The 144,179-nt window shown below is 33.3% G+C and overlaps 1 protein-coding gene across 3 annotated transcripts; it reads left to right on the forward strand.

Moving 5' to 3' along the window:
• The first annotated feature begins 4,106 nt into the window (after positions 1-4,106).
• Positions 4,107-84,403, forward strand: LOC110997726 (GATA-binding factor C). 3 transcript variants are annotated; one of them, XM_022266025.2, is made up of 8 exons: positions 4,107-4,360; positions 13,521-13,822; positions 33,623-34,144; positions 43,682-43,833; positions 67,838-67,972; positions 82,481-82,691; positions 82,985-83,124; positions 83,431-84,403. In XM_022266025.2, exons 2-8 carry the CDS (start codon positions 13,594-13,596, stop codon positions 83,455-83,457), a joined length of 1,416 nt encoding a protein of 471 aa, XP_022121717.2. In that variant the 5' UTR covers positions 4,107-4,360; positions 13,521-13,593; the 3' UTR covers positions 83,458-84,403. The 3 variants fall into 3 exon arrangements, with proteins under 3 accessions (XP_022121717.2, XP_022121709.2, XP_022121744.2); XM_022266017.2 differs by lacking the exon at positions 4,107-4,360 and adding an exon at positions 10,150-10,236; XM_022266052.2 differs by lacking the exon at positions 4,107-4,360 and adding an exon at positions 10,150-10,236 and having other exon boundaries at positions 43,682-43,827; positions 83,431-84,402.
• The last annotated feature ends 59,776 nt before the right edge of the window (positions 84,404-144,179 follow it).

Raw genomic sequence — 144,179 nt, forward strand, 5'->3', positions numbered from 1 at the left:
TTGTTCGTTATGTAGTGGAGTGGTTCAAATGTATGTACTTATTAATGTGTATATGGCAGAATAAATCATTACATGAGTAGGTACACATTAACTACACATACATTTAAACCACTCCACTAAAGTTGAAATAGTTATTTTGTACTAATTTTATTTATACAGAACTAATCAGACGTTTGCCCACAATCCACCTGATGTTATGTGGCTATTGGGGGACATGCCTGTCAAGGAGATGAAGTCAAATCAAGTCATGTCAAGTCAAATTTTGACTATAAAAAGGAACTTTAATAATAGCCCAACTAACAAGTTTAAATATTTAAAAAAAATGACTCTTGTTGCCTCAAAAGGTAGAATCATGTACAGAAGAATGGCTTAGAAACTCCATACTCTTTTTAAATAGTTTTTACAATATTTTCTGTACATTGATTTGATAATTATATGTAAACTAAAATAAAGCGACTACTATACCAAAATAAAATAGACGCATGGTGTAATAAAAATCAATACAAGCAGAAAACTTTATTATTGTGTAGATACCTAAATGGTGCAGACATATTCACAAATACGGCAACTATAGTTTTATATTATCTCTATATATATAAAATTCTCGTGTCACAATGTTCGTTCCCCTACTCCTCCGAAACCACTGGACCACTGTTAACTTTTATTTTTATTTTTCAGAGTTTTTATTTGTAACGTAAAAAAGATTTACAATTCTAATTTTCATTCGGAAAACCGTGTTAGTATGTACTAAAAAGGTAGGGATTAGGGAGGAATGAAGTTCGCGCAGCGGCAGCTAGTTCTGTATAAAACATGAATTAATATAGTCTATTATATTGTATAATATGAGCAACTTAGGTAGACTAAGAAAAAAACATTATTGAATAAATAAAAGCTATTGCATATAACTAGAAATAATATTTATTAATATTTAAACAGCTAATATATCGAAAGAAAATAATACTATATTATACGCTATTTAAAAGTGCACTAGCCACCATTATAGCATATATTTATTTCTTAATCCTACATTAAAATTAAATGTATAAAAACAAACAATTGCACTAAAAAAATCCAACGATGAAATACATAATATTTACAAAAAGGTTCAAACATAAACAAAAGGGAATCGATAGAAAATATTCAATATATAACTAAGTACGTTGTAGTTTACCTAAGTTGGCTGTTTTGTGTGATTGTGTAAACATGAATATGTACGTGAAGGCGTGTATGTTGGGTATGCTCATGAAGCAGGTCATTCTCTGTGTCATGAGTCTCTTTCAAAAAGCCTGCGAAGTGCCAAGGAGATTTCTGGAAGAAGCTAGGCTAAGTTAGCGAAAACTTTACGCACCTAAAGAAAGTCTGTGTTCGGAAACTGAGTCAACCAATCTTTAACTATAGTTGACTAACTGTTTAAGTTCTGTTTCATTTTACAATTTTGTAGTCCTGTATGATAAATAAATAAATAACGCCATTAAAGTGCGCAGCTGCCTAAGTAAAGCCTTATTCCAAAACGCTGTGCTTCCACAAAAAAACATCACATTCATATCAATCGGATTGTCTTACTTATCAGTGAATCAGTGTTTACATTATTACAACGGCGTGAGCACCGTCAAAATAATGTCCCTATTAGACCACAGAACGTTTTCAAAGGAACCACAACAAAAAATGACAATATCTACGGATTACTTGAGCAAGGCCATCTGTGGATATTGAGACCATCTCACACGATAACTTATCAGGCGATCTCTACTCAGATTTTGTGAAGAAAGAGCAAAAGAAAAGGCTCCCATTTATAGCCATAGAGTACGCCACAATCGCATTAGCTTGCTGTCGAATGATGATTTGAATTTCTATTGTTTATAGTGGCAGACATGTGTCAAAGTTCGATTGGAATTTAAATTCGGCTCCTTTGTTGTCTATTTTTTAGTTGTAAACACGGTGATGTTCCAATTTAGTTACAAACCTATGACTCTTGTGTGACGGATTATATTTGACGTCGGTATTTCGGAATAAGAGTAGAGCGGAATGAGGTTCGATCCCCGGCTGTGCACCAATGGACTTTCTTACTTGCTAACTGGTTTGCCTTAGATAATTAGACTTTAGCCAAAAAGTTGGCATGTGTCAGGCACAGGAGGCTGATACTTGCCTGTAAAATTCAGTAATTATCATGAAACAGTTAACAGAAATTTGAGAAATAAAAAGTTTGTAGCGGCACTGATTTATTTTATTTATTGTGGAATAACGCATCATCATAGCCTCTAGCTTACGTTTTTGAAGCTTCTAATTCCAGTTAGAACCCAAATTTCCCGCAGTCGGAACATTCAAAGAGTGAATTACCGAACTTGAGGGCACGACACAAAGCGGCGACCATTTTATTCCGACACTTTTCAAAATTGGAACGTGACGGTTGCGAGCCAGAGACAATGATATGAAAAAGAAAAATGTAAACGACTCTATTTTAAGCACAGACTATAGGCCTTTTCATACGCAGGCAATTATGACGTGTTTTGATTTTATTGTTATGCACCGGAGGGTCGAGAGTGGCGTGTAGATGAAGTCTGTTTTGCTGTTTTGGTATTCAAACCGTTAATTTAAAAGTGCGTTCTTGAACCCTTTCAGAGGCATTGTATCATTGTGTGCTTTGTACAGAGATTGTTTATCTGCCTCGTGGGGTACATAAGTACTGTTTTTTCATTCAGTAATGCTTTTACATTTGAAAGGGGTTAACATATTCAGACTACGCTTAGAAAACTTGTGGGTGTTTGGGGGATTTGAACAGCCTATTTATTTTGTTTTGATGACAAGTAGATGTATTGGCGCGAAGATAAATGCGAATTACATTAGGTACGCATATATGTTATATTTAATGTATTAACGAATAATTTTATAATAGCTATTTTAAAATATTAACGAACATTTTTATATTCACATTTTTTATCTCTCTTATTTATATGATAATATTTATTTATTAATTTGACGGAAAACAAAGAAGCGGCCCTCAACGCAAAAGATGGGAGAACGTTATCAAATCATTGTCCAATCATGTAAAAGCAGGCTACATCTGGAGTAGAGTTGCAAAGGACAGAGAAAGGAGGAAAGTAATAGAAAGGAGGCCTTTGTCAAGAGGCCTACCTAGCTTCGAGAATTATTATAGGTACCTATAGTAGAGTTTCGGAATATGAAGGCTATATTATTATTACAGAAATTACCCATAAAATTTTACTGTACATATATTGAATTCAAAAATATAACGAAAATTATTAAAAGTTTGGTACAGAGGCCTTAAAAAAATAATATAAAATTGACTCGACTTCATTAAATAATAATTGTTGACATATTATATTTTATTATTATTGTTTTTAATTAACAAGTGCAAGATTTAACAAATGAGTATCGTAATTTATCCTCACCACATATCAAGTTTGTTTTTAAAAACAAATGTTTCAAACGCCGGTCTTTCTTTGGCAATAAATAAGTTCAACCATTGTTTTATATGTATTTATAGATAAAACAAATGTGAATACTTAATATAACTGAGGTAAGTTATAACTTACCGAAACTTATCTAAAATCATCAATTTATATAGTTCATTACTAATGCGCTAGGTATGTAAACAACGCTTTCACGAAGAACGGCGTATTCTGTCTTATATATTTTAAACAAGAGTTCTGCATTATAGGTAATTCTAAAATATAATGGAGCGCCATTAGAAAATCTTTAATTAAACAAATCATAATTGATAAAGGTATCCAAACGTATCGCCAATCTACTAATATGTATTTTTTTATTTCATTCACGCAAAATACTCAAATACCATTTTTAAATGAAATAATTGATCAATGGTATGGGCGAAATTGCTAAATACATTTCAATCTCCCACCATCCATCAACCTACGCCGCGCGAGCGCGACTGACGCTCTGACTTCCCGCCCAAAAAGAGAAAAAGAAAATTTAAAAGTCCCTCCCATTGGCCCGCCTCTGTTTGCCGCCTGTGAATCGAATCGGCCAATCACAGACCGAGAAATTGGAAGCGTCGGCCGCGGTTTCCGAACCTCACCGAACGAACCCGACTGGCACGCTCACAACAAAAAATCATGCGACTGGTTTAGTGTCGGGTTGCGTCCCATCGACGCCGCTTCGCGTATCGTGCTTAAGTTAAACCGCGCCTGCGCAAATGAACTAAAAACCATTTCAAAACATCGCTCTCATCTCATTTACACTATAATAATTATACATTGAGTGTTCTGTGATTAAAATGAGCCTGCGGACGGAATGGAGCAGATTTCAGTGTTTATCAGGCCATTTTTAGTGATTAGTGATAGTGATCGAATTAAGTGATACCAGACAGATAACATTAAAGGTACTTATAATGATTTATATTATAATTAATTCTAGATATGGCATTAAATGCATTACTTTTATTTTAATGTATGACTAGGAGTTTACTTAATGAAACTGCAATAAAAATAAACAAATGTGTAATTTGTATTTACCAATATTATGAATGATAGATGGGTGAATAGGAAAAATAAATTTTTAGCCAAAAATTAAAAATAACATTATGAAAGAAACATTTTATTAGTAAGCAATATTTATAAATATTAATCATAATATAATTGATATATTAATTATTAATTCTAATAAGAATCTTTATTTTGTTTTTTCCATTAATTTAACAGATTCTACAATTTAATAATGTATAGATAGTAGAAAAAACAAAACAATGCCACAAAATATAATTTCAATTGTTCCGTCGGCTAAATTCATGTGCGCGGCAAAAATAGTGTTGGTGCGTTCTGTGATATGAAAAAGATTAAATTTTGTTTAGATTTATCTATGAAAGATATATTTGTAATTATTATATCTTCGTCATCATTGTGAATATAATTAAATTATTTGTTCTAAATGCGTCTTTAGCGGTTTGGCTTTGTGTGTATACTCAGCAAAAGGAAAGTCAATTTAAGTATTTTTTTATAGTTGGTTGATAATTACTTTTAAGATTTAAAATTCGCAACAGAGTATTTTTTGTGTATAAATTAAAACACTAAAAACTTTCAAAAACGAATATTCACTAACTTTGAAAGCCGTATTTTCCCAAAACAACCTCCTTTATATAGGTATATACCTACGGCATACGAAACTATTTATCTTGATTTAATACTTCACCAGACCACAGAATATGGTTGTAACATTGTTTATTTTTTTGTGGTAATGAAGACAGTCTGTAGCCAACTCTTCTTTAACTGTAGATTTTTCCGCCAAACAAATTTTAATATACGCAATATTTTTGTAAGAGGTATATAATATAAAAATTAGATGACTTTTGCTTTACGACCTTTGTCAAAATGTATATAAACTTATATTTACTGCCAGTTTTCAAATGGCGTACAACGAACGACAAGAACTGGCAACTATTCTATACTCTTTTAAATTGCCAAGTATTTAGTTTTAACCGACACTTGAAATAAAACCATATATGTATATAATATTGAATATATTTAATGATTTAGTAGCAACTGTAATTTTTATTAAAATATTTTAATTGTCCGCCTAATAAGTTTTATTTATTTTGCTTAAAACCATTTTTTACACATAAAAAAATATTTTTCTTTTCCAATTTCCATATAAATACTTTTTGATTTTCGCGCCACCTGTGGCTAGAACATAAAATATATTATGCTAACTGCAGCCTAAAGTGTGAAAAAAATTGTTCATCTGATATTAAAATAATTTAAAAAACCCGCTAAATATCTAATTTATTATGCAACGACATTTACATAGCGTATTACCAAATCGTTGACGGTTAGCAATATTTATTATTATTAATTGGTAATTTATTATCATGTCTATTAGTAAACATGTATATTAATATACATATAATAAATACCGTGCGTGCTAAATAAATTTATCAAAAATGTTGTCGGTGACTAGATTTTTTTTTGTTGGCTTGAATTTTTATACACTTTGTAGTATAGCCAAATACTTCAAGCAGAGTAGTCACTGATCAGCAATAAGTTTTTTTTAAATAAAAACACAAAAGGAGGCTTGGGAGTATAGTGGTAGGTACCGCCCTGGACACTGTGAATGTCACTGGTGGAGTACATTCTCGGCCTTTTAAGAATTGATATTGTACGTATCGATTCTATTGATATCCCTTATTTTTCGCACTGTTAAAAGCAACATATGTACAGTGTTAGCCTAGTCGCTTGAGCTCTCTCCCTGAGGTCGTAGATTCCATCCCCAGCTGTGCAACAATGGACTTTCTATGTGCACATTTAATATTGGCTCGAACGGTGAAAGGAAACATCTTTTGTCGTGTACCTCAGGAGGCTGATCTCTTTCTTGCCTATTAAACACATGATCTTAAAACATGATACAGAAACAAAAGTAACTACTGATTTTTTATTATTATTTTTTATTAATATAAGATAAATAAACAATTGATTCACAATTCCGCCATTTAATCCTTTACGGACTGGTTTAACTTACGTATTCCAACAAGTAATACGAATAAATACGAGGCACAAATCAATGTCAATGTCAGATCACTGTTTTCGTATCGGAGCCCTACGTTTTCGGACGTTACGATTGGTTGGACAGTTCGCGTTCGAAATTTGAATGCGGCCGATGCGCAAACGCTGATTAGCCTTCGATAAGGCTGTGTTTCCGTTGGAGTTATGTGTGGATATCCTGTTTTGAAATAGAGACGGTAAGGTTAATAGCTTTTCTATGAAAAATAGGTATGTGTGACAACTATATGTTATATTTATGGTCTAGTGAAGTCCCAAAAATATACTTCATCTCTTGCGTATAAATCAACGAGGAACTTATATGACTTTTACGTAACGGGTATAATAATAATAATAATGGCCATTATTTCAATAACTTAATTATGAGCATTGAGGTTTCATTGATATTTTTTATTAGAAAAAAGGGCGTGCGTACAATGTACACATATCAGAAGTAAAACTTTTTGTAAATTAATTATTACTAATTAAATTAGTAAAAGCCCTAGTAGATGATCATGTACACTCTATGTATTTGTATATCTATACTCACACTGTATACGTCCTAATAATAGTATAAATAAATAAAAAATCTTCGTTAACACAAGACGTTATACGACAAAATTTCCATGTGAAGTTGTAATATGTAACTACTGAACGAATACATGAACCAAAAGCGTGTATTTTTTTATCGATCTCCCTTTCTTATTCTCTCTCAATGGATGTCAATCGCGCTCTCCCTTTTCTTCGGAAAAAAACGCTGCACATATTCGTGACGTCAAAAAATATGTTTTAACCTTACTTAAAATACACCTTAACATTACCATCGTATGCTTATCAGGTTTTGGTTTGTCTGCCGTTGGACATAGGCCTCTCCATATAATTCCACTCGTGTCGTATATTAAAATTACATATAACTACACTTTGCAGTGTATCTTAAAATACACAAGTTATTTTAAGTATGTTAATTGTTTTAAGACTCTTAAATCAGAACATTTTTGGTTAAGATCCTAATGAAGAAAAGATAATTTTTTAGGTAGGTAGGTAATACTAGTGGAGACTGGTCGTACCTACTTGAATTAGTATATGCGGTGATGTTAGTTATTTCGACTTTGTATTTGCGTGTTGTTCCCACGAGAATCTAAGTGCATGAACCTATTTCACCATGCTGATAGAGGAAAAATCTTTGTATTTTATTTGTTCCTCTCGTCCTTCCTACGTCCTTGATTTGAGAACTGGTAGTAAATGTACTATTAGGATTATTTAATCTGTGTACCTTTATTGACGTTCATAAATGTACATTGTGATACCTAAATGCTAGAATATTAAAATACAGAATTTGAATTTAATGTCTTGTAGATCAGTTAAGAATTTAAAACCGTGTCTAACTTCGAGCTCCATCATTAGAGTAGTCATCAGGTTCAAACGTTAGATAAAACTATTCAAAGAGAAGAGCTGGTTGCCGTCCGCTACCACTATGTGGAACCAGCTACCCACTAAAGTTTTTCCATTTTGACTTAGGGTCCTTTAACAGGGACTACCAATAAATAGGGCAATACTCACAGTGTTAACAGATGGGTCTCCTCCACGATTGCCCAATACATAAAAAAAGAGTTCGATATTATATAAACGCTCCATTATCATATATACGGCCCCAAATGAAGTCATTCAGTAACCCACTTAGACATTATCCATGTATTTGAGATAACCTTATCTTTGATTATTGTGTTGGACAAAATATTTGAATCTCTGGGACCACTGAAGTTTAATTAATTGGATCCTCGTTAAATCTCAATATTGAAATGTCATATGTAAAGAACTACTATTAGTAGTGGAGTTATATTATCTGAGGTTTCTGAAGAGATGCAATTTTAATTTTGTTTATACATAGCTAGAGAAATATACAAATATTCTTAACTTAAATAATACCAATATATGTATAAATAGAAAATTGAAACAAATTTAAAAGTTTGCTCCCTGTGGCATTGTATCTGCTGGCAGCATTTCCCACTGTATTGTGATACTTATTCTTTGAGCGAGGAATGCACCAGCTTTGGTTTCACTGACGGCATAAATTAAAAAACAAAAATCATTTATTCACGTAGGCATCATAATGTACACTTATGAACGTCAAAAAAAGAAATATACATTAAATTCTTCTAATTTTACATTTACTGCCAGTTCTCAAATCAAGGGCGTAGAATGGAAAAGAAGAATTGACAATAAACCCCACTCTTTTGATCGCCAAGTTTTTTCTTTTACACCACGTTTGTAAGGAGCTGCAACCATTACACCATGTTCCATACCTAGACAAGAATCAGAGGGAAGACTTATATTTGAGGTTTTTATTATTTTCTGTCTATGCGACCTTTTGTGCTTGTCCGAGGGAGATGAGACGGGCTTAATATTAATAATTATTGTTGGTTAAAATATATTTACCTACTACAGTATGATTTAGATTTTGTTTTATTATGACGTTTAGTAACATTTTTATTCACTCAAATTAAACGTCGATAAAGTATTTATTAATGGGAGTAACAGTAATTTTTGGCCTCGGTAAAGATAAGATAGTTACAAGTAGTTCTATTTATTTTAAAAATAAAGATATCGTGATACGGGTTATCGGCAATATCGACTTGCCGTGATTTATATGGCTATGTATGAACGGAATCAAAGTCCATTACATATGACTTGCATTCAAACCCTGGGTCCTTTTTTACTATAGTCCCAAAAAGAGATAAAAACTACTTCAAAACGTGTTTTCACTTAAAAGAATATTTTAATGCAAATATAAATTTTTATATAATACATTTTACATCTTTGCTACTGATGCGGTTTCATTCTATGCCAATTAAGTTATAAATTAGACTAATTTTATCATAGATTAATATCTTATAATTTCATTAAATAGATGATATTGAAAGATAATTTTGATCTATTTGTTATCTCAGCTCCTGGTTCAAATATGTTTTTTATAAAATGCATATTTGCGTCATATGAATATTTATTAATTTTTATTCCCACATATTATTAACAAACTATTTAATTATGCACTTCACTTGTTTTATAAGTTGTTTTATGTGAATTTGACATTTTGCTTATGTTTTTATCAATATATGCATCTGTAAATATCTAAAGATTAAATCTCCTTTAAAATTATTATTAACCGTGATTTATGTGTGTTTAAATGTGAATATGTTTTGTAACTATTGTTAATTATTTGAATATTAAAAATATATTAATATATTATCGTGATTATAGCGTAAATAAAAAAAACTTATTACAATACTCAAACCTATATTACAGCACAGATTTATCATAGAGACTAATAACTACTTAGTGTGATATATTTGATTGTATTTTTTAATTCTACTCCTGTATGTCAAAGACATACCTACTTATAGGATTTGACAAACCGGAGTCATGCTTTAACCATTCAAGTATTCTCACAGATCAGTTGCCGAATTATCTACCTATCTATCTATCATATATATTAATTATACAGGCATTTTATTTAAATTTTAAAATATCTTTCAAATAAATTTTTCTTCACCACATTATTGATAAGTAATCATGACATTGCAAGGAAATCGTTTAAAATCGACGCAATTTACGATAAATATGTGATTTCTTTTATTTTATCTTTAAATCCAATTTCAGTCGATGGTCAGATAGCGGCTTAAGTAGTTGTGATAGTAACTAACTGTGGTGTATCTTGCGCATCTTATCGGTAAGGAATAAGGATTAAGTTTTAAGAAATCTTATTGATCTATACACGTTAAGCCCGTGTGTCGTTTAGCATGTGATTCGCGATCTTTTCATCAAAAATCGTTACTTATAATTTACAATCAAACAAAATGACACACATAGCGGTGCACCTTCTTAAATTATCATGTTGTTTTCACACATGTATATCTTTATAATATTTTCATAAGTATCTTATTGTCCTTGTAAAATATTTGACGTTTGAGATTAAAAGCAAAAATAAAACCTTCAGAAAACATTATATAATGACGCGGCTGATATATATATATAAAGACTTTGAGGATTGGTTTTGCTAATAAGCACACTACTTTAGGGTTTATGATTATCAAAGATACGTCAACTTTATCCGCTGGCGCGCCCTTGTCTCTGGAGCAAGAGCACGCCATCTTTAACAACGCGCCGCAACGCTTCATTATGGAGTTCATACTTTTTCCTATAGGTAAACGGTACCAAATATTACAGGAACGGATTAGGTACCAGATACAAGTTAGGTTTAGAGGCAAGCGTAAAGCATGGGTTTACCCCATATTATATTATTTTATTATATTTTTAGAGTGTCCTTAAAAAGAAGCTGTTCTAAATTTTCAAACGCCATTAACCAATTATCATAAATCAAAAATGATAACAAAATCAATATAATTTTTCTTTGTCATATCCGACGATTGTCGAGGAGACTGATTTTTACGATAAACATTTAATCTATATATACATCTGTTTGTAATTTCTGATTCGGCAAGGGAATGTTCAAATAAAATAACGATATCTTATGAACGCAAGCAAACCGCTGTCAATAGCTAACCGCTAAGCTAAATAACAAACAAAAATTGTTGAAAATAATTTTTCATATTGTCTTAACCTTATTTAAACATTTGTCTCTTTCAAACTTACTGTGCTTACGCTGTGAAAAAGAAACAGAGCTATTTTTAGTATCATAGTAGTATTACTATTGATTGATTTCTTATTAAAAAAAAATATTTTTGTGGAGGGCGACTAAAACCAGTTTTCAGCACTAATTGTACAAAGCCAAAGCAGGGTCTAGTTGTATATAATCTTTAATATCAATAATAATTTAGACGATGAAATCTTATCAATCTTATCTTGAGAACTGACATAATCTAATCATAATTAATTATTAATAACGTAACTGCTAATACTGTATGATTCCTCATAAATTATAATTCAAAATAAAAGGCGTTATAACATAGGTTATATGTATATGTTTCTAATCATAATATGGCCGTGATTTTTACTTTGTGTTTGTAATACAGAAGAACTTAAAGGTACATAAAAATACTTCCATAAAATAAGTATATTGTAGAAAATAATATAAGGCTATTAAAATTTGAACGCGTTTTTGAAAACTTGTAGTAGGTACTTGCATATAAAATATATTTTTGATTATGACCTAATATCAAATTTAATCCATATCTATGAACTTAAATCGTTATGAGGGAATTTAGGAAATGCATGTCAAACTTCCTAAAGGCGTAATCGCAAACCGGCAGAGTAACCATTGATATACCGTTTAACATCAGATATAAGATATACGTAATTATTTCACGATTTTTGATGCCAAAGCAAGCCAGATTCTGAAGCTTGCTATAGATCCAGTAAATGTACAGTCCGGTTTATTAGACAGATGAAGATTACATAAAAGGAAAATAGAAGTACTTCATAATAATTCATCAAATACAGCAAATTCTTGTACCATGTAAGTCCGAAATTCTTGTACCATGTAAGTCCAACATGTATAAATACATAATTTATTCCAGAGGCGTCTAAGTGGACACTACTACATCTTATTTTACAAGAAAATGCCATTTTCTTTGACAAAAAATAACATCGTATTTATGTACCTATAAGTATTTGACAAACCGAATTTTACAATTATAAATATTTTTATTAGTATTATAAGTAATGGAACAAAGTGTCAATAAATAAAAAAGTCAAAGGCACTAGCTTTAGGTCTGGGATCTCTGAATCTGTTTTATGATCATATGTCTAACAGGCAAGTAGGTGATCAGCCCCCCGTGCCTGACACACGCCGTCGACTGTTTGGGTCTAAGACAAGCCGGTTTTCTCACGATGTTTTCCATCGCCGTTCAAACGAATCTTAAATACGCACATAGAAAACTCCATTGGTGCACCGTTCTTCAGAGGTGTGAGTCGTACACTAAAGCAACTAGGCAGACACTGCTCTTGCTACAAGTTTACCAGTTAATAGTATGTAATTACTCATCGGTATATTTATGTATTCTATAAAAATAAATCAATTTTAAGATTTCGTTCCATTTACGTGCTAATTAAATCCCGGGGGCTATCTTGCAGTAATTGTTTTAAGAATATCTGTTAGTCCAGCGACCACACAGAACGTTAGTATTATTGTTAGTTAAACGTCGTATAATAACGTTAGAAATAATAAATTGCCGAGTTGTTATGTCGTTTAGTTCATTTGGAAGCTTAATATTATCGCGTTGATAACACAGGACCACATTGTTTTGTCATTAGGTAAATATTTTTATATTTTAATTACATATATGATAACGCTTAGTAATAATAATGATTTAGATACATATCACTTAAACGCAATATTTCTCATATCATTGTTTGCTAACTCTTTGATTTGGTCTATCCGCCTTTTAAGGTGTCTCCCTCTTTTTCGTTTTCTGTACGTTGAGCATCAGTTTAGTGCTTTCTTTTCCACTCTGTCCTTCTTTTCATGTGCCCTCCCATTAACAATTACGTTTTTTTTATTTTTATTGTGTTATTTATAATAGCGCGTATTACAATGAAAATTGTTCTCAAATTTAAAATAGTTAATTGATTTGCAAATATTCTCACACTCAATCTTCTGGCTTGGCTTCGGAAACTGGATTTTCTACTTCTCCTTATGTACTATTATTATATTCCCATGATATAGCGGCAAAGATTCCCGGCGATATTTCTTGGTTGCTTTTTTTAAACTTAAACACGGTTTTTTTATTAAATTAATTTATTCTTATGAATAAACATGTATGTATAAAATACAAGAAAAATACTAAATCATAAATTTTATACATATACACATCAAATATTAGAACATAAGCAAGCTGGTTAAGGAGTAATTAAATAAGCACCACAAAAAAGTATATTTTGAATGCCTATAATAGAGTGAATAAATTTATATCTTAGTTAAGGCATTATGTAATTATTAACATGTAGTATATATTATCCTTTAATTGTTTAGTTATTTTTTGTTTCTTTTTCCAGATAGGCGCGTCATGAAGCGGTAACTGACTGAAATGCGGATAGTGACTTACAGTGCGTGTTAAAAAAGCGATGCATGGTTTGTGAGATCGGATCAGTCATGGACATGAGCGGTGAGGGGGGCGCGGGGGCACTTCAGCAGCGGTGGTACGACAGCCGGGTTAACGGCAGCCCGGCCGCTGCAGAAGTCTCGGAGACCAATGGAGACTTCTTCCACTCGCCGTTAGAGGGCGGGCATCACAGCCGCGCTCGGTACTACCATCAACAGATGCACGGGCCGTACTCCTCAGCTGTTGGATCTCATGGTGAGTTACACTTCTATAGATTTAGTTTACAATTTAAGGTAGGGTTTTATTTATACCAATCGTATTTGCGTTTTGTCCCACGAGACTGTAAGTGCGTATTCCTATTTCACTATGCCTCCTGCTGATGGAGAACAAATCTTTATTTTATTATTATTAATTACTTAAGATGTCATGTAGAACATAGTGTAATGGTTGCACCTTAACAAACGTTGTGTAAAACAAAAACTTGACGATTAAAAAAAGTTACAGAGAGTTTATTGGCAGTTCTACTCTTCCGTTCTACGCCCTTGATTTGAGAACTGGCAGTAAATGTAAAATTAGTGTAAAAGCATTTCATATATACTTCTGTTTTTGACGTTCATCATTGTACATTGTGTTCCCTAGACGAAAGACATTTGAACATTTTCCTTCTGAACCTGAATAAGGAATTAAAAACAGGACAATTTTAATAATAATTAAGTTTTAAAGCTATTTTACGCTGTAGCTATGCAGGACATGACGTAATCCGGAAGTCAAAATTATTAGATAAAATTTCGATATAACCGTAAATAGCAGCAATTTAAATGAGAGACAGAAAGTTTAACTGGACTTGTAATAAGCAATTCCGCCACAGTATTTAAAACATCTTATCGCACATCAGAATATCTCAAAAGTCCACAATTTATTTACCCGAGCCGACAAGTCAAAATCGCCATTCTTTTAGGTGACAGCTTAGGTAAACACCGTCTAAAATTCCCCACGGACCGTAAAAGAAAAAAAAAATCCCATACTTTTTTGTTTTAACGTTTCGAGGTTTATTTTATGACGCTATAAAGATTTTCGTGGGGACAGGTGGCTCTTTTATACTTCAAGTACACGCCCGAACGTACACAAACTCATATCGAACCCGGTTCCTAAAGGTTAGATTGGCGTGAGGTGGTCGCTATTTAATTTATTAAACGGTCCGTCGGTAGTGGTGTGACATTTAAGAAACTGTGTCATTTCTTGGAATCGGAACTGAGAATCGAATTCGTCGGGTTCACAGCAGTTATTAACAGTACTTTATGTGTGTCTGTCTCTATACGATTTTTGGCCTGTATGTTAACTCACTCTCTTATCGTGTCGTCCTCACTCACGAAGCGGCTTCTTGTTGCTTTGATTATATCTAAATCTGTTTAATTCATTTGTCGACAAAACGGCAGCGGACGATTCGATTATACTATAAAATTACGTAAAACATTGATTGTCACTTGTTTTTATTAATACCATATTATTGTAAACGATGTTTCGGTTTTTATATTTTGTATGACCTGTTATGGCGTTTTATGTATTGGTGAAAACACATTAAAAAATAAACTTTCAATTACTACTAGATCTCGAATCTAAACAATTACTACTTATAAAATATATTGAAGAGGTAAAAGGAGCTTGCTAAGCTTTCATTGAGCTTTTGACGAGTCGTTTCACAGTCCACAATCCACATATGCTTGCATTACACATACGAAACGGGTTAAACAATGTTATGATATACTTTTAGGGTGTAATAAAACACTTGTTAAATTCCAACTGTTGTATTCGTTTTTCAAATGTGGGTACTTAGTGGGTACGCGTAACGTGATACGAGACGATCCGACGCGCATTCTATAATTTATTCGACGCTGACACGATTGATGATATGGATGATATTATTTATTTTATAACGCCTTTCATAGCATTAAAACCTTCAAATATGTATAAAGTACTTTGTTGCTAAGATGAAGGGTATGTTTACATCGTATTAAAGCTGTAGTCTGTGTACAATCTCTTTACCCCTGGCAACAGTGTGAAGTAGAGAAACAATTAAAATTTCCCGCCTTCTTACGAGTGGATATATATTTTTTGAACATTTATGGCATACACATACAGTAAATGCCTAAATAATGTGCTAGGTGTATCGCTGGCTCCCTTTGGGTAATTAAAAAAAATCTTACTGAGGTTTAGAATCTATATCTCTTATTCTTGCAATAAAAATAGCCTATTAATCAGTAATAAACTAGCATTCAAATGGTAAAAAGAAATGGGCCTATCTAAAAATTCTTACAAAATACAAATCATTCCTCTATATATATTAGTATAGTTAAATAAAGCTATAAATAAAATTGGTTCTACAATCGTTTTAGTCCTGGGCCTCAGATTTCTGCACCTGTTTCTCTAAGAGGCCTAATCAGCCTTCTGTGCTTGGCCGTCGACTTTTTGGGTTTGCCTACGATGTTTTACTTCACTGTTCAAGCGAATGTTAAATGCGCACATAGAAAGTCCATTGGTGCACAGCTGGGAATGGAATGTACTCTCAACAACTCTAAAACCACTTGACAACATTAAACTCGCAATTATTTTTGCGTTAGGTTTTTGGATCATGGTTTTACAACCGAATTAACGGGAGTTGGAGGGGGGTGGACGAACCCGCGGCATAGTATATCATTTAACGTATCACTCAATGTGTATCTTGCGTTCAAAGGTCGGCTTTTGACATCAGAGATGTAACGATACCTTTGTTGCTTCCAAGAATGATTTTCAATACACTTATTGAAAAGTTAGAGATTTAGCGATTCTAAAATGGGATATATTGTCATGCCGTCGCGTGTGAGATGTTATGGGCGCTTTTTCGTTAAGGTTCGATCAGTTCATTTTTGATTTATTATATATTTTTATAATAATACCAACACTTAAAAGCACCAAGTCTTAAAAGGCCGATAGCGCGCTTGCGAGCAATGTCACTCACATTGCGTGAGCGGTTTCGCTTAACATCATCCTGCCCGTTTGCTTTAAAAAAAAATAATTTGCCAGCTTGGAAGCGATGCAGGCATATACTTAAAACTAATCTACCAACTACCTTATTAAATAATAAAAAGAAGGCCTACATATAATTATATATAATTTAATACATAATTATTTAAAATATGGCCGAATTTACTTATTTTAATTGAAATCCTGACATCACGATATCACCTTACCTCTGTGGTTTAGGATCTGTGTTGTTATATCAGTCCGATAGATATGAAACCTACTTTACCTACAGCGTTCTAAAATTATATTGAATTGTTACGTTAATATCAATACAGTATGTTTGTATAGATTAATTCTAGGATTTCTATCGACAATGTTCGAAATTACTTCCACCTCAATCAAATTTTCAATTATTCCCTCGTCCAGTTGAAAGTAGACGTCAACGTTTTGCTGTAGTTTACTAATTCATTTCCCTCCTGTCGTTTGATACTTCCATACTTCTTTTTTCGTCTCGTGGAGATGACTATTGAGTCTAAGAGTCTTTTCAAACACATAATAACAATGTTTGTATTAAAACATACTTATTAATAGTAATAATTGTTTTTGTTTATTGTGTAAAAAATATACAGTTTACCTAAATCCAATTACTATTTAAATAAAAATAATTTTCGAACGAAAAAAATTTGAGCTGTCACGGGACGCCTGGCAGATGTGAAACATTATTTTGTAAAAGTAATATGCAGAAAAGAACAGATTGTGATAGGAACTAAATATGTCATAATGATAAAATAAAATATTACGATTTTTTTCCAGATAACGATGACTATTTGTGGAATAAACATTATTTTCATTAAAATATTTTAAATGTGAAATTTACTACTGCATTTAGACTGTATATCATATAGCGTGGCGACGTGTCGCCAAGGCATGCGTCGCCACGCCAGAAATCGGTTTTACGTGCGGCTATAGATGTTTCACATCAAAATATGAATTGAAGGAGTGAGAAATGAACGATATAGTACAAAAGTAATGTTAAACAAAAAGATCATTCTTTGGCCACTCTTGTCTCAATTTTTTTATATAATTAGCAATAACATTGTCTAACAAAACGAGTGCGTACGCACGCACGTTTATAAAAAAACGGTCCGCACAGATTGGCGCAATTAGTAGAGCGGGGCGTGGCCTGCGCAGACGCAGTCGCCTCCCCGCACGCACACAGCGACAAGGACATGAAACTTTAATTATTTCACCTGAACATTTTCTTTAAGCGTTTATTTGAATAACACAATCCTTATCTACAAATAATGTTAGTTAAATCTCTGTTAACTTAATCGGAAGCTCTTAAGATAAACTTTGGATTAATTTGTCGGTTGTTTTGAGTTTTGATAGAATTAATTGTACGCAAATATGCAACAGATTTTTTTTGTATATAAACTATAGTAAATCTATGAATAAACTTAGCTCTTAAATTGTTACATGTAACATAAGTTGCGCAAGATTATTTTTAGACAGATTTTTAGTAGAAAAAACGTTTTTTTATCAAATGCTTTCTAATTACATAATATGTTATATTGTGTTTACTTTATTATTAATAACTATATTCATTATTAGGTATGTAAAATAAATTATAGTAGATATTTGACTTTATAAAGATACTATCTTCATTTAAATTCCTACACTTATGATGAAAGCTCCAAATGTTAGCATATTTATAAATGTTTCGTAAACTCAAACATAGATGGTGCTGTTCGCCCCGGGCCGGGCCGTAAGGGACGCAGCGATTTGGAAACCAAATATTGAACTAAACTTTCCAGACAGAATTCGCAGTTATGTTTGCTTCAATGTGTGGGAAATTATGAAATGAGTTTCAATATTTTAATACTTTTAATGAGATTCTTATGTATTGTTAATTTTGAGAATATTGGTTTTAAATAAGTTCTTTACTAAATATATTGCTACATATATGTATACAAATTAACGTAAGGTACTAGATTTTATTTAAATTACATAACAACATTAAATTGTAATTATATAAACTAAACGGTGCATTAATACCCGTTAGAAACTCTATGTATGTATCAGGTATGTTTAACTTTTTCAAAACTTTATTAAATTTATTTATATATAGGGCCACGGTTCTGACATACCTCTCTCACTGTATCCACTTCCATAACATTCACCATGCATGCTTATAAGAACTTCATAAATGACTGATTGATTTAGGTATCGTATCATCGATGAATGATAGTAATTGCATTTGAAAAAGCTTAAAGCTTTGTGCTTAATATAAACACGAACAAAAACTCCAACCACCAAAGTGGAGTTGATTAAATTCTAACACTATGGAATGTTATCCGCATAATGTTGAATGATATAACTTTTTCTCCATCCGAGATTCGCGGGATTTGGAATCGGTAAAAAAAACCTTCACGATTAATTAAGTCAGTCCGTTATTCATTAGAGCGGGCGTTTATTGGCCGTCACAATACATTTACCACACGTTCGGTTGCTGTCTTGGATGACGCAACGGCATACTTGTTCTTCTGGTAGGCGATTGTCATTTTTTGACTCAAGACAATTTCACCCATATGCGGGTTGTTGTACAATCACAAAACAAGCCTGAAGATTTTTACATGGAGCTATATGAAATATATCAAAATCCTCAACGTGCTATAAATATTAAATAAATTTAAAAAAACGTGTGTGTATATTACTATATACACGCGTTAGAAGTAATACTTCTTTGGCATAAAATGAAAATCTTTTCGATGTTTTTATCTTTCGCCTTATTCTGCGTTAGTAGAAAAAAACGATACTAACAATAGAAAAAAAATATTTTCATAATTTTTGCCTTTCGGCAAACGAACATTAAAAAAACTAAAATGTTGATATAGCTAACTTCAGGGTGTCGGGTTTTGTGACAGTGTGCGTGCGTATCGTAAAAATTTACTCACTCATTTTTCCCTAACGCGCAAATAGAAGTACCTACCTATATTATTATTACACACGATTTTTTTGACCTCCGACGGAGTGAAGGCCTTCTCCAAATTCTCATTTTCGCCATGTTCCAATTCCCTGCTATCTCTTCTATTCTATACTCTTATCTCCTGTATGTAGCGTGTTTCGATAACCTGTATGTAACAGAAAACACCTAATCCTTCAACGATTAAGACACCAAGTAACAAAAAGCTTTCGCTTACAAAGCTCTAACGATAGGCAACATAATTGCATCAGTTATTGCAGAATACGCCCTATACCACGGTAGCCCTCGGCAATTCACAAACTTTACGTTGACCTGTATTGAGTTATTAAGATCGTACCATGATATTATAAACCCTAATTTGAAAATTCTTGGTACAGCTTAGATATGTTTTGGTTCAGTGGATATTCTTCTTAAAAGCCACTTAATACACTTTAGTTTGGCTTTCTGTCTGCTTGTGCAATGTTGGCCTAGTGACTTCAGCGTGCGTTTCTTGTTCGTAGGCGTAGGTTCAATCCCCGGCTGTGCACAAATGGATTTTTTCTTTGTCCGCATTTAACATTCGCTTACGGTACCTATACGAAAACGCCGCGAGGAAACCGGCTAACCTTAGACCCGAAAAGGCGACAGCGTGTGTCAGGCATTAGCATAACACCTACTGGTCTATTAGACTAATAATCATGAAACAGCTACAGAAATCTGAGGCCAAGACCTAAAAAGATTGTGGTGCCATTAATTTATTTGACTAAAGTGTAATAAGCTTAGTGCAAATACGCAAAAGAGAAGGTATAAAAAGTATTGTATATATTTGTTTATATATACACTATAAGTGCTTTCCTTTGACATGGACACACATGACAACTACCAACAAAACTGGTATAGGATACGTTATAGTAAAAAACGTTTAAGACTAGACATTCAAGTCCTCTTGCAACTTTTAAAATTTTTAAATTGAGGATATATTTTTGATTCAAAAATATATCCTCAAATCAGACATATAATATAAATAAAGATTTAACAAATGCTATCAACCATCTCACACCCCTCACTCCCGTATCTGTTTAGTCGGTAAATTTTAAAAATTATTTAGGCTGTAAGATTTTTCTATATTGAACTGTAATTATAAACTCGCTAAGCAAACAATGCAATACGTAAAAGAGTTATAAAAATCGATATACGAATAGAAAATAGTGTTACGTTTAATTGGCTCGTTTGTTGGATGCCGATCGATACTGCTTCTAAGCACGAAGTTCACTGTTAACCTGAATAACACTATTGTAAAGGGAAAAATGCGATTCAGGTTAATTAGAAGCACGCTTTTTAATTGGTTTTTAGAACTTTCAATTTTAGGTTACAGTTTCAAATACGTGGATATGCTTTCAATTAATAATATAATTTAAACAGACAAGTCTATATTTAATATGTTCAATCATAAAATTATAAAATTGCTCACCCACACAAATCATCCAACTCCAAGTAAAACATAATATGTATTGCTATGCGCTTTAATCAGTAAATTATGAATAAAAATATTTTTTACTGTTCCTTTACTGAAATTAAACAACAAAATATGAAACGTTAATAATATTAACAATAATTTAATTGAGTAATGTGTGTAATCAGAGCTTTTACGAGCTTTTTAACCATGTTATTTCTATTATATATCGCTTTACTTCACAATTGTACAATTAAAATTAGTCTTAACGATTAGACTATTAATAGCATTGGAACACCGACCGACAGATACACAAAACTTACATATAAGCTACCCATGAAACGTTATGTAATATCTTGTGAAACGAAAAATTTGTTAAATTATGAAATGTTTCGTATTGTAGAAAATATTATGTCCACTACCCTTAATACGTCAAATGGAAGAGACTACCGCCTCTGGGAAATGGGAATCCTAATTTTGGGGCTAGTGCACTTTTAACAAAACATCCTTATCATTATCTATAGAAAAGTTTTTTCTATATTTCTTTATATCATCATTTATTCCCTAACTAGCTTATAGACCGTATAAGAATCGATTGTTGTAAAAACGTTAATCAATATTAGCCTTCCGACCCCTCTTATTAAAAGCTAATTATCAAAGTTGCTTACGTCACTACAATATACTTAATACCACGAACAAAGCTTCCCAGTAACTTTTTCTAATCGGTCATTATTGTTAGTGAAAAAACTTACCCATATTTGGTTCGATGCACAAACGCCGGTCACTCTGTACTTAATGTATTCATTTTACTTTTATATCTTTCGCGTGATTAACTCTGATTGATTGCTTCCAAATATTGATGTTAATATTCAAATGTCTCTATGACAGAGATAGAAATTTACTATCGCGTCGAGTGGGAAAAGGACAGATAAATCCCATTTTATCTTGCAAAAACGACACGAGTCGGAAGCGAAATAGTTGATGTAATCGTCTTTATAGAACACGAATGAAAAAATATACCACGTTTATTATGCCAATACGATCCGGTTCGATGAGTAATACATAGCTTTTGTGTTTATGGCCATAAGTTTCGTCGCGACAACACTTCAAATCATCAATTTTGGGAATTTAAAATTTAATTAATAACAAAAGAATGATGTTTTTTTAACAAGATTGATAGCTGTGTTTACATTGTTATTTATGAAGTCCCTTCCAATTTGGAGGCTGTTGCGGGTCTCCGTTTGTTTCCGGTCGATTGCCACGGTGAAGGTGATTCGCCGAGAGCTTGATGGATGAAGGTAGAGAAGCGGTCGACCCGAGTGAATTCGTGTATCCAATCCCAACATACGTTTTGCCGGCTGGAACGATCAAATAGCGCAAAGTGCTCGGTATTAAAGGTCAATATCGAATGGCAGTTATATATCAGGGATAACGTTAGTTTGTTAATAACGTTTTGTGGATGAGTCGGTGGTTATGTCACGATTTGTCATTGCCGTGCGGTTTAAGACAACCTAAGCAGAAGCTATGATAAAAATGCGACGATGAACTTGGCTATCCGGTCGACTTTTAATTATAAAAGATAAATGACATTACAATTTGAATTTATAGAGAACGCTTAAGCACTATTAAAATAATGTATAAATTGTGTTGCAATGCGCGGAATTCTTAAGCGGGCGTACTGTCCTCACACCTTGCAGAAATCGCTCAGCCAAGAAATAAGATTAATGCTTTCATTACGCTATAATTCCTAGTTTAAAACATTTAGGGTAGAGGGTGTTAGCGTCGCGAGTCCGTTCCGCTGGAAGGCTATTTTCGCAGCACATTACTGAGGATGAATGATTTCCTGCTGCGCCATGATTTATACTTCGTTGTTACGTCGCTACCAGCTTGAGTTTACGTAAACTCATTACCAGCCCCTTGTAAAGAATGGAAGTGTCCATTCGTAGCTTTGTATAGAAACTATCGCATTTGTCTTTCTTTGTTGAGTTTGCCACGCGATCGCTCTTACACCGCGTATCGATTTACGTTGCTGTGGGAGTTTAAACATTCCTGTTAATATTTAATTAATTTGTTATCTATTGTCAATTTTACCATTTATATCTATTTATAAATTTACCAACACACTCAAGCTTTGTCTACTTATTACGAGTTTTATATATAAATATTTGGAACATATACTATAAACATGAATCCAGTTTTATGGCATTATAGTGAATTGTTAATGCAGACCTAGAATCAGTACAGTGCTGTTTGTAGTGATAATCATTGGTTCGAGTCTCATGCGCTCTCAATTGCCATGATTAGTCTTGGCGCACTTGTTCAGAAATAACAAGTAGTCCTTTGAGATTACAGTCAAAGATTTTTTTATTTAGTTGAATAGAGATTTTTAGTCATACTTTGAGAGTATATAGATCAGGTTCTCCACTTCCTTTTGATTTATAAAGCATATGTAAAAAACAGTTAGGAATAAATTAAACAGCGGCTCCCAGATGTCTGTATCCGTTTCATTTCTATATTTAATAGGCAAGTAGAAGACACGCCGTCGACTTTTTAGGTCTAAGGCAAGCCGCATTCACAATCTGGTATCGAATCTACCACCTCAGGGATGAGAATCACACGCTGACGCCACAAGGCCAAGACTGCTCAATATTATTTCAATTTAGTATTGTCTTTTATTAACATAACTTTTACACTATTAACACTTTTTTACATAACTTTAATCCGTAAAAAAGTGTTTTTCTTTAAATTATTTCAATTTAAACAAGGCATTAATAGTAAAGAATCGATAGACCACTGGAGGGTATTTAAGATTGATACATGATTTTCTAACATAACCTTGACATGATAACAATATCTTACATATTAGGTACTGCATGAGTCGTCACAATTTCCATAATTAATAACTGCGGTTCGATCACGATTTCTATCATTAAACGTGATCTTGGCTCTTCAACAAGGCAAGTAATTGTTTTACAAGCGATTTATAGGGTTATAGCGAAATTACGTATCTAGCCGGTTAACGTTCGCGGGTCTTTCTGACCCCACAATCTTGACAATGGCTGGTACGTATAATGCCTATAATGACGGCGCTGGTCAGCAGCGGATTATATAAGCGATCGTGACTTTCGTATTACGGTATCGGTAAAAATACGAATGACAATATGTAGTTTCATACTGGTTTCAAATAAACGGAGTTTTTCATATTTTAGCCTTGTTTATTACGTAGTAATTTACTCAAATAAGCTTCATTAATAGAATTTGATATTAAAATTTGTTAATTTTTATTTATTCTTATTGTTGTTACTGTGTAGTTTAATAATATTATAGCTAATTACAATGTAAAATTTAATTTGTTTTTCTTGACGTTCATAAGTGTACACATTTACCTATATGAATAAAGATATTTTGATTTGATTGATTGATTTGAAAAGATTATTTATTTCACCTTTACGAGTATTTTTACCTTTTTTCTTATTCGTTTAAATGCAGGAATAAATAGCGTTGTTTTAACTTTCTTTCTTTCTTTTCAAGATAGTAAAGACAATGTGACAGAAAGAGACGAATCTTGTAATAATAGTGCAATCGGATAATGATTTATAAAACATATTAAAAAATTATATAACTGTTGAAATTGAGTGAATTTGTCATTGTTATTAATTACATTCAAAAGTGCTTGTGGCGTAACAATGCACTTTGATTAACGCAATCGGAATCGATAAATCGAGTTACAATTTACGTTATAACCTCGATTTATAGCTCCTTTATAATGAAAATGTTTAAGGTATAGCCAGACTTGCACATTTGATTTTAAATGTATAATAAAGGTGGTACTATTTTTTTGCGGTTCAGAATTGGGCTTCAGCATGCGGCTGTGAGGTCGTATGTTTGATCCCTGGCTGTGCAACAGTGTACTTTGTCTTTGTGCATATGTGCACGGTTGTACGGCCGAAGAACACCTACTTGGCTATTAGATTGCAAAATTATTATAAAACATAATCGTAACGATACATAAACGTGAGGTAAAGACTTAAGAAGGTTTTTTTTTATAGAACAGGGGTTAAACGCGCAGGAGGCTCACCTGATGTTAAGTGACGCCACTATTAAATCTTCCAGTCCAACTAAATTTGAAACGCACTTAATCTTGCATTGGTTCTGGAATTTGTTAAATACCTACCGAACAGTTGTTTATAATGAATATTACATAACGATCGGAATGTAGATACGTTGTATTACGAGTTATCAAATCTGTCTGATGAATCATTTGCAAACAAGCAAATCAAATAAATTCTTAAATAGAATTAGATGGATTATAAAGAAAAATAATTATTGGTTATATAAATCGAGTTCAAATAGGTTAAGGTAGCATCTGACTGTCACAGCAAGTGTAGTGGAAATTTTCTAGAGGCTGCGCATACGCCGCCGGCATAGCAAGGAGCGGCGTGTTTGATGTGAATCACAAGTGTACCGTGACATATCCGAGTGCTCGATAGATTTTTACGGATCTATAAACTCGGCCGAACGTTTTAATTGTAACCTTAGCTTTCGTGGTTAAACTTTTGAAAGCTAATTCGAATTCTGTCGAGCTTTTTCATTGCGGTTACATTCAAGTTTTTAACTATTGAGGTATTCAATGATGTTAAAAATTAAGTCCCGTAATACCAATTGCACAAGAAGTGCTTAATTGTTTTTATAAAAAGTGATTGCCAATTAGAGACTAATTAGTAATCGGAGATCGAATACTGAATTGTTCAACACGTTCCAGGTGGTTCTGGAACCTGGAAATTGTTATTTCCAGATTAATACTGTTGTATATCACAAGATCACATCATCAAATGACAGCATAAGATTAAAAAAGTTGAAATTGTATATTAAATATTTGGATTTGAACGGATTTAACTACAAAATTCGACCTGAATTATTCAACCTCAAATGACCACTTCCTTCCTTACTCAGAAAGGAAAGGTATCGACGGGCCGTCAGACAATGAAATTTTTATTAAAATGCAATAACAATAAAAATCGTGTCCGGACATTAGTGATGTTAAAATATTCTCCAAACGCCACTTAATGAGAAGTGATGGGTTCGTAAGAAAATAAAAATACAATGTCCCACCCCTGGTTCTGGCATTTCGTATGCAGTGCGCAGACGCTGGGATTACATGTCTTGTATGCAAAGGATTGTTCGTTGCCCGTTGCACCCGAATATATTGTCAAATTATCTAGGTGCGTGCTCAGTTTTTTTCATCTTGTAACAAGCTTTTTCACTAACTAAGCGATATTCGGTCGAACGTCTAGCGAAAACATCGTAAGGAAACTGACTTGCCTTGGTCCTCTTGCCCAAAGTCGACGTCATATGTCAGGCAAAGGAAGTTGATCATCTACTTGCCTATTAGATTGACAAGTGATCAACATACAGAAATATGAGGACCAGTTAAAATGGACCACTGATTTTTTTTTATTTAAACGACAATTAATTATAAGAAATCTTTAGTATACTTTCTTTAGTAGGTATACCCATTTGATTCCAATTATATATTTGTGACCTATAAATATTTTGTCTTCGTTAAATGTTACTACAAATAAATAAATGAGACAATTCTTCTTAAACAAATTCAAAATAAACAAAACCCTTTAATTAAATCAAGGTATCGTTAAACACTTCATTTTATATAGATCAAAAGCTATTTAGGAGTATTAAACAGTAATACGTTCTGTATTCTAAATATCTTGTAAAGGTAAAACACTGGTAATAAGGCGATAGTCAAACGACATCGGAACCTATCGAAACCTGTTTCTTGCCAATACAAAACAATCGCCGCGGGAACCTTCACAATTCATATTCTTAGGCACTGGTTATAGTTTTTATGAGAAGTTTATAAACGCTTGATAGAGGCTATAAATCTTTTTGAGACACCCACGTAGACGATCCAATAATTGACAGTAAATCTAATCAAAGTTTTGGTAGCGAATTTGTGGGATTAGCGAAAGTAAATCAATAATATAAAAAATTGGCTGCCTATCTATACTAACGATATAAAGCTAAATAGGTTTCTTTGAGACTTAAAAACTGCTGGTATTGATAATAGTCTATGACAAGAGCAAGGTTTAAAATACCAGAATGCTCCTTCATATATAGGTACCGCGTTTCTGGTGGTGAAATAAAATTAGCTTTAATAATTCCTCTTTATTTTATTAAATAAATAAAACAAATGAATCTTATCATTATTAATCTTACAACAGCAACAATGAAATAAACAAAAATATTAACACACTATAAAGTTATAGTATACAGGTACCTAGTGGCTTAAAATATGCTCCTATTAATTACATACAACACTTACTTAGTCCGCTGGCTCTGAGACCCAAAAAGTGAATTATATTGACGCCCAAAAAGGCAGTCATCGCAGCCCATAGTGGGTGCGTTGCCGGTCTTTAAGGGAGGACTACGCTCGAATTTTAAATTGTTGGAGGTCGTATCTCTCAGGGAAGACCCCCACCGGTAGTCGATTCCACAGTTCGCCCGTTCGCAATAGAAAATGCCATGTGAAACAGACTGTGGAAGATTTCCAGCCATCAAGGTGATGTTGGTGCAAATTTAGTATTTTAGAATCGTTCCAGCAAAACGCAACTATTGGCTTAGTATCTCAATAAATTCGTATCCCAAAATATACAAGATTTTTTATATTTAACCTAATTCTAAGTTTAATTACGCTTGTGTTCGCGATTTTGTTGGTGTCTCAGTACACCAACAAAATCGCGAACCAGCTACATACATCACAGCATTCAAATGTAATCTATAACCAACTCGATTAATCCCTCCATAATCCGTCCAGCTAATTATTATTCAAGTCTCACAATGCAGTAGTCCTATAATAAGAAATGTAATATAAAAGTATTATAATCCAATAACAGAACATGATACTGCCCGCCCGCGTTCACAATTAACCATTCGTAACGCAGCTAGTTGATCGTAAAACATATTTTGGTCACTTATAGGAATTAGAAGGACGTCGCATTGGATCGAATAATGATTAGGTAATATAGACATCATGTGTGGCATGACGATGTCTTGTTAATTCATTGTGCAATAGGTCTAAGTGGATTGCTATGAATGTATTTGATGTCTTTAATTTCTTTTAAAACGCGCAGTGGTTGCCTAGTGGTTTGATCATGTTCAGGCACAGGAGGCTTATATTGCTATTAGATTGACAAATAAGCAGAAAACAGATTTAGAAATCTGAGGCCCAGACGTAAATTGGCAATTGGCTTAATTGAAGCACAACCTGATTTATTTTATTTATAATTTGTTAAATTGTAAATTTTTGTAAAATCCCGTATGCGACAAGATATTTTCAATTTTCCGACCAACTCGTCAAATTTTTGTTTTCTTTTTATATAGGTATATATGTAGCTGTAAGATGACGTATAATTAAACCAAGTTCATTATAATAATCAGAGAGACAATGTTTAGAGTAGTGTTGGTCTAGTGGCGTGAGGTTCTATAAGGCATACAGTTCAAAACCTTATTGAAAACACGATCTTAAACAAGAGGGATGTCTTGTGTTAAAACCAATAAATCGTTCACGTGACACCGAACTATAAAAAGAGAAATTTGAATAAAATTAGAACTTTTCGATGGCTGCAAAGTATTCCCACGTTATTAATTAATATTAATTATGCATATTGATTCGGAAATGGTTTTATACATTTTTGTACCGTTGCTAAATATGGACGGACGGTTTGTTTGCATGCAAAACTTCTTGCAACTCGTACGGCATAATAAATACGGTTATATAATCAATACAAAATAGTATTCGTTGATTAATTACAGCTAGATTCATCAATAAGCTTTGATTTGTAGAAATAATATCATTTATTTGAAAAAATGTTGGTGTCAAAACATTCAATATGAACCGGGAGGCTAAAAATTCAAGAATCAGTTTTTAGTTTAAATGGATTGAACATCCAGATTAAGCATTCAAACAAGCTAGTTATGCATATCCGTAGTTGCTTCTCGTATATTTTGATATCGATTTTCCTTTAGTATTTTATTATGTATGATGTATCAGTGTGCCGAGCGTTGGAAATCCTTTATAAATAAATGCTATTTAATGAACTAGGTCTTGTAAGATTTTCCTTTATTTAGTAAATAGTTGTGGTTCAGTACAATCAGTATTATACTAATAATAATAAATAGAAAATTAAAAAAAAAATTAAAAAGTTTGTTCCTTATGACAGTGTTCCTTTAACGCTAGCATCATTTTCTCGTTGTATTGCGATACTTATTCGTTGAGCGAGGAATACACCTTACAGCTTTGGGGTCACCGGTACTATATACCTGGCGCCAATTTGTTTCTTAATCCAAAGGGAGCGAAATCGAAGTTGGAGTAAAGACTCTAGAATCTTCCTTAGTTGAGAATACGAAATGTAAGGAGAATCTTCACTGATAACAATGTGTTCTTATACCGTCGATATGGGATCCTTTGTTGATACTTTGATACTACCTTAAACAACGAGCGATCAATAAATTAAAATTAATTCGGCGTGCGAACGGCGAGATCCGATAAACGATATGGACGCCTACATTTATCATTCGTTAACACGTCGGATATTTCACGCTGAAATAATGTCTAAAACATAGGACATAAGGGTCAATGATGAGCACGTATTATAACATAGGATAATACACTTAAATACAATATGTCCAAGGAATAATATAGCATGAAGAGTTATTTGTACGATATACGAATTTGAATGCTTGGAGGTTGTGTTTTGCAAATGCACTTTGACGCCTTTTTTGTTTACATATTTTTAATTACCATATGGATTATGCTACGTAATATATTAACACTGTATTTATGAGCCCCTAAAACATTATATTAAAAAGGCCTCAGAAAAATGGAAGTACAACGCTCAAAGTACTTTTTTATTTTCCAGAATAATATCTATAATAAAATCACGTTACATTAGATAATCACTGCGAACCAAACCAAACCAGCCAAAGAAACAACTCCTTCATACAAACCATTGGAACCTTCAAGAGAACACAGTAGATGTATTTATTAAGAGAATAACTAGACTACGTCTATTTAATTAATATATATTATAAACTATTAATTCATAAACCTATGGCAAAAATGAAATATAAATATAGAACATATAAAATTATTATTTTTTAATAATTTAAGTTTTAAATTAGCGAGCGTGTTAAGGTTTTTAGGGGCTGTAAAACCGTTACATTTATGCAGCACTTGCAATAGCCAGCGGCGTTTCCTGATAACATCTCTGGTTGCATCTGCCGGAGCGGACATATGCAGGGGTTGGGGTTCGATTCCGGTGCTTTGTCTGCTCTGAGAACCCGCTTTGATTGGTTTATGATTTAATTTTGTTTATTTATATACAGAATTGTTTATTTAATCACATGATGGCCGTTATCATTGGTTGTCGAAAAGTAAATTACTTTTCACATCAGTATAATAATAGTTTCTTAGTTACTTCGTGTCAGGTTCATGCAGGAGTCTATTATAAAATTTTCTGCTTTTTTCAAAATTAAAGCACTATACTTCGTAATTATGTCATCATGTTTGCCAATACAATGTAATATTGTAAGTACATTGATTATATGAAATACCCAGTCATTTCATAGAACGTAAGTATTCTATGTAATTATAGGTATATGTATATGTTTTAATCGAAGGTTGTCCTGTACCTAATAAGAATGGATTTATAATTCAATACAATCAATATTCTATCTAACACAATGGCCTAAACTTGTGCGCTAATGAATAAAAAGCTCACTCCGTACCACGATATCTTATAATATGAAGTAAGCGATACGAATATTTTTATATATTATTGTCGCAGCGACTCTATCGAGCGAAACAAGAGAACGCTTCCATCGTACAGTCCTGTGCTTGGAATATTACTATTAAATATCAATTATTTAGTTAAGGAACTAATTGAGACATTAAATCTCTGTATGTGCATTATTACTATAGGTTAGTGTAATGTATATGTTAATAGTAATGTATTTTATGAGAAAATTCACGCTGTTTTAAAATGTATTATTAGTGTCGCGTTATTTGACGTCGCAGCGATCATGGTAGGGGGCAGGTAGGCCATGTGGCTAGATGGCGCGATAAGGAGAATTATTCATACGCTATCGTACCATCAGTAGTGGTATTGTGAACGAAGGGCGGCTGCCGGTCGTCGTTGTCAAAACGTTGTGCGGCCTATGTCTGCAATTATTGTTTTCGTGTCAGCAGATTTAAGAGTTTGAGTCCCTGGGGAATTAGATTGGATTTTGAAGTGATCTTTTAATACGTATGATAAAGATTTTAATGTGATTAATTTAGAACGCCTTAGGTACCAAAATGTAGTAATGTATTATACATATTAGAATATTTAATTATGTATCGATGTATGTCAAAATCGTAACTTAGGCTGAGATTTAAGCTATACATCCTGTACTTTTTCTTTAATTGAAATTTAAGAACCTAATCTAAAATGTATAATTAGGAAAATATGTTAAGATAGAGACTAAGCTCTAAGTGACACTTCCATATATTAAAATTAAGTAAGGCTGAGCTTTAAGCTCAATCTCATTAAGTATTGTAAACACATTCACTAATGAATTTTGAGCCCAGTTACCATACCGGGTGCACTGATAAATATCACTTATCTCCCGGTCAGATCAACACCTGGGTAGGATCGATGCGGGCAAGGGTTAAAAAACTACTGTGTTTGGTTATTTTTGTATGCTTTTATTATTATAACAGATCTATTGTAGATTTTTATGACAAATTTTTTTTTATGATTACAAAAAAAATTAAGTCTATATTTGCAGCGAATGTGGTATATTTATTATTATTAAATACAACAGATATTTAACAGATAATTAAATTATCTTATATTTTTAGTTTTAGACATTATATTTTTAGTAAGGTTTTTGTTTTTATAAAATATATACTGAGTATGCCTCACATTTTAATCTGCAATTCGTTTCAAGCCAAAAATCAGACTAGAACTTGAGTGATTCCTTAAACTAAACAAACTCTGCTTTAAATACAGATTACCAATAAACCACAATTCACTTATATACCAGTTTTCTTTATTGAATTTTACCCACAATTACAAATACTACTAGCAACCCGTAGTGCAAGGGACGTACCCTTCGTAAAGCTAACCAATCGTCACACAGCACATATGTTTGTGTTTTAAATAATAATTGTGAATTGAAAGGGGAGTGAATACATATGCTAGCTGTCGGTCAAATTATTTGCTGAATCATATTTGCTGTGGGACGATTTAAGTAAAAATTATTGATGTTCTACAATATTTTAATTACGTTGTTATTTAAAGAAACTGGCCATTCTTATCTATGTTTTTTTCAGTTAAACTTGAAATATTAACTTTCAAATGTGTCTTTTAAATAGGTCTAATTGAAATAACAGATTTGACTTTGACTTTCCCGGCGAAACAACAATTTGGGATGAAGGGTATATTATAATGTAGTGAAAAATAAATAAAAATAAATAAATAATATGACCGATATATATATGGTTTCATTACGTTGAAATTATTCAATAAAATCTTTATCTGTCTACTAAACTTGTTTTACTGGAATCGTATGCGAGACCTCCAGGTTAATACAACTAAGCCACACGTGAAAAACAGTCAAATAAAATTGTTCTTAGCATTCAAGTGTTTCGCTCTAGTATAACATTAATATGGAAATCTATTATTATTATCATTAATATTTTATGTAGCTGTAAAACGTAAACAAATCACTCATGTATATAATTAAACTGACAGAATAGTTATTAAATTAACGAAACTTCCGTCTTAATTGCCCTTTGTTGCCGCATTTGAGAAAACAGAGGCTTTGTTAATGCCGCGGTATGACTTGACATTTCTTTCACAGTTTTATCTAATACCCATTACAATTTATTAAAATATAATTTCGAAAATCTTCATTATCTCTTGAGAATTGTTGGAGACAATACTATCCTATTTTCTATCTCTCTAATTAGAACTCATTAGCCCTTGTTAAGATAAACTTTCAAAAACCCTGTTAACCAGTGTCAACTAGTTCAACAATTTAATGTCTTAAAATAAAGAAACCTCTAAGATACTGACGAGTTTGAAAAGACAACGAAGCAAAGGTCTAAAATGTCATCTTACTTACTGTCCTTACAACAAGTAGTAGATTAAGGGTTTGTTTCACAATGTCCGGATAAGTTCCAAATAAGCTATTTATTACTTATTGGTAGGATAAAGAGTATTTTTGCGTTTCACGACTGTCAGATAGCGCTATTCGTCATGAAAGGCGAAGTATTTTATTCGGAACTTTTATCTTTTGAATAATTTATGTGTTGCATATATGTTTGGTACTTTATCCATACATTGTGAAACAGACCCTTAATATTTTAAATAGACATTATAGTTGTATTTCTAAGAATAGTAATTTAAACCACGAAATCTTTGATTAGTTAATGAGTGATTCAAGCACGAGACTAGATCGGGCTAGTTGAAGTTTCTTCAATCTTTAATTAATTTCTTTAATAACTGTTATCTTCAAATAACTCTACAACTCATAGAGCAATAAAGAATGTTTTGACTAATTAAATTATCTTTTCTAGGTCGGTCATTAGGTAGTGGTAGTGGTCAAGTGTGCAGGCCGCACTTCCACACGCCACTGCATCCATGGCTGGACTCCAAGGCACTCGGAAGCGGCGCGTGGGGCAGCGGCTTCCAGCAGGATGGCGCCGCAGAGAAACCCCTCTCCCCCGCACAACATCCACACCCTCACCCCCTCTTTTCATTCCCTCCCACCCCTCCTAAAGACTCAACGCCGGACTCCGTAGCGGCTGCGGCGCTCGGCCAGCAGGATTACCAGGCGGCCGTCGCCCACGCTACAGCCATGAGCGTCGCGTTCATGCAACAGCAGCAAGAGCTTCCTCTGTGCGGCGACGTCAAGCCCATGATGGGCGCACCGTCGAAGCAACGCGAAGGTGCGCAGCCAGACACCTGTCCTCAGGAGAGTCAGCCCTCTGGGGAGTACAACGCGCAATACAACGCAGACTACTACAACTACCAGGGGAAGGGTTATAATGGGCAGCAGCAAAACAAACCGCGGCCGAACAAGACGCGTACGAGCGCCGGTGAGTTCGCGCGAAAGCTCACAATGCACTCGCTCGCTGGCACTTACTAGACGATTATCCGATACATCAGAACTATTCAATTCAAAAGTTCTTCGAGAACATTCAAATTCCTAATCAATTGTGGTGAAACTCAAGTTGCGTTCAATGATAATAATGTTAAAGATGATTGGATAATCGTATGTTGCACCGGGATAATTTCACGTGTTCACTAACTGTCACTGGTGTTCTGGTGCTAAATAACGCTTTTTACTAAACATATATGCGGTAAAGTTACCATAGCAACGCTGCAATCTGATTGGATTTGGAAACAATGCGTTGCTATGACAACCAATTGATATCGTAATACGATTTCAGGGCTAGCGGTTGAGGGTAATTTTAAAAGGTGTTGGGTAATAATAATTGAATCACTATTCTTAGGTAAATAATTAATTAAATAATTGGCAAAGTAATTCACAATAAAATCTTATTTCTGAATTAAGATACCATTATAAATATGGTTAAAGAGTCGATATCTAGTACATGTGTGCATATGTAACATAAGCAGTCTTGTTGACGCGAGAAATTCAGATAAAAATAGTTTTCCAAAATTATTTTTATATTGTACGTTAGGCTACCTAATAACAGACCATTTATTAGCCGCGGAAGCAATTACCTCAACGTTCTCTTGCCATATTACTAAGCCTCGTCTCTCAATCTCGTTTGGTACTTTTGACTTATACCAGCAAAAACAACTTCACACAAAATTACCATTGGATGGAGAACATATTAGATTTATTTCTGTGGGAATACCATAACGATTGAAATGGCCTTCGCGCATTTAAATAGTTACTCTTACAACAAATAAAGCGATTACTTAATAATAATGTAACATAGTAATAAAGATAAAAAAGTTACATAAAATTTAGGCAATTACTTTAGTTAATTCGGTATTTTTCGTATTTATGCACGGGCGCATTGTTTGAGTGTGACATGTGAACTTCTGAAGTTTAGTTTCTCATTACTTAATTGTTGATTCTATTGTTGGTTTCTAGCTTAATTTTTCAGACTATATTTCGAGATCGTGATGAAATTTACGTTAATTTATTCACTTAAGTAAATAAGATCGTTATATTGACTTATGAAATAATAATTAAGTGCTTTAAAATTAAAATGACTAAATGTCACTTTCATTATTTAAACAAGATACATATGTACGATAAAATAATTAAATACAACATGAGCACAGGTATGATTTTATATATTAAAACTAAATCAACTTCAATATTCAAAATTCTTATGAATTTAAATAACCTACTAATGTAACAAAAGTTGGAAATAAAAAAACGACTTCCGCCAACTGGGACCTTTAATATTAATTGAACAAAAAACTTTCCATTCTAGGTAATATAGTACTAAAAACGATTGCCTCTACACACACACATAAAAATACACCTATTTTAACACACATATAGGTCACGTCATCTATTCTACTATAACAATAATAATATACTATTAATAAAGAACTTACCTCTTAAAACGAGTATTTTTCCGCATCTCAAAGCATTATTCAAATAATTCATATAACAATTAAGGTTATACATATCAACGACCTTAAAACATAATGTGTCCATTGTTCATTTGCCGTTTTCGCAATAATGTATAAAGCGAAATATAATACTAATACAATAATTCGAATACTCTAACGTAAATTGTCCTAAATTCTTAATAAAAGGATTCGATGCCGTGGTAGGTACTCACTAGTCAAAATATCGATAACATCGAGAAGCTGGATTTGTTATTTTCTATTGTTAGGAATTGTTCGTTCCTATGTTACTTATGGACCAGTCGTATTTTGTCGTCCAAATCGACTATATATCTCTTCATAGTATTAGTAGCGTGTCCGTCACGTCAAAATATATTTTTTAGTTTGTGTTTTTGCTTCTATTTTAATAAAGTATGGAGTTTCTTGCCCATTCTTCTCCATACGAAATTACCTGATGGAAGGGGCAACTAGAATCATCTTTATTTTTTCTAAATACTATTTTAGGTGGTCTAATTGGAAAAAATGATTTGATTTGCGTTATTAAAGGCTTATTTTCGTGTGTCATTAGGATAAGAGCAAGTAGGTCGCGTTTTCACGAAATACTCTTTTAACAAAGGACGATGCATTTTACATTGTTGCGATTTATATAATGATTTCATAAAAGTTATTACATAAGTATCCCACGAGAGCGGATCTAATAGTCGTAGGAATTTCTCAGAGCGGTAATTGGCGATGTATTGAAAAAGCTGGCTTTAATTGCTGAAAGAAAAACTGAACTATGAGACAGCCTGTCAAAGCTATTGGATGAGGTGTTATAAAAGTTATAGATATATTCGCCTGATAACCAGCGGAAACTCTACTTTTTATATTTGCTCGCTATTCAATTGCAAACTTATTAGTTACTTAATATCTAGTAAATCATATCACTATATTTTATTTATAGCAATTGATTTAGGAAGCGTAATGAACGGTTTTAATTCTTAATTTACCAATATAACCAAACATGAAATAAACATTTGTACACGACCGAAGCTTCAATAACAAAGAAAATTATATAAAGTTAAAAAAAAGCGTTTGAAATGCTAGAGTTTGCACATGATGAATAATTAGGTAATAATTTTCTTAATGCTTAATAACCGACACTTTATAATACAAATGTATTAAATAAATATTAAAATTTATTAAGTAAATAAGGTGCTTTTAAAAGAAAATACTTATTATACATAAATAGTAGCATTTAAGATAGCTTTAGAATTTAATTAATAATCTAGACATTTTCAATTACAATTACATGTGTTGAGCAAAAACATTTCCCCTCGAGGTATAAGCATTTACCAATTTATAAGACGTTTACTTAGTAGAAACACGTTTAGAGAAAAAACTAGTAGACGTTAATTGATAATTGTATATCACGTTATTAATAGTTTCTTAACCGACGTCAGACAAAGAGGGATATTTTTCTATCGCCGATACTAGATACCTTGATAGATTTTGGCATAGGAGCGATTTCACTTTTTGCATTCAAAGTCGTACTGTTGAAGATGGCCTGCAAAAGGTTCTTCTCACTGGTGGTAGATTCAAGATATTTTTTTAAAAGGGAATTGTCTTTTGTATTAATACCATGGTAAGTTTACTTTTACGTTAACTTATCCTAAAAAACCGACGCAGTGTCTTGCCTATTATATCAAAGAAATCTGAGGCCAACGAAAAGGTTGTTGCGCAAATGGTTTAAAGTTTTATATCACTTAATATATGTGATTTACAATGCAGTGTAAATCAGTTAGAGTAATTATAATCATGTACACTTAAATATACTTCGTGACTATCCAATCCTAATTATGAGAAGTGAGTACAAAATTTGACAATAGCATTTCTTCATAAAGACACAGAGATCGTTTACAACAAAATATAAGTAATGCTAATGTATGGCCAATTCTTTTATTAATATTTTCTATTCTGATATGTAAATGAATTGGTTTACTTAGAATTCCGCTAGCGACCTTACCGTCGGTTCAAGGTGACGTTCACCGAAGCTTCGTAAGCTCAGCAGGATATCGCCATACTACTTGTTTTACTTGAGAACAAATATATTTTATTATTATTATTTGCAATAGTTACAACTTTACCGTGAGCTTCTATTGACACATTTCGTATGTTTTAAAGCTTATAACAATCCGAAACAATTGTTGTTCTGACGAGAATCCTATAAATTAACCACTCCGTCAGTAATATTATATTTGTATGACTAAAAACTTCTTGCCAGTTCTTCTTGTCCACTCTTCACCCTTGACTTGAGAACTGGTAGTAAATGTAAAATTAGAATCAAATTCACATCTTTTATGGCGAGTCAACTTATTTTGACTTTAAGTTTGAGTAAGATGTTATTAAGTTTTAAACAGAACAGAAACTACACTACTAAACTACTAGTTTCTTGTTCCCTCCCGGGTAAAGCCTCATTAACAAGGCACACTTCTTCAACTGTAACGGTATCCTTAGAACTAACTAACATATTACCCAATAAATTTAAAACAACGATAGCATCTAAATAAATTACTTAAAAACGTTGCATACAACAAAGGCTTCGTCCGTGACCCGTTACTGAATCAATAGCTAGAGTATAGTGTAGTACAGTTGCAATCGTTTATTAAGGATTTAAAAGCGTTAGTTTCATCTGAATCTGCTTGTTTAGCACATGGTTTCGAGGTCAGTCTCACAATGGAATGGGCCGCATCCGGGCACAGCGCATTAACATAATATTGCTTCCACCAAGGAGTATTTTCACCTATGAATACCTCTTTCGAAGTAAAATATATTTTTTAATTGATCATGCTCATGTTCCAATTTTAAAAATGAAGCTCAGATTCAACTTCTTAATACATTATTTGGCCCTGGTACTTTTGGATTGGATTTTTTATTAAGTCATTTAATTAATTATATTAATAGGGAGATTGAACCTCAAGTTGTTTGCAAATAAATATTACTCGCATACAACCCTATCTAAACTATCATAAACTCAATTCATATAACATTTCAATACCGGACAATACTTCAATAATCGTAAATTTCTAAAGTACAGCAAATTATACCAATGTTGGTACTTTCTAAAACAATGCTTACGTTCACTAAAATGGCATTTAATTTAATCTACAATTCCAATGTTTCGACAGTAATTCAAATGCAATGTATCTCACGGAACTGAATGCACTTTTGAATGTTATAGCTTTAATCTGAGGGCTCATGAGTCATTAGTCTATATCTTTTCGCCAATCATGGCTATTTCTATGCTGAGCAAGATGTTTCTAAGAAAGCGCAAACAATTAGTGTAGCCAAGCGCTATACAAATTTTGTATTTAAAAATTCATACAACAATAACCCTTTTCTTATTGTAATAGATATCAAATTAGTATGCAGATGTTTTAATTTCCTCATGTCCGCTACGGCCTGACGGGCAGCAGGAATGAGTTCTGTTTGTATATTATTTTTTATAGAAAACATTGTTTTATGGTAGTGTTGAGAGCTAGACTATGTTAGAGTAAAAATCGACCATGTTTTATTCATACGGAGAATAATTCATAAGACAGTTTCGTTCCAGTTAATTATGCAAAATTTAATACTGTTTTGACTACGGGTAGTCCCAGACTGTACTAAGAGTTAGTAACGTCATATATAGATAGATTTGGTTATAGAGACTTCAAAAACTGAAAAATACTCATTACGTAGAAGACTAGTACTTACAATTACATCCAATGTTCAGATATTTCATATCAGGTCTGATATGAGTTCTGTATCAGTTTTATGACCATTTGTCAATCTAATAGGCAAGTAGGTGCATGTGCCTGACACACGTCGTCGACTTTTTGAGACTTAGGCAAGTCGGTTTCATCGTGATGTTTTCCTTCACGCACGAGCGACTGCTGAATGCGTAGAAAGTCCATTTACGACCATCGTATTTACGACCTCTGTGATGAGAGTCGCTGAACCCACTATGCCAACACTGATATTACAAAAAAATTAAAAATTACAATTTTAACACGATTTAATAATCGTGCGTGAAATTGTAATTTTGCAGACACATTTTTTGTTTATTATTTGACTTAGACGGAAAATGACACCATTTTGGGTAATTTACATTTCCAAAAGTACAAGCAAGTGCTAATTGCACATGCAATTGGACTCAGGGACGTAACTAGGCCGACATAGCTCATGCGGGACCTTAGAAAATAGGTTTTATTGTAACAGTGGTCACCGGCGTATAAAAAAGTATATTGCATTGTTTTTTACATGATAATGAATATTTTTTCTGGCAGCGATTGTGTAGTGTCACGCTCTGGCGCAGACATTGTGGGATACAATTGCAACATTTGCATACACCGACGGAAATTCATTGAATAGTTTAATTAAAAAAACATTTAAACAAATTAAGTAAATAACTAAGTTTTATTATGCTTCTTTCTGCAGACTCTAAGCTGGGAGACGTTTTGGTGATGATCCATAACTTCAAAGTAACGTTTTACGTTTTCTGATTGATCTATAACCAAGCATATTTAAAATCTACGTAATCAATATTCAAGTGAAATAATGCCATAAAATACAATGTACTCATTAAGTACATGTATCGTGTATAATTACAGTGAGTTCATTGCAACTGTTCGTTGTTTCGCCGTCAAACATAATTATCTGACCGTATGGTAATAACCAATGCAAATATGAATGGATGCCAGCGCAGGCGCCGTGAAAAATGACTTCATTCCTTCACTGCAGTACACACATACATAGAACTGTTGTCGTTCACCCGATATTGTCAAATTAGCGGAAGTCATTGCTGATTGCTTGTAAATTCTCTAGTGTTTAACTATAACTTGTCTTTGTTTTAGAAACAACAAACATGATTTTAATCATATTAGGTCCTTTCCAGTATAGTTCCTTTGCTATACCTTTGACTTGACTAAAAATATCAACAATTGTTTAAAGAGGATACTTCTTAAAGGCCCGCATCGCACTAAAATGGGCGTCCATGGGTTCGGAAGAATGCCCTTTTTGTCCATCTATCTTATAAAAAAAATATATCCTGCATATTGAATAGTGACGATTATATATTCGCCGACATAACTGATGTAGGAAAATGCTTGGTTCCTAAGATTCAGTGTCAAAACTTATCTGGAATTAGATTAAGATGTTATTGGTGACATACATTGTACAATCTAAGCCTAGAACAATTATTTTTATATATTGTGCAAAATCTCTCATTGATTTTATCTTACCCTGAGTGAAAACAGCACTCAAGATTAGCTTCCAGTTTCTATTTGCATACAGGTGTATAATTAAGGCGTAATAACAGCCTCTGTGGCGCAACAAAGAATAAGTTTGAGCAATAATTTAATGGTTTGTATGCAAAATAGCCTTCGTGTTGATGAGCTGACCACGTCACGGTAGATGGGAGAATGGTCCTTTAACAATTCAACTTATTGTTTATGAGAACTCAGCATATTAAAAAGATGATAGTACTATACTGCATATAGTATGTTGTACTACAAATGTTGGTATGACATTTTAGTAGATTGAGGGCCTGTTTCACAATGTATGGATAAAGTGCCAAATAGCTATGCAACACATAAATTATTCGAAAGATAAAAGTTCCAAATAAGATACTTCACATTTCATGACGTATAGCGCTATCTGACAGTCGTGAAACGCAAAAATACTGTTTATCCTACAAATAAGTAACAAATAGCTTATTTGGAACTTATCCGGACATTGTGAAACAGGCCCTGAAAGAATCATGTCAACACGTTCTACACGAGCAAATACTTCTAAAACTTATCAGCGTGCTAATCGTGACAAAGTATTCGACACTTGAGAATGCACCGTCAGTCGAATACGAGAAATGTTGATCTATTTTCCCCACGCACAAGGGGCGTGTGAAAAGTTTTGCGCTCAGGCAGGAGTGTGCTCGAGACTCTCGAAATATAAAAACCGCCCACTCGGCAACGTAAATATGGCAGATGAAAATCTTTTATCGCGGTCACGTAGCCGGCCGCGTCACGACCGCGCGTCACTCCAGGCAATAAAGAGCGAGCCGCATTCTAATTTTGTACAAACACTGGAATTTTTCGTTCAAATCTCACTTGTGCACAGGATTGGATTATCTCTCGCCGGACAGGCACCGTTATGCGCACTTAAATATATCTTTATTTCACGTCAAAATCACGTTCAGAGATTACTCGATAGCTGAAATATGAATTCTTTTGTACGATTGTGACGTATCCTTATAGCAATTAAAAAATCTTATGATACGTATAATTTTGTTTTGTGGTTCCTGGTTGTAAATCATGTACTAACCCGCGGCGGACTTTCACAAACGCTTTCCGATAGAGATGTTATTGTAGAACAAAAGAGTCACTACAAACATCCATACTCCCGGTAATATCCTGTTATTTTTTCCATAATAATCGCTATTGATGTTTATTTATTAGAAACTTCGAGGCAAATTACAGGTTTTATCGGAGTAATATTAAAAAATAAAAGGGTTAACCCAAAAAGTGAGTTGTCGGCTCGATCGCAATAAGTTTTCGATAAAGCTCGGGAGATTTAATTGCTGGTTGTGATCTGGTTTTATGTACAAAAAAAGATGAAAGGCCGATGCCTTAAGCATTGGGAACATTGGTACCCAGCGTTTTTCTATGAGACGACCACTTTCACCTTCTCGTTAAATCCTTGCGCGGCCATCATTATTTATTCAGCGCATCGCGGTGTATATCTGGGAACTTGGATAATCAGATCGAGATATGTGTTATTATGATATAGATATCTACCGATACCAGATCTGTGGGGCAATAAACTCGTATAAGAATTCAGCCTGTTCGCGGCCCAAAAGTTGTCTTTGACACGTAAAATAAAACTCCCTTATAAAATGCGTATGAAAAAATATTGAGCTAATTAAAATCGTCATTCTGTCAAGTAAATTAACGCTAAAATGTTTAAAGTAGCGAATATATATCGAAATTTCTCCCGGCACAAATTAAATTTATCGTTTAACGTTTTTGTGGGAACTTTTAAAGGATGCGAGGGTAACGAGATTAGATTTTATATTCGACCTCGGTAAATCATCAATATTGTAATCGGGTTTAGAGAAATTGTGGGCGGCGCACCGCGTCCCGTGTTTGAGCGAGTGCATCCTTCTTGTAACAACTTTAGTAGCGAGTAATTACTCAGCGCACTGAAAATAAAGCAAAAACCCGCGAATCGATCGTAATTACAATCGACATTAATTGAAATACTCTCCCAGAGGACAACTCATCTTGAGGGTTTCTTGTTCGCATGTATGAAAATTTATTTTAAACAATTTTATAACCGCTTAATGGTTGAGATGTAGAGCTTCGTAGAAATTGTTTAAACTGCGATTATAATACAATTAGATAGCATATTAGCATGTGTATAGTAATTTAAACGCGTTCCGCTCTGATTACATTTATTGCTAACAGTTTTTTGCAACGTTTTTTTAATCTAGAAATATTTGTATGGACATTTATTTAGATGTTGAAATAGAACTAAGTAGTTGAATACGTTATATAAATGGAATTTATTAAACAGTTTGCATGACCACCAATAATATCGTTAACTAAATTTTCCTTGCGTGTAAAAAAAATCTTGATATATTTTGTTTTCACGAGTGAAACCTGTCTTGCTTTCTCCTATTAATTATTTTTTAATAATTAAGCTGGTTGCGGGACATTTTAATGATGTTTGTTGTAGTGTATGTTGCATGCTTTAAGAATTAAAACATTGTGATTGTTTCTGAATGTGATTTTTCTCTCGTCTTTCCCAGCCTGCCAGGAAACAGGTAAACATTACTTCACACTATCAAACACGAAATATCCAAAAATCATAGAGTTTTATATGATCAAATCAATAATTTCATAGATTGACACCTCTGTTTCACTATTACAAAATATTGTAGCTTTCTTTCTTTTTTTCTAAGTATTTATCAAATTCTAATGCATTTTTATCTACAACAGAGGGCCGGGAATGCGTCAACTGTGGAGCGACAAGTACTCCACTATGGAGACGAGACGGTACTGGACATTACCTCTGCAACGCGTGTGGACTCTACTACAAGATGAACGGACAGAATCGACCTCTCATCAAGCCCAAACGAAGATTGGTGAGTGTAAGAATCCGACCAATTTGTTTTTGTCCACCATGAGAGACGAGTGAATGAATTATGAACGAAGTTATAACTTCAACATGTACGTTATATCACCCATTTAGTTGTAATATACCGAACTTACCAACCCAAGCTTTAAATATAAAAATAATAGCTTCTTAAATTAAATTTAAAGTTGACAATAACATTCGTGGTCTAATTTCTTTGTAAGAATTCCAAGAGTTCGCTTCAGAGATGTTATCGCGTCGTCAAATCTCAACGTTTCGGGCACCCTTTAAACAGTCCATAAACCTCATACTTTATTAGACAAAAGAATATATAAGTTTAATATCCAAGACGGTCAGAATGGGTGTTGTTTACAGTTAAGGGGCAGTAATAAAAAGGCGGGGCATGCACGACATGACATTAAGCTGCGCCACAAATTGGCCTCTTAAGAAACCTGAGCGTTTCGACGAAAGCTCGTCCCAAAAACTTGCTCTATGACCGCCATAAATCTCTCTCTCTAATCTAAGCTCGGTACGCATAAAACTGAAACAAAGCGACATCTGACGTCACGTCGGTGGTCGGCATGTTCGCCTAACGACTGGCCCGTGCCAGCAATTGTACAATTTACCATAATACCCCTACCGCGAACATAAAGTAACTCGCATTTCTAGTCTTTTGTTAGCTAAATTACGTAATGTCCAAACATGATATAATCGCAGCGGACGTTAAACGACTTTAGACTCTTTCGTATCAAACGTTGATTTGCATTTTTTGAATGTTTTCGTCTGTCATGGTTTTTAAACTCGGATGCGCTGCTAGTTTTAATAAAACTCACTGTTGTGTGGATACCGTTAATGCAGGAGATTGAATACTCACTTTTATTTTCATTGTGGGAAATTATGAGACAATGCGCATAGCGAGGGAGATGCTTTTATCATTTACAAAGGTGCAGGAAAACAATTTAGTGTAATTAACTCATAGTCTGCAGTTGTGATTGCATTTTTAATCTATACATTTTACAGTTGTCACAGATTATCATTAATTTTTCGAACGACATCTACGTCTTTTATTGTTATTACTTAAAATAGTCTAAAAGCTAATTAATAAAAACTTACACAACATAAAAAACAAAAGTAGAACGGAGTAATTAAGCTAATCCATTAAGTAACGAAGACCTTCTTCAAAGTAAACGAAATAATTGGACAATGAATTTAAAAAACTACAACAATGAATTACGGAATTAACTTCAATTTAAGTGAAATGTTACTCGCACGAACTTGACACGATTTTCAAATATTACAATTGTCAATTTGATTGCCTAAGGTTAGATATATTATAATGGCAATAACAAATTATGTTAGGAAATATATCACATAGCTTTCTAACGATCGTTTGGATCGCTAAAAAGCTATGTTACAGATATTGAAATCTAAAAGCTGAGCTCAAGAAAAATATGGCAATAAATGCGCTATTAACGACTCGTACTTATTACTTTTGGTTTTTCTTACTAACAAGTGTTCGTAAGCAAATCAGTGAAGGTTCATAAAAAATATTTACTCAGTGGCGCTACAACCTATCGCCTCATTCCTCATCATTTGTCTTAGGTGATCTCTCAGACTCCAACTGCATTGGTGCAGCCGGGGGCTGATAGGCGCACGCTGAACGCAGGTTCATAAACAAGCCTTAACGAACAAGTAATGGGGAAAATATTATACAACTATTTCGGGATTAATAACGATAACATAAAATTATAAATTGATCTAGAATTAGTGTACAAGCCAAGGTTTTACATTTTGCCTCACTGGGACTTACTTAGTTTTATACGGCGATTATCTAAATAGTCGGAATTACGCCCCACTCACACACACTCTCTACAACCTTTACATATTTTAGCATATAATTTTGTATACCTTCTATTGTTGTAATAAAATCGTGTAAATTTGAATAATAGGATCAGTTTTAACAGAACCTTTTGAAGTAATTATTGTGCAATACTTCCCGTATAATTTGTAATAAATAAATCCTTGAATGTATTTATGTAAATATAAGTGCAAATTAAATGTTCAAGTAGCAAAAGTATAGTTTTTTGTAGATTTTACGATAAACTTTTAGTGTTCAAGTTAAGATAGGCATCAGTTCATTTTTCACGTTTAATCGTAATTTTAGGTTAATTTGACGACAAAGTGCATATCGCAATAAAATCGTATTATTAAATACTTACGAAATTGGTAAAAATATTTCAATTTGCGATTTTGAAACTTGAAAACGATAGTTTTTTTTTAATGGCTTTAATTTGTGCCAACTGGGCACAAGGTACTTCGCCAGTGTCGTGGAGATAGAGAAGGCACGAAGGAGATTGATCGGTGAATCATTCTGGGATTTAGAACGATAGTTTAACTTACTGATTATATTTATAAACAATCTTAAGATGCCATACTTTCAAACATAATTGACATTTGACTTTGACAGATTGAAGACTTTTGACAGGACCTGTTTAAATAAACAAGCGTTTGTCATTTTCTTACAAAGATTATAATTCGTTTTAGCGGTGAAGACCAACATCGTAGTTCTTACATCCGAAGCAGTAATGCCCAAACTCGACAATACGCGGTACGAAAACTGAATATTCACATTAGGGTTGCTATCGAAATTATGTAGTAACCTTACTCGATTGACCTTCGGCCGATTTTTATTATGAATTTCATATCACGAACGTGACAACATATAAACCTACCTTTTTTGCACAACATGAAATGTAATACGTCCAAGACAAATGCGCTTGAATATATGTATGCACATAAACTTTCAAGTGATTTTTGCCCCCGCGCTGCGCACCTCAGTAAAATAATATACTGTGTTATGGACACAAAAGGTGTAGAGTACATTGTTTTGAGTTAAATGTGCTTTTTAGTGACAACTCGACGCTTTCTTTTTCACTGTAGTAATTAAAAGGTATAACTAAGAAATATTTTTGTGAACGTTTTACGAATTTTTAACATCAACAAGCTTTGTTTTTGGTTCGTTTAAATAAAACTTCTTCTTGGTCATATTTGGGCAATATCTCTCACTACTAGACCGAACAAAAACCCAGATTTGTGTTGGATTCAATTAAATACTACCAAAAAAATACAGTTAATATAAATCTTCTTTGGACCATATCTCTCACGAAAGACACTCCAAATAAGAGCTATGTCATATATTGGACTGTATCAGCCTATTTTAATATTTTCGGCAGGGCCATTCAACGCTCTTCACGCCTAGAATTAACTATGCTTATGAACCTCTCATCTTTGTTCTTCCAACTTTGAGTCTTCCAAGGTTACTTTTACCTTATAACAATATTTTCAATTTTAATGTTCTGCCGCAAGCGCACAATAAAACAGTGCAGACGTGTACCGAAGTGCCATAAACATTACACACGTTACGAGAGTTGCCAGGTTATATATTTAATCTGTTTGCGACTACTGCGCGGCTGCAACGCGTGCTAACCTGTTTTTGTATTGCGGCTTTGTCTACCATATTTTCGATTTCAAAATGGCTAAATATTATATAAATTCCACCCTGATCACCTCAATCACATATAATGAATGTGATGAACCAGGTTTATAAATATCCGAACCAATTTGACTCACTTCTGATAAAGTACCCTATACTTCATTAAAAAAGCTTATTGCTTAAATGGCAGGCAACGAACTTGACAGTAAGTTTTAATTTTGTTAAGTTTGATTAAGTTTACTCTATTCATATGTTTAGTAGTTTTTATATCTTTGTACGGATCAGAATCCTGGTCAATTCGTGCAGCGAACAGTATGTAGATAGTGGCTTTCAAGATGAGGAGAATGTTGTCTGTGGTATGTACTGAGAAAAGAACCAGTTAGTCAATTCTCAACCAACATAAAATCACCACAAAACTGTCAACTATCATTAACAAAAGTGATTAGCTACTTTGTTTACTACCATAGTCCTATGAACCGAATAGTCTCGACAAACTGGGAATGGTGGAGTGATACTCACAGTACTCACCGTCTGTAATTCACTGAGACAAGAAGACTACGAAGACGAAGAAAGGAAGATTTATGTGTTGCATATATATACTACTTACAGTTCCCCTGTGTATTTAATTTATTATTTAAGGTATATTTCATCAGTTATTGCATAATTACATAATTATATAGATAGAAGAAAAGGTTCCTAATGGGGCACTTGTATTTGTTAATGTCTCAATCAATAAACACCTGTTCGCTATTTTATCTACGTCCATTCATATAACATCAGCGCCATCTTTCTGCGATAAATGTCACTATTAGACCATATTAAGTTTTATCACATATTGTGATCGTTGTATGTCGTTTGCATGAGCAAGAAATAGAACTCGGCTATTTGGCATTCAAGTGCCCAACAAGTGCCAAATAAATATTACAATAAGAATTCTTTGGGCTCACGCTTAAATCGGTCCCACACTGTCTGCCTTATATGAGGAGTGACGTCACTCACGGATTTATAGCCCTCCGAACTTTCCCATTGGCTTTGATTGTGTCGTAAGGATTACATATTTACTGTTTTATATGGAATGTTATTTGTATACCTTTGGCTATTAATATAGGTTTTTCTGAACTAAACGTTAAACTCTGAACGAACATTAATTTCTTCTATTCTACTAAAACATATATACATATATATCTAGAGTGGACCTCGGCATTTAGTAATATAATACAAAAAAATCAGTAGCGCTACAACCTTTTAGGTCTGGGCCTCAGATTTCTGTGTCTGTTTTGTCATCATTTGTAAATCTGTCAAGACCTTTGCCTGACACACGCCGTCGAATTTTCGGATTTAAGACAAGCCGGTTCATCACGGTTTTTTTCATTTGAGCGAATGATAAACGCGCACAATGACAAAAAGTCCATTGGTGTACAGCCGGGGATAGAACCTACGACCTCAGGGATGAGAGTCACACGCTGAAACCACTAAGCCAAAACTCATCATACAGTACAGCATTAAGAATATTAGGTCTTATTCAAATGCCAAAGGCCTCCTTCTCCATCCCTTTTATTGAGCGCCCATCGCTCATGTGGTTGTCCTCTATCACGCTACATTACTGGAGCTTTTCTTCTTACCTTATACCATGCCAAGTCCACTTCCATTTCAGCTCCTTACTCTTGTATGGTGTCAAAGGTTCGTGACGTTTCCATACTCCATGCGACGTTACTGATATATTGTGTGCGTGTATTTGGAGTAATATAGTGCTAATTAAAAATAATGTTTGTGTATTTAACATGTCCAGTAGTGACCGGTTACCCACTCAGTTGCCCATCGATCACCTCGCACGTCAAATAAATCCTGACTTTTGCGGTCCAAGTTATAAACGACTTTTGAATTTGACTTGGAATATTTATTTTTTTGTGTTATTAAGATTTGTTGTATACTCCCCTAGACGACTTAACTAGTGGTCCTGTTTCTCATGTTATTTTAGTCATTTGGAAGTGCAAAGGTTTAGGTAACCTCAGGGATACTGTGCATTCTAATAGTGAAGTTTGATTAGCTACAGTACTCTACTCTTGTCATCGTCACCGTTCAGTTGCCTGCCTTTAATGGAACTATACAATATAATTTCGTCCTCTCCTTCCAAATAACACTCATCTAGAAGCACGCCTTACACGCCTTCGTTGGCGAAATGCTCTGCTGCTTGTCTTCATTCCTTATGAAAAAAGCATAGTAGTGGCATGCCCCCTCCACCTAAGCGGCGGTTGAACAGGCATCTCAGTTAACATCATGTAGGTTTGTGGTCAAACATCTGTCCAGTTAAAAAAGTGGTTTTCGAGTTTATTAGTGAGATTCCATACCCTTATCAATATTAGAAGACGTGTATTTATTTAAGGTTAAAACAGCGTTTATGAACACAAATTAATATGCTGAACACGCAAGAAATAGAGGTTTTATAGCCAAAGCTAGTTAAGTTAACTTGCACGAATTAAAGTGACATTTAATGAGTCTTTTCGTCGAGTAATGTGTAGGTCATTCACGTTCTGCTCGAGGAATATACAGTTTAGTTTTATAATAGACTTTGTTTTGTGTAGTATGCTCTTGCATCTGTAATAATAGATTTGGTGCAAGCTATATTACCGATCTTGTTAGGCGTTTAAAATTCTATAAAAATATATTAATAAAAAAAAAACATCAGCTCTGGTATCACCAGTACTACCAAACGCCAACTGAATTCTTTAATTACGCCTGTGCACCTGAACCCCATGGCTCAAGAGTATCTACACCAAAGAGAACAAAATCGAAGTTAGAGGACGTTATTTATATATTATATTTATCTTTCTCTGTACACTTATATGTAGAAATGTATTAAATATATAGAAATTAATTTTTGTATTCGAACAAATACATACTAAATACAATCATATAAAAAAAAAACAAATTATCTATGTATTAACTTATTTGGAAGTGATGTTCAAGATCCTTTGACCCATTTTCCAACAAGATCCAGTCAGTCAACATGCATGCATATTGTTCAAAATAAAAGATTATAATTAAGAGAATCATTACAAATTTACTTTTAAAGTTGACATAAAAACATTTCATGTGGTACAGTGGTTCTAAGAATAATTTTATTACGTTTAACGACGATTTTTAGCGTTTTGGGACAATTTTATAATCTCAGTGAGCTGTAAAATGGAAATTTTAAATGTATTTGATAACGTTATAGGAGTTATACGCAAATCACACAATTAAAGCGATTTACTTTAGAATTTATTAATTTTTTATATCTATTTGTATAATTAACCATTTAAATCAAATTATTATAGGTAATTAATAGAGTCTAAAATAAGTTGCTAATTTTCGTACATTTTAAATACGATACATTTTTAATAAAGATAACATTTTTGGTATATATATACGGGACACCGAAACACTTGGGTTCCCGCTGCACAAAAACAAAATATTTAAATCGGGATCGCAATCGCTGTTGCTATTTCGAGTTATACAGTACCGGCGTTCCCAAGACACAAGATGTATAGTTGTGATGTACAGTGAGTGACACCGGGGTCTGCTCGCACTGCGGGGGGCGTACAATTTTATTATACCTTTTTACCTGTCCATACACCTGTATGGGCTTTATACGTAAAAAATAGGGCAGTAGATAATGCTTTTATCTATGTTTGCTACTAAAGACATTTGACATGAACTAAAAGTTAAAAAACACAGACTATTAATAGTATCCTTCATAAGTTATTTTAATACAGTTCCCTCATATAAGTTAAGCTATAAGCTGGAATCAGCACTGAATTATAATTAAACATGAAGGATGACTAAAGTTATAGGTTTTTCAATTACTACTGTTTCTGTATTAAAATATATCGTTAATATATACAATATATATGCAAACAACGGCGTAAGTGATCAGCTTGTAAAGCAAGCATACCTGTCTCAGCCACTCACCAGCTGCAAATTTCTTCTCCCTCAGGCTTTATCATCGTTTTATAAGGCAGTTTTTTCCACGCACCACTACTATGTGGAACCAGCTGCCCACTGAAGTATAACCGAAGTAATTATTTCCTTCAACTTGCGAGCTTTTGAGCAATGTGAGTGTCCATGGGCGGCGGTATTACCACATCAGGTGAGCCTCCAGCACGTTTGCCTCCTCAAAAAAATAAGCATTACATTTGGCAATAATTATTAAATGCTGGTTTATATATAGTGGAATTTATATTCTCCAAAATAATCCCATCGGGTAAAGTACCTATCAATTTTAAAACAAATAAAAGTTTATTTTATTGCATTTCCATAAACGACCCTTTTTTCATACGATCCCAAATTCCACTTTTGTCAACGCCTTGATTGATATCGTAACCGTTCCTTGTTTTAGCAATATTTTTTTTTTACATTTGACATATAAGAAAGATTGGACTTGGCCGGGTGATATAAATTTTCGACTTTTTCTAACATACTTTTTTATAAGTTAGTTTACCTGCCTAAGGCGCCAGTTGACATTTATTGTCAGGATATTGGAAATGTCATAAATTCGTATGTCAACGATTATTGTTAAAATTGTCTTGACATTTTTGTGTCATAATATAAATTTGTGCTTGACAAATATTATGGTTACATTTTACTGTCTACAAAGAAATATTTTTATACTGCTTAAATATATAACGAATGTAAGTACATAAATACGCAATTTATTGAGAATCCTTCAATAAGATTTAATCGTATTAAATAATCTCACATGCATTATTCTTTCAATCTAATATGTGAAAATAAAAACACTATGAATATTAATTTTTGTACTTACCTAGTGTTTTGTCTCTTTCTACTTTGTCGTATGGGCTATAGATAATACTCAATCAAAGATCCATGGACTATAGCTTGGTCGATTTCACGCGTCGAGCGAGGAAAATCGATTGCTCGCTTCGTGTTCTCAATTGAGGACCGGAATTACTACTACACTGAAACAGTTACTAGTGTCAATATAGGACAACTATGCATTGTACAAAAACCATTTATTTTTCGATTTTTACACTTTGTAAATAAAAATAAATCAGTGATGCTGAAACCTCAGTTCTGGGCCTCAGATTTCTGTATCTGTTTCATGATCTTTTGTCAATCTGCTGTCAACTCTTGGGTCTAAGGCAAGCTTTCCTCGCGATTCTTCACCGTCTGAGTGAATTTTTAATGCGCACAAAGGTAGTAGAGAAAGTCGATTGATGCACAGCAAGGGATCGAACCCAAGCCTTCAGTGACGAGAATCGTACGTTGAAGCCTAGTGTTCTTGTAATCGATTTATAAGTTTCTAATGAAAATCTCTCGAAGGTATACTTACTTGCTTCCAAGACGAAGAAAATTCTCTTCTTTATCTTGATTTTTTATCTAAAATACTCTTATGTCTCAGCGTAAATTTCATGTAACAGAAAGAGTTTACACTTTAATCCAAAGATGGATACGTTTTGATCAAGACTAAGCATTATTTAAAAAACAATCGAATTCCGTTGCAAAGTAGAGTTGTGAAATTTAAAAATGGAACGCAATTAATCTGGACGTAATAACTCAATACAGTACGAGAACTCTGTACCAATGTACCCGTCTACCACTAATCTGTTCGCGCGGCTCGACGCGTTATTTATCGGTAGCAACGGGCGACGTGATTTTGATTTAGAGCCCTAAATTGCACGCCTTGGAATTACGGGAGAAATTCTTGCAAATAAATTGCTGCATTGTTTTTTATAACGGAGCTTGATATTGAACAGTTTTGGTATTATTAAAATTATTATCGATCTAAAATATAGACTTTACGTATATTATTCTTAATAGGCGTGTTTGTATCAGAGTAATGTGGTAGGAAACTCAAAATAAATAAATTAATTAACGTTAATCTCGTGGAAAAAATTACATACGCTTTTTATGCAAATTAATAATATTAATATACATTTCTATCATACAATATACAGTATTGGGGGAGGGGGGGGGTCTGGGGTCACTGGTACTATCTACCGCACTTGAACACGGCACAAGAGGCTTTAGTCCAAAGGGTACAAAACAATTATTTTATTAGATTATTAACATAGGTAGTCTTAAAATATTTATAAAACTAAAATAAATTATACAAACACCTACTCTCATTCACGCACACATTCACATTCACACTCATAAAACATCATACACGTAATATATATTAGAACATAACGGGTTTCAAAACATTTTTATAGTATCTAAAAATGTTTTCGATTATTCATGAAAATTAAATCTTGTAAATGTTTATTAATTAAACGCGTTTTAATCTTTTCGTTCTGATCGATGGTATTCTAAATATTGTTTTCAGTTTATATATTAACTATACACAAACCAAAAACACGTCTTGTATCAGATAAAACCTTTTACGCAATTAAATTTTAAGCAATCATTTGAATGACATCAAACTACCGTATTACGTTATAATCTGGCTTAAGCTGTTTCTCGATTGACAGGCAGTGGGCCAAGTTGACTGACTATCAAACTACCCGTTGTTCTTAAGAAAATAAGATATAATTTGGACGTCAGTTATAGTATTTTTTTTGCAACAGGATACCAAGTAGTACTGCCACCATGAACACTTACAGTGTCAGAAGGCTCGCAAGAGCGCAGGCGCTTTTAAGAATTGGTACCCGATTTTCTTACCTAAGTAGAATTGGGTCGGAAATACTTTAGCGGGCACCTGGTTCCCCATACTGGTGGTGCTATTTAAGTCAGCTAATTAATGTATTAAATATCTCGTGGAGTATATAAGCATTATACATTCAACTACGAATAGAGGAATTTAAAGGCCGACAGAGCCCTTGCAAACCTTGTCATATGATTGTATCGAGCTGTAGGATCACAACATCCCGCCTCTATCTATATGTATATATAAATGAAATTTCCCTTGGTCACAGCATCACGCGTGAACGGCTGGACTGATTTCGCTAATTAAAAAACAAAACAAAAAAATTGTTTTCTTTGTTATTTGTGTATGTCACTGAACTCCTCTTAAAAGACTCGATCGATTTGATTTTTTTTTGTATGCGTTTCGGAGGCGGTTAAGATTCACAAATCAGGCCGGCAGCTGGGACTGCAGTCGGTACTCTCATACTTTGTGCCTATACTAATCGCTTGAAATATCATGCAGAACAACGTCTCCTAAAGTAACGTTTGTGACAAAGTTGGTAAACACAAATTTAACCAACAGCTAAATAAACCCCGGTTAGCGTTAAGCGTTATGAAGCGTAGACGCCATCGTGACGGGCCAAAAGTGGGGCTAGCAAAGTCCATTGACTTCCTCAGCAATTAACATACGGGAAGCGGTGGCTGTCATTACCCCGTCAGCGCCAACTGTTCTCCCAAATGCATTACGAATCACTGTTTACCACTACATAATTATTACCTATAAATGCCTATATGAGTGCGTGTCCGTACAATGATTTCTATTGTCAGAAACCTTTGACCACGTTTTTTCATAACATGAATGACAAGTAAATTCTGTTATCCTATTACAGCCGAGCTGAGATTAGCCGTAGTTATGAAATAAATTTAAAAATGAAATCACTCGGGATTTTAAATTTTTAAAAAGACCGGCAACGCACTAACGACCCCTCTAGCATTGAGTGTCCATGAACCTTTAGTTTTTATTAATTTTAGATAAACTTAACATTTAAATTGGAACTCAGCAAGGACATGCATGCCCTTTTAAGATTTTGGATGTTTAAAAAAGAATTCATATACAAAATCACAAGCACCATACAAGGACAAGGCACATGTACTGGTCAAATTGTCAGGTGTCCCGTTGACTAATGATTCCACAACCGCTGCATACAATATTTAATAAGCTGAATATTTTATACTGACATATGCTGGCTTCTGGATACCTTTAATTTATAATAAATATTAATTCATGTGTTGTAACTTAATATGAAATTATAGGTAAATTTAATAACAAATTGTTGAATATGTTCAGGAATTTGATTTAATATGTTTTGTCCTAACATATATAAATGGAAAGAAAGAAATATATGCCATCTGAAGCAAGAAACTCACCCCATTTAGAAATTCTTTGTTTAGTTATAATTAATATTACGAAAATCCTAAATAATTTAAGAGTTATAAAGATATATCTGTTAAACACGTCACTATCATTGTTTCCATCTATTAACGGTGACTTAAATGTTAACCCTCTAGGTGCCTGTTTGCCGTCCCACGCGCGGTCGTACAAGCCACCGAGCCATTCCCACTTACTTCCTTGTCTCCTGTGGTCAAAACGACCATTATTACAGATATGTTGCATCTGGCTGTCGATTTGTCACTATCTAACGACACCAGTAACTGCTTAGTGAAACAAAGGCTTCATTTCAATATACACAATACCTGTGTTGTGTTTTACAGTAAAAAAATGTTTGTCTATTTTTTTACAATAATCGCTTTATTATATATTAGTGAATTGTCACTGAATAATTTAAAAAATCTCCTTAAAACAATAAAGATTTGTATGACTCAAAACTTGGTGATTAAAAAGAATGGTGGAGAGTTTCTTCGCAGTTATGTTTGCCATTGACTGGCGAACTAGTAGTAAATTTAGAATCAATTTAACATATTTTCTGTTGACGTTCGTAGGTGTACTTGGATACATATATGAATAAAGGAATTTCGAACTTGAGTTATGATATTCTGCCTTACTTAGCAACATTTCCAAACCGTAAAATGTGGTGTTCAAAAGTACACAATTAGCTTTTTTATCTAGAGTTTTATATGGTTATAGAATCTTTATTTCGGCTATTACTTCCTTTTACACAGACTATTATAAAACATACAGATGAAGCTACTGTAAGAAATACAGTGATAAATAAAAGTATTATAATTTAACAAATACGACACAAACATTCACAACTTTGAAACTTGAAACAATATTTAGCAAAAGTTCGATCCGATCAAGAAACTCTGCAATATCCTACAGGATCACTTCATAACACACAAATGCTTAATGAGGCAGACATTTGTGTAATTGCTTTTGTTTTTGTAATCACGCATAACGTTTGATTGATTGCCCTATTAACGAGTCAACTAGAATAATTATTTACAAAAGCTTGACACTTATGAATTATGTTTTTTTAACATTATAATATGTAACAGGTCAATTTGGGCTTTATATATTTAATCGACCAAATATGACAATTACTTGCCTTAATGGTTACGATTAAGATAATACCCTTGCTGTGTGCTTTCCATATCGGTATTTAGTTACACTTATTTTAATGAGGAGGTTTAACTACATCCTAGGCTTAATGATTCTTTATCATCAGCCATTCTTTAACCTCCAAAATTACACTTTTTTACAAATTTGGCTAAATGTCTGATATACTTGCATACTGATAAGTGAACTAAATTGGAAATGCCAGCGCTCTTTTAGCCATCCAATAAACTTAAATGCAATTCAAATTTCTCGTTTGGTTTTATAGAACAGCTTTACATATGTATAGAGTGATCACATTGTTCCAACGTGTTAAAGACCGGTTGGAAGCGGAGTAACGAGCATTTCGTATACAATAGACCTTTTAGTGTCATCTGGACGCACGTCAATCGCAAGTAGACGGACAGTCACTAGTGAGCTCTCGCCTTTATTTTGATATCGCTACCTCAGGCTATATTTAATAGGTGGTAATTATTATAATGCTATCGCATTAGTCGAGAATCCGATATCGGAGTGGCTGCTTATATATAAATATATTTTACTTTCGGTGAACCCAGGGAGTGGTGCTTTCCTCAACGAATAAGTGTAGCAATACAGCGAGAAAATGCTGCAAGCGTTAAAGATTTTTTTTAAATTTGTGTTAATACTCTATTTATTTTTGAAGATTTACGTCTGTTGGCGGGTTAGTGAAAAATTATGAGAGTAAATTGTTACGTTGCGCGTGTACGCCGTCACAAAAAACCGACACTCAGAAGTTAGCTATAGTCAACACTTAAGGTTTTTTAAAGTTATATCTACGTTATGTTTCTTTTGACACGTTAGGGAAGAATGATAAAGTTGAAGTTTTTATATATTTCCGCCAAAGAAGTGTAACTTCTCACGCATGTACATAAGTACACACACGTTTTTTAAAATTATTATTATTACTTTACTCTAAAGATAAGCTCAAAACGTACTTAGTAATATATTTTTCAATATCATATAGTATTGGTATTACCAATAAAATACGAACAAAGTTGAAACTGACAAAGCAGTAAAATACTTATATAACCACACAACAAACGGCTATAAAATTAATCATATACGCGATTTGAACAACTATTATAAAAAGCAGATTCAGTTCGGACGAAATAAAAAAAATCTAGAATGACGTGCGTCCGGCATCACTTAGGTGGAGTGATGTGACGGCTTTGCCGATTCCTTTTTTAAAATTCAAAATAAAAACACTGTTCCATTGTGTTCACGTTTTGGAAAAATTTAAATGACCAAGCGTTGGCCGCTTTTTTGCGGGTCGGAATCTCGAAATCGGCGTTTAAATACATAAAGATTCGCGGTTTAGCGCCATGTTTTTTCCATTTTCTGCGCATTCTTTTCGATTGAATGTGAAACGATGCGGTAGATTTTGTGAGCCCTGGGGCGTTGTAGGAGTAAGTCGTTAGTGTAAACGTGAAGTTTAGGTGCAATGCGGTGTACTTGTAACACCTGTTCGATATCCGACCGGTTTGCTTATCGATTAATCTTCACATTTAACGTGATAACGCTCAATTCGATTGATATTGCAAACTGATATTGCAGATTTAGAGTGGCAATATGAATGTATTTATTCAGGGCTGAGGGCGGCCTCATACTAACAATGGTGTAGGCTTGTCGTTGCAACGCCGCTGCAACAGGGCTGGCTCCATTTCATAATTGACGAGATTAATCTGCGTTAAACATAACAATAATATCAATATGTCTTCTGCTGAACAAATTGTATTTTTTTTATAAACACGTTTGTAATATTTGTGAAATTTGTTTGTATTATTGCCTTGCCTGTAAATTTAAATTTAACTTAAATTTTGTATGAAAGATATCTAGTGTTAGCCCTAACACCAGGGTCGTGAATCAGAGCTGACATCTCTGCCCGGTGGTCCTCGCGTCACAACCGCGCGTGCGAGCCTACCCTCCTACTTTACATAAACTTTTCTTTCTAAATATTAGCAGTGTATTGAATAAGTTCTCCTATGATGCACAAATAGTCGCATTTTCCAACATTTTTTTATATATTTCCTATGAGTTTACAGAAAATTTGGCGAAAAGCTATATGTTTGATTACCTCTTTTGTTTTAGCGTCTTCTTGACCTTTTATTTCATATAAAATGCATTTTCTATAGTATGTTAGAATCTATCTAAATTACAATTACAGTGAACATAAATTTTACAATAAAAATATACTTACAAGTTTTTACTGTTAATTTAAAAATACCTATTACTTAACAACTCGTATTATGTACCCGATAGACGCTTAATATCTTTAAAAATTAAGCAGCACTGCCCAATATATCAAAAAATAACTGTTTATTTTGTGGTATTCGCGAATAATTCGAATCGAGGCATCTGAACTTTAAGAACGATTCTAAGACGTTTAAGTGGAAAAACATTATTTTATTCATAGAAATAGTATTCCAATGTCTAAATTATAGTTTAATATTGAATCAGGTCATACGCAAGTGTTTATAACAAGACTATATTCATATCTCGTCGGCGTTTTCATTCATACACTTTTGTTCGTTTTAGATTGTCATTGTGTTTACTGCATTTACCATTGTTCGGGGCCCTTATAAATTCGATCGGTTCACTTTACAGCGGTGACAGGTATATTTGAGTGCTCGGTTTTGGTCGATAATTAATCCGTATTGTTAAATGTGAGCCCACCCTTATCGTCTTTAATTTGTTACCTTGCTTTAGCCAGCGTTTAATTGCCCATACAACCTTAATTTAAGTATCTTTAAGGCTCTCAAAACAAACGAAGTGTTTGTTTTAATACTTACAGAATATTGTGTAGATAATATTTTCTTGGAAGATTACTTGTTATATGATACTTTGAGAAAAAAACGTTGTCGTTAGATCGATGCCTCTTTGGCGTATATAAAGGCCAACTTATAGGTTCCAGATTCGATTCCCGGCAAAACTATATTTTTTTTAGCCAAAGAAAAGTCAGCATTTCTATCAAAGTTATTTATAACTTTTAAACCATGCATTCCTCGATTTTCTAAGCAAAATATGATATATATCAAACAGTAATATTAGAATTATAACCCATTTGAATTAATATGAAATATATCTATCGACAATTAATTTATGTTCTGTTCAAATGACCTATAAAAAGAGAAATGTCAAATGTCAAGCGCAAATTGAATTTTACATTAAAGTCACGATAAAAAATAGTCAATAGGCTAACACTCCATAACTATAGCAATTAAAAGGAACAAAAACTTGGAATTTAATGTACTTATGTTTGCGTGCACGGCGGCGTATAATATTTAAAAAAAATTACGGTCACTTAAGTGATTCACTATTTTTAATGTGTTGACTTACGGTATTACTGAAAGTTTTTCAACCAAATGTGTCTTCCCGACGGAATTCAGACTCCTATTTCGTAAAAAGGAATTCGAATTATTTATATTCGTTGCTCCAGCGATTGAAATTGAAAAAGACACGCTTATAGCTTATCTAATATATGTAATTGCAATCATGTATGTATAAAATTATACGTGAAAATATGACGTCACAAATTTTTCACACGTACATTTATTATATTATAATTAGCATGGGACAAAATTACACAACCAACAGAAAACTCAATTGAACAAAGTATACATGGATTCAAAATAAAATTAAAACATAAATTAATAATTGACTACCAAAAGTAAGTGTATATAAAAATTAACACTATATAAAAAGTTGCTTCATTTCACATTAAGCCAAAATACCGCAAAAGCCTATAAAAATAGCACAAAATGACTCCAGTCAATTGCAAACATTGCCTTGTTAACTAACCTATAATTTTAATTCCTTAATAAGGTTATAATTTCTTGTAGGACGCATGACTAATTCTTAATTAGTAGAAAAAATTTATATGGCCATAACGTGCTCAGTTCAAATACATTATTACGCTAAATGTCAAAAAAATGGATCAAACTTGTTAATACTAAGAATATTAAATGCCACTTAGCCTGCACCTGCCATTGCGAGGGATTGATTGCGATTATTATATTAAATAGTTTTATTCTAAAATTAGGTAACTTTAATATACTATACACTAAATATAACATATTGTTTTAGACGATTTAGGCAATACGGTTTAAGAGTCTCCAAGGTCATTCACCTTAAAGCAGTGATTCCCAAACTTCCCCCCTCCCTCTTTTGAACATCATATATATATAAAAAAAAATTTTTTTCTTAAGAAACTTAAATGATAGGTTTACGAAAGAAATAACTAGGTTACGAAAAACATCAACAAACACAAATACCTAATAATTTTAATAAAGATTTTTCTATATTAATCAAGTGAGATGTTTACGCTAGATGGTAATAAAAATCAAATCCCGTTTAAAATTAGAAAATTTAATGTAAATCTACAAACTCAATTTGAACAACAATAACAAAACTCAACCGTACATACCGAGCTAGATTTGACAGACAGTAATTAAAAAGAATCTGATAGGCGGTTTAAACTTTTTGTTGCCCAAAAGCCTAGTTGCCAGTCATTAGTTTCGTTTCACGTCTGTCACAGATATTAAAAGTATACGCATTATGTTCATATGATGTCTGTCAGCCAGCGACGCGTGAGCAACTACTGTACAGACTGACGTTGAATATTTGACCCAAGGTAGGTTATATTTTTTAGAGGGCACGCGATTAAAATAACTGTTTGAACTGGTTGTGTGACGTAATTTAGACTTCTGTACGATATTTGAATTACCTGAGTTTAATAAAGCTATGTTTTAAATTCACTTTTTAACTTGTTATACGACAACTACCTAAAAACATCCACAGACTATTTTTAACAACAAAACACGTCACAGCGTACAGCGATCATGTTTTAAGTCTGTCATCTGTCAACTTTGTACTGTGGTTAATTAGTTGAATGTAAATATATAGGATCTATAAGATTTAAATTCTTTTTTCAAACTTGATTGATTGAATTTTCTCGCATAAAATATCCCAATAAAGGGTAGCGTTCAATAACTTAACCTCGCACACCCATTGTAATAACGCTCTCAATATTAAATTTTAACAAGGTATTAATTAAAAAAACTAAAGCGAAATATTTTTAAATTTTCTCAGGGCGCATGATGCGTTGTTTTATTTTAATTCATTTTATTCGGCGCTGGGCGAGCAATGCGTTCCGCCCACCGGTGATTTAAAATTTTGATTTATCGACGTGAGCGCAGCGCTGGTTTGCGCTCGCACACGCCCGCGGTAATTATAAATATGACGCGGTGCTAAACTGTGCGAAGTGACCCCACGACCCGCGAGGCTTGTTCGCACCATTTTATAAGGGAACATGACCAACGTGCCTTTTGTGATTTAAAGCTATATTTGTATTCGTTGCGTTAGCGCAACCTTGTTTGTTACACTGGCAACTTTAATCTATTTCAATTCAAAATCATTTATTCATATAGGTACACTTTCATAAGTGTAGAACAGAAATGAATAAGCACGCACTTACATTCTCCTATGAACACTACGCAAATTCATAGTTAAAACTAATTATCTATATGTTACTTTGCTATTGACACAATGATGTAATATTAAAAACGTCGTAACAATAGAGCGACTTTACTGCTAAAGATAGACATTTAAATTGTCAGTTATGTTTAAATATCTAAACGTTCTCTTCTGAAATGGTAATACATTTCTTCAAATGTCAACAATGCAACCGACATAACCTATGCACTGTGGCGTAAAAGCAACAAGTATTCTTTATTAAAAACTTCGATTGACACAAAAAGAGGACAATATCAATTTGAATGTAAATTAGCACAACAGAATGGACCCTAGAAAGTGTTACGACTTTAGAAGCAGCTGTTTGTATTTATTACTTCCCACTGTGCAGCTTTCCTTCGGGACCATGCACCTGTTTCGATTGATTAATTCCCCGACCTGTCATGTAACTGACATAACTGTGCTATTATTATCACTTCAATAGCGGCCTATGTCCGCAGAAAATTTATTCCACATTTAAATTAACATTATTGGCGGGTGTATTTAAAAACATAAACCCATTGAACATGCCGGTTGTAAATCACTTAAAGTCACTCAAAAAAATACATTGAATGCTTCTAATTTTACATTTACTGAAATCAAGGGCGTAGAACGGAAGAGAAGAACTGGCAATAAACTAAAATAAATATAAGATAAATAAAACGCGTTCAGTCGTGCGAATTTCTGTCTTTAAACAAATGTACATTAATAAAAGTATTGTCCAGTTCCTACATTCATACATTAGAACTTAGTACATTTCTATATTTTTAGAGATATGTTCAAAGGCGCGCTGTCAACTGGGAAGACTGCTTTCGAGATCTTACCTATGTATTGTAAGCTCGATAATTCCTACACACATTAACACAGTGTAGCATCGATTAGGGAGTTCGTTCGTCTTCCAAACAGCCTCTCCTTGTATCCAATTTGAAAAAGCTCCCAGTGTCCTTTCCATTCAATGCAAATTCTCACATTATAAGAAACGATTGAACGCAGAATTACCAACGTTTAGTCGCCCGAGGTACATAATTTTATGTTTTCGCTTGTTATATTGCCGCATTATTGCTATTTAAATGTTTTTTTTTTGCTCCCATAGGCTATATTCTAGCCATAAAGTACAATTTATGTCTAACTACAAATGACCTTTGTCTGGTTATAGACAATTTATATCCAACATTAAATAATTAATATAAGTTACTGTATGTAAAGTTTGAATATTTAAATATGTAATATGCAAATGATGTTGATACAAATAACAAATATTTGTTTAATTTTAATACTTTTAAAGTCGAGTTACATACACCAGTAATTTGATATAATTATAACAAGTACAATGTCTAAGTTCGGAAATTCCGTGCTCAGTATCTTGCAAGGCTTTATTTACATTGCATAGTAGCGCCATCCATCAACGTCCGCCTGAACTAATTGTGGTGCATTCTTATTTTAAATATTTTAATATTCTTTATTTAAATTTTCCCACTTACATGAACCTTGCTTAAGATAATTTTAATTAAAGACACCCAGTTTTTAATACCGTTAGTATTTTTTATTTGTTTTAAAAAATAATTGATGAAGAATGACTTCATAGTGGAGGAATATTTTGTAAAATATTCATTAGCTTGATAGAACGGCGGCGTGACGCTGCCGATTACGTTACGTAGATATAATCTCTTGACGTGTCAATCTGTTCCATCGCGATACTAATATCTATTGAGCAACCGGCCTTTGTTAGTTTTGGTACCGAAATGGACACAAATTTTATCAATACATTTTTGATAGATCTATGTTTCGCCTGTTAGATCGAATCAATTTGTACCTAGACATTCAGTCATTTTAAATTCGTTTATTGTTCGTGTAATTTATAAAGCGGTCTTGTAAGCTAAGAAGCCACTCCTTACATCAAAGTTCTGTCGACCCTTGCTCTATTTCAAAAGCACTTTACCTATAGTATACGAACCCTATTAATACCTACACGGCACACAAACGTTATGAAAACGTACCAACTGAAAGCGGCGTGGTGTGAGTGAACACGATGAAAATCTTTATTTTCACGCTCTATCTCTCTTTATCTAATCGCCACAGTCTGATAAGGACGGAGCGCCGGAAAAACTGGCGCGGGGCGGGGGTAAAGGCTACATCGATTCCGCGCTTTCATTGCTAGGGGCCATGTAAACCTTTAAAAACAGCACAGTAGCCGTGCGATTGTCATCTCTAAGTCGTTACTCATAGAAGAGAATTTCCAGTATAGGCGTGCCGTTGGTAAATGGATTGCCTCCCTCTTGGGGGTTCTCATAGTGGGATCTAGATGGCGTAGATATGCTGATATGCGGGCTTGTGAGCGTGATGTGACTGAACGATGTTTGCAAGTGTTGGCGCTCGATTACAGGCCGGTATGTAGTGGGAGCTTCCGATGGGTTAAATTCTGCCTGTGTTTGCAAATATATGAGGGGCTGGAGGTAACCATCCCTTTTTGTAATATAATTTTATGTCTAAGTGTAGATAGGTTAGATTAGGGAAGACGGAAGCTGTGATTTGATTTGATTAGGAGGTGTTTTGCGCAGGGCCGAGAGATAAGGGTGATTGGATCGCGGGGAGGGGGCAGGGCTTATGGAAATATGTTTTTAATGTGGGTGGCTTATTGAATTAGCTAACTTCGAGTGAATTGAAGCGTCACTAATCTGTTTGATGTGCTCCTTGTTTATAAGTTAAATTAATGTTTTGAGTTTAAATATTCATCGATGATCTCGTATTGTTTACTTTGAGTAAATTTTACGTCAAATTGTCCACTTTAAGGACATTAGATTTATAATTGATAAATTCTTTCTTTTGACAACAAAGGACACGTTTTTGTTTGTCTCTCAGCACAAAGGCTGGCCTGTTGTCACAGCGCGCGCTCCTTTGAGTTTACACAACACTGAAAACTTAAGTACCAGCATTACAATGTACTGAATTCTGTCTATTTGTGTATAGCTTTATCTTTGTCGGCGTTTATCCCATAGTTTGGAATGCCGTTGACAGTGAAACGGGTACGACAATTAATAAAACTCTTTCGTCGTACAAGTGCCCGCGTGCCTCGAGTTTTTTAATTCGAGAATTCCTATTCTATACGGAATAAAAAATAATTGTGTCCCTAAAATTTACGATGTTTCCCCGGCGTATCGGTGTTTTAGGAGCGAAAGTAATTCGCTCATAAAATTACGAATAAACAGTCATTTTTCGTCGTGAAATAAAAGCGCCCCTACTGGTTGACTTTTGTAATCGGCTTACAGACCCCTCAGTTCAGATTCCCAGGAGATCAGGGCTAGGCAATAGTTTGATTAGAAACTCTTATCTACAGCTTATGAAATCGGTTTCGCGTAATTGAGTCGTAAAGCGGGGTCTAATTTAAAACTACTATAAATCACAGCGACTTCTATGACATAGTTTGTTTCTAATACTGTTTGTAATTAATTGTTTCACAGCTGGAATTATTATAAAGATTCGTTAGCAACTAATCATGGCAACATTTTTAACGAACTCTGTAACGAAATCGTTACATTTCATTCAATTTAAATAAAAGGCTTATAAGCCTTTATCGGTATGACACTTTCATTTCTCAAAAATTCAAGGGAGTTTTGTAGTTAATACATATAGATAGACAGGCGCGGCCCAAGTAGTGGTTCTATATTATATAATGATGAGTTAGCTCAATGCTTTAACACTGAGCTGGCTTCAGTGGAATAATTTGAGACTACCTACCATAACTTTATAAACAAAAATTATAATTAGATAATACATAAATGCGTGTTTCGTTGTCATAACAACAAACATGGCGCGCAGTTTAGGGGTAAGTTTCAAAGTCGAGACTTAAAGGTATGTAGGTCTTAAGTATATCCATATCTATCTTGACATACGGAAGTCGCAAAGATTAAACTCTCCCTTAAGAATGGTTAAGAACAAGCCAAGAGCCGTTCCAAGATTGATTGACGCATACATTTACTAATACAGTTTTCTATTGTGTCCGAAGTTTCGATTAATAATAGACAAATTTCTTAGTATTCAATGGAATATCAAGATAAAGTGACAAAGTCTATCTGAAAAACAGCTCTAATCTTATTTGGTACAAAAGAGGTGCCATGACGAGGCAGATATTGACGGACCATTTAATATTTAGGTATTATACTTATGGTACGCGTTCGAGATTTTCTAAGTGTAATGTCATGCTCATAGTTCTGGAGTTTATTGTTTCATAATATAGAATTCCTTCTAAAAGTTGAATTATATTAATTCATTCTATGCAGAAATATAACTAAACTAGGTAATCGGTAACCGTTAGGAAAACAGTTTAAAAAAATAGAGCAGATAGTTACTGAGATAAATTTATATTATGTATGTGTTAAATGTTATGCACGGGTAAGTATTAAGTAAGAAGTAGTTGGCTTATATACAAAATAATATTAGTAAGTTTAATTGTAAAATAATTGTTTTAAGGAATAATTTTAAATCGAAATGAAACCAAGTCACTAACATTAATCAACGTTTCTAAGGTAATTCAGCAGGTATGGTGGCCAAAATATTAGAGACTAAGGAAGGAAGGAAAATATTGCTATCTATTTCAAATATTAGAAAAATAATATATATAATATGCAAAACTATGTTCGCCTAGGCGTACCTCCACCATACCTGCTGAATTACCTTACTATGAAACGTTGATTAAAGTTAGTGACTGTGTTTCATTTCGATGATGATGATGATGCTTCAGCGTGCTACTCTCATCCCTGAGGTCGTAGGTTCAATTCCCGGCTGTGTACGAATGGACACTATTTCTATGTACGCATTAAACATTAGTTCAAATAGGGAAGGAAAACATCGGGAAACCGCAGACCCAAAAAATCGCCGGCGTTTGTCAGGCACGGGAGGCTAATCACCTGCTGGTCTATTAGACTGACAAACGATCATGAAACCATACAGATATCTGAGGTCTGGGCCTCTAAATTAGTTTATTCGACAAATAAAATACGTTATTTTAGAACACTGTTCAATCATCGTTGGTAATATTTTCTATTTACTTTAATCGATCTTTATTTTGTCCGAATGTCATGTCAAATTAAATCCATTAATTATTATGAGTTACGCGCCCGAGTTTTGGGAATGCATTTTTAATTGAGTGAAGCACTTTTGTCGACTGTATAAACGGCCACCGGACTTGGTTTTGATTGACATGTGGTAATGGACAGGTGCGTAAGCCGATAGCTGTTCTAGTATGGCTACTTTGAAATGATGGACTAAGGACTTTTAATCCACCGACGCAGACACATGTGTCTTTTCACTGAGCATTTTTGATGATCAGATTCTAACAAAATCTGAAAAAACTTTTTATTAAAATTTATAAACGTGAAAATTAAACATGTTTAAGCTAAAAAAGTGCGTGCGTTCAAAGTACACATGTCAGAAGTGATACTTCTTTGTAAATTAATTAATACTAAGCCAAACCCCAATAGATGATCATGTACCAGTATATGATCACTCCGTGTATTTGTATATCAATATTCACACTGTAGACACTGTATAAAATGCGAAAGATAATATAAATAAATAAGAATCTGCGGTTACTGCACAAGACTACATGCGACAGAATTGCTATCTAAAAGTTCTTACATCAACCAATATGATCTCCTTTTCTCACTCTCTCAATCATGATATAGATGCGATATTAAACTTTGTGAAGCATTTAATCAATGTTCTACGTTCTTTATGACATAATTGCGTATTAAGGTACGTAGGTGCCCTAGTGTATTTATATAAATATTATATTTCCAGTCATTGCAGTCAGCGGCGCGGCGGGCAGGCACCTCTTGCGCAAACTGCAAGACGACAACTACTACGCTATGGAGACGAAATCAAAATGGCGAACCGGTGTGCAATGCGTGTGGACTCTACTACAAATTACATAATGTGAGTACAAATTAATTAAATTAATCTTACGTTTATTTTACAACGAATTGGTGACTTACCATTATTAATAAATATTTACAATTTAAGATATATACACAAAACACGTAATGGTCCAGGTTTTCAAAAACCTCATTTTACGAAAATCTATGTTATTTTTATAAAAGGTATTGTTTACTCGGAAATGCGCTGTCCTTTATTTTTTTGTGTTTATTGTATTTTATAAAATTAATAATTATTATAAAAGAAATAGTAAAAAACCTTTATACCAGTTCTCAATCATACACTTGATGTGATCTCTATAAACAATTTAAGTCCCAAATCCCCAAGGCTATCCTCCCGGGATGAATTGACACTATCTCACTACCTTTGGGGAACTAAATGGCCCACACCCCAAATGTGTCATAACATGCGTATGAATAACGATTTCGTTATGACTTTGCGATTGCTTGAATAAGAATTTAATTATAAAATCGGATTAGTTTTTTAGCAGTTATCAATTTCGGGTTTATAACATTTTTAAATACACAGAAAGTGAAAAATCATTTTTATTGATTTTCATGCTATTAAATCGTGCATAATATGAGCGAGGAATATATTTATAAAGCACGTCTTTTCAATAGTTTTAATTTTCTTAAAGAAATACAAGTGTTTCTGAGATTAATCACCCTTATACCTAACTTTTGATGCCTTAAGTGTCCTTAACATTCAGAAATCATACTGCATTCTCACGACACTCACAGCCCCGAAACAATTTTACAGTAAGCGATACATTTGTCGGCTACAATGCACAAGCCCTCAATGTTGAAATGTATACTTGCGAATACAATGTTGTTTGGTCTAATTATTCGGAAGGAGCTACAAAGAAAATGGGAGGGTACTCGAGAAATGTGTGCACAATACGGGTAGGTAGCAGTGACATTCTTATAAATATTTATGGGGTTGTATTTGTTATTCGCTTTTGTGATTGAAATGAACGTTTTAAAGTATGTTGAAAAGCGAAAGGCTAAACGGTTTTAATAATATGTAACCTGGCTAGTTCCTAAATAGCCTGGGATGGTTGATATTTCACTGGTCACTGCATTAAATATTAAGTGTAGACAATGGCAAATTTGTAGTATGCAGCGTTTTATAATGCGCTTTATGACTTACTTGTGGTAACTTTTAAATACAATTCAATGCAGACAAATACATGGGAATCGACTATATAATTTATTCAATTTACCCACAATATCTAATAGGATTAACTGCGATGCTTCCCCGAAGGTTCAACACGAGATTTTATTCTTTATATCTTGATGTATAAGGTCAAAATTCTTTTAACGACTTAATAAAGCTTTCAATACCTTTAAAGTGTATTTAATTTATCACGCTCGTTATTCGGAACTTCCTATACACAATTAGGTTTTTGTGGTATGCATGTTTTTGTTGGGAGTTTTTCAATTCTTAATTCGAATTAACTTTTTGCGATCTTCCGGTATGTTTAAGTTCTTCAAATTTATTTTAATAATAATTCTTAACTATATATAGTAAACTGAAAGAGCCAGTTAACTCATAAAAAATAAAACCACTTTAGTATGATCAGTAGCTGAATGAATGTTAACACTATGAAACAACTTGAAATCGTTTACAAATAAAAAACTGCATAAGGTGAAAATCATCCTAATCGATCTTTTTGTAAGACAATCTCTATATGATTCATAATAAAATACTAAACAAATCACGGGCAGTGTGCGCTTACGGCCTTTCAAAACTGGATCAAAACGTTAAGTGCCTTCTATTCAAAAGTATTGGATTACCAGGTTGCATACAACGTTAGAGAGAGAGCTACTATAATAACAGCTCAAATGATACATTTCGAATACAATGGGGCGATCAATTCAATTTTTGAATTGAGAACGTTCTTCTGTTTTTTTTCTTTCGTCTAAAGTGCTGTTTTGTTCGGCCAACATCCGAGAGAATGTGACAGTCATTATTTTTTTACTATTTCGCTCTTTCGTTTAATATTAGGTTACTGATACGTTCCTTTTACGAGGTAATTGTTGAAATGCACGACGGCTTTACAAGATAATGGTGTTAAAGTAAGAACACCGAACTGTTGAACCTAATCGCGTGCGAGATAAAAAACGTTAATTTTCTCATTACATTACACATGCACTGGCCAAACGCCAAACAGCCGCTAGGTTGGGCGAATGTTATAATGACATCAATTTGAATATTCAACTTCGAATACCTAGCAATTCCATTAACATAGACTTGAATCGGCTGTTTCATTTCGCTCCAAAATAGGCTTTTCATAAAGCCGATTTCGGAATTAAACTTTCTAAAAATTTTAACAATTAACAGTTGTCAATTTCAACGATCTAATTTCGCCAAAACGTGATCGTTTGTTTAAAATAAAAGAAATAAAGTGGGCGTTCGTGCAGTAGGCCGGAAAGATTTTATCTGTTGGCTATACAGAAAAAATGGCGCCCACCGGAAGTGTCCGAGCGAGGCGCGCGGCGTGTTACCATTTTTTTGTTTTAAATAGCTTTTTCCCGGCAGCGTTCGGCCGGAAATGCGTTTGCGTAGAACTGGCGAGCACTGGCCAACGGTGGCTCGATAAAGTTTATTAGCAATTTGGAAGCTCAATTCGAAATGTTAGAGTTTAGTATCGTGTGCCAATGATTGGAATAAAACGGTTTTGTTGGATCCGAAGACGGAGTGTAGCGCTAAATAGCATGTTTTTATTCATGAGGCTCTCATTCCGCTTAGCGAGCGATTCTCCTGATTTATTGTCTTTGTGTTTAGGAAACTGGGCTCCTTGAGGATATATTGCTTTTTGAATTCAAAACACCTATACGATCTATTGTAGATATCTGCGCATTTGTCACGAGAAAGTTCCTCGTTTATCATTGGTTTAATTGTTTCTTCAGTTTAATATACGTTTTATTTAATATTTTTGTCTGCTTTTATAAACAGCTATACAAGTTTTTACACCTTTTAAAACGTTCTTAAAACAATATTAATTTATGCGAATGAGTGGTACTTAGCCGCTGTGTATTAACAATATTTTGAGGGGGTTTTTGACAAAAGGCAGCTGCACGACACATAGATCGTAAGTACGATAAAACTGTGTCCTTCCACTCAGCAATTATTGTGCTTTCTAAAGATCTATTTGGCAAATGTTGCTATTTTTTACGTTGGGATTTATACGCTTGAATAAAAGCAGAAGGTTTATAGCTTATACAAATAGTCGGAGAGTTTATTGCCAGTTCTTCTCGTCCGTTCTACGAACTTGATTTGAGAACTGACAGTAAATGTAAAATTAGAAGCATTTAGTATTTATTTCTTTAATAACGTTTAAAAAAACTATTTCACGAGATTTTTTTATATTCTTTTACTCATATAATCATAGGTTTTATTACATAACTATGTGTCGAGTATTCTTCGTATGGAGTCTGTGGGAGACTACCTGCTTACATATTTCTTTCGAGCCAGTATAAACTTAAGTAGCGGCCAATGTTGGCCTAGTGGCCTCAGCGTGCGACTCTCACTACCGAGGTCGTAGGTTCGATTCCCGGCTGTGCACCAATAGACTCTTTCTACGTGCACATTTAACACTCGCTGGAACGGTGAAGGAAAACATCGAAACCTTGCCTTAGACCGAAAAAGTTGACGCCGTGTGTCAGGCACAGGAGGCTAATTACATACTTTGCTGTTAGATAGACAAATAACATGAAACAGATACAGAAATCTCAGTCCCAGACGTAAAAAGGTTTAGTTTTATTTGAAGTGAATTTATTTTTATTAATTTTTGAAGATAGCAGTTTGATAAGCACTAAACATAATTTGTAGTAGTCTATTAATGTTTAATTGAAACATTAATTAGAATTTACTGTATTAATTACCTATAAATAGTAGTTGCATTATTAATATATTCATAGAGTGCGTGTAAACACATAGAAGTTATTTATTAATTCGTTTACATGACATTGGTATTTTCATGAGTAGGCCAGCTAAATAAACTTAAGATTATATCAAGATGTTAATTATAATGAGTAGATATAACGCCAAAGCGGCGATCACCAGAGATGTGGCATTGCGCCAGTGTTATCAGCGCCATCTACCGTGATCTACGGGCACTCAACATCTGCATATCTCGCTGGATAAAATCTAAATGTATAAATAGATTTCCTGCGTTTATAGTTCTTAGAAGACATTTTTTTATGGGTACAAAAAATATATTAGGCGAGTAATTTCTCGAGATGACGACATGATCTTATAGCTAGTTGGGTTAAGCGAAACATGGCCTTCACAAAGCTGCAAACAGTATTTTTAAAACTACATCTAAATATTAAAAAATCTCGCATTCTTGAAAACCTTTATTCTAGCATTCCATTCCCAAAAAAAAGTGGCAGTGGTATCACTCAACATGAGGTGATATTCTTGACTATATTATTTTTGTATATTTAGTACGTAGTGTGGACAGTTATTTCATTCATTGTTTCAGATTTCTACTGAATGTACCTACCTATAAAATGTCATTTTTGAAATCTTAGTGATAATGTTTTTAATAAAGTGGTTAATGAAAGAGCGTCGGAAGGAGAAAAAACCACACTGAACATATACATATATCTAGTCTAAGTATAAGCACGTCAATAAATCAATGCATCACATTTAGGTAGAGCACAGTTAATTAACTCAGTCCACATCGGGCATAGAGTGCCGGTCGATTGCGTTTCGGCCCGTTACCCCTACATCTGTAAACATCTTAGATAACCATCCGACGTTTGACACAAAGCGCGGTTACCGATAACATCACTATCCCGACGATATTCCTACACCCCACTTCTAATTATAATTATTTATCGGTACATCGATGCGCTACAGTGGTAGTGCGTTCCAAATTCAAAATTATCTAGGTTCCTCTGATGTTATTCACGTAGTTCCTTTTTCAAATTTCCAAATAGGCCTTCCGTTTTAACGGAATTCTTTAGAATCAGTACAAAAATACTATAACAAGGTTTTAGTATTTAAATTTGGAAGTGAAATTTCGGAGCCAGTCATTTCGAAATACTCAACATAAAAATAATTATAAATATTTGACCGTTTTACACTGTTGCCACGCAATGTTAATGACGGTCGAAAAAAATTTATGACATCTTACTTAAACTCAAGGTGTAATTTGATTGAAAGCACCAAAAAAGTCCGATAATCATATAATAAGTGGAATAATTATTGGGGTCTTGGGGCAGGTGCTAAGCCGCACGCGCCGCATTAAGCCAAATTTATCCAACCGAATTCTTAGATAATACAAAGTCCATCGTTTCTTTAATTGGTGTTATTAATCAATAGTTTTTGGTGAAAAACCTATTGAATAATCTTACGCAATCTTCCCTTGTTTTTCCGTATATCTGATTGTCTTTCACCAGGTTGATACTGAAAAGATTTTAAAATGTACCTTTTACATGTAACAAGTATTGTACGGCCGTTATTTGACCAGATCGTTGGAATTGTGAAATTAAGAACATAGTGTTTAAAAAATATACCCTTTCATATAAAAAAGCATTCTGTGTATCTGTACACTAATAGCAAAACACGTAATCATGTTATAATTTTACGGTTAAATAATAAATAGGAATCGAAAGATATTGTTAAATATTTTTAATACAATTCTCTCTCTCTAATCGCCAGCTCATGTCTGAGCGTTGTCAGACAAGAAAGCATCTGGAGCCGTCTTTCTGTTTCCAACAGTTTCGGTCCACCGCTGTTATTTATCTGGTTGGTGAACGGCTTGGTGATCTTTGGCTTTCCTCTTGCAAATTGAGATTTAAGACAATACATTAATTCGTAAAACTGCAATAAAATAAATTGCGAAGTAATCGCTCATAAATTGTTACGTCATGTCCGCCGTACAGCTGCTCTAAGTTATGGCTATTGTACCGTCCATTGAATAATTCCTTATGTAGATTTCCTATCACAATAACTTTTTCAAGGACACTTGATAACAGAAGTGATAAAGATAAATGCATTATTAATTATAAGTAAACTGTGTCCTAGCATCGCACGGCTGGACGCATATTTTTTTGCGTAGCAGTAATATGGCATTCTGAAATATATTTTTTTATATTCATAAATACAATTCGTTTCTCGATATAGATACAGTTAATAATATACGCGCGATGACCAGACTTCAAGATATATTTAATGATAGATTAATATTGAGAATAAATTTAGAAGTGAACTAAAAGTGTTTAATAAATGATGATGATGACAAGTGACTAAAATTAAATATTCCATCCATTTCCATTATACCATTGAATTAAAATTTACTTAATTTACTGGCGAATTTGCGACTTTTATCCATATATAAATTGACTTATAATATACAAACAAATAAAAAGCTGAATTTAAAAATGAAATTCAGGACGAAGATAAATAAGGTTGCCAGGAGTTATCGATATTTGGTGTGTCAACATTTAAAATCGTTGGCGGCAAAGTGTAGCTTGGTAGCCGGGTGAGATTTACAACTGACATCTAATTGGTCTGGGTTTGATGCCACGGGCTCATCATAAATTTATTGGTTTCCTTAATTGTTTTCAAAGTTAAAAACTGGTCGATAAAAATGAAATAGGGCTCATCGTCTAATTTAATGGTTTCTAGGTTCTAGAATTTTAAACATTACAATGTTGACACAGATAGCATACTTGTATACACAAAACATACTTTAACTTAAATATATGTATAAATCATACATACATAGTATTAATAAAAGTTGAAAGAAAAAAATAATACTGATAATGATCTGACTATTAAAATTATGGCTGCAGCATTGCTTGAAGATATGGTAACTCCACTATATTGCTAATAGGAGAAATAATCACATCACCTCCAAGCAGTGTTTATTATAGTCAGAGATCATTTTTATTAGAAAAGGGGGCAAACTGGCAGGAGGCTCTTCTAATGTTAAATGATACCGCCGATCATGGACTGAGTGTATGGCCGGGTGTTCGCGAGTACGTTATCGACCTTTTAAGAATTTGTACGCTATATCATTGTAATACCCTAAGTCGAATTGATTTGGAAATACTTCAGTGGGCAGCTAGTTCAACATAGTGGTGTTGTGCGGCAAAAACTGCCTTAACTACGTGCGCCTAAAAAAAGTGGAATTCTACCTCGACGTCTAAATAAACGAATACTAGATTAACACGACGCCATTATTTTCAATCCGTTGGACACTAGTTCCATAAACAATTTCAAGATCGCGAGGAAACTCGAAATTGAGAATATCAATAAATTTGGTGTGGTATAAATCGCAATTTCAATTATCTTTTCGAGTAGCAGCTGTCTTCTGGCCGGAGTATTTATTTTAATCACACGCACACTTCAAACAAGGAATGGTGTTTCATCGACATATCTTCGGGCACATCCTTAATTATGAAATATTGCTTATGACTAATCAACCGAAATTAAAAATAAATGTTTAATGTTTTGTTAATATATTATAATCTTTAGATATTTTGTATGATATGTTTGTAATCGTATAAAAAGGCCGTTGATTAATAAATGCGATTGATTAGTTATTATGTTTCCGATAACTACATATTAAATATCTGTATTTTATTTATACTGGGAAGGTAAACTAATAAAAATAAACTACTTAAATCAAGATGAATTGAAATATTGAGACAAAATAAACACATCTATAAAACTGTAGCGAATGGCTATGAAATCAATAATCTTTGAAAGTAAAAAGATGCGCAGGCGCCGGCTTCGTCGATTGCCGCGCACCCGCTAACTACGCGGAACTAATTCACTGACAGTGAAAGAGCCGACCGCATTGAACCGAAAAGATGCACCAAACATTTGTGAACCCCTTTCGTGAATGCACAATTTGAGAATCTTTTGAGCGTAGAAAGTGTGTGGCGCCACTATTTTACGTTCTATTTTTGAATATTTTTTTTACTTTAAAAATTAAACTAAAAAGAGGGTATGAAAGTTACTTAACTTGAGTCTAACTTATATTTTAGTATGTATATTACCAACAAAAATACACAGTTTTTTCGTAAATATGTACCAAACGAAATCATTGTTTTGAGATTTGTCAAACTTATAGTTGTTAAATTAATACCAATATCTGAGGTGATTTATAATACAATATAATATTGTTTTTTATAGTTTTAGTGAAAATAAATGTCTAATAACAATCAAATTTACCGTCACTATAAAATTCCCATCACTTCTGTAATGTTGTTTGACAGTAGCGTCTTAAATATTTTTTTTATTAGCTAACTAGAATCATAATATTGTGAGATATACTCTGTGTATATACATATATGTATATGTATTAAGCCTGTGTCGTCAATTCCTATAACTCGCGTGTGGCCGCGTCGCGCCCAATTGAGACCATCTCCTTTATTTTTCCTCCACGCAACATTTCTCCTGTCCTCGGAATTATTTCTACTTTTAATTACACGTTTTAACCAAAAGATCGTTAAAAATACGGAATACGATTTTCTTAGGATTTACTTACTTTATAAAGCTAAATGTAACAAATGTTTTTATTAAATTCTGTTTTGTTATACCTATGTTATGTTAATAATTAAATTAATTTATTTTATATTAAATGTACATACATTTACATGAATATAAATCGAAAAAGATATCATACATGTTTAAAACGTAATCTATAATATTATAGATCACCTCATCTCACTGATGACAAGTGGGATGAGGTTTATGATATTTGGACAATCTGACCTCGCTTAAATTATCTTTAAGATGCTATTCTTGCTATAATACAGCGGTCCTGCATTTATTTAATACTGAAACAGATGCAAGACAATGCGTGTTGCCCATTTAAAGTCCTTTCAAAGACTAAGCTTTCAGTAAAAGCCCAATCCTAGTATTTGGTCCATACACTTGTTTTATTATTATTCACTAAAGTAGACATTTCATTTCGAATATAAATACAGTATTTTAATGGGTCTAAAGTGAGGAACAGTGTTGGGCATGCGACGCTTATTCCTATGGTTGTAGGTTCGATCCCCGTGCACGAAAGAATTTCTGTCTGTGAACGGTGAAGATTTTGACCCAAAAAGTCGGCGTGTGTACACAGGCGGCTTAACTACTTGCATATTAGATTGACAAATGATCATGAAACAGATTCAGTAATCTGAGGCTCAGACCTAAATAGAGGTTATTGCGTTAATATTTTATTTTACTAGAAAATAAGCTACCTATTATATCCTTATACTTTTAGACGCTTCGTCGATCTTCGCAAGGCAAAATAATATGTTTAAGAATTATGAATGACAGGTTTAGGAATTATAAATGGTCTGAGTGATTTATATTGAGCCTAGAGTCTGTGACGGTAACGTTTTGATTAATCAAGTATGATTTATGATGCATTCATAATACATAATTACTTGGAAACTGAGCTGGTGTTTTTAGAAATTAGTGCTCTCAGCGTGACATTATAGGTATCCATATTTTAGAACTAAAACCAATTTAGTTCTTATAAATGTCAGCAAGTGTCAAACTAACACTGTGTACAATAGATACACAAACATATTTATTTATTTTTTACATATACACAGAAACGCATTTAATACGACTTGTGTATTTTAAATTAAATTTTCACTCTATCTACCACCCAAAATAATATTTTTTAGATTTATCCTTCGATTACTTAAAGTTTAGCTACTTACATTTGTTTATAGTTTTATTTAGTAAAAAGTGCGTTATTCTTATTTCGGAGCACCAGCTTGTTTCAAATATTTTATTTTTGTATTTTTAAATATGTAACAAAACATGATAAACGCAATAATTATGCTTGTATTGTTGACTAAATGCCTATAAACGGTGAATCAATCATCCGCAGTAAAAACTAAACTCTCACGTCAACGATTATATTTCAATAGACAAGGTTTTTTCGATCGATTGTAAAGTATATTAACTTGTCAATTGTCAAAGTAATCGGGAGATTTTTATACTGTCTCATTATTTAACTAGAAGTTTAACTTGCATATTAAATAGTTCTTTATAAAAAATTAAATCAGTGGTGCTACAACCTCTTTAGGTCTGGGCATCAGATTTCTGTATCTCCTTCATGATGATTTGGTTGATGATCAGACTGTTGAGACATGCCGTTGACTTTATTGGGTCTAAGGAAACCCAGTTTCAGCACGATGTCTTCCTTCACGATAACGACCTCAGGGATATCAGTCGTATGCTAAAGCCACTAGCTAAAGCCACAAGCCACGGCCATCACTACTCTATCATCTATGTGATTATTTATAGTATGTATTATATGATAACATATACAAAAACCTCACTAACTTCTGTTGGGTAGTATACGTCATATTAATAACTTAGTTATCTATATTAATTTTGCTATAGATATTTTATGTTTAAAGCATAGTTTAATTAATTAAACAAATAATCTTATCAACAAGACATACTTAGAACATCCTTCTGAATTACGTCGTGATTTAATTACCTAACATGATATTTCATGTTAAAACTAACTACAAAGTAACAGTATGTAACAATGAACCATTTGCATTAACTCTAATTATAGAATGGAGCTTTCTAGCTGTCGGAAAAATTATTCAGTGAATTTTCCACGGTATTGTTATGTGAGCCTGCTATTTTCCCTGCGGTTTTATTTAGTCAGATGGACACAGATAGTGCAATCTAGAAAACGTTATTATACACACGCATATATATTTTAAAATGATGATTGCGTGTATAGGCTTTTAATTTGCTAATAAAAAACGCGATGAAAATCGTACAACGCATCGATGTCGTTGCAATTAGCACGCGGCATGTTATAGCAGCTATTTGTAAGTTTTTATGCTCATTAATATTGATTATATTTAAATTAAAACATTTAAAATTCTATTAGGTATCCACTATTTAATTTTGAAAAAAGAATTAAGCCTTCTGTTAAACGTATTTAAATATTTTAAATAAGTATTTAATTACAAACATAATATTAAAAAGTTTCCAATACGCCCTGCGATTTGACAATCGTTGAACACTTCTTATCTTAACATGACTTGTAATTGTTCAGTAATTTTAATTACAGCTTTAAAGTAATTAAAAAAAACAGTTTTCTGAATTTACATAGTAATGATAATAATAATTAATAATAATAAAAATAAAGAGAAAATTAAAACAAATTTAAAAAGTTTATCTATCTTTAACGCTAGCATTTCTTCGCTGTATTGCAATACTTCTTCGTTGATAGAGTAAAGCATTAGCCTTTGGGGTCAATGGTACTATCAACCAGGCGCCAAGTTAATTCTTTCATTAAGGCCTGTGCACATGATGCGCACGGCCTCAGAATCTCTACTCCAAAGGTAAAACACCTCGAAGAGATGAGAGGGCGTAGTTAATATTATTAAATTATAATATTTATTTATTAATTTAAAAACGGTACGCATATGCCTATTTCATGTAAGACAATTTTATTATCCTTTTCCACAAACATATCTTTTATCTTGACACAATTATTGCCGTAACAAATAAAAGCAAAGCCTTATACTGACTATTTCCTATTTAGATCCAACTATTAAAACGCGAATTGATTCCTATTGCAAGGGCATAATGGCTATAATGGCACGGACGCTTTTCCATCGCATTACCCAATTGTGTTACCGTACAAGGAGGTGGAATGTTGCATGCAAAGTGCGTGTATCGTTAGTGGGAGCACTGTATGACCAAGATATTTCTAGGTAATTATGATTGTTTTCCTTTGCGAAATGGGCGGGTTACTTTCCACGTGATAAGCCAGTCTGCTTCGTAAAATTTCTAGCGAATAGCATCGTGAGAGCTGAGCTGGTATTTAGTTAATGTACTGCTTATAATCTATTTCATTTGTATGCTTTTTAGTCTTTGATTTTTTTATACAACAGTACAGTGTTACTGTAAATTTAGTTTACTTAACAATAATGGTTATTATAAATAAATAAAATTCACCCAACCCACTGAGCACAACAGTGTCAATATGGCCTCATCAAAATCACCTTTAAGATTATATTACTGCTATCCTACAGCCCTTCTGCTGCCTGCATTTCGTTTAATACTTAAACATATCCACAAAAGTATCTTTTGCCTCCAAAATCCCGAAAATGGTTCTCCTAATTTTTAAATTTATTTCTATCGTCAAGTAATGACTCGCAATCCCGTATAAATGTCTACATAAATGTAATACATACGAGTATACAGAGCAGATCGACTCAGCAATGTAATTAACCTGACATAATGGCCTGTTATTAAGCAATTTCTGCACTAACATGGCGGATGTCTTAACTATATAACTCGACAGGTAAGAAGAACTACTTCAATATGATGCACGGCTTCCGCAACTACTTATAGGTAGTATTTCGCATGCAAACAACGTACGTATGTGAAGATGGGGACATTCTAGAATTTTTAATACCATTTTATTTTAAGATGAATATCAAAAGAGTACTTAAACAGTTTATTTCGTAATGATTTTATCTAAATCTCACTTATTGTTTTTCTTTATAGTTCGTTTACGAACAGCAAATAAATAATATTAAACAACAAAGAGAATGTCTTAACGGGAATCTGATATAAGATGCGAGACTGTTGTCAAGTAAAATTGGCTTGAATTAAATTTATCTAGGAATAGTCCAACCTTGCCAAGTCCTCCAATTTGACAGGAACGCGAAGGCTTCCCAATGACCTAATTGGTGGTAAATCTGCCGGCGCATGCAGTTAATGCATTTTATATTGGTTCAATTGGAGCAGAGACGGCGCGGTATGCGGGCAAGTTGTGTGGGCGATTCGCGGGAAGATATTAGGGCCATTTCGAATTAGCACGCACTGTAAAGCATTTGTTGGGAATTTTGCCGAAATTAAGTCTTAAATTAAGGATGCAATTGATTATGATGTACACAATGTTCAATGTTCTTACTGTTTTATTCGGTAACGTACTTGAACCGTGTAGAATTAGATGTTTTCTTATATGATCAAGCTTTTTATCGTGGTAATTACAAATATTAGGTCATACGCCTGGGTTGGCGGTGAGCATTGAATTGATGTGTAGGGCCACATGCCGCCAACTTCCAGGGAAGGGAATGAATAACTCATTGTCCATCCGTCGGTCGTGACACAACGTTCTCGGAAACGCAGAAACTGACCGAGATATTTGACCTATGCATAAACATTACCTTGACATCCTAGGAGGAAACCCCTGACAAACTTACGTTGGTTAGTTTGTACAAGGAATGCAGTAGTAGTAGTTGTACTAGTAAGATTCATACACTATTTTTATTTGGAATTTGCGTAGTCACAAAATAATCTTCCTCATTCATTGGTATGCATATCAACACAGTATGAAACACTAGGAAATCAGGTATTTATTAATGCTGGTTTCTCCAGACAGAAAGGCACAGCCAAACCCATTCTTGGAACACCTAAATGACATCACCAATGTGAATGTGCAAGAGGAACTTCTTCGTTTCCCACAAAGCAGTCATCAAGTGCATCGTTGCATTAGGATGCACGAAGAGTACTCTTCACGCATGTCGGCATCGGTCACCAAACGACTAAATATTCGCACATGACTATTGTTACCATTTTATGGTGCCGGCTGCTTTTATGCTGGCTATTTAGCATTCAAAATTGGTATTGTGAATGTTTTTTCATACCATTTTAATGTCATGTCAGAGTAATAAACTGGAGTTGGTGCGTCACTTGTTACGATTGTTAACCTCGTGTTATGTGAAGTAGCAACTAATTGCAATAGTTTTTTTATTGTTAAGCAATGCTTTGTTTCTATTTGCTTTCACAATATAATATAATAAAACAAAAAAATGATTGTTATCTTATAATTAAGTCGTATTCTCCCAAATGTTTCGACACTTGTTGCGAAAGGACCTAGTTAAGTTATTATTGTTTAAAATTAAAAATTAAACAGTGTTAATTAAAAAACCATTACTCAATATATAATATTTTTTTTAAAAAACATTTTATAAGGGGTGATTTGCGAATAGTAACGAATAGGTTTCTAATTAAATATATTCCGTGTTACTCTTTGATTTTTTATATTCGAAGTGGCGTTTGCGCATCTCTGCCTCCAAAAGTGGGAGTATGTTGGACTCGAAACCCACCAGAATCTTATTCAGAGACTCGCAATAAGCATAAAATCCACTTCGAGTAGTTCCTACAAAGCCGGGTTTTACATATACGGCATTATTTTATATATTAGAAAGGAGGTAGGTAGGATGGACGTATCTTCTCCTATTTACTGCGCGTGTTCTAACCCTCGGATTCGTCCTAAAGCGCTCATTCTGCTGTCTCCTTCTGTAGCATTACTTGCTCACAGACATACCACTGCATTCAATACCTCGTCACAGCCGACCAATTTTTTGGACAAGGGAAGGCAAGCAACCCATCGCAGAACAAAGATTATGTATTAAAAATTGATGTATTATAATAACTTTTGGATAAAGATTAAATCACACATAATTAATATATAATTTCTTGTTATAGGTAAACCGGCCATTAACAATGAAGAAAGAAGGCATCCAGACGAGAAATCGCAAGCTTAGCAGTAAGAGCAAAAAGAAGAAAGGAGGAATGGGAATGGGGGGAGGCGGGGCGTGTGCTCTCGCTTTGGGGGGCGTCATGGGGGACATGATCAAACCTCTCGGGGACGGTTCGAAAGGTTTTGGCGGGTCATTTCCATCGGCTATGGACTTTGGTTAGTATTTTTTGCAATCTTTTTAATGGGCTACGAGCATCACGATAGTACTGGTAACAATGTCATTAAAGGAAGCAGTTTTCTATCTGAGCTTGGCGACATTGCGTTGTGGAACTTTTAATTGTTTTGTTTTTGACTTACGCACGCAGCTGTATTCTTAGAAGCTTTAGTAAAATACATATATTTGTTACATAGTTCATTTAGATTTAAGTAATGTTAACTTTTAGGTTTAGAAATGGATAAAGATTAGGATTTATGTATTTTATAAATACTTAATTATTAAATTTTTTCAGGTCAGCACCAAGTAGGCTTAGTGCATCCAGCGGCGGCTCACATGTCCCACTGGTATGGGGCGCCGCACCAGGGCTTTGCCCCACCACCTGCTTCGCATAACCCCTACCATCACCACCACCTTGCGCAGCTTAATTCAATGGTAAGTTAATTTACCTTTAATGAATTTACAAAAGATTATTTTAAAAATCAAAAATCGACGGCGTGTGCAAAAACAAGCTTGATCATCTTCTTGCCTAGACAAATGATAATAAGACAGAAATATGAGGCCCAGACCTTTAAAAGGTAGTGCCACTAGTGTAGGATTTACTTTATTTTGTCATATAAAATAAAATAACTTCTTCTCTACCTCTCCGACTTCTTCCTTTAAATACAAGAGGTGGCAGTAAATTTGTTTCTTATTTGTCATTTGGCATTTGGCTTAAACTTTTTCTTTCTTTTTTTTCAGACTGGCTGGAGGAGTGAGTATACGTGATAAGTCTACGAGTATAATAATTTAAATCGTCATGAAGCCGAGCTTAGACGGCGACACAATAGTAACTGTGATTTCACAAACATAGAAGATGTACTGAATCACTTTGACACATCACTTAATTAATAAGACTGTAACAGAATTGATGTTTGCGAACATATCTCATACAAAAACTCCCATTTTTTCAACGCGTTTTACGCTTCCCCGAGTGTTTTACAAATAGAGAAATTGTACAGTATTATAAACTAGATAAGTATAATGTCCGCTTAGATTAACGTCGGTATTATTATCATGTGTATTTTGTAAATATAAGTTATATTCTGTTCCTGTATAGATTGTTTTATTTAATCTTTGTTCGCTCTAGGAATTGTGATGTGTTCAGAGTTTGACAGTTTTGTAAATTTGATTTGTAGACTTTATTGAGATGCAATAGTAATTTATATGAATAGCGTTAATCATATAATTTGTAAATATATCGGAAATGTTTAATGAGTTTGGTGGGAGCTAACATCTTTAGACGTATGGTTCGATAAGAACTTCCTAATGATGGTTTAAATTCTGAGTTCTTGTTCATCGTGATTAATTCGATGTCAGCTCGTGCCAGGCCATCCCATATAGGTCACATTATTTGGATATCTGTGTTCCAATTCACTCTAGAATCGTGAAATATTTGTTTATTAAAAATTAAGTTATTGTGTGGCCATATCGATCGATGCCATTTGTGGACGCAGTATGTTATATGTCCGATTTATTGATGACTGCGCCCATAAATGATATATCAAAATCCAAATTGTAAATACTATTGTAAATGGAAAATTTTAGAATACTAAACAGATGTAAATTAGCGATCACAAAACAGCCCATTAATATCCCATCCGTAATTTTTTAGTTTATAAATCAGAACAATGTGAAGTTGTGTATTTTAAATAAAATTGCGAATAATTTATCAATAAATATTGATATTTCATATATGGATTTTATTTAACTTTAACCATTAATACCTAATTATACCTACTGTAAAGTAGGAAAGAAGATTACAGAAAATAATACTCAGCTGAAGTTCTATAAGAGCATAACTTGTATTGTAAGACGAATGTCTGTGAATGCGATCTACTTATTTTCCGGTCAAGCGAACATCACAAAGCTCACGCATTGAAATAAAATTAGAATCACATTCAATTGACCATCCGCTGCGTCTTTCGCCCGCCATAAGTCAACGGATCAATTCCGCCATTCCGCAGAAAAACGTACAAAATTCACGTTTATCTCGCGGCAAATTGAAAATGCAACGGGCCGTGTGATTGTGACGCAACGAACGCTGCCGGCGACATATGGACCTATTCAATTTTAATCGCATTTCAGAAAGGACATCGGATAAAGTACCAATAAAGCGTCCCCCGACCCGATAGGCCTTAGTTAAGTTTCGTTTTATTTGCGGTATCGCTCCATCCGGATTTTGAGGGTGACATTGTTGATACACAAATGTTTGCAATTGATCTTTTTAGATTTCGCCAGTTCGTAGCACGCTCCGTTGCATTCTGCGGTATTGCGGTGGATTCTTAAGAAACTCTAGAGATAAATAAAACGTCTTTGTATTACGATTTGTATCTTTAAATCGAGTAGATGGCAAATAAAATACGTAAACACGAATTAAGTGTTAAGTGTGGAACGTTTTTCAAAAACGACAGTTTGTTTTAAACGAGTTTCGAGACAGCCGCATAAGTCACTAGGAGCTGTGCAGTGATATATGCCCTGTGGGCGCGGGAAAAAATGTCGCCCAACAAAACGCCATCACTCCGCAGGATTTATTGAGGCACCAGTGCGGAATATTCGAGGCTTACAACAGCAAATATTCTTACACCTACCAAAGAACGTGCGTACCCCCCGATGCGACGAACTTCACACTTGGCTAAATTACGACTTTACTGTTCTTCACTACAAGCAAACACTGTATTTATTTAGTTATAGATACAATAATATAAGTAATACTCTTTGTAACTTAAAATCTCTTATCGTCTCGCTAATTCTTAAGGACCGTGTTCGCTTCAGCTACTCTCATTGTCTGAGGTCGTAGGTTCGATCATCGGCAGTGCACTTATAGACTTTCTACGCGCGCATTTGACATTCGCTCGAACGGTCGCAAAAAGTCGACGACATAGGAAGCTGAACACTCGCCAATTAGATTTACAAATGATCATGAAACAAATACAGAAATCTCAGGTCGAGAACTAAAAAAATTGTAGCACAACTGATATTTTTTTATTCTTTTATTCACCAATCAAACTAGATTGAACACTTAATAAATACCCGACCTTATTTAATTTAAATGGAATTCATATATATTAAACCATTAAATATTATGTTAACGTGTATGTATTTAAGTGTTATACATTTATTAGCTATTATTTTAACATAAGTTACATTTGTGTTAACACCCCGTAAAGTTTCTAACAATTACAATCGGCGTAAAAGGATTTTCGATTATCTCTGTCTTCAAAGTAGCAAATCAGAGAGCTATAATTTATAACCGGTCACAAATCAAACAGCAGATCAGCCCCAGCAGAGTGTCGGCTAAATCCTATTTAAGGAGACACTCGTAATGGTCAGCGAATCGAGAAAAAGGATCGACTTCACTTGGCTGCGTCGAACGTCTGATCCGAGAATCAATCTGCGACTTAGCTTATCTACTTGACCCTTGCGCGAAGCCAATGTTTGGAATTTATAACGGCCAATAAATTGTATGGTATAACAATAACTTTGAATATGGATAGTCACATAGATAGATAGATATATAGCTAGAGCCAGCTCACAGGTGTGAAGGCCGCTTTTACATTTTAACTGAATTGTCTTAGTTAAAACAGTTTGGAAAAAACAATTAACTTGTGTTAATTGCTCAGATATTAGTAATTGAAGAGTGTCTGGCATATAGGCATAGTCAAGTGGTATACTTAATTTTAATTTTTATTTAAGGCGTCTAAAATTTTATACAAATTTTACGAACAATTTATTTGTTAAAATATCTCCTAGATTTCCGGCGCAACAAAGTGCGTTCGGGCTCAGCTGACGTAACTGTAATAATAAAACTGTCTTACAATAACAGAGAATATTCAAATGTGAAATTTCTTTTACGAAATCCATTCCATTTGAAGCTCTAACGACCTCACCTGCTCACTCCCTCAAGCATTTATATTATAATATATACAGAAAACAGACCTTAATGCATCCGAAGTAATTATTTGGTGTAAACGTATTGGATGTCCAAGTATTGGGGGCAAATAATCTTTTTGTTGGAGTTAAAGTATGCTAATTAGCAACCGACGAGGGTCCGGCAGGTGACCTGATAACTGGCACATACTTCGATAAAGTGCTGTCACATGAAAATATTATTTTTGATATAGAGCTGTGATGTATTCAATCCGTGATAATTGTCGTTGTTTGACTTCTGATTTTAATGTTGTGATCACCAAAGCACGTATTTATTAAAACCACATCTTATATATTGAAACAGTATAAACAGGACATAGTGAACATAAAATTTAAAAAAATTACACATATAATTAGTTTTTCTATTATTTTTTTGCTTTACGATGTTTAGGTACCAGAAAGGCGATTCATTTTTTTTAAATAATAAGCACGTATAGGACAGAAGAAACTTTTCAAATAAACGTTTTCATTAATAAATACAAAATGCAGTACTATTTTTTCTTTTTGTCAAATTTGATCTTTAAATTTAAAATTGAATTTTGGAAAGAGTTTTTGGCGTTTTTATGGTAAATTTGTCAAATCACGGCTCCATCTTAGAGCTGGTCTAAATTTTTCGTCATCGTTATTTACGTGTTTGTAATACTCCAAGTAATATTAGGAAGGCGCATGGCTTTGGACCCTTTAGAAAATGTAAAAGATGATAATATTACATGCATGTAAATGATATCGTCTCAGTTCCCAGTAAATAACATTAGGCTACATTTTTTTATTCTAAGGGGCGTTATGATCAGGTTAGGTTATATTAAAGCCAAAAATCTGTAGCTTTATTCATTCATTCATTTGCTGAGGGGTCAAAAAATGTAGAAAAATATTTGGAGCTGTTTTAAGGTGGAGCCGTGATTCGATAAATTTACCGTTTTTAATAAGGAGTTTTTATTTAGGAACCATTTTTTAGCCAACCATAACATTGGCTGCGTCTCCCGTTCTGCGTTCTATAAAAAAAAAACAGCAAATAAGACCAAAGTTAATACGCGATAAAAGGTATAATTACTGGATTTAATAACGAGTATTGATCTATAAAATTCTAATCGGCAACAAATAATGATTATTGATTGTATGACATTATCAACCATATTTACACATGCGATTTGCCAAATACAATATTTAAAACAAATATTTTGCAATATACTGCACCTGTAGATCAACGTGCGTCGGTCATTTATGACCTCTGATTGCAAACCTGCCCCAACTTCCGTCGAACGGGTGTTTGCTAACACACCTTTAATCTTCCAACGGCTTTAATTATGGGATCATTAACTTTGTTTTTGTTTCACTACTGGTTAAATTTTGAAGAAAGACCCTTCGTTGAATAGAGATGGTGTCGCGTGTTGTTAGCAGTGTATCATAATCGACAACGAAACAGCTATTGCGATAATAAGAATCGTACAATTTATTAATCTACAAACCAATGGATTTTGAGGTTTGAAAAATGTTTTTTTTAGAAGAACGTTAAATTAATCCATAATGGATAACTACATAAATTAACTAGGAAATAGACATAAATACATATATATATTTCATAGTTATCTTGCATGCAGACCTCCTCCTAGGAGCTCCAGGTATCTCGGTTTTGTCTAGTCTTGTCTATGTTGTCTTGTCTTTGTCAGTCTGTGTTGGGTCTAGCTCTAGCTCGAGCACTCTTCCTCTATTTCGTTTCCAAAATTGTCGTCGATTGTCTGACAATTTTGCTACATGCCCTGTCATCTTCCTTTAAGTTATGTTATGGCATCAGTAGGTTTAATGCTTCTTATCTTTGTGTCACAATAATTATAATAATTAAGAATTCTATGTGCTCCAATTTGTATTAATTATTAAATAATCCTTCATAACCGCAACGCGTATACTATTAAAAAGTGTGGCTTCAAATAGAATTTTCTATTCAAAGTAGTGACTCGTTTTGTCTTTGTACTCACGCTCCAACGAGCGATATTCAGTAAGACTTGCACATGAACAATCACAGTTGTAAGATGACACTCTGTGGCTGCAACCTCCGTCTGGTGTCAGGTGACAGGCACGCGTCACCTGTCCTTGAAAATACTTCGTTAAGAAATCTTTACCAATTGGTACTAAATCTTATTAGTATATTGTATTGCCTATATTTACGCTAAAGTTAAAATCCAATTGTGTTTTATCAAGTAGTCTACTTTACACTCCTTTTATATATGATTACAAAGTTAACGAATTATAATATCAATCAATTTATCATATTTATCAATTAGAATTATATTTGTCTTATTCTGTCAATATATTCGCATGTATTGACAGAATAAGACAAATATAATTCAGATTCAACATAACAAAAAAATGTATAGCGTATTGGTGTTAGTAAGTCTTGTATCTGAACGTAGTAACTTATTAGTTAATTAATCCAACTTAAATTGCTAATTGAATTTAAACATACAATATAATATTTATTATAATATACTAACAAATGGACATAATGGAATTTTATCAAATAAATACCTAAATATATTCTTTTTATTACAAATATTTAACTCTAATCAGAATTTAGGATTTAAATTGAATAAATGCATCTGTTGTTCAATGTCCCACAATGGGGCATAAGAAACACTATTCTACTTCTCTAATTCTGATTGTACACTGTATACTTAATTCTATAATAAAATGTATTTGCCATCTCTTCGTTAAATATATAATAAAAAATCGCGGGTCTGCATATAAAATCCTTTTGTAATTAATTCTATAAATAGACAAACACCTTACCTAGTTGTTCACTTCAGTGATTTCGAGGAGGTGGTTAAAATAAAATAAGACAGGTGTAGACACTCATTTGGAGCAAGGTGCAGGTGATCAGGTGTATTTGTTCGCCCTATAACTGTCTAATTAATAATGGTTTAAAGATGCGCTAATAATGGAGATTTTATTAAAGGATATTTGTGATTTTTTTCTTTTGCATAATGAGTGTATTACTTTCCTAGGAATAAAATCGTTTTACTCATTTTAGTATTTTAATAGTTCTCGCTCTTATAGAAAAGTCAAAACGCTCCACGGGTGAATAAATTATGTGAATATAAATTTGTGTGAGGCGGACAATGCGCAGACTTGGAGAAGCTTTGTTGATCGGACCAACCAGATGGACCGATCAAGTAAAAGACTCATAGTCCTCAACACACTGTCGTAAGAGAAGCTGGACAGAAACAGATCGTCCGCTCCAGATGCTTCGCTGCTCCCCACAGCGCTCAGACATAAGCTGCCGATTAAAGAAAAAAAGAGAACTTGATTTGTTTCTGACATATGGAATGTGCAATTCGTAAATTGATCTGTTTTTTTATTTTATTGTTAATATTACCCTAACAGGGTCTACCCTAAATATTGTACATAGTCAAATCTTAAATGAAACATTATTTTTAAAACAGACTTACATTTAAACTCAAACTCAAAAAAACTTTATTCATATAGCTACACTTAGGAACGTCAACAGGAAAGATGTTAAATTGATTCTAAATTTACATTTACTGCCAGTTCGTTAAAGGGCATAGAGCGGCCAAGAACTGGTGAGAAGCTCTCCGCCACTGTTTTTAATCGCCAAGTTTTGATTCAAACTAATTGTTTGAACAAATCAAGGATTAGGCTCAGGATCATTAAAATAATCCTTAAATTTAAACTTAATTTAAAACATAACATTCAATACATTTTGAAATTGTTTTTTTTTATATAACGGGGTCAAACGGGCAGGAGGCTCACCCGATGTTAAGTAATACCGCCGCCCATGGACACTCTCAATGCCAGAGGGCTCGCGAGTTGCCGGCCTTTTAAGAATTGGTTTTCTTTTCTCTTTAAGAACTTCTTTTCTTGAAGGACCCTAAAAAAACTAAAAAAAAATCAAACTCTTATTCATGCTGCAAGCATTAAAGCTCTTCTCCTGAAAATTCATCCAAATCGTGCATTAACCATCGCAATTGAGATTATAGATGTCCATTACAAAGATAAAAACTATACATATTTGAAACTGCTCAGATTTTGTTCTACCTCATTACGAGCACGAATACGAAGGCTTTCAAGCAAACATAGGCTTTATTTCAAAGCCATTTAAATCCACTTAGCCATGAAGAAAAGTTGATAATGCACTACTGTTCCCATCTAATTTGCAACTATAGACTCAAAGGATATCTTGTGAAAGTTGGGAATTCTCTGTTTTATTAAATGAGGTAATTTTGATTTCATTGAGGGATTTTGGATCTTATATATTAATAGATACTGGTCAGAATTGTTTGTGTCTTAGTGATGTTGTAAGGTGTGAAGACACGCGCAGGCTGTCTCTTGAATGCGACAATTTCGTTCAATGAAATACTGGAATTGGAACAAATGCCCACAATCCATACTTTCCAATTAAAATAATTTATACGTTGATATGTTTCTTTTATAATACACACATACTTAGTGTCTTACACTTAAAACAATGTGTTCGATTAGTTACATACACATAGTACATGACACCTACTTTTTCTAAAAAAATATTTAAAACGTGTACCATATACAACGTAACATAGAAACTTCCTAGCGATATATGAATTTTGACTCAACCAATGTGTTATTAATAACGTTATTATTATTATTATACTACTCTCGATTTGCTAGTTAGTTTAGAACAAAAACTGTGGTACATGGTGATATACTTAAAATAATAATAAATGTAGGTATGAATCTTCAATGACACATATGACATTGACAGCAGGAATTATTTTACTTCCCTTCATAAAACAAAATATTATCTTTAATGTAGTGTATGTAGTGTAGACTCTTAGGGATAAATTGTTTTCATTAATGCATAAAAATAGCGACGACATTCTTAAATAAATGTAAACAGTAGAAACTAACATATTTTTAAAGTTAAAATAGCTGAACATGTCTATAATTTGTAAATAAATGTTTACGGCGTTTGAAACAAACCATAGCCAAAATATGAAATTATAACTCGGCTATAATTATCCAATAAAATACAATGGAACAATAACGTTGCATTATGTATATGCAAAACGTACCGGACGAGCAACAAGTATACAATTCTTGGAATACCTAACAAATGTCCAAAGGATAGCCCAATTAAAGGAACGACACGGCCGGTCCTTATAATTTATTCGCTAAGATTTTTTTTCGATCGAAATCAGATTCGTAAACACCTTGTTCCTTCGACTTTGGGCTTAATGATAACGATATTAAACATTTAGTTCTTTTATTGATTTATATATAAATCAATTTCAAATTTGGTAGGTCATATGATTTGCTCGCATTTATTGTTTAAGTAATATAAAGCAAAATACTGCGCAATCCTAATAAAAATAAAAATAAATAAATCAGTGGCACTGCAACCTTTTGAGGTCTGGGCCTCAGATTTCTGTATCTGTTCCATGATAAATCTAAAAGACAAGAAGATGATCAGCCTCCTGTGATCACACGCCGTCGAGTTTGAGCGTCTAAGGCAAGCCAGTTTTTTCCACTAAGCGAATGTCGAATGCGCTGAGAAAGTCTGTTGGGGCACAGCCGGGGATCGAACCTACGACTGCAGGGATGAGAGTCGCATACTGAAGCGACTAGGCCAACTCTGCAAAAACTGATTTACCAATCGAAAAAGACGCGAAGAAGGTTACATGGCTGTCTTGTAATATTAGCAGACACTTCTGATCTAAGACATAAATTAAATGAATCATTAAAATGTTATCTTAAAATACACAAACCTATTCTGAGTATTGAATTAAATACATACGTCGTGGGCTCATCCCTGTATGTACATTGACACTTGCTCGTGAAGACAACTTTATAAAAAAAAAACGCGTACAAGGGACGGAAGATGACCCATAATGTATAGAATAAATGTGCACAAATGTATGCAAAATATATTCAGTTTTAATCAGTAGAAAGAGTGACTACCAGTAGGTATATTTGAATTTGTTTTATTGATGTATATAATAATAATACTTGCAGTACATATATTGAACTAATGCTAAATCTGTTCCAGTTATCAATACATGTATGCTATCTGAAAGACTGAACATAATTTAATATAGCGAAGTTCGAGCGGGATCCATGCAATCCCGAGGCATCGGTTCGCAGAACTCTTTAATTGCATCCACAAGATCGAACGCTTAAAATCCATTTTTTATTCGATTTACTCCTTGTGCGCCCGAGTTTAAAATCGTGTTTTGTTTTTCGATTGTGGATCTGCTGTTTATGTAAATTTTACACGCGTCCACTGAAAACTTCTCAATTAATTAAGAGAGTTTTGTTAAATAATATAAATGCAGTAATATGATGAATCATTATTTTCTGTATAGATATTTAAGTGAAAACTGTTTGAGAGGTTTTTTATTATCTTTTTAGTAATCTTACAGTTAACGCATATTCAAATAAAGACAAAACAGATTACATTGATAAGCAAATTATATGAAACAGAAAACATAAGTGCATTAATAGACAAAACAAGGAAAACTTAATAATTTAAATACAAGAGACACACACGCACATGTTTTCTCGACCTGTGTGTTAATTTCATACAGAACAATCCATAGTTTGGTTGGTTTCTGAGGTCCTGCGTCTATTTATCTTGCTGGTAATTTGACGGTTTTTTGTATTCGCTGGTACATATATAGTATCTACTACTATAGATATACCTATGTATGTGACTCAGTTTTCGGACTAAGAAGCCCATTTAGCCTTCCGGAATGTCAAAAGTTTCCTGGACACGTAGGCTTGGCTGCTACAAAAGTGTGGCGGAGAGTTTATTACCAGATCTTCTCTTCCGTTCTACACCCTTGATTTGAGAACTTGCAGTAAATGTAAATTCACAATTAATTTAATTGTTTTGACGTTCATAAGTGTACTTTTTTACCTATATGAATAAAGACATTTTTTATTATTATTATTTATTACAAATAGAAAAAGGCCTTCCCATATTTCTTAAATATACAGTTAATATTGAGGATAAAAGAATTTTTGAATCTCAGATTGTAATAAACGCAAATGAGCGCGCGTGTCACTGAACGTAAATTGATTATTATTTTTTATGGGTCTTTTATGGGAGTGTCAACCGAAGCGAACTATATAGATAGATATAATAATTACCAAAGAATTTAAAATGATACATAAGACCTGAATTCACAAACCGATTGTGATAAATTTTGTTTAGAAAAGAAAAATAAAAAGCCTAACAAATTAGTTTTTCTGATTTTATTTAACAAATATTATAGCTGAATTTTAATTGAAATTCAAAAGTTAATTCGTGAATTAAAATGTTTAAAGTTAAAATTATAAATGTAATATATTTTGAAACAGTAAGATTTGTATCATTTTAAAGGTCGGAAACGCACTTCTTTTAATGTAATTTAAGTTAAAATTATAAATATTACATGCTTTTAAACCAAAAAAGATTTGTGTCATTTTACAGGCCAGCAACGCACTTCCGAGGCTTCTGGTAAATGTGTCATTTAACATTTGATGAGAACCACCCTTTTACCTCCTATTACATAAAAAAATTAATATTCAACCTAAACTAATTTAAGATTTCTATCGAATTTCTTAGAGCAACAGAAATGACTGTGAGCAAATAGCTGAGGTAAACGCTTAACGCGAGTGGTATGAGGGGGTGTATTGTAAATACAATTACCCCCACCCCCCACAACAAATGGCGGCTAAACGACCCATCGTTGGTGATTTGTTACCAATATGCTTCAAGATTTGGAACGCGCAGCCTCTTAAGCTATTCTTGTACGATTTATCTTATACGAAACAAGTTGTTTCTCCTGACTCCTCTTACATTTTAAAGTGACATTTGTAAACTTGTACTCTATTTAAGATTTTCGCATATATATTCCACTTAAAGTTTCATGTATTAGAAGAAATTATTTTGATGATCTCCAAGTTTCCTTATTAGAGAAGACTGGAATGTATGTTCGGATACCTTCAGCTGAGTTTCATGATCGGACGTTATGACCGAACCATTGCGTGTTAGGGTACATCAAGAAAATAGCGTAGGTACCAATTCTTAAGAGGCCGGCAACGCACTCGTGAGCTCTCTGGCATTGAGTGTCTATAGGTGATATTCTTAACACCAGATGAGCCTCTTGCCCGTTTACCCCTGTCCTATAAAAAAAAGTTAACACTTGGACTTTGCTGTTGAGAGTACATAAATGAGGTGATTTGTAAAATATAGAACATATTAGATATAGGAAAATGTATATTATATACACTTTTAACGGGGAAATTCTTAATTTCTTCAAGTCTCGACTATCAAAGTTAGTGCGTGACCTAACCACGCAGTTCATTAGTACCATTTAAATACTTAGAACTTTTGTTAAATCCCAGCAATTTCTTCACGTTCCGAGTTTCACACGTCCTAGCTTCCAAGAATATTTAGCATTCGTATGCAGCATAAGTCGTTAATCGTTTAGAACAAGACAGGCGCCTGCGAGGGCGGGGCAAGCCTTCCTCCAACCGTATACAACTCAAAAGTACTATCAGCAAACACTTGTTCGCTTAAAAATATAACGATTTCTTAGAGCAGAGATTCTATTGCCTTCGTACCGTGTAATTAAGAAGGTATAATTTGGACCCAAAAATTGCTAAATAAATAGGTATACTATAATTATTTTAAATATGCTTAAAAAAGCTCTTATATGTATACAAGCTTTCACTTTAAAAAAATAACACATTACTTGTCACAAGAAAAATTTGTCGAAATCATCGTTCTTCATCGCCCAAAATATGCTGTTGGTTCATAGTTTATTAGAAGTCGCAAGATGATAGCTCTCTGCGAGCCCTGGTTTGTGGGCTAATGCGGCTTCGATGGGTGCTTTTAAGACAACCAATTTTGCTGATAGTACAAGATCAACATTTAATTATCGCTCTAAAAGCACGCACCTAGATATGGATCAGGATAATATTATATTTAACACCTGATTGGAAGACCATTGTGCATTGTTCGCTTACAACTTTGACGGATTCTAATTTGATTTGTTAAATGCTATTAGATCAGGCTAAACAGATTTGATAGATTATATTTATTAGGTATTTTGTATAAGATTTGATATACTTTTGGTTCAAATAAACTTTATTTTGCCAAATAATTACATTCACTTAGAAAATACATCATGTTATTAAATTTAAAAATAAGCTATAAAAATAAATAAATCAGTGGCGCTACAACGTTTTCAGGTCTTGGCCTCAGCTTAATAGTTAAGTAGGTGATCAGCCTCCTGTGTCTGACATACGCAGTCAATTTTTTGAGTCTAAGGCAAGCCGGTTACCTCACTCTGTTTTCCTACACCGTTCGAGCGAATATTAAATGCACACATAACAAAGGTGCACTGGTGAGAATCGAATCTACGACCTCAGGGATAAAAATCGCACGCTGAAGCCACTAGGCCAACACTGCTCATAAGCTAATACCTAATAAATAAGTTATACAAAATAAAAATAACTAGCTTGGAATCGACACTGTCTTCCATGGGTTTTGCGATATTTGTTAACCTCTGTGCTATGGAGTTTAGAAATCTATTAAAGTAAACCCAACATTTCTAAACAATTGTTTCGAAAAAAATTCGATCGGGTTACAAGGTAACAACGATAATATCATCTCTGTCTACTAGGAATTTCTATGTTTTGTTACCTGCAATTGATTTACAAAGTTCGTTGTGACTATCGCTCATTACGTAAAGGTGCGCAAAACGGATCAAATGCTTGCGGCGCGAGCTCAGCCCAATACATATTTTATTGTACACACGCCCTCTGCTGGCGGCGATCGGTGCACGCCTCATGCAGATACGGATTAGGGCTGAAAGGGCTTGACTGACTGTAAAATGTGGGATTATGTTTTAATAGAATCTAGTTGAGTTCGCAATGTAGTTGATGGTAGGTTTAGCATGAATCCTTTTCAAATCCAATAAGAAATCTCGCACCGACTCCAAGAATTCGTCAGCAACTTTGAAAGCGCTGCTGAGAGACCTTAATTAGCCAGCTGATCAAGTGACTCAAATGGAAATGGAAATCGCATACACTCCGAGAGATTCCAATCATATCAAGCAGAATGGGAACCCGTAAGGAAGCGTGGCGGCTTCGTACAGTTGCAGATGTGGCAAAGAGAGTCGGAAAGACTTAGGGTTAGGTGAAACGCGAACGCGATGAAGACACAATGGACACTCTGCCCCAACTAGGGGTTATAGGATATCGAGTCTTTTTGTATATACCTTTTTTGCCAACAAGTAAAAGTTAAGAAAATAAATATTATTATGCTATATACACATGTTAGGTATACACATATATGAGTCTGCTAAATGAAGTTTAAGTTTTACCGGGAATCAAGAGACTTTTCCAAATACTACTGCTTATAGTCTGCTTTTTGCATTTTCAGGGAAATTATTAATATCGTTTTGTGTCATGCTATATTATATTAAGACAAATTAAACAGAATCGCATATAAATCTATATACATAATTATTTTTCTGTGAAGCAGCTAACTGTGAATATATTTTTTATATCAAAACATATATGTAAGTGGTATTTCAGCAATTTTGGATGTCGCCTTTAATGGCGACAAGTGAAATTTGTAATAAGAAGTATATCATTGATCAGCATGATTTCTATCGATATAAAATCACACAATATAAAAATTAATAAAAACGTGCTTATTGTCTTTGAGATGTGTTTGTACGTGGAAGTATTTAAGCGTGGAAGCAGATGAACATTTTTGAATGTTTTTGCTGATCGGCTTATGAATTCCAAAGCCATGTTCGGACACAAGACAAGTATGGAATTTGTCTTTCCTTTTGTTTCAATGCCGCCAATGGTATATTAGTTTCGAAATATTTTGTCGGCAGTTAAGTCCATAGAGTTAAATAGGTATTGTGTTAGAAGGAAGTTCTCCAAAATCACTAACGGCACTGATAATTTCAATGGTAATTCTAAGTAAAGAGTCTGAACCATTCCTCGGATGAGCACCTAAATCATCTGGCACCTGCTCTAGTGATAATCTCGCAGGATCGGAGTGTTTCATGAAATAGACAATGCACATCTATCTCATTTATGTAATATCTCCTGCAAAGCCAATCTGAAGAGAACATGTATATTTCCGAAGTTGGTCTGGAGCAGTTTCAAATATATTTCCAAATTAAGGCACAAACGACTGCCTGTAGTATTTTGAAATTTTTATATTAAATAAATTCAATAAATTTAACTAATTTAAATTAATTAAACTCCATCCCTGTCGTCGTGCATATATCGAATACGCATCGTTCCGGCTTTTTAATGAGATGTTATTTATTGAGCATTTCTTCATGTTTGCAGTTTGAAACTAAAGTTTCTTTCTATGTATAAATGAACAAATTTGAAATTCACATAATAACAGTATATAACCTTATGGCGTTATATAACGTGGCAGGATCTGTTTTATTTGTATTTTTTCTTCCTAGTAGTTGGAATTTTGGATAAGACATGCCAGTTTTCTTGTAATTATTCTGATAACAAGTGAATGTGTGAAAAATATTTATAACGTATTTTTTTTGCACTAATCTTTGATAGATTACTTACTTTTTATTGCTTACCATTGTACATTTATGTCCATAACTACATATATATGTATTTACAGTGTATATTCGCAGATACTTGGTGGACTAATAGGACTTCTTCAACAAAGAGTTCCCTCGTAAATATGATGCGATGTTGCAGGCTACTGCATTGTGAGGAAGTTAGAGCTGGCTGCGCCTTGTTAAGTTCTCATAGCATTTTCATACATGTATATCCTATCTTTAACATTTTCATAAATATCTAATATAATATGTTTGAAAGCAAAAATAAAGTGAGTACGTGGGTTCTAAGGAAAACTAAACGAAACTAAGGATAACTAAACGATAAGTCGTTCTAACATTATTGGCATCGGGTTAGCCTATAATTTTCTTAACTAGCCTTTCCACATTGTTTCGCCCGCGGGCGTGGACTATCGAAGCATCTCTTGCACCTATTTATAATTTGTGCTTAATTTATTGAGCAATCCGATTCTGATTGCAATTTGTGCAGAGCAATACCTGTTTAATGTACATTTATGTTAGATTTTTATTTCGTAATAATTTTGCTGTTTTTTTTTTTAATAACTATAAGTTCTTAATGTAAAAAAAGTCAGTAGCGCTACAATATTTTTAGGTCACATTGAAAGCTGGAGATGGAACCTACGTCCTCAGAGATGAGAGTCGCACGATGAAGCCACTGCAGTGTTCAGTTGTAAATGTATCTGAAATGAAATGTATGTATAAAAATTGATTTGCAAATACTTAATTTTAAACCCTCATAAAAACTTTTTATTTAACTAAAAACTTTAAATATATTTTTTTTAAAATAGTACTTACTTACATGACATTTGCTATCTATGAGTCTTACTTAGGTGGAATTTAAATAAGGAATTTTCTATACTTAAATGACCCCAAGTGAGGTAGAGAGTATCCAACATAGAAAACCAATCTGATCGGATCTCGATAGCTCTCTTAATTCCACCACGTCTATTCAAAATCCTGGGTCCTTCAAGAAAAAAGTGTACCAATTTATATATGACCTTTTGGCAATATGAGTGTCCATGGAGGGCGGTATCATTACATAAAAAAAATTAATTTGTAGAATGAAAAAGTTAGACTATAGCCGTTTAATCTCAAGTAGGTACACGACCGGGCACAGCTGATACCTAATTACTATATCTACGTAACAATAAGATACGCAAGACAAAAAATGATGAGGATAACATAAAAATTAAACCAAGGCAATTAAAATCTAAACAAAAAATGTTTAGCAAGTATGCATTGTTATGTTTGCTACAGGGTGTGTCAAAATAGTCAGACAAGTATATCAATAAAACTGTGAACTCATATTTTTATAATAAACTTATTTAAGCTATTAAACGATGATTGAAAAAAAAACAACTTTAAGTTAACCCTCAGATTTCTGTATATGTTACGTGTTTTTTTAAAGGCCAGTAGTTAACTTATGTGCCTGATACATACCGTCGACTTTCTGTTTGTTATAATATTCTAACTTCACCTATCCTTTATTCGTTTATGTTTAATCTGGATACAAATAAAATCACAATTTATAAATCCTCATGTATTGCTCTATGTTTTACTGAACATCCTGTGTACGATGATAGAGCTGGCTGGAGTGAGTCAGCAGAACAGCGTTCTCATGTGGATCGGTTCAAACAAATAGGTGATGTATCAGTTTGGTAACACGGCTGTGTACTGTTAGCTGTGACGTCATCAAATTACCTCCTGTCAATGCCGGAATTTGACAGACACTATATATCAATAGACAAATAAGGGAGACCGATCTTAGAACCACTGTTCGAATTAGAACCTTCTTTGAAAAGGAGTCAATTGTCACTGAGATTCTCTGCCATTGTATTTTACAGAGAATATGTAATATGTACATATATTTAATTTATATAAAGCCAGATTAGGTTACTCTTTATTTGTTAGACAACAATGGTACTACTGAAGGATTTTTTCCTAGTAAATATTAAAAATGTCAATAATACATTTTTTCAGACTGTTGTGTCTTAGCTTATGTTGTGATGAAGAGGCCAGTGCTTAAGTCGAAATCTTATGAGACAGACTACCTACCGCTAAATTTTTATAGCGAAAATATTTACAGTCAATTTGTATATCTACGTTAGGAAAATCGTAAACTATAACTAATACGATATCATTATTCTCAGTATTCCCAACATAAATCTCTTTGAAAACAGCTCAGTTGCATTCATATAATCCCAATAACCTAAAAGCCTTTCTCACAGCTACACTTTGTCTAACAACAAATAGATAGCCGATACTCATTCACAAAACCTATTATGTTAATTTAAAACACATCAGAGTTAGATTATATCGCGCTTCGTTCACACCACACCTCCGAAAACAATAGTTAATAAGATGATCTATATCTATACATTCGACACGTCTTACATCGATTTAGCATTATCTCGATTTCGAATCGAGTGCTTTATCGATTTGTACAGGTGTACAAAATCTATATACCTTGCAACTGTTTGGTGTTAAAGATAATAAATTACTTCATTACCAAATGCGTCAGTCTCATCTGGGATCAATTATATACAAAGGACTATATAATATTACTTTTTTTTATATTAGAGGCAAATTGCATATAGTACATAGGGCACACCTGGTGTTAAATGATACACCCATGGACACATTGCTAGACGGCTCGCGGGTTCGTTGCAGGCCTTTTAAGAGTTGGTATTTCTTAATTGGTCCACATAGTGGTGTTGCGCGGATAAAACTACCTTAAGAAAGCTCAGTTGTGGAACTAACGTCGAGATGAAACTGGTCGATTAAAAAACAATTTTAAAATAACTTCTGGAGTACATATAACAATTGTGTATAAAGAACAATGAGTATTTACTTATGTAATTTTAAAACTAATAAAACATTGCCTATTGTAAAAGTTTAAACAAAGCGATTGTCACGATCGCGGAGACAATAATTCATTAATTACGATTGTAATGCGATTGCTGAAATCACAAGAGACGATACCGCCCAGAATGTAGCAATTAATTTGGTAAGTCGCTAGATAAACGGGCGATAGATTCATAGATCAATCATTTAGGTCGCGGGTAACGTCACTGGGGCTTGGAATAGACAAATTTCTAAGTCTTTCTTTGTAGATATGTACTTAGGTGACTTAGTCTGTGAACACTATGTGAGAGTCACACGTAAATATTTAGAAAAATTACTTATGCAATGAATGTTAAATATGCCTATCGAGAATATCTAAGGATAAATATAAAAATATATTTTATTCGAGGACTATATACGGATACCATACAGTTTATGTTATTATTGTATTTAATATAAGCATATCTCTATAAATCTGACCGATTGACGGCCTCCAATTTTTTTCATTTCTTGATCTTTATTTTTTACCTGCTATCTCATCTATTTCATCTTTCCATATTTCTGGTGGGCGTCCTCTCTTTTTCTTTCTAACGTGTCATTCCAAGTTATCAACTTTTTGACCCATCTGCCCACAAATGCGGGAAATTTTCACTTTAACTATTCTGAGTTAGTCTTTAATCTTCAACCGAAAATAAAACTAACTCAGAAAAAAAACTAAAAAAAGACTAAATCAGTATCGTTTTGCAAGTAAAGAGTAAGAGGAGATGTACATTTTTGTGGCTAAGCTGTTTGCAACTAAAAGTAGCCCGTCTACTAGCCCCTCAAGAGTTTGTTATTTGGCGCACCGCAGCATGACGCGGAGGTTTGGACGCCCTCTATCGGGCTTATTATAAAATAATGAAAGGCACGCCGCCCGCTGCGCGCTACAATTGCTCTGCTTAGGCGGGGAAGCCCGTTTAGCTATTTTAATTTTTAGTTTGTCTAATAACGGAGTTTCGTAAGCCAATATCAGGCAATCAGCGGTCGCACTTCACTTCTTTTAATTGTTCTTTGTGGCTTCGAAAGCACGACGTTGATTGCTTAAAGCTTCGTGTCATCGTTCGCATAGTTTCACCAGTCAATAGCTCACCTATGACAGGTTTCACGATTTGGAACTTGAAAATAACAAAATAGATACAAATAAAATACCTTAACGAAATGATTTTTGGATTCTGTTTATTAGTGTCATCGAGTACGCCTGATCCAGGATCAGATTTGTAATGCAAAAGTCGTGTTTTAGTGTTCCGATAATTTGTACCTCTCCAGAAATATTTAAAAATGATTGTACCTAATGACTGAGAAAATTTATTTGCTTCTTCATAATACTTCAGATTTGACTAGTTAATATGCTGCAATGATCATCTTTTTCAGAGCCTACTGCCTATAATAGTACTATACTAACAGATCATCATCTATCGCAGACGGTAAATATACAAAGAGATATACTATGACTAAACTAAAGTTACAAACAAAATAAAACATAAGCCTGATTATATGTGTTTGAATTGAAAGTTTTTTCGTATTTTAAAGTTAGTTTAAAGTCTAGCTCGGCTATGAATTACAATTTTTCTATTCCATCATAATCAATGCTTTGAGATTAAACTATTTAATTATTAGAAGTAATCCATTTAAAATCTTATACATATTTAATTGTAGTTATTACCAGCTTCTGGAATCGTTCCAAGATTCTTATAAACCTAAAAAAGTCTCCCTAATTTTGATTATATTCCCTATATTCGGAATTCTATTTACAGCAGAAGTCAAGGTGTACATTGGTGCCCGACATGTGGCATGGCGGTTGCCTATCGGGGGATCTTTACGCGTCGCTGCTTGGACAGGATTCGAGCATGTACCCCAAGCCGATTTGCCTCAACTCATTATTGACGCATGTATTAAGTTTTTTAATTCGGTTAATGACTGGGAACAAATTGTTTTGGATAGATATTAGTAAAAAAGTAAAGTAGTTACTAATAGATTAAGGTTCTATATTTTAATATAAATTTATTTTGTTTTTTATATAACTTCTGCACTTCTTGCATCCATCATTTTTTTTTATTTATCTCTTATTAGGGTTGCCTGGAAGAGATCGTTTGTTAGCGATAAGGCCGCCCGTTGCATCCCTTGTAATTTATATATACTGTGTTATTTGTATTTCTTTAGCAACGAAGTGTAAATAAATAAAATAAATAAATAAATAGAAAAAAAGTTATTTTTATTAGAGTTTGGGTTTACCAAAATTTAGCATTTAAGTATGATATATAGTTGAAATATATCTACTAAGATTCGTTAAAGAAAAGTACAGTACCACTCTGGTATTTCTTAATATCCGGCGGACCTTTACCCGTATATATAAAAATTAAAAAGGCTGGCAACGCAATTGCGAGCCAACGCCTTTAATTATAATGTTTTTCAAAAACCAAATTAAAACTTTGAAATAAATAATTGGGGAATCTGTAAACGGACACCATTACTTTTAAATTCAACAGAAAACGAGTAAAACTCAGAGTCGTTAATTAAGTATTCAGTAATCCTTACTTACTTACTTATCTGGCTCATTTTAAAAGAAGCACTTACTACAGCTACGGCTTTGCTTATAAAAGTGAATAAATAGCTGAAAATGCGTCTCCATTTTAAAAGATCCCTTAGATACGCAGTAATACGCATGAAAACTGTCGTTTATTATACAAATAAGCCGTGAAACGAGGTTAAGCAATTCACAAATGGTGAAATAGGCATAAATAGGCATCGATCAACGTAACGCTTAATCAATGAACTTATGTCGGCCTCTTTGGGGCCTAACTAACCGGACAGACCTGGGAGTTACGATGTAATAGATATGGTAACAAAAAAGCAGAGCTGGTATTCTGTATCCTTTTTTTTTATTCTCTTTAACCTTAATCGAAGAAATTGACCACAGTACGAATTTCTTACTAATAAACTAAAGAATTTAAAAAGAATACAATCAATATAAAAATCACTTATACGGTGTGAAGGTATACGCTAAAAATCAGCGTATTTATTGAAATACTTTGTAATTGTTGTGAAATAATGTTTGTGATATATTAAAAAATAGCTGTGAATAACTTTGTGAGAATTGGGAATTTGTTGAAAGAAAACCATAGGTATGATTTTATATGTTTGTGAAATTATGTTTACCCCGATTTTGTAGTTGTCTTTCACTATTTGATGTTTTCAGTCTTGAATGCATCGCGACGATGATTTTATCTGCATTAAAAGTTAAAGAATATTTTTTTTCTGTAAATAAATAATTTATTGCGGCTTCGCGCGGTTGGACTCTTTTTTTTCTTTTTTTTAGATATTGATATGTTTTTTTAATATTATAATTACAATTACAAACATACTTACATACATGTCTATCCACTTTATAATATTAGTAAAGATATAATGAAAATAATATATTTAATTCTTCGACAAATGGCTCTATATCATTATGTAACGCGATCCAATGCAAGGTGTTCATTTACATAAGAACCCCCATTTTCAGTCGCACTAAATCATATTATTAATTACTGTTAATGAATCACACAGTAGGCTTATTCTAGGATATATGTGGCATAATAAACTACTATAAAGGAAAATATTTGCAAGCATACATTATCAACAAACACATATTTTTTTGATAAGAAAGTAATTTAATCTATATATAAATCCAAATTTATCATGAATTACAAAAAGTCAGTGGCACTACAACCTTTTATTAGGTCTAGGCCTCAGATTTATGTATCGATTTCAGGATTATTTGTCTGTCAGTGCCTCACTCATGTCGTCGACTTTTTTCACACAATATTGTCCTTCACCGTTCGAGCGAATGTTCAATGCACACATACATAAAAACTGAATTGATGCCGGGAATCGAACCTACGATCTCAGGGATGAAAGTCGCAAGCTGTAGCCACTAAGCACACTGCTTAACAATATTAATGTGAATGTATAAAAATGTATTTACTGTAGTGGCTGTATTCCTTATTAATAAATTAAAGAATAAATTTGCCGCCTCCAATTTCGTACCTCGATGTAAATCAGCGTGTCCTACAAGATGTTGCTGACTCAGCACCGTCTCTTTAACTCCAGCGATTCTCGGCATTGTCATGTCAATGCACCTCCCACCGGTTAATTACTTTTCATTAGACAATACAGTTTTGTATAGACCGTTTTATTGCTTATAAAAATATAAACATTAGTTCGTCTCTTTGACCACAACAACATGTTGACAAAGACTAAACTTTCGTGTCTTTCTGCTAAAAGTGTTCACACTGTGATAAAAAGAGACATGTGTACTTTAAATCGTTGCTATTGGACTGTTCCCATTACTTCTTTAATAAGATTCTAATTCCACTATTAAATATAATATTATTTTATCCCTTTCTCTCAAATTGTGTGTAACCTGTCATGAAACGAGACAACTGAATACTTGCTTAACGGTGTTTAAAGTTAGTCCTTATTGAAGTATATCACAAAAATATTTGAGTTGTTAGAGCAATCGAGAATCTAATTAGGACGTGAGCATACATCCAGCTTAAATGGCCCTGAAAAGTATTTAAATTCCCGGAGGCATGACCAGCTATCTGAGTGGAGTTCACAAACCACTGCTACCAGTTGCCAATTCTGCATATTTCGCTGCTGAACCGTCTCCTCGGTTCTGGACCAGTACTAGATACATTGGAGACAGGTTCGGAAATACTGAATGTAAGGTTGTTTTTTTGTTTATAATATTTTAAAATTTAATTAATTTAAACAATACACCTGTTTGGCATCTATGCTGTACATAAATATAAAATCACGATATTTAATATAGAACTAAGTTATTAACTACATTTAAGAAACCTCTTTTATCACTTTAAATCATGTAACGGATAAAATTACATAAAATTGGTAAATACAATCAATAATTTCCAAAGCCTCCATACATTAGCAGTTGTCACCGCTAAAGTATTGCTTACATGTTATATATTGGCACATTGAATAATTACATGGATCTGACTATTACAGCGATGTAATAGATGGCTGCTACTATGATGTATGGCTTGAGGAGGTATTTTATTCATAAATGCCGTAATTTCGTTGATAATTATCATATTAACTCATAGATTATTAGGTTGTGATATTTTAAAGTAAAAACATGTTCTTTCTATACGTTTTTAGATAAGTTATACATTTTTAATAATATACAAATAGGGAGTATTTATGATAATCTTAACACAAATGAAAATAAACCGGCAACGCACTCGAGAACCCTCTGGCATTGAGAGTGTCCATGGGCGGCGGTATCTCTTAACATCAGGTGAGCCTCCTGCCCGTTTGCCCCCTGTTCTATTAAAAAAAAAAACAAAAAAACAAAACAAATAGTAATGTAATAATGATTTCTCTAGGAATTCACTCTACTTTATATATCAATATAATATCAAGTTATAATAAAAGGTTAAAGATGAGATAATTTTTATATTTACAGATTAAAAATGTGTATTTACTAAGTTCAGGTCGATTTTACTGTCGACACGTTTCCAATACATTCCCCATTCCAAATAAGCTTGAAAAAACATTACTAGGTTCGTGGAAGACTTCGGTTGGAAGCGAATAAGGCAATCCGTTGTCCTCATAATTTAATTGTTATAATTTGTACTGATTTTTTCAAGAAGTCTTTTGTTTTGCTGCTTGCTTAGAGTAAGCCTTTTTTAAAATATTCACACTTAATTTGTCACTAAGAAATTAATAAAGCCTTTATTTTCATACCGTAACAAATAAATCATTGCTAAACTAAAAGAAATATTCATAACTTATTCTAGCATCAATTTTTATGGTCTGACATAGACCTGGCTCTATCCAGGGCAAATCTGCTCCATCTCTTCAGTAGACTATCTGTCCGTCTTTTTATTTGACGTCCCCTCTAAAGATATACTAATTTTATGGAAACATATGAAGTTAATAAGCATACATAAAACAAAGTCTGTCACAGATAATGCGGGGTCAGGAATTCAGGATGGCCGTGCCCGAAGGACATTTACTCACTGTACTGTATTTACATAGTAATAGCCTTAACGCGGTCAGGTTTAATTGCTAGACAAAATTTACTGTAATAACCGGGCCACACTCAGGTGAAATGTCTACAGAAGAGACTATATAAAGAGAAGAGAAGATATAAACTTTTTCAACTCTAGTCTCAAAGATTTCAATCCCGGTATTTGTCCGAATTTTTATTTGATTAAAATTATTATATAAAATTAAAGAATTGCTACGGAAACGCGTTTATCATCACGATTTTTACAATACCTTATATGTACTGTACAAATATTTTTTTTGATTTTTTAATTTAACAAACCCGGGTATATTATAATTTTATAAGTTGATGGAAATTTAGCCAACATCATAATCTTTTATACTTAATACAGACAGATGTTTTCTCAAAACGAATACACATAAAATTAATTGCGTCAAGTTTTTACATTGTATTTACGAGTGAACTAGGTTTCATGTTTTGCTGCCATTTGTGGCCCAGCGACTTGACCCGGGCCATAACAATTAATTAAAATACAATGTATACGGAGCATTGCTACCGAACGCTACGGCAAGTCAAAATGTCAAGATGGTGAATATACAGCCTAGGGCTGATAAGTAGAAAGGGATTCATAACGTTATTGGACGAGTTTTGTGACTGCGGAAGAGTTCAGGTGATTGACGGCTAACCTCCACTAATGAAGAGGCAACGAAAGAGTAACAATTTTATAACAGTCCTCTTAACCTAGGAACTGTGAGATAGGTGTGAAGACAGAAGAGAGAAACGTATGTAGGAAGCGGAAAGACTTTGACTATATTTAGCAGAAGTAACAATTTCATTTAAAATTAAGTTGTATTTTTTTGTAGCTTCATATATTTTGTTTGACAATGTAATCTGTGTTAGATTTTTATATTGTGTATTTTTATTGTATATTACTTATAAATAAATTTAAGTGAAATATAAACATGTCAAAAAACAAATAAAAACATCAGCTGGTCCCATCTCGATTCAAGTAGCCCAATCGAGAGAGTACTGGCTATCTTTGGAGGAGGCCTTCACCTACAGAGGAGTATTTACAGAAGAGAAACAGTTTAAAAGTAGGAAAAACTAACGCAACTAAATTTAGGATACAATTACTAACAAAACTAACACTAGTATGATAGTAGGTAAACCAACTTAATCCAATTTCTTGTTCTGTTGTAAGAATTAAAAGGCTTTTTTGTTTTATTATAATATTAGTGTGTCAGTCAGAACTAGACTGAACATTTAACAAAATTGTTTTCTTAAATAATAGTAAAATAAGAAAGAGATCAGAATTAATGTGCCGGTTATTTTTGTCACTGCATCGTATTTTATTGGTTGACTGCACCTCATATTGTTTTAATAGTTAGATGCATTTTGATTATCGGTGAAAACATCTAGGAGAAAACTTTGTCTGATTAATAGTTGGTATATGAAGTTTAATCTGCCTGTCACATTTCAGGCTGAACAGAACTCAAAAAAATCCAAAAATGAAACTCTATACTATTTAGCATAGCAATGAAAACTGTTGTATATAATATTAACTTACTACTATTTATAACTGTACTATACACATGAGTTAATTCAGACATTTAACCTTTACGCCTTAAAAATTGACAGTACATTATAATTAATATTACATTTTCTTTCACTTTTTTGATATATTCAATTCAATAGATCCGCACATCAATTAAAAAAAAACATTGTCTAGTTCCTAACTGATAAACATATCCGTATTGTTAAAAATACTAGCAAAATCTAAAATTGTAAGTGATTTTTTTTGTAGCATTTGTTTAACGTAGATGTCATGTATTTTGGAATAGGTAGCTTGTAACATATACTGTAAAACATTATATATGTGTTGAACGTTAATAAATAAATAAAAACTGTCAATAGTAAACAGGCTTTTAAATACCGAGGCTCTTGTATTAGAGCCTCGGTATCGCTTCTAAATTTATTTATTATATATTAATTATTAATATAACAAAGGAAAATTCCTATCGAAGAGAAATTTTTTTATTTTAGCTAGAAATCGGATCTTTCTCTCTTATATGGCCTTACAATTACGGCATGTTAAGTATACACCTTTTGTTATTTTTTGGATGTGTATTTTATCTAACCAGTCAATGTTCAGTCACCGTAAAGTGATTGATAAGTACCTGTCAATACTAGTAGTATGTAACTAAAGATAGTAATATTATTCGTATCGTATGGTGTACTGAGGTATTCGAGCAATTCGAGTTCAATAAAAGAGCGTACTAATTCTTATAAGGACAATTACGAACTTGGGAGCTTCCTGGCAATATGGTTGACAACAAAAACTACTTACTAGCTTTTTAGTCAAGGCAGTCCTTGTAGTTCTCCTAAGATGATGATGTAAAATACTATTACTCTAAGTCTTCTTGTTTCAGCTTTCAAATTTTCTGTACAAAATTGACGCAAAACGGGCAGCTGTAGGCGCATGTGATTCCAGCGCCCTGATTGATAATGTAGTACCTAACACCTGCTTAAAATTATTTGTGTAGTCGTCGAATATACATTTACAATTAACTAAGGATTCGTAAAATGAAAATCCAAGAATAAATGAAAACAAAGGAGCTTTTTAAAGTCCACTTTTGTTAGTCGATAATAATTTCACGAGCGATCTCCCAGCGAGGGTCGCTATCAGTATGAACAATGCCATTCTGTCTGGCTGCCCATCTTCTAAAGTAATTCGCATTTTTCACGGAACTCGAGAGCCGCACAGAGCTTTGTTGACATTATTTAATATTTATAAGGAAATCCTTATATTTCTATGTTTATTACTGCTGAGACCATACAGAGAAACTTGGTCTGTTATTTTATAGTTTCTTAGGTAAAGCCTTTTGCTTAGTTCTTATATCTGTCGATACTAAAGAAAAATATATCAATAACACACGTTCTGTGCCGATTAAAATTACACAATGTTGTTAATTAAAAATTAATTAATTCGTTTAGAATCATGATTACTTGTCATTTAAGGCTGTTAACGGAATAAAAACTGGTCTGAAATGGACTGCAAAGAATCTCTAGGTTCTATTTCCAGACTATATTTACCATTTAAGTAATTTCGTGGAGTATTTTTTTATAATTAAATTATCATATTTCGCTGCGATACTTACAATTTTCTTAACTAGTAATAATGACAATAAAGAAAAATTAATAAAAGAAAATGAAAAAATATTAAAAGTTTCATCTCTGTGGCAGTGTACTTTTAATGCTGGCAGCATTTCCTCGCTGCATTGCGATACTTAATCGTAATTTAACTTTATAATAAGTTTTAATGAATGAAGTTTAATACAATTTTAAGATTTACCAATCGTCTTTTAATCCTCGATTAGTTAAATAAAGTGGCATACCAGTTCGAAAGACTATTTTTTTTTATAGAACAGGGGGCAAACGGGCAGGAGGCTCACCTGATGTTAAGTGATACCGCCGCCCATGGACACGCTGTTTTCTTGAAGGACTCTAAGTCTAATTGGTTCGGAAATACTTCAGTAGGCAGCTGAAGTATATTTTGATAGTTATTTTAGGCGCATTATAAGTTAGCGTAGTGTTGCTCTAGTCACTAGTGGCTTCAGCCTGCGACCCTCATCCATGAGGCCATTGATTCAGTCCCCGGCTGTGCACCAATGGACTTTCTATGTAGATCAAGAGGAAACCAACTTGCTCAAAAAGTCGACGGCGCTCAGCTGCTTGCCAATTCGATTGACAAATGAAAGAGATACAGAAATCTGAGGCTCAGAAGGCCTAAAATGATTGTAGCTCCCCTGACTTTTTATTTTTATAATAAGTTATGTAATCTTGTACGTAGAAGAGATTTCATATCATATCTTTTGTTTAAAGGCAATTTGTAAACTGTTATATTCGGGTGAACTCTGCAAAGTCAATTTAAAGAATGTTGTAACACAAAAAGTGCAATAGTAAAACGCATAGTGAAAATTGCATCAGGCATTTGTCCGAATGGTATCTGGCACCAGGCACGAGTCTCGCATCTGACTCCCAAATTACCAAAATCTACAGTATAAGCACAATTTTCAGATAAATTTTGTAACGCGATGTTAGCGATGTATTGTTGTGTATTGTAACTTCTAAACTTCTCTCGAAAGTTATTTTTAATTTATTTATTACCTGTTTTAATTAATTTATTTCGTTTAAGCCAACGTTAACTATTTACAAAAAACTATTATATTCAAATGGTTCAGACATTTACGAGATAAATAAATCAATAAAAGTATTTAATACATTTAACTTAGTAATACCTAATGGCTATGTTGTGTGATAGTGTGAAAGTGCGGGTGTGTATGTGGGTGTGCTCATAAAGCAGGTGATTTTGCGATATGGATATTTTTAATACTCCTTTTAAGCATATTCCGAAATAGCTTAAACAACTTAAGACTACTAAATCGTTGGTGGGTGATACAACACTGAGATTTTGCATAGTTATAGTTGCAATGAATATATAGACCGCCGTAAATGCTAGCACGGGACTACAGTAAGTTTTTTAAAAAGCCATGGCTTAGTTTAAGTAAATAAGCCTTTAAACTACAAGTTAAAAATAAATTGAAATAAGTCTTATGAATTACCCACAATTTGGCATATCTCGAAAGCGCGAGCTGGTTTCCTCACGATGTTTTCCTTTACCGTATGAGATAGTGTGGGCACCATTCGACCTCGATGATTAAAGTCGCACATTGAAGCTACAAGTGCAACACTGCTTAGCAAACTATGAAACCTATCCTGCTATTTACAATCTGAATTTTATCTGCCCGTTTACACGATACTAGACAATCAGTTCGTCAGTTCCACGTGCCGTTAATTGACTTTGCTCCAAGTGTTCCCAGTGTTGCCAGTCATCGTTCTAGTTTTATATTTCCCTATTCCCCTCTAGCCCTATATATGGCAGATCAATTATGATTCTGAATTGGTTTGATGCATCTGAATATATTCGATTTAAATTTTTTAATTGCCTTGTTTGAAATATTTAGTTATTATGTCTACAATTTGAGAACACAAATTATACTGCCCTCCATGGTTGTGATCAACAGACATTTTTAAGGCAGTTTTTGCCGCGCACCACTGAAGTATTTCTGGACCAATTCGCTTCAGAGAAGAACATACCAATTCACAAAAGGCTGGCAACGCACTTGCAAGCCTTTTTGCACTGTGTCCATTGAATATGTATCTACGAGTTTATTTGTAATATTTACAGTATTTGACAGTTTGTACCTTCCGGTTTCTCACATGTATTTATTAAACTATTAGAGATATTAATATTTACATATATTACTATTATCAAGATATATTATACTGATATTATGTGGACAGATTTTTCCTTTTGTATGGACTCAATTACTATTTGGAACAATTAAACAAAGCTTGAAGCCTAGCCGTGTGATGAAGAAAGCATGTTAAAAATTCGTTACAAATTTCAATTATGCAAGTATTATCAGACATCAAAGTAACCCCTTTAATGTGAAACGGTCTTATGTTAAGGCGAAATTTAATTGCATTCAGCTAATTACATATGCGAAATAGCGATGCGTGCACGCATCTACGGATGCGTAAAAAATCAATTTTTCGATGCAAATAGCATCAAAAATATGTTGATATGATCGTCTAATTGTTGACGGAACTGGGATTTTCAAACTTTTCTTTTATTTCTTTTTATTTATTTACGTATACGTTTGTTTCTAGATTTAGGCTAGTGATAGAAGACAGGACAACTGGGGAATATAATTTATTCTAGGTTCATAGTCTTCACATATAATTATCAAATAAATTTATACAAAATATTATAAACACTATTTTAAGGGAATAAGTATGGAGACTCTTGCCTATTCTGCTCCATGTAGACTACCTTTTGGAAAGGGAAATAAGATTTTTTTTTAATTTACTAGTAATGTTGACTTTCAAAAGCGCCTTTTAAATAGGCCTAATTGAAATAAATTAACTTTTAATTTTTTTACTGTGATTTTGTTTACCTTTAACGTAAGAGCAAATGACTAACTGACTAATTAAATATACAATCGTGCTCATCCATCTCATCATAGGAGTCACACATCTATTCGCTTTCTATGGATATAGTATAAGGCTTTTTTGTTTCTTTTGTCCTTAAAGTAGTAACTACTGCAGCACTTAGTAGTGCATAAAGACATATGCACCAACAAGCTATTAATACAAATAAAACCTAATTAGTTCATTATTAATTTACGATTAAAATATATAAGCTATCAAAGCTGCGGAGGGACATCTAGGTTTGAATTTCTTTGATAATGTAACTATGTACCAGACCCCACCGAATAAGATTCCCACCACTTTGAGAAGCCATGACGTGTCGCAAAAAGCAGGCGTCGCATCCGATGCGTTATCAGTGAGATCTGTATGATTTTGATAAATAATGACTGGGAGGCAACAAATTGTAGTGCGAAGTTACAAGGCACCAAGAAATCTGGTCACGCGAACCAGTTGTTCAGAAGGTGCGATGGCTGCTGTCGATAAATTTAAAATATCACTGAAGCTAATGAAAGGAGGTGGATGTAAGCTAAACAATTATTTTAAACTAGATTTTATGTATATATAACTAGCTGGGATCTTAATTGTTGCGTGAAAAGTTCTTAGACTAGCATATTTGATTACTTAAGAGCCTTCAAGAGCGAGGTCATAGAATTTTTCTATACCATTTTTAAAGTATTTTTCTTTAGTTAAATGTGAAATAAAATGGTAATTATAAAATTAAACCGTTATAAAAAAGCAATCATCATACATGTAAAACAAAGAAAACTTGGCGATCTAAAAGATGGCGGAGTGTTTATTGTCAGTTCTTCTCTTCCGTTCTACGCCCTTGATATTTTGAGAACTGGCAGTAAATGTAAAATTAGAAGCATTTAATTTATATTTCTTTTTTGACGTTAATAAGTGTATATTGTGTTACCTATATGAATAAATGACTTTTGAATATATGCGAAATATAAATAAAATATATTAAAATATAAAATAGATTGATTGATATTGAGAAACAAGTTGTCGTTATAAGTCGACTGAAGTCAGCAAATACAACGCATATTAAATCTGGAGGCAGTTATAAATTATCTTATTTATTTTGTTAGATCTTAGTTATTCTTCAGCATATGGATTTAAAGTAATACAAAAAGAGTGGCGGAAACATAGTGCTAGTTCTTCTCTTCCGTTCTAACGTCCTTGCCATTTTAATCAGATGTTTAATCATTACTATTAATAAAGTTTAAAATTAAATGAAAGACTTGAATGTTCCAAGGAAAATGGATAGCTAAATTTTAGCAACGAAATTTGTGGTAAATATATGTTATATATTAATATTAAAGAAGAACGAAAAAGCGGTTTAAAAAAATCATATTACCCACAATTTTCCCATACAGTTATTTACACACTTCCGTTTCGTTCTATATAGCCTTATAAGGGTAAAAATTCTTGCCTTATACAGTATACCTTATCTACTTACTAATGTCTGTCAATACTATTTAGTTAAGAATACCTCCATAAATTTATTCAACAAACTTATAATTAATAATGTCTACATAACTTTGAAGAATGAACGTATTATTAATAATATCTATATAACTATAGAGAAGGGACATATAACTCAAGTTTAAAAGCTATTGAGTGAAAATAGTCTATTTCATTTTAACAATTGCGTAAATTTAGAAATCTATGAACAATGAAAGCCACACATGTCGCGGGTGTCGCCGGCCTTTTTCCGTAAAATAAGCTGTCAAGTTAAACAAAGTTATCTTTGAATAGTATCGCATTATATTATAAACGCATTAGGTATTTCATTTTCCCATAATTAGGTTGGCAAGTATACAGTATACATGCGAATTCATTAGCGTAGGAGCGGAGTAGCGTCGCAGGGGCGCGAGGCAGACGATGCAATCGCTCAAATGTACGGTCAGCACACAAATTTGAAGCGCTTAAAAAGTGAAAGTTCAAGTTATTTTTAAATTAGAACATATATTTTCTGGTATATCGTTATTAGAGCTGTACTGCCCTAGAGCCTACATCGTCCGACTATATTCTCTGAGGTCGTTGGTTAGATACCTAGCTGTAAGTACAGAAATCTATTTCATGATAATTTCCAATCTAATAGGCAATTAGGTGATCTAGCTAGCTGCCTTAGCCTGACTTTTCTAAATTTTGGGTCAAGGATATCCTGTTTCCTCACGATGTTTTCCTTCCCTTTCGAATGTGATATGAGCGTATAGAAAGTGCATTAATACACAGCCGGGGATCGAACCTTCGACCTCAGGGATAAGAGTCGCACGCTAGAGCCACTAGGCCAACATGTTATATACACAGTACATACATTTAAAGGGAGTATATTTAAGTATTTTATGTATAAATTTCGCAAAACTTTTTAAAATCAAAATTTCATTTCCTAATTACACTCTAGAAGACAGAAACAAACTTATGGACGTCAAATACGTTATAATCTCTATAAGATTATAATTCAAGTGTAGAACAAGTATTTTATTTGCGATCAGTACACAAACGTAGCAAAAAGGCTGGCAACTTCTGATGCTATCTTGCGCACACGTAACTATGTTTCATGATTAATTAAAAACAATAATAAATATAATTAGTTGTCGGCGTATCGAAGAATGCAATGTCGCCAGCCAATATTTCATAAATCATACATTTATAGGTAACATTGTAATTAACGCGGATAAATTTACATCTGGCCCTTTCATAATATCTTTTGTTTATAAACTTTATCATAAAACAATAAACAGTACACAAATTAAAGGATATTTTTGAACACTTAAAAACTTGAACACTTTGAATGAGAAAAAGTGCAAATGATAATTATAAAAATGAATCAATCATTATTTCATAAAAAAACAGCGGTGCTACAACCCTTTTAGGTCTGGGCCTCAGAATTCTGCTTACTTGTCAATATGTAACAAGCAGTCAGCCTCCTGTGCCTGACACACGCCGTCGACTTTTCGGGTCTAAGGTAAGCCGGTTTCCTCACCATGTTTTCCATCACCATTCGAGCGAATGTTATTGATACAGAAAGTTCATAGGCACAGCCGGGGATCGAACCTAATACCTACGGATGAGAGTCGCATACCAAAGCCACTAGGCCAACACTGCTCTCTGATAATTTATTATTCTATTTGATCAGAATCAACTTTATTAAAAATAGTACAATTCTATAATATCATTGTAGATTACAATTTTCGAGTAGTTAACGGTCGGAATTGCTTATAAAAGTCTAATATATTTGAATAACTAGTATATATAATTACGCATAGATTAACAGATAACATACTAATAATTACGCATAGTAATTAATTTTATATGCTCGAATATATGAAGACACCTTTAATATAGTCGTTGCAATAAATTTTTGAATGATTAAGCATAATCTTGTAATGTGAATCATGTTATAAGTTTGATTCCATTTATTAATTATAATTAAACTTAAGCTTTTCGCGTTCATTACTTTAAAATTTAATTATTGTAACTCATACTATTAAAAACTATTTGATAAAAATTAATAAACAAGATATTTTTAAACAACATCGAAACATTTAATTGTTTCGAATTTTTATAATTTTTGTTTATTGGGTAGGTCTGTGAATATAGAGAGATAGTAAACTATTATACCTAACCCAAAGCCATAAGAATGGCCTATCAAAAATTTTCTGTTTTTCACACAATATTTGTATACGGTATACGTAACCCTATATTGCGGGAACAACATGGGGCAGAGTGGCCATAGAAAGACCAGAATGGTGAAGATTGGAGAAGGCCTCTGGCAAACGGACACGCAAAAGTGGAACAAAAGAACAATCTACGAAAAATAAAGAAAATACTGTTATGTACGAAAAGAGGCCATTATATACGTAACCCTGCAATCCATATGTTTAATAGCAATATTAGTAAAGCAAAACATTTGTCGGGCTCAGTACGCTATGAAAAAGTGTATGTTCAGGTAATAAACACGCATCAAAGTTGTGGACAAGTTGATTGCATTTCCATTTGTCTCGAGACCACAAGAACGTGTGCTCGCGTGACCGACCTGCGGTTTTTGCGTTTTTCTCTATTTATACGAAACAAGCCTATTTTTATTGAATGCCTTTTCATCAAGGGAACACGCGATGATCAATTTATATCACATTTGGTGCAAGAACAGTTGTTTTCAATTCTGTTATTTCGGTTTTATAATTTCATCGATTATTTTCAAGCCTTTAACTAGATATTATGGTGTTATAATAATAATAATTTATTGCAAGAATATGGTACAAAAATGTGTGTGATGGTACAATCGTTAGTTCGCATATTCTGCCACACAAAGGCGCTCTTTGTCCCTAAAGGAATTTACATTTTACATTATTAGTCTTTTGAATTGGTCAATTCTTATAATGTTCATATATTCGTAAGGCTAACCAATTGCACTTTTACAAGCTGAACGTGTGGTATTGACTGGTAGCCAACCTTCTTGACAATGTGGTTAGTCGACCTAGTCGGTAGGTGAGCGGTCTTTTGGTCTTCCGTTTTGTATTCCGTCCATTGATTCTTGTCCATGGGCGCTAAGTGGCACCGCCACAAGATGTTGCGACATCTATATGCCTAGGCAGTATGCGTAAAATACGAAAGTAATATTTCTTGTCAAGTATGTCTCTATATTAAGTATAATGAATGCTGTTTCGCATACAACTATTACAGTTATAAAATAAATAATTATATATGTTTCTATTAATATAATGGAATGTGTTATGCGTGTTAACGTGGTTTGATCGGAATCATAATCTTGCATGACCTAACATATGTTTGTAAATATTTAAACTGAGTTTAAAGTACGGTATATTTTTGCTCAAATAATAAAAAAATTCTAGCAGTAGGCATAGAGCCATAGGTAGGCTTACATGATGCTAAAGTTGCCGCCCATGGACACTCTCAATGCCAGAGAGTGCGTTGCCGACTTTTTAATAATTGGTACGCTCTTTCCGGCGAATAATATTGTTAACATGTGCTATTTAAACTTTTATGCGTATAGGGTTTGCATACAAATGGATACGCTAAATATTTTTCACTAATATTATTTAAATTGTTTATCTAAAGCTGTTAGTTACATTAAAAGCTTGCACGCAAGAAATTGACTATGAGTTTATATAGTATCTGTCTCACGTTCATTGTCATGTTTCATATTTAAATGACTTTAATCTGTGACTGACGAACAAGTCTAAGGATTCAAGACTGATGAATATCATCTTAACTTAACTTCACTTCAGCTGGAGATGAGCCTCCTACCCGTTTGCCTTCTGTTACATTAAAAAAAACGTGTGCGTGTACTAGTGTACACACGTAAGAAGTGAAACTTCTTTATGATCTTGTTTTTCGAAAAATGCTCTACTTTATGGAACTTTAAAGAAATTGGTTGGATGACGTTATAAGCTCTTTAAGAATACAAAAAATACGATTTTTTCATTTTACCTTATTACTACTACGATTTTTACAGAATTTCATTAATTTTTGCAGATTTATTGCTATCATTGTCATCGTTATTTTATATTTTTATTCTTTTCCAACGCTGATAAAAAAGTTCACTTCAAAAATATTTTTATAATATGTAAATCGATTACGAACAGTTCATATAGGCAATAACTGACAAAGAAATAAGTCGCAATATTCATAATGCTCCACCACATTTCAGATATAACCTATCTGTTCAATCAGCTAGTACAGGTGATCCAGCTCATAGCATTCCATTCATTATCGCTACGATCCCGATCTGACGAAACACTCGACAAATATGATGCATTGGCACGACGCACGATTCTCGATAACTATCCCAATATAAAACAATTCTTTCACACGATTTAATACCCTATGAATACCAAATGAGGTGTATTTAAATGTTATAGTCCCTTGAACGTGTAACGTTGAACTATCGCAATAATTAGCTCGAAATCAATGAGCTCATTTTGTAGATTACTCCTCGTTTAATGAGTGATCGGTACTTTCATTAAGATTTATCATTGTACGTAAATTTTACTCGGAATAATGAAATGTGATTGCATAGGTCTTTATCATTTTGTTAATTTAATTAATGATTAATATATCGATATCCCGATTAATTAACATTAAGTAATTAATTTGTATTTATCGTTAATAGCTATCACCAAAAATCCACTTGCGTGTATGTAAATAAAAAATAAATCAGTGGCGCTACAACCTCTTTAGGTCTTGGATTCAGATTTCTGAATCTGTTTCATAATCATTTTTAAATCTAACAGGTAAGAAGGTGATCAGCCTCCAGTGCCTGACACACGTCGTCGACTTTTTGGGTCTAAGACATGTCGGTTTCCTCACGATGTTATCCTTCACCGTTCGAGCAAATGTTAAATGCGCACATAGAAAGAAATTCCATTGGTGCACAGCCGGGTTCGAACCTACGACCTCAGGTATGAGAGTCGCACGCTGAGGCCACTAGGCCAACACTGCTAAAGATATAACCGAAATATAAATCTGAGTTAAGATGAATGAAGAAGATGGATGAAGAAGAGCACTCTAATAGCTAATACAACTCCAGTATTGTTCTTTAAAGATACGATATCTTTAAATTATTTACTTCTAATTGAGCTAAGTATTTTGCCGTTAGTTATTTAGTTGTTTAGATTTAACCGATAGTTGATTTATTGGTGATAGATATTTCAGCATAGATACATAAATGTCGCTGTGAATGTTATTAGAACAGATTTTAGATTTATTATTTAGTTCGAACCCCGGCTGCGCACCAATCTGTGTTCATTGAGCATTCTCGATCGGCGAACAAAACTTTTCTAACACATTTTCACAACGCATTTCATACCTATTTAACAATTGGTGTTTGAGAGCCTAAAATAAATAAATAAAAGTACATTCGATTACCTAGTTTGTGTTAGGAGCCATTTTAAATTCATAGCTGCTTTATTATACATATTATGCTATATATTTATTTAAATAATAATTCTTTTGGGGAGTTATTTTAAAACTAGTAGGAAGTATTTTGTAGTTTTTGTAAATTTACTTTAGATTTATTTTTAGTGTGACTTCGATGTGTACAACGATGTTATCGATATCTGAATTAACTGTATTCAATTATTAATTCATATAGCATAATTCCTACCCTCATATTTTGTAATCGAATTTCCATTGGTTTTATAATTTTTTTTTTTGTGAAAATTGTTTTGTTGTTTCTGTGCATCGTTAATATAAGTTATTATAATCGTTTTCATATCGTTATTATAATATAATATTATATTTTGTCTTTGTATTTTTATCTTGTAGAAATGTATCAGTTAACGAGTGTTGGCATGCTTTTACAAATAAATAAATAAGTGCTACTATTCATGTATATGTCGCAGTTAAGTAGTTAAATCAGAGAGTTAATTTAATCTCTACACAGTTAATTAAAGATCAATCTACTTGATAGCTAGCATTTTGATTAAAAAAAAGCAGTGTCAAAAACGTTTAACTATCTGTCTGACCAAAGCCAGAGTGTTCATTAATAATAATGTGAACAAGATGGCGGTCACAACAACAGCTGATTACCTTTAGTCTTTCTTTTGGCAAACATTGGTTTGTTGTGTGTGGTTTTTTTGTTTAAAATTGTGGTCTTTGGTGAAATTGTAAACATGTTGTCGACTCCGCCATGATCATTTCGGTGTGATCGTGAATAACTGAGAGCTTGAAACTCCCGTGTTTTGTTTTATTGTACCTAAATGGTTAGGTTAGATAAGGTTAGTGTTGTTGAGTAGGAACGTTTTGGTAACCCGTTAAACGTTTCGTTCAGTCACTTTTCTCACGAAACTTTAGCGACTTGATTTAATATCTGCGGCATATATAGAATAAATAGCTATTACGACAAATCCGGAAGCATACCTCCCACGACCCGAAGCAATTAAAATGAGGTTAAGTGATGAAATATTCTAATCGTCCTAGTCTGTATGGCTGTATCGTCAGCGGACGCGATGGCCGATAAGCCAAGGGCCGCACACGGCGTTGCGCGCTTTGCATAACAAAGGGCGCAATTTGGACGAAAAATGGGCGCAATCTTTAATCTTGTGACTGTACTAAATTTATCAATTGTTAACTACTTAATGTTGATGAGTATTGTTGGCCTAATGGCTTCAGAGTGCGACTCTCATCCCTGAGGTCGTAGGTTCGAACACCGATAGTACCGATGGAATTTCTGTTGCGAATTTAACATTCACTCAAACGATGAAGGAAATCTTCGTAGCCGCCTAAGACCTACAAAAAGTCGACGGCATGTGTCAGACACAGAAGTCTTTGATTGACTAATGATCATGAAACAGATGCAGAAATCTGAGGCCCAGAACTAAAACGGGTAGCTAGGTGTAGTTACTTTCCTATCATTTAAACTCATTAAAATATTTCTCGTCATAATCTCTCTCTCTCGTCACTGATAAAGTTGCCATTGATAATGTTTACATTATCAATGGCAACTTTGCCATGTGTTGCAGCCATCAATTGCAGCAAAACATGGCCCGTTTAGAAGCCCCATAACAATGAAATTTGACTTATCTAGTATTAATTACTGATAAGGGAAAAAATCTAAAACAATTAAGCAATTAGTTCATTAAATAACTTAATCTTATGTAAAATGTTTTAATCTAATTCCAAGCATGTCTGCACTGTTACAGATTCAAATATGGCGATATGAATCTAGATATTTATTATTCTCCGGCGCGCCGCACGACTCCTATTTCGCCTAATGAATATTTTAAGAGATTTATGTCGAAATATGAAACTGTAGACTATAAAATATCATTTACGTGACTACTTAATGACTCATGTTTGTTTACCGATTGTTTTTTGTTTTATCTGTGGTGAAATTATTTTTTGTCGCTGGTCAACAGGAGTGTTTATTTATTTTATCTACTAGTATCTGTGATTGTGTATTTTGAATACTTTTAATCTTTGAATATGTTGCTTATTAACAAAAATTATTTTACTGTTTCGATTCTCGAAAATCGTTATCTGAATTAAAAATGGCGTCCCAATTTTTTTAAGTAAATGATTTTAGATTTTCCTTAAAATCTAATTGGGGTAAACTAGCTGAAGGCTCATATGATGTTAAGTGAAACCAATGCCCATGGACACTCACATTGCCAGAAGGCTCGCAAGTGCGTTGCCGAGAGTATATACAAATATAATGTAAATCTAAAATAAAGTTTTCAAGTTAATCTTTGTAGTGTTTACACTACAAGTTTTACCTTGCAAGGTTAACCTTAGAAGTTAAAGGTTATTATATAAAGGTTGTTATATATTAAGGAGTTAAAGGTGTCAAGTTAAAATAACATAAAAAAGTTACCTACTACCCAAGCTAAATAATCATTATTATTATTACCTACGCGCATTTCATTCCTGCGTCTGACGACCTGCGTGTTTATCTTTATAACAATATTTTAGTAAATTTACATGCAAGTAAAACAATGCCTCTGCTAGTATCAGAATTAACCGGGAGAGGATTGTCGCGCACTCCCACAATAAACAATGAACAAAAACGAACTATAGAAACGTCGTGCAACAAGAATAGGAAAATTGCTTTAAAAAATCTATTTGTTCGCCTCAGACGATAGTCTGTTGCGTTTGCTGACCAATCACGCGCAGGCTGCTTCCCGCCTACCAGCGTTCGGCCAATCAGGACTCCCTCGCCGCAAGAGCAGTTTCCTTTTTTAAAAGTTTCAACATCGTCCATCCGATTTCCCGCCTCAACTTCTTAACTTATGGTAGTTGAAAAATTCTCAATTTGTCCTTATGTTATGGGTTAAAAAATATGGGCTTAAAATATGGACTTACTATGGGTTTATTTAGCTACGAAAATAAATTGCCCATAAATTTGTTTTTGTGCAAAAAATATTTTAGTATAATGCATTTAATAATGTAATTAGATTTGATTTTAGCTTCGAACTAATTGTTTACAATGTGCTGTATAAAATAACGTTAATATTAATAAAAGTTATATTATTATTATAGGTATTAGATTATTTCATTAATGGCTAATAAATGCGCTAATAGGTAATAACTTAAGTACTTTTCTCAAAAAGTACTTACATTATATTTTACGTAAGTAAAATACTAATGTCATATTATCATTTCATATCATCATATCATCAATACCAGTTAGTTATATTACTTATGTACCTATTTAATAAATTTTTTAGATTTTTTCCATTCGTATATTTTTGAACCTTTTTGTATAAGTATAATATGTATTCCATTGTTGAAATAAATCTTTGTAAAAATGGATTTTTGTTATCCAATATAATTTATTTTAAATTTAATCAAATCATTTATTTAGGCCAACTAAAATAGTACCTACTTTTGAACGTTAAATAAAATATAAAGATCATTCTAGTTGCTTCATGCAAAAGGCAGTTCGTGTGGAGAAGAATGGTCAAGAAACTCCACACTTACTCTTTTAAAAAAGAATTTACAATATTTGTATACATTAGTTAAATAATTTTATGTGAAGACAATATACCTACTCCTAAAATAAAACTACTATACAGGTATATTATTGTATTATTACTATACATGTTCCTAACATATTTACAAATATAGGAACCGTAGAATATATTACATTAACGAGTAGTATAGAGCTGAACGAAAAAAAATTAACTTTTTAACCCAAACTGTATTTCTGGTACAAGAAAAAATATAACCACGCAATTGTATGTCTATACTAAAGAACTGTGATTTCTTTGTGTGTAAATGTCTAACGTACGATGTGACACCAGAAAGGAAGCTGTAGAAACGTGTAATATGTACATGATCTTAGAACACACGTCATTCTCTCTGTTCCTGTAATTCTGTAGAGGTCCTAAGAAGATCTATATAAGTGTCTATTAACATAATATGTCATGCGTATTCGTTTATTCACAAACTGTTGCTTGTTGATATAACCAGTAAGTAATAATAGTTTCTAAAGTATCAAAACTCATGAAACGACGTTTGTTTGAGAGAATGAATACAGAATATTGAACATTATCGAAAATAATGAAAAGTATTTCTTTACATAAACTTCTTGAATTTCACGTTAAAAATATAATATGAGCATTTTATAAGTTTTATTTACAATTCTAATCCACCGTAGATACCTTAAGGAATCACGATAGTTTACTTGGTGACATTAGTAAAACTCTTAATTTCAGTTCTATTATAGAAAGATTATCTACTTATCAAACAAATGCAAAAGCACATTTGCCCCATTAGTAGACAATTAAATTCTGAAAAGAAGATGATTAAATGCCTTAAGTTCAATAATAATTGTTCCCAATTCCCAAATATGAATCTCTTGATAAAATTTTGTGATTCGATTGTCGCATTGTTCATCATCTCCGAGGTATTATATCGGCTTCTCTATATTTCTATTGATCTTTCTCTAAAGTTTTCTAGAAATGTAGTATGATGAGTGTTCTGAAGAAGCGTTTGGTTGAATCCTTCTACCTCGATTCATCACGGTACCGCCGCCGCAAAATTCTTCGAAAGTCTTCCACAATACGTTTCATATGGCACTTTCATTTGTGAACTAGCCAACTATGGCGATCCCTGAGCAAAATGATCTCCAACTACCAACTCAAAGATAGAGTATACTCCTCCCTAAAAGGCCGGCAACGCATCCAACAAATGAGTGTCCATGGGCTGCGATGACTGACTTTTTTGGCGGTTCCATAGGCTCGTTTGCCCCCGTGCCCCTAATATAATAACAAAAATAGACTAAATTGCATTTATAAAAACATTGAGTTGCTAATCTATTATTAAGAAAACATAACAGCATTTACTACATACTACATTTACAACAGCAGGAATTTGAATTATTAATTATTAATTACTTCATCATAAGTCATACATAAGTTATAATTATACATAAGTCCTTCGGTTTATTATTGAGTTAGTTACAATATTATCCAACTATAGGTAGGTTAGTTTAAGGGTATACAGTCAAAATTATAAAATTAACTTATATTTAAGACATTACTTAAACTTTATTATGAAAGAACAGACTACAAGAGCCTCATGGGTCATATCATGTATACTTAACTAGCTGAGGCAAACGATCGTACTGGGAATTGCTCACAATTTTATGTCAATTTTAAGGCAGTAAAATTATCGTGAAACGTCCAAGGTACCAACCAGCCTTTTGAAAAGATCATTAGATCATAACCAGACGCCCATTTAGTCTACAACACCACAAGACCCAAACAAGCGATAAATAATCAATAAAACACGCTTAAAACTAGTTCAGCGAAGATCGAAAACACATATCATTTACCTAATTAGATTGGGCGTTAAATCGCCAAACAAGCATTTATTATCTGTTCATTTAAAAATAATGCCGTATAAAAAACTCGTCAAAGATATTGTCGAGATACGGGGCTGTGTTCGCAGGCATCGTTTGAAAAAAAAAAACCTCCCGAGGCGAACCGTGACTCCCATTTTTTTGTTTTATTATTTTTAATTCATATTATCGTACGGTTATCCCCTTTAATTTTGTTTTTAAATATGGGTATGGCGGCCTTTATGGGTATTCGGAACTCGTGGCGTATTCCTTATGTAAATTATGCAGGTGTTTTGATAATTGTGACAGATGCAATGTTTTAAACGTAAAGCAAAACGCTTGCTCTTTGCATTACTATAAATTCTTGTTAAAATGAAGACGACACAAAATCTAACAAAACTATTAAATATCAATTGAAAGTATTGTGCAGAGAAAGCATTTTAGTATAATGGAAGGGGTATATTTTATAAATATATAGACATTTACTAGTTCACATATAAAGTATATACCTACATATAACTCTCTAATCCTTATAACTCACAAAACAAATAAGGCTTTGTGAGGAATCAAACGAGCTGGAAATATGTTATACATATGCACCTTCAACAAAAGTGCGTCCCAATTCTTAAAAGGCCAGCAACGCACTACCCCTTGGAGTTGAGTATCACTTATCATCTGTGAAAAAATATGAAAAACTAAAATTTTCCATGTTTTTAACAAATAAAAACTTATACAATTTTATTAATATACATATACGGTTATAATCTATAAAAAAGTATCTTAGTGCTTTAGTCAAAGCACCAAGTCATTGTTCTGAAGCATCCAAAAAAAGTAAGTAAATTGAAGTAGCCATGATGATCGCCCACCTTCGAAAGGAGATACTAGAGAGGCTACAAGGAAAAAATGAACATTTTATTTGATTTTCATTAGAGTGTTTTGTGTATGTTAGAGGTTTTACTATTATTAATTAAATTAAATATGTTCGGTATAAGATTTGATTTCTCTATGGATTGCATTCACCCCGCCTACAAACTGATCTATGATTTATGTAACAGTTCCTGCAATTAGTTTTCCAATAAATTACATCGAGATTCATGCATACGTTTTATTGGTTTTCTGATTGCGACTTACCGTTTTTCTTAACTTTAACTTATTCGTAGCATAAAACATTTTAATATAATATATTCCATTTAGCAGTGTTACCGGATTATGCTACTGTAAACCTGTCCTGTAATTGTAGGAATCTAGTATATCTTAGGCCTACTTATTTACGGCATGCGTCTGGTAAGTTTTTTGCTTATTCATTATTTAACATACTGTTTGAAATCAAACGTTATGATATATATAACTATTACATAACTATGCTATATCTGAAACATCTCAAAAGCCGCTATATTTTTGGTCCTCATAATTGTATCTGTTTATGATTTGTTAATGTTATAGGCAAGTATTTGTAATCGGAAGATATAAATGAATTAATAGTTATTTCATAAGTCAATATTAACAATAGATATTCCAAAAACATATAATTCAGTATTTGTGCCGAATTAATGTTATTAGTATATTAAATTACTTACTTAAATTGATGGTGTATTATATGCAGTTTCGTTAATGCACGCGTGGCCGACGGCAAGATGGATGGGTCGATACAAGGATTTTCGATCGCCTCGTTGTGTATGAAATTATTGGAAAACTGACTTCGTGCCCGATGCATCTACTTCGCTAATGTTGCCAACGATCCGGGTTGCTTTTGATAAATCTACGAGATACGTACGTACGATGAGCTGTACGAGAGAGTGGAAGTTTCGGACACATCTCTGTTTCATTTAAATATACTGCATTTACCACTGCAGCTAAGTTTCACGAAATTCACTTGTATCACCTCGAGGTCCTCTGCTGCACAACTGTTTTTGGAGGCAGTTACTGCGGAGCACCATCACTATGTGGAACCAGCTGCCCACTGAAATATTTCTGAACCAATACGACTTAGGGTCTTTCTAGAAGAGAGCGTACTAATTCTTCGACTACACACTTGCAAATGATCTGGAAAATTTGAGTATCTCTTAACGTCAGATGAGCCTTGTGCCATATAAAAAAAAGTGCGTGCGTACAAAGGACATATCTCAGAAGTGAAACCTCTTTGTAAATTGATTTTAAAGAAAAAGCCCCAATAGATGATCATGTACCAGTATATGATCACTCCATGTATTTGTACATCTATATTCACACTGTTTACACACTGTATACGTGATAATATAAATAAAATAAAAATCTGCGTTTAATGCACAGGATTTGAAAGAATTGCCATCTAAAGTTCTAATATGTAACTACTAAATATTTACCAATAGCGTGTATTTTATCTCGAGCTCACTCTCTCTTAATCGGTCTCAGTCGCTCTCTCTCTCTTTGGTAAAAACGCTGCACATCTTTGTGACGTTCCTTAAAATTTTACCCTTATGCGCCAAAAGAAGCTTCAACGAAATCATCATGGATTTTGACTACGCAGTGTAATGTACAAAAATATTATTTCATGTGTAACTGTTATTGGGTGTGGAGAGCTCGAGGCATGGGCGGGCCGAGACACCTGTACCATACATTTGAATATTCTCAAATCGATATTTTACGACGGCCCTGTAATTAACTAAATCAAGCGTCGATTGTTGAGGATCGAATGTTCACGCCTAGGTGTTAAGCGGCCCTTTTTAGATTTTGTTTGTTTTTGATCACCGATTCCAAAATGGGATAGATGTTATATGCAAAAATAATTCAAAGATATTTGATTAGTTTTTGTCATGTAAATTTTATTGGGATTGGTTCGAGTTCAGAGCAGTGTTGGTATTGTGGCGTCAGCATGCGACTCATCCCTGAGGTCGTGCATAAATGGAATTTATTTCAATGTGTATATTTAACATTGGCTCGGTGAAGAAAAACATCCTGAGGAAACCGCGGTGTTTTAGACCGAAAAAGTCGATGGTGTCAGGCACAGCAGGCTGATAACCACAGTTCATTAGATTGAAAATGATCACGCAACAGTTTCAGATATCTGATGCACAGGTTGTGGCGCCACTAATGTATTTATTGTCGAGGTTCGACAGTGCGTCAAATTCGAAGTTATAATGCCAACATTCGACAAATCGTGTTAGGCATAGTTCCAATATCCTTTAATAACTCAGAACACCCATATCTTTAAACTTTGACATCTATCTATTTCTATATATATCTATTTGAGTATCTGAAATAAATAAATAATTATTATTTACATTTTTCATTATCCATTATTACCACTGAACATTTTAGTTTGAAAAGTTTCATTATAATTTTTGTATGAAATCTACAGTGTACTATAAATTTGTTGATATATTTGATAATTACTCGACACAATACGGAGTTTATGTATTATAATATAACGTTTTTTTACTTATAATTACGGTGAGGCTTTATCAGTCTTTATTAGTGTAGAACAAGTCTTGAATTCCTCTTTAACGACAATACAAAATGGCAATTTGAATGCCCGATTAAAACATTTCAAAGGATGTCCTGTACCTACACATAAGATCGTAAATAAATAAAGCCGAATTTAATAATAAGCTTCAGCTAAGTAATGGCCGCCAGGAGGCAACGCTACATATATTATGAACGATTTTAAAACTTTTACGTACAGTTTTTAGCGTTATATTATTTTAAACACTATAATTTGATGTTGTAGACCTTTTATAACGTTTGGGGTGAAATTCTTTGATAAACAGTTTAATATGAATTTTAATAGGCTGATATGACTTTTTAAAGGGTTTATCAACCTTCAAGCCATAGAAGCTAAAACTGGTAACAAAGGGTTCGAAGGTTTCTCAATCTACCTCCACAAATTTAAACATAAACAAACGCTTTAGACCAGTGCCGAAGCCTTCAAAAATAGTAAAAAATGAAAAAAAATTACAGTAGGATGAAACCCATTAGAAATGCAGGGGAATATGATCAAAATGAAAGGAAAAATAAATTACGGTCGATCCGAGTTCGGGAAGTGGGAGGGGGGTGACTTTTAAGGGGGAAAAATTGTTTATCTTGATTTCCGGCGAAACTACCAGTCCTATGGAAAAAAGTTAAATGGCAAAGTTGTAGGTCATAAAAAGATCTACAACTTTGGTATTTACAATTTTTTCACATAACCTCAAAATTTAGGTGAAAAATTCAGAAAACCAAGCTTTTGGTTTTTTATGTATATCTTTTTTTTTTAAGTTTTTTTTTTCTACGAAATTTGGTGAAAACTTACCTTATTATGTCCCAAATATACTGTAATTTATTTGATTAAAAATATTTATTTTTTCGCCTCATTTTAACTTAATATCAAAAAAGCACCCTAATTTTCAATCGAAAATTCTGACGTCAAATTTTCAGCTTTTTTCAAAAAGTTTGGGGGCTTTTTGTTCGTTGAAATATCTACTTTCTGATGGTGTAAAAAAAATATACATTACTATAGGAAATATTATTAGAAAATGCAAAAAATTGAAAAAACCTCAAATTCGAAAATTTTCTTTTAATTATGTACAATTTTGAGGTATTTATTAAAATTTACACTTTAATTACTCAAAAAACGTAAGATTTCATGCTTCATTGATAAACAAAAAAATTGCAAATTAAAATATACTTCTATAATTAACAAACAAATAAGTTAATAAAGTTAATATTTAATAAGACATCTACAATATTTTGAAAAAGTTGTAGAATCTTCTGTAAATAATATTTGTAGATGCCTATTTATTGCTGTTTTAAGATAATTTATATACCTGAGTGACCTTCGGTGAATTTTAGCCCAGTGTAAGTTATTTCATTGAGAAGTGGGGATGGACCTAGGAGGGTCTGGGCCTTACTGCTACCTGCTATTTCGTAGCAGCTGTAAAAACCGTTAGCCAGTATTCGAGATACAGAGTAGTGTACAACATCGTTTTTAAAAATACATCTGCAGGCTGAGTTACTCTAAGTGATTTGTGAGAAATTTACTTTATTCAAAGAAAAATTCAAAATTCACCGAAGGTCACTCAGGTATATAAATTATCTTAAAACAGCAATAAATAGGCATCTACAAATATTATTTACAGAAGATTCTACAACTTTTTCAAAATATTGTAGATGTCTTATTAAATATTAACTTTATTAACTTATTTGTTTGTTAATTATAGAAGTATATTTTAATTTGCAATTTTTTCGTTTATCAATGAAGCATGAAATCTAACGTTTTTTGAGTAATTAAAGTATAAATTTTAATAAATACCTCAAAATTGTACATAATTAAAAGAAAATTTTCGAATTTGAGGTGTTTTCAATTTTTTGCATTTTCTAATAATATTTCCTATAGTAATATATATTTTTTTTACACCATCAGAAAGTAGATATTTCAACGAACAAAAAGCCCCCAAACTTTTTGAAAAAAGCTGAAATTTTGACGTCAGAATTTTCGATTGAAAATTAGGGTGCTTTTTTGATATTAAGTTAAAATGAGGCGAAACAATAAATATTTTTAATCAAATAAATTACAGTATATTTGGGACATAATAAGGCAAGTTTTCACTAAATTTCGTAGAAAAAAAAAACTTTTTAAAAAAGATATAAATAAAAAACCAAAAACTTGGTTTTTTGAATTTTTCACCTAAATTTTGAGGTTATGTGAAAAAATTGCAAATACCAAAGTTGTAGATCTGTTTATGACCTACAACTTTGCCATTTAACTTTTTTCCATAGGACTGGTAGTTTCGCCGGAAATCAAGATAAACAATTTTTCCCCCTTAAAAGTCACCCCCCTCCCACTTCCCGAACTCGGATCGACCGTAATTTATTTTTCCTTTCATTTTGATCATATTCCCCTGCATTTCTAATGGGTTTCATCCTACTGTAATTTTTTTTGGTTTCAAAAATTATCGACACTGGTCTACTTGTCTTTCATAGCTAGTTCATTTCCTGACTGTCAAATGTATGGCTATGAAAGGTACCTGAACGCGGGCGGAATGGTTGTTGCCAGTTCTTCTTGCCTGCTTGACTTGCGAACTGGTAATAAATGTAAATTTTGAATTATTTAACTTCTTTTTGTATATATTCTTATACGAATAAAATTATTTCGACTGACTTTGAACTTAAATTATTGATGCCCACCAAGATTATTTTCTATGACATAGAGGAGTCATATTTGGTAGCGCCGAATAGAAGTCTCTATAGTCCAGTTATTTTAGGCCAAATAAGTTGCGTATCTCTTTTTTCATTATGTGTTTAGCAATAAATTATAACCTTAATATTATGAGTTTTTGATCGACACTACCAGTTGACCTCAGATAATTCTCTGACCGCTATATCTCGAAAGAAATTCTAGGTATAAAAAAATGTTCAAAAAAGAAGTTGTAAAGAATTTAATTTTCTACAATAAATGCAAATAGCGCAAAACCTATAGAAAAACTGATATTTACAAAAAATTTAAAAAAAATCGATTTTTGTGACCTTGGACCCCTGATTTTAAAACTCGCAACCATCCAATTATATATGAATTTTGAGAACTGTTTTAGGATGCCAAAAAACGAGTTTTTATGTGGTAATATACTGGGGGGCACTTTCACGGCCAACCCCCTAAAATGACTGGACTACTAAACTCTGAACCCACAGAGAATACCGACGCTCTGCAAGCTCAAAAAGCTCATTAGCACATAAAGAAGCTTAATTTATCTGTCCCGTGCCTTCATTCAATATATTGGTCATCATAATAATAAAGTCATAATGTACATTGTTAATCGTAATAATTATTGTGCATCTCACGAGACATTTGTTGCTCGTATTTATATCAAAAAAGTTAAGAATTCATATGACATCGTTGTGTTGACACCGACACCGCCTGACAGAGCACAGTGCATAAAAAACAGTTTAATAGCATTCCAATGCATTTATTTGTTCTTACATTCGTATTATGACAGATTTTCGACAATGGGGGCGATATGGCTTTGTGCGGCGTGGACAAAGGGAGACACTTAATGTGTGATGCACTACACAGTGTTGCACACTTGTTTGAATGCAAAAGTGAGTACATTTGGTCATAATACATGTGCTAATTGTATTATTCAAATATAGAATCACTAGCTGTCCCTGCGAACTTCGTTTCACCTTAATGTGATTTTGCTTAGCTTACCTTAGTCCATAAAAACAAGGAACATTTTGCTGTTATCCCAGAAACTGATCGGTTGAAAACGGAATGAAAACTTTTTAGGTTTTTCTGTGAATTTTTTTCATTAACAAATACAAAATGGGATTTGATCGTAGAGGGGTGAAAATTAAGGATTGTAAGTATTTATGTATGATGTATCATACAAGAATAAAAATAAAGTGGGACCACCCTTAACTGTTAGGAGTACGAAAAATAGATGTCCGAACCGCAAACTTAACCGATATGCACACAATATTTCACGAAAAACGGTTAAGTCATTTCGGAGGAGATTAATAACAAACACCGTGACACGAGAATTTTATATTTTAGATTTGCTGCCTCCAATATGACTTAGGCATGTAACCAGGTATAGTTAAAAAAATAAAATTGTGTGTACAAAGCAATTAGAAACATGTTAATCAACTGACCACGTAGCTAAGGTGAATACTTATACCTATACTGATTGTTTCAATATCAAAATGGGAATAGAAACAATCTATTTTAATAATCTATTACAAATACAGGTGGTTTTTAATATAATTTTTAATTTGTTACAAAGCTGTTATAATTTTATATCTAGTATGTTTCAGTCAAATTTACTAACACTCAAATTCTAATTTAAAATAAATCTCTTAAATACATTTTACTAAACACAGTTTTCCTTATTTTAATGAGTAATATTGATATTATCTAAAATCTAAGGATATCACTTTAGCAAGGTTGTTTAAATTTTAATTCCTAAGAAGGTCTTGGTAAACTTGGTAAGCACTACGATATTACCGCTTCAACCTTCAAGACGATTCATATAGTCCCATATTTTGGACTCATTCCAACGAATCATGGAAGGCAAAATGGCAGGTCTAAGAAGAACTGGACGCAGACGCACGTCTTGGTTGAACCTTAGACAATAGTTTGGTCAAAGCACCTAGTCATTGGTCAGAAGCGCGATCCAAAATTAAACTAGTAAGATGATCGCCAATCTTCGAAAGGACTATGCACTATACGAATTCCTAAGTCCAAGGTCTGTTTGGGAGTAATTATAAATCAAAATTCTAGAGGTCTCAGCATGCAGCCGCGGTTTAAAGCTAGCTAATATCGGCTCTAGGATGCCATCACGATCAGCGCGGTGTTGAATGGTTTCAAAGAGGTGTCGCCTGCGCATGTAAAGGCTTTATCCGTCGTCGCTTTGCAGTTCGCCGCGATCTAGATCGCCGGCGCCGAAGCGGCACGATGGTATCAACCAGCGACAATTGCTAACAACGTTGCCGAACAACGCGAATTATTCAATGGGAATTCCAGGTCTTACTCACATTACTGGATATTTGTTAAAAGAATGCATGAGAATAGAATGTCTTGTTCTATATTGGTATTTATACAAAAATATACTATTATGCACAAACGTACCGTGTTTGCTTGTTTGTTTTGATTGTTGCTGGCGGTTTTTGAAACTATTTACACTAATATATTGTTTATTTAAAAAAATTGGTTAGATTTAGATTGAGTAAATAACAGAAAACCACACAATCAGCCATATTAAAATAGACATGATAATGTCATACTAATGATCATAATGTCATAGTTATAAGAACGGTTATGTCATTTGTTATTGTTGTCTAAACTTAAGATCTATACAGTCTCCCAAGATAATCAAAACTTTAAAATAAAAAAAATAGTAAACAGTGCGCGCATTAGGTGCAATATTAGGGGATGACAGCTAGTCGTGCATAAAAGCTAATAGTGAGTGAAACAATAACTCAAATAATGTGTGATTGTGTCAATAGGTTATATAACATAATGTACACCTATGAACCTCAAAACAGAAATATACTTATATGAAATGCTCCTAATTTTACATTTACTCCCAGTTCTCAAATCAAGGGCGTAGAGAAGATAAAAACAGGTCATAAACTCTCCGCCATTCTAATGCCATTTTAATAGCCAAGATTTTTGTTTAACACGTTTGTAAGGAGCTGCAACCATTACACCATGTAATATATGACTTCTTAATTAATTATTAATAATTAAATAAATTTAAAACAAAGATTTGTCCTCTATCAGCAGTTGGTATGGTGAAATAGGAACACGCACTTACATACTCATGGGAAAAACCCACAAAATATGTTTAATAATAAGTGGAGACGATAACTTTTATCGTCTAAAAGTTTGTAGCTCCACGTAGCCACAGATAATATAAATAAGTCTTAAATAAAATGAAGAGTTGGCTATTGGAATTCCAATTTCTTAGCCATATCCTCGGCATACTAGAGATTTATGGGCCGTAGTGTTGATTGAATACCTAGATAATGAATTTGTAAAAGTGCAATTGCTATTGGAATGTTTTAGTTCCAATATCTTTAAATACGTGAGGAAAGAAGAATGAAAATATCTTTGTGAGTATTATTATTATGTATATAAGCACATTAGCAGCTTAATAAGCTGACGCGCAGGTATTTTGAGTATTGGAGCATATATCCAATCTACATGTATTTTTGAAAGCGTTCAATGATGGTGCAATGATTACACTTACGGAAGTGTAAGTATGTAAAACTTTACAATGAATAAAAATAAATCCTTAAAACATTCTCAAACATTTAATGTCACTAAGGGTCTGTTTCACAATGTCCGGATAAGTTCCAAATAAGCTATTTATTACTTATTGGTAGGATAAACAGTATTTTTGCGTTTCACGACTGTCAGATAGCGCTATTCGTCATGAAATGCCAAGTATATTATTCGGAACTTTTATATCGAATAATTTATGTGTTGCATATTTATTTGGTACTTTATCCATACATTGTGAAACAGGCCCTAAATCTATTTTAACACAGGCTTCAATTTCACAAATACACACACCCTAAACGCATTCTCTCAGTTCTTTATTTCTCAATACTTTGCATAGTTGACATAATTAAATGAAAACAACTTTCAACTGGCGGTCTAACCGCTTTCGAGCGATATCCAGGCAACCTATCATTATTTAGTCTGTAAACCTTTTAAATTAGCGTTTCAACTTATTTTTTCTATATGAAATAATTTAAATACTATACAGTATTTTGAGGGATTTTTAATTTGTATACCTATGTTGTATATCTCCTATGTTTTATCTTTCCCTACGCAGAGACATTGCGCCTTTATGAGTATTCCATAAAGTATATGGAGTGTTCCGAAGCGATGTTAGGGTTGATCCATCCTGTCTCGTTTCATCGTACAAGCTGAACCAAAATTTGATCCGACTCATGATGCCTGGAAGAAGTAGAGAACTGTGGAATGGACTCCCGGTGTTGGTCTTCCCTGATCCTGATCCCTGAGATACGAGATACAATTGTTTAAAAAAGGAAGCATATATCCCTCAAAGGCCGTTCACGCACCCAATAAACGCTCGTCTGTCCCCCTATCCTATAAAATAATACCTGACTGGGTGCTGCAATCTATAATAATGTTGCACTATACGATCTTGAAAATCCTAAGCTCTTAGTCCTAGAAAATGCTTCACACTATTATGCATATTATTATTATTATGTATTTATTCATATAAATTAGCTTCGAATAAACTTATTTCATTTTACCGGTTCTTTAAAGGCGTTGACAGCGGCTTTCACAAAGGACTTAACCAGAGTCACGTTTCAGCACTAGGGAGGTTGTATGGCAAGTTTCCTCTTTCCTTGAGATGAAGATCTTTAGATTGTAGAGGTCAGCACTTCCGCTAAAATTCAAGGAATTTGTAACAATGTACTGTTGAAGACAAAATTTATGATAGTCTATTTATATTAATTTTTATTTATGAGCAGTGAGTAAAACTTCTGAGAAAATCAAGCCGGTTACTTTGTTTCCAATATTGAAATTTTTAATTGTCTAATAAACAAATGTATGATCTTAAATAATGCAATCAACCAGGTCGATTTTTTATATTTCATAGGAAAAGTTACCAACAGTTCTTTAGTGAGTAGTCCTACCTAAGCAAACGTAAAAAGAGTCCTATAAAACGTTAAGTTCGCATTTATTAAGATAAAACTTATATATTGTACATAATTTTTAGCTTAATATATTTACTTTAACGTTGGCAGCATTTCCTCGCTGTATTGCGATACTTATTCGTTGAGCGAAGAAGGCACCAGGGGTCTGGGGTCACCGGTACTATCTACTAGGCGCCAACTTACATCTTTTATTAGCTTTTGTGCACTAAAACCCCACGGCCTAAGAGTCTCTCCTCCAAAGGGAACAAATTCAAAGTTGGAGGAAAGTCTCTTCTATTTGAGCCTTGTTTTTCACCTCCTCTGCGCCGCCACAGCTTTTTTCCATGTCCGATGGAGGTGAGACAGGCTAACATGTAGGTACGACGGGGCTATATAAGTAGCATCCTAAACCAAAGCCCGTCCTATCTTCCAATGGATCTGCGACATACTTCGCTTAACATAGTTTGTCAAAAGCAAAACGCCGAACCATGTCGATATATAACATAATATAGAGATTTATCACGCGAATAAACGTCATACTGTTTATTATATATAAAAGATCATGTTCGTGAACATATCCAATGAGAAAATAGTAAAGTATGATTAAAAGGGTTAGGTATTACAAGTTCCAGTTCGCCGTTTGACCGCTACCAATTTATATCATTTCATGTTGTATTTACTTAGTCGTGACAAATTATCAACAGTAATTTAAATAATTATAGAAACATCAATGGCGCTAAAACCTTTTAGATCTGGGTCCCAGATTTCTGTATCTATTGATAATATCTAACACGCGTTATAAACAAGTAAGTATATCTTAACAACGCTGCTATTGGAGGCGCATTGATATCATTAACTTAATCACAATCGCAAATTCTAATTAAAACCTTTAGAGACTGAAAAACCTTACCTACATTTCACCACTGTCTTAAAAATATGTCTTAATCCCGTTTCTGGGAAGGTAAGGCGTAGATACCAACACGTGTTCTTGATCTGATAGAACCTCCACGCGCAAAACCTTATTTTAGTGAAATGTAGTTCAAATGTCATCGGATCAGCGGATCTTGCAAAGACTTGCATTTGGCATTTCGTGTGCGTGCTTTGCGTAAAATTGCAACTATAAATGTGATATTATTCTATCCAACTTGCGACATTCCCGGCTTCGGGTTCATTTACATATAGATATTTTAAAAAATACAGTAATTATTTTATATGATTGTTGTGCATACCTGACATGCAGTTTTTTATTTTTTCAATAAATTGTGTCTATACAAATACTCAATGTAACATTACGATCAAGCCCAACTTAATAATATGTTATTTATACTAATATATAATTTAAAACTAACCTAACGAACTAAAAAGGATATATAAGATATGAAAGTGTCCAATAACACTACTTACAGTCTGTATTTAAGGGAAGCCACTCGTTTTTTTGTGTAAAATGTTTGTCTAAAGTTGCTAAGCTTGTTTAAATGAAGTATGCAAAAATCACAATTATTTCATGGTCCAAATTGTCACTTTAGCATACTAAATTTACTTAAGTACATCTGATCGTTTCACCATTGAATCTTTGATCAAATTCATGTAGGCCTGGCCTACTCAGGTATGCCAGAATATTAAATATATAAATATACTAGCGGATCCGACAGACGTTGTCCTGTCTACACGTCTTTAATTTCAAAATTTCAATTTTTAATAAGCCATTTTGATGAAAATTATTATTCAAATGTTATGACAATATCTAACGATCCAGCACATGGTCACACACGATATAACACAATGATAACAAAACTTTTTTTAAATTTCGGGACAGACTAAAATTAAAATTCGAATATTATTTAAAATTTGACACCGCGATGGTAGCGCCGTCTGTCGGATCCAATGTAAAACATTCCAAAATCAACAACAACTAATAAATTGAAAATTAATTAAAAAAACATTGTCCAGCGGACAAAATTGTGAATCTAAACCATTCCCAGATCCCCTTGAACACACACAAAAAATTTCGTCTAAATCGGTCCAGTCGTTTAGGTTGACCCAGAGCAAAGTTTATGTAGATTATTAAAATTTCATTGGTATTTTAATTACAATATAATGTTTTATATTCTCTAAAAATAACAAGCTTTTGTACCGTTATTACGAATTCGCATCACGAAATTCCGTTCCATCAAAACTCCAAATGTCATCACAGATAAAAAATACATCATCGAAAATCAAATATCGTTTTGAAAATTTGTTTGACGTAAGAAAAAGCGCGAAACTCACAGCAGACCGCCGGGCGCGCACATTCCCGCCTTTTTGCCATCGCCGATATATTTATTGTCATCTCGACGATACGAGATTTGACAACGATTCCCACATGATATTGTGTCACAGTCTGTTTAACATTATATCTGACACTTTTTATTTCTCATAACACAACTTCTAGTTATGACTCCGAATCTTTCTGCAATTTTTAAATTCCTCACTATATTTGTGGAATCCCAATCAAGTCTGTATTAGTAAGAGGTTGTGATGTTTGTAAATACTTTTTTAAAGTTTTATCCTAATTATTATTAACTCAAACTTTTCAGAAGTAATATGTTTGTTTTAAAGTATATTAAAGTTGTTCAAAAGAAACTTGATTTTAAATCTACCGCGACTACCACATTGAATAAGTTAATAAACTAATATTAATTATTAATTTTGATTTAGTAATAAGTTACATTAATAGTAAATATTATGTAAATAAATCTAATAATGTTTTAAACATACACAAACATGTTTAACTTGCAAGGAAAAACTACAGAGGCAAACAGGAAATAAAAAAAATAACTAAGACCAAATGAAACGAAGAGATAGGTGCATCATAAAGAAAGTTACGGTAACTATGAATCTTAATTATATATAAATCTCCTGTCACGATGTTTGTCCGCGATGGACTCCTAAACTACATAACCGATTAAAATTAAATTGGCACACCGTGAGCAGTCTGGTCCAACTTAAGAGATATTATGATAGCTTAGATCTTTAATTATAGTCGCAATTTTATTTTATTGCTAATTATTTGTTTATTATTTGATACAATTCTTACAGATGGCGCTGTGTTAAAAGTACCATCGTTTCACATGAGCTATCTACCTTTCACATAAGTTCTCCTACCGTTTCCCTTGAATAGTTTACTACTATGTAATATAACAAAATCTTAGCCACAGCAACGCTTGGCCTAGTCTGCTAGTATTATTATAAAATATAATATCAATATTCCCATCAATGATAGTAATAAGTTGTAGGAACGAGCTTATTAACTGGAACATTAAATTAGCAGAATTGTATATAGTAGGTAGCGAATTAAATCAATGTGTGACAAAATACATTAAGTAAGAATATATTTTGTGATTACCATATTTATTTATTTATTTATTAAGTCTACAACATCATACGTATTACTAAATCCACTGATAATTTTATAAAATCTTATATCTAATATGTACGACAATACATGTAAACATAAGTTATGCTAAAAATAGGAATTTAAAAAAAATACAATTAAAAACATAAACAAGATAATTACACAATAATACCATATAACTACCAAGTCAAGTAGTTTGAACTATAAAATATTATATAATTATACATTGTTGTCACCATACAAAATAGTAATTTTGTCTATTTATAAATATAAATAAAAATAGTAAATTTGTCTGCACAGACTTAAAAGTAAAAACAACGCAGTTCTGCACCGGAGCCGTCAGATTTTTCAATCCGAACCTTAAAGGTTTTTTCTTTTAATTTAGCTTAAGGACATCGGTTTGGTCGGCGGCTTAACAAATATGAATAAATTGCATATTTATCGGTATACATTATGCTCGGGTTCGGTCTAGAGGCAAAACGAAATCAACGAATGCGATCGACATAATTGTTTTTGCAGATTCGTTAATGTTATCTGTAGGACTGCTAGGCCTTTGGAATTCGAATATGATAAATTCGAAAATGCGTTAGACTGTATGATATATGTATGTATTATTCTATAATAGCTATGGTAATACAATAGAGGTTCGTGTCTCTGAAATTCTAGCTATGCACCAATGGACATTTGAGGGACCTCATGAGATAAAAGCAGAATACTGAATTCCATCTGCAAGACCTCGATGTCCGTCGTTCCACAACTGTTTCGTTTTGGCATTGAGAATGTCCATGGGCATTACTTAACATCAGATGTGCCTCTGATCTCCTACCCATTTGCCCCCAGTTTAAATAAAATAAACGGCAATTTAACGACTTAGTTAGCACATCTGTTACATCAAGTTGACAGATATAATATCTGTGGTTAACTTTAGAATATATAATCCGCATGACTTAAAGGTCTAGGTTACCAGGTCATAAAATAAAATAAAAATATATATTTAATCCGCCATCAATGTCGCGTTAGCAATATTATACTATGGTAATAGATAAGTTCTTTTAATGTTGAATAAAACGAAGGTTGGAGTTTGAACAATTTTTCAAATTGTCCTGTCCTTTGGTACATGAGGTATTGTCAGCGTTGCATTGTTGTAAATCAAATCGTTGCTCTATCCGTCGTGGACCTTCAGTCGTTGCAGAGTGAAGCCGAAAAACAGTGGTTCAAAACGAATATCAAGACGTTTTAAATTTTATGTTGGTAGAAGAAAAAAGAGCTTCGTAACGTTCCAGGTATTGCGAATGCGGATGAGTTGCATTTGGCATAGCATAGAACAAGACATGTTTCACAATGCTAACGGCGAACCTCCAGTATGCAAAGGCAACAAAGTAAAAGAAGAAGGTATGCTCCTAAATTTCTTCCTGGTTTTTCTTCTCGAAGAAGAATCAATCGGGCTAATCTGATGTTAAGTGATACGCTCAATGCAAGAGAGCTCGTGAATGCGTTGCAACATCTGATGAGATTGAAATGTATAATAAACTTTGCTCTCAACATTTGTTACTTGTCTTCGCTCATCATGATCATACTTTATCGCAAGGATTTTATATATCATAATTACTTAGTGTAGTTGATGTAGTTTTTTTTGTCACTTGGTTGAGAGGTCGGCTGGCAGAAATTACGCTGACGGCGGGAAAGAGATAGCAAAAATTTGAAAATTGTGAAATCCTATGGAGGACGTTTCCACAATACAATAAACTGTATATAAATTCAACATTTTACTTTATTACTTAGTGTTATTGTCTTGTGTCGTATAGGTCTTTGTATTTTTATTGAATAAAATAAAATATTTGTGATAGTTGAGCACAGATGTTTCTAGTTGCAGCACCACTTATTAAATCTAATAGTTTGATTTGAAACTATTTGTATGCGATATAGATTATAGGAAAATAAAAAATATTTCAATAAATTTAATTCATTTTAAATCATCTTAATGTAGAAATCGATGTCGCTAGCTGGTTATTCGCACCAATTCCTAAAAGACCGGCAACGCACTTACGAGCCTTCTGGCGATTTGAGTATCCATTTATTTATTTATTTATTTACTAGCAGACTCGGCCAAGCGTTGCTGTGGCTAAGGTTTTTGTTATATTACATAGTAGTAAATTAATCAAGGGAAACCGTAGGAGAACTTATGTGAAACGTTGGTACCACGAAACGGACCTAAACTAAACTACCTTTAACTCAGCGCCATCTGTTAGAATTGTATCAAATAATAAACAAATGTTAATGTTATCGTAATTTTAGTAAGGATGCCTATTTTTTTTGAAAATGAAATATAGCCTATGTCACTCAGGAATGATGTAGCTTTCCAACAGTGAAAGAATTTTTCAAATCTGCCAAGTAGTTTCGGAGCCTATTCAATTCATACAAACAAACAAAAAATCAAACCTTTCCTCTTTATAATATTAGTATAGATTTATTTATTTATTTATTAATTACAGACATGGCTAAACTCACAATAAAATAGACTATAATGTATACAATACAAAATTAATTAAAATAACATAAAACACAGTTTATTCTAACCCCTAATACTCTCCAAGTATACCCTCAAATCAGAGTACACTACCGCCATACGCTCACCAAATAGGTCGCTCTCCGGTGAAGAGTCGAGAAACCCATTTAGCATCGAGAGTAGTCGAGGAATGGGAGCTTGTTGACGCTGGACAGTGCGAGCCGAACGCACAGCAAAGAGGTTATGCCTCCGGCAGCGGTAATAATTGTCCGGAACGTACAGTCTGATGATTTCCCCCATCAAGTATGCGCTTTCCGTTTCGTTTTTAATAACGTTTAGACCAAACCTTACCACAGCTAAATTTTTTTTATTTTTTATTTTAACCATATCCCCATAATACTTTTCATAAGGGGACCATATGACGCAACTGGTTTCAAGAATTGGCCTTACCATCCATGGGCGGTATCTCTTAACATCAGGTTGATCTCCTGTCCGTTACCCTTCTCTTATATATATAAAAATATATATTATTTAAAAATAACAATAATGTTGGTACTACTATATACTATAAACTGTGGCAAAGTCTCAGGATGGCTTCCCGCTGTTTTACCGCACAAATTTACGATCGCCTCCGAACGTTCCCGAGCCCATACAACACGAGATCCCGATCGGCTCCTCCGCGTTATTTCAACAAAATATCGTGATCTACACAAAACGTCGCGAATATATTGTCCACAATACTGGTCGATTTGAAAATAAATCATCATTCCATCTGTACTTTGTTTCACTGTCTAAAATTCTGCTAGACAAAAGAAGTCTCAGTGCAAACGATTGACAAAATCCTATCAACAACTGATGAGAATAGATTTTGGAGTTTGAAAATGTTCTCGCATATTCGATATTTTTTGAACTTAACAATTAATCAATTTAGATATTAATTAAATTATTCAAAGATGTCACTTTATTAAAGCTAAAATTCTGTTTTTAACGTAATACATAAAAATCGCTAGACACAGCGCAACATTTAATGATCTAGCACAATATTGTAGGTATTTTACACTCTTTGATTTATTTAACAGATATTAATAATTTTCCTACAAATCCATTAGCGTTAAGAAAGCTGAAAATTAAGCCTGATGTTAGGTGCAAGATAGCACAAATCAGCAAGGAAGTGCGCCTATCTTCATGCGTAAGAACGCAATAACCTTCCATTTCACAATAAGCAAAACGACAAGCATATCCGTACCTGAAGCACACGAGGCCTCTCGAACACGAATAAATATTCCTTTTATTCCAATTTGTCAGCTTAGCCACTCTGAGCGGCGACTTATCTCCGTATTCAACGGTAAGCTCCCGCTAAAACAATGCGCCTGAATCGTTAAAAAACGTGCTCGAATACAGCATTTATCATCGTTGATTAAATACCATTGTTTTGTATCGAGACGGGAACTCCGTCTTCTTGCTCCTTTTGCATCGCCATATTACAGACCTCGGAGACAATAAGTCTGTTAAATTGGCCTATGCTTTGTATGTTTCGTATTATATTTTCGTGTTTGAAAGAATATTTTCAACATATCCTAAATAGTTAATTAATTTATTGCTTTGTGTGCAAG

Source organism: Pieris rapae, chromosome 10 (assembly GCF_905147795.1).
Source record: "Pieris rapae chromosome 10, ilPieRapa1.1, whole genome shotgun sequence".
NCBI classification, from domain to species: domain Eukaryota; kingdom Metazoa; phylum Arthropoda; class Insecta; order Lepidoptera; family Pieridae; genus Pieris; species Pieris rapae.

Bases quoted from the DNA above. Each gene is read 5' to 3' on its own strand.
- LOC110997726 (XM_022266025.2), top strand. From the start codon at position 13,594: ATGGTTTGTGAGATCGGATCAGTCATGGACATGAGCGGTGAGGGGGGC. The intron at 13,823-33,622 runs GTGAGTTACACT...TATCTTTTCTAG, and splicing joins CTCAGCTGTTGGATCTCATG to GTCGGTCATTAGGTAGTGGT. The intron at 67,973-82,480 runs GTGAGTACAAAT...TTCTTGTTATAG, and splicing joins TCTACTACAAATTACATAAT to GTAAACCGGCCATTAACAAT.